The sequence below is a fragment of the Thermobia domestica genome, chromosome 11 (assembly GCF_964235325.1).
Source record: "Thermobia domestica chromosome 11, izTheDome1.hap1.1, whole genome shotgun sequence".
Lineage (NCBI taxonomy): Eukaryota > Metazoa > Arthropoda > Insecta > Zygentoma > Lepismatidae > Thermobia > Thermobia domestica.
This window is the reverse complement of record NC_137464.1, coordinates 78,829,130-78,973,308: the sequence shown is the minus strand read 5'-3', so window position 1 is coordinate 78,973,308 and position 144,179 is coordinate 78,829,130. Positions and strand designations below refer to the sequence as shown.

General features: G+C 37.7%; 2 protein-coding genes and 1 long non-coding RNA gene across 11 annotated transcripts; 2 read left to right on the top strand and 1 right to left on the bottom strand.

Moving 5' to 3' along the window:
• Window positions 1–32,043: 32,043 nt before the first annotated feature.
• On the bottom strand, window positions 32,044–128,837 carry LOC145664204 (uncharacterized). Of its 9 annotated transcripts, XR_014127331.1 has the most exons (10): window positions 128,707–128,837; window positions 107,910–107,935; window positions 103,434–103,637; window positions 98,138–98,409; window positions 81,903–82,001; window positions 80,866–81,063; window positions 78,902–78,949; window positions 48,630–48,669; window positions 38,624–38,699; window positions 32,044–32,134 (listed from the first exon to the last, which is right to left on the bottom strand). XR_014127331.1 is itself a non-coding variant. In XM_081730648.1 (8 exons), the coding sequence occupies exons 1-8, from the start codon at window positions 128,711–128,713 to the stop codon at window positions 57,759–57,761; spliced, it is 909 nt and encodes a 302-aa protein (XP_081586774.1). In that variant the 5' UTR covers window positions 128,714–128,837; the 3' UTR covers window positions 57,130–57,758. The 9 variants fall into 9 exon arrangements, 5 of the variants coding, with proteins under 5 accessions (XP_081586774.1, XP_081586775.1, XP_081586778.1 ...); XR_014127332.1 differs by lacking the exon at window positions 48,630–48,669; XR_014127333.1 differs by lacking the exon at window positions 80,866–81,063.
• LOC145664206 (uncharacterized) lies at window positions 108,554–119,020 on the top strand. Its single transcript, XR_014127335.1, has 2 exons — window positions 108,554–116,785; window positions 116,818–119,020. It is a non-coding gene; the product is annotated as an uncharacterized LOC145664206 (long non-coding RNA).
• A 2,479-nt stretch (window positions 128,838–131,316) lies between the features above and the next one.
• On the top strand, window positions 131,317–131,901 carry LOC145665184 (uncharacterized). Its single transcript, XM_081732469.1, has one exon. It carries the CDS (start codon window positions 131,317–131,319, stop codon window positions 131,899–131,901), a length of 585 nt encoding a protein of 194 aa, XP_081588595.1.
• The last annotated feature ends 12,278 nt before the right edge of the window (window positions 131,902–144,179 follow it).

Genomic DNA, 144,179 nt, shown 5'->3' with positions numbered 1-144,179 from the left:
ACGATATTATTTACAGGCAAATTATCCATTGACTCAGAAAACAACACAGGAGGGTCAACACTAATACAAGGACGTTTACAGGAACACCTTCCTTACTCAGGCTCCCACACTCAACTGACGTAAATTTAGGTTTCTGCAATTTATCCACTTTGTTGATTAAGGTTAACACTTCAGAGAAAAGCTTAGATTGACTAGAATTACACCCTTCTAGTTCAATTTTTACCTCATCACTTTCATTTTCAAGTTTTTTTATTTTATCAAAAACAACCTTTAATGCTTTATGATGAGATTCAGCCTCATTTTCTATAGAATCAACACGAGATTCTACAGATTCAATACACGACTTATTACTATCAACTTCTAATTTAATATTATCTAACTGCACTTGCAAATCCTTTTCGTTAACAGTTAGAGAACTGCAAAGATTTTCTTCACTACCTGAAAGGCTATGTACATTTTCAACAATGCACTCCTAAATGCTAGCATTGTTAGCTTCAGCTTTTTCATTACTTTCTTTAACTCTCTGCTCAACATTTTCAATTTTACTATTAATATTGGCATTACTTTCCTCTATCTTTCTTCGATTTTACTCAATACCTGAGCTAGCATTGCGGCGAGTTCATTCGCCTGCTCTGTCCCTTTTTCGCTTCCTTGCGGGGACTTAGGCGAAGAAAAATGTTTGGGAGGTGATTCATTCTCACGCTCCGACACTTCAGGAGAAGTATGTGCGTCACATTTAGGACAAACCCAAACAAAAGAATCCGAGCTAACAGCTTCAAAACCACTAGAAGTATCCTTTAATTTAACACAAAATGTGACCATTCGCGACACCTGTCACAAGATATAGCACGTTTCTTATCAGAATCAATCTGTTCCGCGGCAGCACGAGGCTCGCTACAACAAACGCAAATAATATCTCCATCAGGAGGAAGATTCATCGACTCAGCCGACATCTTACTTATTTATAAATCTAATAAACAAACATATGTGAGCTCCATATAGTATATCTCATCAACACCAACGCGACAGTCCGTATCACTCATTTCTTCCCGCATAACACAACAACCAAATAGTGTGACATTTTAGACAATAAAATAATCCTACAGCTGGGCTCGCCAACTTGAAAACCGCTATTTACGCTAGTTGGATTCTATGGCTGGGTAGCCAACTTGAGGCGTAACATTTTGCAGTAATTAGAATTCTGGCTGTGTACACCAACTTGAAAAGCGCTAATTACTCTAAACTGTATTCATAGCTGATCTTAGGGGAAAGGAAAGAAAAAGAAAAAAATTGGGTCGCCGATATTATTCCTTTCTTACGCTATAATTATAGACCAGTAAGCACAACGCTATTTAACTCCAGACTCTTGCACACTAATGGCATCGTCGACACTGAGGAAGAAAAGATAGGAAAAGAAAAAAATCATTTCAGAACAACACCACATATCTTGCAACTCTGTTTATTTAACTCTCTTGTAATAACGTATAATATTGGAATTATCATTAACCTTAGCGATCATGGACAGCTAAACTCGATTGTCAAAAAAATCATATGTATTCAGTCTTAAAAGATTCCAGAAACACTTCTAGCGCCAACACATCTCAAAGATGAGTAACAACAATATTAAACAGTATCCTTAATAACAGTAAGAGAGTTGTTTACAGTCCTCGACTAAATATTAGGACAATCTTCGGTAGGCTATTTCACAGAGAGGAAATTACAAATTACATTACTGTTCACAAAACATCTCATCGCAGAGGGAGTAAACATGTGGCTGTATCGATTAACCTTCCTCCCTAGACACATAACGTCTCCACTATTTCCGCAACCAACTGTTAAGAGGGCATTTCCCTCGACATAACTTACAAATTAACAGCGGCGGTAATAACAATACATACTGCAGAAACATTATAGGAAGTACAAGACCAGCCAGTAAATTAGACTCTACCCCTGACACCATCACATCAAAGTGCGAGTGTTATCGTATACCCATCGTCTTCGACACGCCTTACTGAACTAATGAACGGCATTATAGCTCAAGATATAACATAAAGACAACTCGAGGATTTACATAGATTTTCTGCGTGGCGACTTAATACTTCGATTATGAACTATATATATATATATATATATATATATATATATATATATATATATATATATATATATATATATATATATTACAATAGACAATACGGAGTGACCGCTACTGGACAGACATGAGCTAGCCATCGCTAATCAATCTTTACTTTATCAAACGTAGTACTTGAAAAATAGACAATACGGAATACCTCTTACTGGACGAACATGAGCTAGATGGTAGCGAGTGATACATTATACATCTACGCAACTCAGGGAAATGATTCCATTCAAAGCAAGAGAGAAACGTTGTTGATATCAGACTACCCCGTCGGCGTATGATTCGACTTACTGGATAGAGACTCACTTTCGTTTACTCAGACAGGTTACGGACAGGATTTACTTTAGACGACATTGTAGAATTGATACACATATAGTATGTAAATACACTGAGGAACCAATGATTAATAAATGTATGCATATTGTTTTTGCTTTATAAAACGATTTGAGACAAAAGAGTAAACACACGACGGTAATAATATAACATTGGATATTGTAAACAGAGACAACTTGGACGAATTATATGAACGGTGGACAAATTCCTTCACAGTTTCCTGGACGACATTACTCCTTCCATGGAGTGAGATAGAAAATAATGAAACATAGTTACCTGGGACGGTGACCAAAGCTCACCCAACCTTTTTCGCTTTACAAGTAAACAATACTGACACCACGGGCCAGTTCAAAGGGCTCCATTCCGGGCAGCATCCTAGGGTGACAACCGGTCTCCAACGACTTCTTAGGCATCTCACCACGTAGTAGCCGTAATCATAACCTCAGGCGCAGATTGATCAAATGGTAACCTCTTCTTGGTTAATAGCAACCGAGTACACTTCACCACTACTCTCACCAGATGAACAAGATTTCACTGCAAAGTTGCTGTAACGCTCACGTTCACAACAACGACCGCAGACAGGAACTTCACTGAAGGATACATTTGAGTCCCACAAAAGCAGGTGGAATCAGCCGGCGAGTAACAAGGGATGGAGTCCCAAATTGAGGAAAGGCAGTGGACGGAGATTTGCTACGTCAAGAGGAAGAGGCCATACACAAATCGAACTTGGTCCCAGACAATTCTTGGAGAAGGACTATCGAACTTCCGCTTACATCACAGCAACGATTTAGCGAGTGTCACACCAATCCCAGCAATATCCTGAACATGCACAAGCTGAGTGTTTGTAGGTGAATTATTGTAGTTCACTGCACGTACACTAATCTAACATCACTGTTCGACCATGGCAGCTCTTAAAAAGAAGTTCGTGATAGAAAACGATCACTTACTGCATGATACGCAGTAATTTCGTGTCCAAAGACAGAACACCAAACTACGCTTCCATTCCGACTCCCGCCATGTTTCAGTACAAAGAGCTGAGACAAAGGGGAGCACGCTTCCGCAGCCCGCTTGCTTTCGGATTGGTCGCTCCTTACTACGCATCAGAGCGCGGTGCCGAAATGACAACTTTAATAGTAATATGTATATATGACTAAATAAAAATAGAAATTATATAAATGAACGTTTATATATGTACGTTCGTAATAGATCCCTCCGTTTAAACGAAACACAAAATTTCAAATTATTTCAAGCAGTCAGCGCTATCTTCTGAAAACCGCTCCACGCAAGACATAGACATACAAAGAAAAGTAGCATATTCTGACTACATACACTAGTCCAATTGTCGACCATCTTGAATCCTTCATGCGAGTCGAGAATTGAGAAAATATAAAATAAAATAACACTAACTAAGAGCTGATTAAACATCTCCACAAATAATCTCTTTGAGAAAATGTAACACTCAAAGAGGAACGTTACAAACTATATCCAATAGTCTATACCAGATTTCTACTTTATATAAGTGTTTCACATCATTAAAAGTGTGGTTTGGAGAGCCATCGTCCAGTCGTTTCGGAATTTTTCGCTGACGCGGCAGAATTGGTTCTTCCACGCCTAACAACTCTCTTTTTGTCGTTGCATTAGTTCAGGCCGTCAAAATGTTCATCTGTTCGAAGATTGGTGAGAGTCTCTCTTGTACCGTAAACTGACCTAGCATTAAAAGAATGCTTTGTTCGGAAGTTAAAAGATCAACAGATCAACATGGACTGTCACTTGATAGCAGAAGTGCCCACCCTCCTCCTATACTTTTCTTTGGCTTCACAGATACCGGCAGAAGTTGACCTTACCTCGCTTTTCTACCATGTTCTTCTAATGCGTCACGGGACACCATGAGGATGTGATTGACAGGTTGTTGTACCCACCTTTCCATCTGCAGTTGTTTTAATCTTCCACATTGTTTTGGACATGCGCATTTTGAAACTGACCTAGCATTAAAAGAATGCTGGAATTTAGCTCTTTGTATCGATGGTTTACCAAAATATGAGAATCTTGAATTTTTCTTTTCCAGCTGTTGCCTATGTATGGTTCAATAATTTTGACCCAAGCATATGCATCTTGAACATTATAGATGAAAACCTGACACCATTAAAACACACACACACACACACACATTATATATATATATATATATATATATATATATATATATATATATATATATATATATATATATATATATATATAAAGAGAGAGAGAGAATTAAAAATGATAAACACTTAGCAATTTATTTCAGTGCTTTGTATTTGAGAGGTAGTTTTCCCTGAAAGACAAGACTTTTTGGATATTGTTTGGTGCCCCGAAAGTGGGGGGGGGGGGCAAATGACCCCTTTTGCCCTATGGCTCAGGCGCCTATGACCGTAAATGTAAGATTTGAAAGCCAAAGTTATAGGTTGGAGCTCAGGCGCTTTTAATTGCTATTGTAGCATTTTAATAGATACTTATTCACAGTGTGCGAATTGAAAAATTTTGCCAGGGGGGGATGAATTTCACCCATATGCTCACCCAGTCCTCCCACACACACACACACACACACACACACAGCTACACAAAGTAAGAATTGTTCCCTTTTTCTATCTTATCTTTATGTCCATTTAAAAATACTCCAGAGGGGGAAAAGTTATCCCTGCCAGGGATAAAATTTTTCTTCTCCAGGATGGGAAAGATTTTTGTCAGGGGGGAAATCCCTGGCATCCCCCCCGCCAATTCGCACCCTGCTTATTCATTGATCTTGGTTTCGAAGTCGCAGCAAATCATAAGTTTGGATGCCAGGATTTCAATTGAGTTTCTGAACAATATTTTGAGTCTGGGGTCGTGGAAGATTTTGATATTGATGCAAGACGGCCTGGCCTTGGTAGAACAGCCAACACACCAGTTGTTCAATTCCACTTTAAACAGCAAGTTTTGTCTCATATAGCCTCAATTTCTGACGAACTATCTAAATAGAAATCGATTTATCGACGTTATTTCCTGTGTCCACTAAGTCAGTTTCGGAGTTTGATAATACTTAGTTTCCAAAACAATATCTTGATTTTTATTTTGTTACAAGATTATCAAGAGTTCAGGTTTCATACTGATCTGGAGAAGTCTATTTCTCTGACCTTTGGCAGGAAATTCCCTGACTCATTAAGGTGTCGGTAACGTTGACACACAAATAAGGAATAAATAACGGTGAATATTTAATCTATAGGGACAAATAATAATCAACTGCACATACGCATATTCCACTTACAACCCATAAAAATCTGACAAGTAAACCTTACGTTTGGGTGAATTGAGTTGCTGACTGAGACACACATGAGAAAGTAGTACTAAATGTGGTCAGTATTTCAGTGAAGTTGTAGGTGCGAAGCTCCAGGGGTTTAGGAGATACAGCTACCTGAACATCATATGGAAGTACAGAATAGTCTTCATACAGTTGGGGGTAAAAGCTCTGTAAGACTTCTTATAACGACAAAAGGTGAATAACAAATATATGAGTACATATTAGGACTAAGGGGAAGTCATATAGTAAGGGTATACCTGACGGCGGCCATCTTGAAATCCGCCATTTTGAATTAACCGCTTAACTTATAATTTTTTTCGCAAAAGTCGTTCCAAATTTTATAATTTTTTCGGTACAATGTAAATATGCTATTTCAACTTAGTCATTTCGTCAATAAGCATTGGCCTTCAATGCAAAATATTAGCCAAAAATACTTAAATAAATCTTACCGACTTCTAGCGAACACCCATACACTCAGCTGCGTATGGCGAACGTAAGGATTCGTCGTTTAAATTAATATTTAGATCTTTTTTCTTTGCACGAATATATTCGTGTTCATAATTTTAGGGCAAAACAAAAATAACGTAATAATTCGTGGTTTTAAGTTAAGCAGTTAAGGTTAAGTTTTTGAAATAGGAATAGGGTCATGTGATACATGATTTAAGGCGCAAATTTAATCAGAAGAACAATGGTGACGTTAATTTTGATTTACGCGCAATTGGTAAAAAGTTACAGGGAAATTAAATATTAGTCCTTTACCCCACCTTGTAAATTTTGTGTTAATGATAATAATTAAATAAAAACACGTGGATAAATATTAGGTCTATGGTAAGAGTTGCCTTGATGGCGGCCATGTTCAAATCCGCCATTTTGAATCAGACAAAAGTTTTAAACAAAATCAATAACAGTGACACCTTATTAATAGCAAATTTTACCATAAATCCAACGGTGTAACCATTTTTGCTTTATCATTATCCAACACAAAAATTAAATGGGAATAGAGTAATGCAATAGATGACTTCGGGCTAGAAGTTAATCAGAAATGCAATGGTGGCCTATGATTCGCAATATGATTCGATTCGCTTTCAATCAGGCTGGATATTTGAATGAAGAACCTGGAAATTGGATCGCTCCTTACAACTACTGCTTTGACGGAATTGTTAACGACAAATGTGTCAAGTGTAACTCGATTGCCTTTGTCAGGTGTGCTCACTTTGAGCAGAGCATTTGTGCAAGTCATGTACTCTTTTCTGAACTACATATTGATTGTACTAATTGAGGACTTTTCTAGAAGAAAGACCTAAGTTCAATTATGACTCAATTCCACTTTGGTCATTTTTCCTTAAATTACTAACTTGTTTATGCGATAACAAATGCTGGTCGATGATAAAGCAAAAATGGTTATACCGTTGGATTTATGGTAAAATTTGCTATTAATAAGGTGTCAATGTTATGCGTTTTGTTTAAAACTTTTGTCTGATTCAAAATGGCGGATTTGAACATGGCCGCCATCAAGGCAACTCTTACCATAAACCTAATATTTATCCACCTGCTTTCTCTTTAATTATTATCATTAACACAAACTTTACAAGGTGGGGTAAAGGACTAATACATATGCTGCAACAATATTTAATTTCCCTGTAACTTTTTACCAATTGCACGTAAATCAAAATTAATGTCACAATTGTTCTTCTCATTAAATTTGCGCCTTAAATCATGTATCACATGACCCTATTCCTATTTCAAAAACTTAACCTTAATTCAAAATGGCGGATTTTAAGATGGCCGCCGTCAGATATACCCTTACTATATGACTTCCCCTTAGTCCTAATATGTACCCATATATTTGTTATTCACCTTTTGTCGTTACAAGAGGTCTTACAGGGCTTTTACCTCCAACTGTATGAAGACTATTCTGTACTTCCATATGATGTTCAGGTAGCTGTATCTCCTAAACCCCTGGAGCTTCGCACCTACAACTTCACTGAAATACTGACCACATTTAGTACTACTTTCTCATGTGTGTCTCAGTCAGCAACTCGATTCACCCAAACGTAAGGTTTACTTGTGAGCAACATTCCACACTGTGAGCATTAATGTTTAGCTAAGCTGCAATTGGTGTACAATTAATGTTAGAAAAAATATATTTTACAAAATTTCTCTGATTTCCATTTTTTTTTTTTTTTTTTTTTTACCTGACCAGTAGGAACCCTGGAGTTACATCAGGATATGATAACCTATCAGAGTTAACTCAGTATTTTTTGGTACATGTTGACTACCAGAGTTATATCAGGATCTGAGGATTAATCATTCTCAGTAATACAGCTCTCTCGGAGACAAGAACATAATGGGGATAGGAGTGCTCCTGTGCGAAGTGCTCATTCAACCTCACCATCACATTTCGACATCACGCTTACTTCACCTCAGGAGTAAAATCCTTTCGACAACGCTCACTCGACCTCATGATCAGAACATTCTTTTAACATAATGTTCACTTCACTTCATGAGGGTGAGGTCGACAGCGTGAGTTCCGAACCCATGAGCGAGCCTCGTAAGTTTGAGCACCTTTGCTCTGCAGTACTTAACCGCAACTTGCACCGCGTGATAATCAGGGTACGTCGTCCTTCGTTATGGATCATTCTTAGCATAAGCCCAACGTACCAGAAAAATCGTCGTCTCGGGTTTGGTAAACTGTCCTGAACGTTATCCTATTCAACAATTATGTTGACTGCTTACGATTGACAGTTTCCCTTTTTCATCTGAAGTGACAATTCAATGCAAGAAATTTGTTGGGAATACTGACTAATGGAAATGTTCAATTATTCCTTATTTAAAGAATTCAACACCTCCAAACGGCAGGGTTTGAAAAAACCCGGGCTTTTTTGAAAAAGCCCAACCCACCTGGGCCCATATGGGTTTTTCGAAATATTTCAATTACAACGGTACTCTGTAATAAACAATTCTGCTGTTATCGTATGAGTAATTGTTTAACTTATATCAGTACTGTGTTGTTAAAGAGCTTAATGGCTACTTAGTTACACCCCCGATTACCTGGGGAGTAATTTACTAAAAGCTCAGTAATGTAATTTGTCACGCTAGAATATCTGCTTAAAAACTACGCATCGGGATGATGCAGTTACTTGAATAAAAGATTTGAAATTGGATTTTATATTTTATTACAAAAGGATGAATATGAAATGAACGAATGAAGTTCCGGAGTTCTAAGGGAATAATTATAATTTCTAAAGGCCGGTCTACGCGTTGACCTAAAGGGTCTCTGTTTCTGACCGGTTGTCTCGTTAGCTGAAGGCTAACCAAATGAGACTGATAAATCAAAACATGCCAATGCAAGGCTATGTGTGTGAATAGAATATTAGCTTCCTTTTTCCTCAATCAAACCTCTGAGAACAAATCAAAATATGGTTTTGTTTACTCACGTTTTATCCACTGGATTCTGTCCAATAGAACTGGTTTACCGTTGTCACTTTTGGATGATAAATTTACGACACACTTTATCACTTGTTTGGAATGTGAGTCCTAGCTTCAAACCCGCCGGAAGACTGTACCTCTCCTTTCCTAGGCGTCGCCTCGCAGGGTCTCGCTGCTCGGCTCGGGACTACGTGGTCCTGGGTTCGAACTGGCTGATGGCTGTCCTCGTCGTCTCCCTCAATGGATCTGGACTTGTGAACTAGAAGTCCTCCCTGGAGGTCGTCTAATGCAGAGACGTCTCTCAAGACTCGGACAGAGAGCGGTTCAGCTTCTTGGACTTCAGGGGCTGCTGCTACATAACCAAGGTGTTGGAGTCGGGTCCTCTTGAGTGGCGGCGGCGTATACACTCTAGCAGATAATTTCTGGACGCTTAATCTTTCTGAAGTTTTGCTTTTATACTAGATAAGCATCCTTGTTTACCCATATACATTTTAAGTAGGTGAGTCTGTTTCTGTGACATCCGTGTGCTTGTTTATGGAAATAGAATCGTTTTCCTTGAATAGCAGTATATTCTAGAATCACAAAGCTCGTCCGGATGTTTACAGTTTCAACCAAGAAATATTAATCTCTTAATAATAAAAAATGTTTTTAAAATAAACTTATAATTTAGCCCATTCTGGCTGCATGTTCGCTACACAATGTCTTTGGGGTAAAAATGTTAAAATGTGATTTATATTTCAAGATTGTCATTGTCACAACTTGCAACAATTTTCTACTTACTGCTGTTTTGAAAAAATGGCCGCCATTTTGAAATTTTACATTCGATGGCCGAGAAAATCTATACAGCAAATTTAACATATCTCGTGCTTCCACCGTCAAAATTTCAATTTAAAAAACTGAAAATTGCGCTTCTTTGCATGGATACTTGCTGTTTTGAAAAAATGGCCGCCATTTTGATATTTTACGTTGGTATGCCGCCAAAATCTATACAGGAAATTTAGAGTGTCTCGTGCTTGTATTCTGAAAATTTTAACTTCAAAGGCCGAAAGTTGTACCCTGTAGTGTGTGTGGTAGAGGCAGACAAACTAGTGGAGTTGATTTTGTGTTTAACGTCCCTTTCAGCAGCGAGGCTATATGAGACGGGACCTGATTAACGTGGAATCCGAACTACATGAGCTCCCTCCGGGAAGCAAACCCGAGTCCCACGCCGAAGACGCGTACATTAACCGCATAGCCATGAAGGAGCTCGGCAGACAAACGAACCAATGTAGATCAAGTCATCCAGAAGCCTGACTGACGTTCGCCAAATATGAATACCAAAAGGGGTCTATTAATTTAAAACAAAGATACAATTCATGTTGTATGAAATAAATGTGTTTAAAAAAAGTTTTATATGAAATTAACATCCTCCAGCGTAAATAAATCCGCCATATTTTCTCCATGAGAATACGGGACACCTCAGATCCCCCCTTCCTCAAGTTTCCAACACAATGCAATGAACTGTAGTCTGGTTATGAACAAAAGTATAATAGGCCGCGGTAGCTCAGTGGTAGAGCGTTCACCTCTAGTGCATGGGGTTCCTAGTTCGATCCCAGCTCGCAAGTGAGCTTTGTGGTGGACAAACACTTTCTGCGTCGGTTTTCCTGGGATTCTCGGTTATTTCCACTTTCTTCATTCCGTCATTTCATTCATTTCTCATCATCACCGTCACCTTGAGCATAGAAGGCATAACCGTGAGACTAAAACTAAACGATTTTATTTTTTTTTTCAATAATATAATAGGCGAAAGTTCACTAAGCAGTAGCTGCTTTTCCCTGTTCGTACCCTGCAATTAATTGTATAGACTGAAGATGCCTAAAAACTTAAGATGTGCTATAAAAATGCTTTACAGGAAAACAATATGCAGATTATTTAAATCAGTGGTACAATCTACTTTCAATATTCATCGCGCGTTGAGCAATATTTATTTACATGGTTGTATCTGCCAAAATTGCGTTCGTCAGTTTAATCTGATGAAAAGCTGATTTTTCTTCGTCTCGCGTATAATTGTCACTACCAGAGGTACATTTTTCTAAGACGTGGACCAAAGCACAATTCTGTGCCCCTAGCCTCTGTAAAAGATCATAATTCTTGTTAACTTATCTAATGTGTTGCTGAAGAAAAGGTTAGTCATCTTCCCTGTGTTTGTAAATGTAGAAACACTCAAAGCCATCTTTTTTATGTTCCGGAGAGTATCCGAGTTTCCATCAAGTGCAATGGAAAAGGCAGCATTGCAAATTTCTCTCGCTATCAAGTCGAACAGGGTGGTGTTATAACTTCCTCGAAACTGTTACATGCAACAGCGTACTGTTCATTCACTAATTACAGGATTCCCAGCCATTGTCAAAATATTTTGTTTTTCACTTTTCGAATAAGCTGATATTGATAGCAGAAATAGAACAGTTAAAATACGGGACATTTCCCTGTCCCGACTAAATTTACGGGGACACTCGGGCCCCAAAACAGGACATTCCCTTTTTTTACGGGACGTATGGCAGGCTTAAGCGTAAAATAAATAGTTTTATTGTTGAAGTATTCATTTCCGATCCTTCTGAGTTTAATTCGGGAATTTCCCGAGCACTCTTTTCACGGCGTGTACATCAAAACTTCCACTAGTACGGAAATTTGAACTCAGCACTTGAAATAGTAAGCGTTACAGTGTCTTCAAAACCCCGAGCATTAAGCTTTTTAAATTTAACACGAATTTTTACACTATTGCTGGTGTTGATTCTACAGAATGCTTATTTGAAGAGTAGTAACTAGTGCTCTCAACGGGTCGGGTTGAAGACTGACCCGACCCGACCCGTGACCCGAATTGACTGACCCGACCCGACCCGACTGACCCGAAACGTGATCCGATCTGATTGACCTGACCCGATAACCCGACCCGAGTAGCCTGACCCGACAACCCGACCCGAACTGACCCGACCCGTTTGAGAGCACTATGGTCACGACACTGGGTAAACGCCAAAATGCACTCACATTGGGAAACTAGTTTTAAAAGCATAATTTTAGAAAATAAAGCATAAAGCATAATTTAAAATATATAGCACAATTCTTGGAAAATTCTCTTTAACTGAAAGTTTAACATACTGTGTTAATATTTTTTAAAGCCAATATTTACAATGCAAAATCATTGAGAACATAACAATGCAACAATGAAAAGTTTGAAGTAAGATTTGAAGCTTTCCTGGCGGCGTATATGATAAAGTTCTTCTCGGGCGATCAGCCAGGTGAAAACTGGTGGATTGGCCAACGTTTCGAGAGCTGTCATCGTTCTCATCATCAGGGCTGATGATGAGAACGATGACAGCTCTCGAAACGTTGGCCTATCCACCAGTTTTCACCTGGCTGATCGCCCGAGATGAACTTTATCATAATGAAAAGCTTATTTTCATTTCTGTAAACTTTTCGGTGTAATCCTTTGATGTGGAGAAAAGAAAGTAAAAGAAGAAATTTTTCCGCCAACAATGAATAGTATGCAAGAACTCCATACTATATTGTTACAGTGACAACGCCAGCTTTAAGTTGTTAGGGGGACAAAGGGGGGCAGATACATTTTCGGGGGCGGCTATTTGCCATACCAAAAATAACATATTTATTACGTTTGACTTATTTTACATTACATTGTGTATTTCGTTGCTGTTTTTATGTTAGATCTATATGATTATAAATTAAACTTATTTCAAATAAAATTTGTAACTAACAAATAAGTAACGTCTGCACATGAAATATTTTTCAATGAAACTTTTGAAGCCTAAACATAAATTGAATTACTTTCGCGTATGCTACAAGTAACACATTCGTCTATATGCTACGTATCACTCGCTCTCTCCCTCCCTCTCTCTCTCTCTCTCTCTCTATATATATATATATATATATATATATATATATATATATATATATATATATATATATATATATATATATAGATAGATAGATATAGATAGATAGATAGATAGATAGATATAGATAGATAGATAGATAGATATAGATATGTAGAGAGAGAGACAGAGAGAAAATTTACGAGGAGCTGCTGAAAATGTCGTAGTCCAATCCAGGAGTGTAGGTACTAGGTAGAAAAATGAAATCGTAGTTTAGAAAAACATATCTCTGTATGTACAAATATAAATTTTCATATTAATAATGAAATTCTTATTGTTTCTCAGGCCTCTGAAGTGATTATGTGTGCCCAAACAGATAATTTCACGAACATCCAGATCCTTACTGTTATAACATTTTTGTTCCACCAAGGAAAGTCACCGAAGTAAATTAATTAGGAAATCAGTGAAACACCACGGGACTCTCCTCCGTTATATATAGTGGTGAAGAAGTAAGTGGCTTAGTATAAACGTAGCAATTTCTCAACAAATTATGCTTTACATCCAGGATGATTAAAAGCAATGACTCTTCCTGGAATCATGGATGCAATTTGTGACATTATTCTTGAAAATTGCAGCATTTCAGCCAGTGGTGGATATAGCCCGGGGCCGGAGGGCCTAGGCCACCCCAGTTTTTGTGTGACAAAAATAATTTAAGCTATTTATATTTATTATAGTCTGAGGTCTGCACTCCGCTTTCTCAGTTTTTATCTTCTCAGCTAAACTTGTGTCAGGGATTCTGGGCATTTCTTTGGAACTCGTCGGTAGCATAATTCAGAATGGCTTGGGTATGCGCAAGTTCTCGGCATAATGGGTTCCCAAAATATATGTCACGAGAATAAAAGGGTAACGGCATTAAGAGAAGTATTCTTCCAATTTGACCGTAATGCTGATCAATTTCGCTGACGAATAGTAACCATAGATGAAATATGGTTGAACCACTATGATCCTGAATCGGAACAACAGTCAATGGAGTAGTAGCACTCATTTCTCCATCGCCCCAAGAAGTTCAAGACACAGAAGTAGGTTGAGAAACTGTTTGGAACATTCTTCTGGTATAAGTATGGAGTGGTAGACTACCTCCTCAATGGTCAGATATTTAATCCAGAATCTCTACATTACTTACAAAACTGAAAGAAAAATTCAAAGTTCAACGCTGCGGAAAATGAAAAGAAAGGAATTATGTTCCTTCAGGAGAATACACCTGTCCATCAAGCTCCTGCGAATATAACTGACATTGCATAATCTAGGATTTCAATGTCTAGATCATCATTCTTATTCCGCAGATTTAGCTCCGTCTATTACGTGTACTTATTTCCCAAACTTAAATAACACTTGAAGGACGCCATTTTAGATCAGATAGGGGTAGTGCTACGAACAGTGGTGCGAGGAAATCTAGATTTTTTTTTTTTTTTTAACTTTTCTGCAAAAGCTGGAGCACTGTACAAGGTAGTATATTGACTCTCGGGAGAAGAGAAGAAGAAGTAAAACTTCACCAATCCACGTGCACTCCTTCTGGGTTGGGCTACGAATTTTTCAGCAGTTCCTAGTCAATATGGTAGACGTCACGTCAGTACTTTGAAACAAAATAAGTAAAGGAGCACTAGTATAAACCAATTACTAACTAAAGATCAGCACTCTGACAATACATTTTATTGGGAATCAATTTCATTCCATAATTTTATTATTATCATTTGCAGGAAGGGAAAACACAACTCTTTTTATCTCCTTCAAAAAATTAAGCCCTGGTAGTTGCAAACTAAGCTGTTATAAGCACATCCCCTGAATATTGGAAGCCGAGAATAATGTTTCAGAAAAAAGAAGTTTTAAATAAAACAAAATATGAAACTGAAAACTTCAAACCTGGACAAATACAAACAAGTTACGTAACTGGTTTTACCTTTCTTTTGTTTCCAATCGAAGTTGATCCAATGAGAAGAAAACAAGTCGACCAAATCTACTATTGTTCGCTAGGCACAATTATTAAAAATCATAAGAAAGAAGTATAACTAAAATTTACCTCAAAAGGGGCTAAATTAGAAAACAGAAATATGCGTGCATACCCAGACGCTCAAAGAAGAAAGCTTGAGGATTAATCTGCCACATAGTAAATTCATGGAAAGTAGACTACAATTTGTCAATGAGATTGGTTATGATACTGATATATAATACTACATGAAGAATGTTTAAAGATTGTACGAGTCTGGGGGGGCAGTCTAGGTGGCAGTCAGGGGGGCAGAAGTAGCTACTAGGGGGGGCGCTCGCCCCCCTTGCCCCCCTCTGGCGTCATCACTGTATTGTTATGTTTTCTTTTTGAACTTAAGCACTTTCTGTACTTTTTGGTGGCATCTTTTACTTTCCCTTTCTGTATATATGTACCTGTAAGGCGCACACAAATGATAGAAAAAATTTATTCGAGCAAAGCACATCTCTTTACAATGAATTAAGTAGAAAGTTCATTAAATATGAGAGAAACTAGTTGCAAAAAAATATCGATAAATAGATCAAGATATTTAGAATATTTGATGTATGATAAATATACATTATACACGATTAATGTAAAATAATAATTGAAATTAATAATAAAGCATAATTTAAAAAAAAAAGCATAATTAAACAAGAAATAAAGCATAATGTGGGTTGCTCTAACAATTAAGTTGTATGAAGACGAGAAGAAAACGAAAGCTGATTCCTTAACGAATTTCGTTGATCTTCTTTGTGTCTACAAAAACGCATTCCTAGAAACCAACAAGCTAGGTATCATCTCTGTGATTATATCAGTTTCTAGTGCTACATGTGAAAGGTCATTCTCTTCTTTGAAAAGATTAAAGACTTGTATACGCAAGTCAATGACTCATGATAGGTTGAAAAACTTAGTGTTACTTTATATTGAGAAGAAAATTGCTAAATCGTTAGATCTTTAACAAGTTGTGGATATGTTTGCTGCTGCCCACACGAATAGAAAGATCCTCTTCAAATAGAGGCATGAACCTATAAGTTATTTTCTTTACCTGTAAAAGTGTATTTGCTTCCACTTAAGTCAACCAGCTACACATATTTTAAACGCCATGATTAAATAACTATTTACTTATATTAGAAATCAATTGCATTAATGAATCCTAGTTGTTTGTGGTACTAAATTCTTATATTTTCACTGTTTTCCAGAGTAAAATCATGAACAATAAAGATGGAAACATTCACCTTGAATACACACACACACACACACACACACACACACACATACATACATATATATATATATATATTGGAGATGTCCCCCTCAAAATCCTCTTGGGCCCTTCATTGCCCCCCCTGAAAAAACTAGCTACGCTACTGGACACCATGCACCAGAGATGAATTCTTTACCACTGAGCCACCGCGGCCCTGCTTGGGCTTGGTCGTCGATATCCAATCTCTCTTTTGGCGTTGCTTAAACAACTTCTAGTTTTGTTCTAAATCCAGACTCCATATTGGCGTAGATATTAATACAGTCGATTGGTAAAATCAATCTTCCACATTTAAAAATTAAAGTACACACAAGTAGAAAAATAAGCATTTATCATAAAAACACTAGCTGCAAGTGTTCAAAATAGATTTATGGTTTCTATAAAATCAATTGAAAATTGCTATTTTTAATTAGGCAGCTAGTGAAAAACAGCAGCTTTCGACTCCAGCCGAGATTAAGCTCAACCTAAACTCAGTTGACCAAAGTGAACTGACCCGACCCGACACACAGTGCGTCGACCAATGGACAAAAATGTGAAAAGTAACAATGTTCCTCGGACTTGGAAATCGTATGGAATGAAGCACAAATGATCCACAAGACAGTAATCCCTAGCCGCAAACTGACGACACCCCGTCGCCCTACATAAGGTGTGCGCGAAGTTGCACATTAGACCGACCCGTGTCGAGATTACACTCTTGTGGGTAACAATCCGCATGCACAACTACTACATTAGAGTGGCCCGAGTCATTATCTACACAACGCTCGCACTAGTGTTCGAGGCCAAAGCGAAGGGTGAGACTTCACGTCTCTAGTGGACAGTTATAGTACAGGTACGTTCTTTCCTTTACGACGAAAGTTTGGTAAACAGTTTGCTGCGGTATATTTGGAATATCTCTAAAAAGCCTAAACATGTCTTGAGATCTCTGCAGGAATACCTTCCTTTAATGATTTCCTTTGGATTCAGCAATAGTATGTGTGCAAGTGTCCGCAATAGTGACTGTAATTACTGAAATTGCATAAGAAGACACCATGAGAAACAAGGACAATTTTGAAAGATGGATAGCAACCACCAGTGCTAGTCGGAAGAAAGCGGAAATTCTGCAGGCTATTTGTATTGGTTATAAGCTTGAAGACGCCAGATAAGACGTGTACAGCAGTTTAGAGAAATTAACAAGTTATTACGTGTGACCGTGAGCAGAAAATGGCAGATGTCACACAGAGTTCGGTCGGTTTTCCAAAAATAAAGACTGGCTCAATCGTGCGTGTTCACTTCCGAACTATGTATCAACAGTGATAACTGCTCGGTATCCCAGCAGCCTGAAGACCGATGGAGCTTGCTCTACTCGCGGTAGACTCAGTAAACAGTTTGCAGTGTGTTCAGTAAAAACAAAGAAAAAGCGCGTAGGTCCTATTCTAGCGACTAAATCGACAGAGAAGCTTGCCTTTGTTGCTAAACAAGCAGCAGAGAAAGAAAATACATCGAAAAGCGACGAACAAACCAAAAGCTTATCAGTTATGCAGGCCTTATCCTTATTTGTAGATCTCTATCTTTCCGAAAGGCAATACACCTTGCGGTCGGTTGTCAACAGCATTCATGAAAACTGTTTTTTTAGCCTATATAGTGTTAGAAAAACAAAGAAAGAACTATTGCTCCAATCTATTACAGTTACCGAGACATCTGCACAGGTGGACCTATAAGAACTTTTGTATAAAACTGTTGAAAGTATTTCCAAATCGTTGATGTCAGAAGAGGATGTAACGAAAAAATTGATCTGTAAATGGGGGTTTGATAGTAGTGAAGGTCACAATATTTTCAAGCAAAAATTTAACGATCATGATGTCAAATATACAGATCAATACATTTTTTGATTGCCTTTGTCCCTCTTCTATTGATTGATGTTATATTTGGAACAGTTCTGTGGTTTAACGATCGTCCAGGATTAACATCCTATTGTAGACCTATTAGATTTATTTTCTCTGAAGAATCACCAGTATTGGTTTTACGAGGAGAAGCTGACATGAAGACTCGCATCGAGAAGCTTGTGAACTGTACTTTGCCCTTGGTGATTGTACATTAGATGTCGCCTTTGATTTACATTTAACAATGATAGATGGCAGCGTGTGTAACATTCTAAGTGGAACCAACGCAACTTCAAATTGTTTCGTTTGTGGTTCGAAACCAACGGAAATGAATTCAACCACAAATTGTGGTAAGGCTACAAACGAAGCTCTCTTTTCATTTGTTCTATCCCTCCATCTCATGATAAGAACTTTCGAATGTTTATTACATATCGCGTACCGTCTATCCTTCAAATCGTGGCAGGTGAGGAGTCCACTAAACAAGGCAGTTTTTGAGAAAGAAGAACAGAGTATTCAAACTGAGTTTCAAGAGAAGATGGGACTGGTTGTGGATAAATCCAAACAAGGCTTTGACTCCTCAATTGATGGTAATACAGCCAGAAAGTTCTTTGCTTATCCCAAGCAGGCTTCTGAAATAACATGCATTGATGAAACCCTTATTCGAAACGTATCAGTGATTTAACGGTAGTTGCTAGTGGCCGAGTCATCGATAAAGACATGTTTAAAGTTCTTATATGTGATACCAATGACTTATACTTATGGTTATACAAGTGGTATTACACGCCCAACAGTTTGCACAAGCTACTAGTCCATGGAGTAGATATATTACAGTCTTTTGAGTTACCCTTAGGACAGTTTTTGGAAGAAGCTTTGGAAGCTCTCCACAAAGTCTTCCGTCACACTAGGCTACATCATACAAGGAAAACGTCCCGCTCCAATACTTGTTTAAACCTGATGACGCACATGCTTACTCTATCTGATCCTATTGTCTCCTCCAAGATACAAATTTACGCAAAGAAAAGGAAGACAGATACGGATATAGAAAATTTTTCAAAACTGGTGCAGCTGATGCTGTCCAGCTCCATAATTCTGTCGCTTTCGAATTTCATAACTTAGACAGTGACTGTGATGACTGATCTGCAGATACTCTGAGACTGTTGCAACCATTTCATGCATTGCTTTTCATTATATTTTAGTGTTATGTAGCTTTGAGTCGTTTGGGTTTGTGTTTACGAGTGCCGTGAACAGTGAATTTTTAAGGTTTTTTTTTTTGACGTTCCTGAACGAGATATTACTTTCTGTATAAGTACAGTTGTCAAGTTCAACAACTTCAAGTACGTTTGCTTCAGTCTAAATGGCCAAATAGTGCCCTGTGACACAATAAACATGTGATAAAAGCTTCATTATAATTTGTTTTATTTTTGTCCACTACTCCCATATGCTCGACGCACTGTGCGACAACCCGACCCGACCCGATTAGCCTGACCCGAGCTGACCTGACCCGACCCGTTTGAGAGCACTAGTAGTAACTAATGACTGAACTAAACTACTGTTGTTGGAAAATCAAATTTTAGTTGAAGAACCTTGTATTTTACATCAAAGGTAAGAAACTATACTAATAGTTTAACTAATGTTTTTACATATGTACTATTAGTACCGACACCTATGACAAACTCGTCAAGCGTATGAGTGATAATGTCCCTCGGTGTCGCCAAGTCGACGAGCATACTATTCACGGAAAATATTTTTTAAAGTACAAAATTGCTTATTTTACTTCAAATAGGCTATAAGCATAATCCATACATTAATTTGTTCTGTAACTACCTTAAGCTAAAGTTTTTTTTTTTTTTTTTTAATTCATTTAGTGCATTCAGAACTTTATAAAAGGTCTTATGTTGAATAATGATGTATACCTTACACGGGTATTCATCGAACATGTTGTTTGGTATCCATAAGGCTCATTTTGCAATGACATGTCACTAGAAGGAAAGGAGGTGGGCGGATAAGGGCCATTTTTCGCCCATCAGACAACTGAAAAACGAAGTGTCCGATTCCGACAAGTTTGCAATGTATTTGTATACTAGAAGATATGTTGCATATGTAGAGATAATAGATACGTGATAAAGAAAATAGTAAGTCATAGAAATGAGTGCCCAAAAAGAGGTCGTTTCAGCGTTTTGCGACATTTTGGTAATGTTTGCTGTCTTTGATGGAGACTTTTAGGAAGAAGGAGTCGATGAACCAAAATAAATCTGACACGTCATAATATAACGCTGTGTAACCTTTGATGTGAGTACTAATTGATTTTGGTTCAGTGTGTCCTTCTACCTATTAGAGAACAAAATGTATTGCGCGAGAGCATAGAGCGATGACTACCGTTTATACGCTGTAATGTACGAGTTCAACTGGAGACTCCAGCTCTGATGTTATTTACCGATTGTGACTGAAAATATATGCTCAGCATGTCAATAAAATATATAAAGAAAATGTATTGTTTGCGCGGAAGTGTGTGTAGGACAGCAAAAATAGAGACAGCACGTTGTGGAGTATTGAGAAAGCGTGTCATTTCTGAAAGTGGTATGAGTAAAAGTGCGAGCAGGAAAACCAGTCGCAGAATGGCATGAATTTCTGCAATATATATATATATATATATATATATATATATATATAAGAATCATACATACACGCGTCAATGAAGTACCTATGGGAATTCATTGATACGCTATATTGCAATACTGAGGGAAAGATGAAAAACAACGACCAACAATAACTACCTGATGTATCCGATCCATGTTAATACATACCCATACCCACAAACTTCCCACCCCCATATATATATATATATATTAGCCAATCCTACACTCACGAGCACTTAAGTGACGAAGGTAAGTACTCTGTGTACATACATCATGACGATGCTTCTGTTCTCCGAGTTCAGTTACGATCACGACACATAAGATTTAAAACCTATAATATTTGGATCAAAACAGAGCAAAGCAACATCGCACACATACAGTGGTACTGTCAATGTAAAGTAGGCGCACGGGTCGTCAGATGTTGTGCGCATGTTGCTTCCGTACTATGGTTTCTGGCTTACTGGCGCCACAATTCCACCGCAGTTAAGAAACCAAGTCTAGAATATACTCATACACTACAAGATGACGCCTGGAGGATGGTCCAGTGGCGATTCGGATGACGATAGCAAGCACGATGCCTAATCTACAAACTAGCTACAAGTGTCTCCAGGTGTCTGATTATTATCTATGCTTGATTATTTCCGATGTAATATATTGATCTCATGGTCGTAGTAGACTTCATTCTTCTTATTCTTGCCGTTAGTGTTCTATTTACTATTGCTTTCTCGGATTACAACTCATGACATTAGTGTTTACGTTCCTTCATTAACACACAACTTACCTCTCTCTTTATTTTTTTACCTCTCACTTGTAGCGCTTTCCGTTAAAATATATTTGTTTTCTTATTTTTATGAGGTATACTATTGAAAACCATGCATTTCACATCTCGGGCCTGATGGGCGAAAAATGGCCCTTATCAGCCCACCTCCTTTGATAAACCAAAACGTGCGTTGTTTCACCATTGCTGCCCTAAATGCACTGTTAATGTTTCTGCAGCACTGTTCAATTTGTCCCAGTTTGAATCAACTGTAAACTAATCGCAATTGGGCGTTCTTCATGGTGCACTTTCATCCGGGTTATGATAGTAATTTGCAAAATAAAATCACCCTATTCTGTCATTTTTGGATGACTGGGTTTCGGTGACCTCAAAAAGTAACATTAGTAAATAATAATAATAAAATCAAACTGTTCTGAGCTTCGTCCGAGTTCTTTTTTAAAAATAGTTATGCATTAATCAAAACAAGAATACTATTCGCTACTATTTGAAGGAATATTATTCACTACTAATCCTCTAAATACACTGATTTATTGAACAGTCCTTTCTTTGTCACACTTCGTACATTTTAAATTTCTCCCAGTCTACTATGAAGATACATGCCTGCTGAGATATGAGCCACAGGCTCGAGTTCGTTCTGAAATGGAGACTATAATATTTCAATATTCAAGTGTTACCAAAGCAAGGTGTACACACATCTTTCGTGAAATTTCATGAGCCAAAGATATCGGTTACTGAGCAGCATTTGATGCTCTCTGTAAATCTGCACACATTACAAAGTACAGTAAAATCTGTCACTTGACCACCTGCTTTTCTTGGCCTGATTCGTCTTGAACCTGCATTTTCCCATGACATTCGCTACTTATTACTCTGTAAGTTGGCCGCACTGAAGCAATGTTTATCCTATGATGATAATGATCAATTTACCTGCGTATCTTGGCCACGCAAAATACCGTTTTATTATTTTTCTTAATTGTTTCGTATTTTCATATGAGGCAGATGCTCTGTATTTGTGACTAGAGACAGAAGCATAGATTCGCACGATTTGTTCTTGGAAAGTCAATGGTCAGAACACTACCCTGACAAAGGGGTGGTGAAGGGGGTTACATGCGTAGGATCCACATTGCGTAGAATCCAAACTGCGTACGATCCAAACTAAAACCGGCGTAGGATCCAAAACAGGTAAGGTCATATGATCGAATAATAAAAAAAAAAAAAAACTATTATTTTATAATCACAGAAATAATATTTTTTTGAAGTTATATAGGGAAAAACCGGACTAGGATCAAAACTGTATACGAGCGAAACTGCGTAGCGTCAAAACTGCGGAGGATCCACACTGCAGACACGAAACTGACAAATAAAATTAAATAATCATACAGGGGTGAACCCAGGAAGTTTTTCTTGGGGGACTATGACCATTCAGGAGGGCCCAGAAAGCTAAGTCTTGTCCCAGTAAGGAGAAGCCTCCCCCCCCCAAATTCCCAACTTCTGATCAAGTTGGCAAATGCCTTGTTCAGAACATTGTCGTTACGTTCAATTGACATAGCTTGACATTTTCTTAGTTACCTAGTAGCTGTGAATTGTTACTTCTTTTATAGACTTCGCAGGTGGCACAATTGAAGGTTCATGTAATTAGTTCAAGTTTTTGCTAGTTTGAGCTTCATCCCAAATTTACTAACTTCCAGGGTTTTTTGTTTTGTTTAAAACAAATGATTAAAACTTGTTTTAAACAATTGATTTTGTTTACGTTTTAAACATTTTGTTTTAAACACGTGTAATTTGAAGACTTGTCTTAAACATATGTTTATTAGCATTTTATTAAAAAAAAAAAAAAAAAAAAAAATCTTTCAGAGCAAGAGAACTGTCCAAAAGTGCTCCCCAATCAGAAGACTATTTTCTTTCCATGTGAATGTTCAGATTTCGCGTGGCTACAGCAGTCAATGTGGTGATCTACAATTTATTTTGTCTCTTTTCCCCCTTATTTTTCACGTATATTGTATTGTTTAAATGTTTCTTAGTTAACTTGCGAGAAAGTGTCGTAGTCGAAGGTTGGACTACTTGTAGAACTGATATTAAAAAAAAAAAATAATAATTATCACGGAAACAAATTTTTGTGTTGTATTCAGAAATCAAACAACATATTTGCTAAGTTGAGGTTCTGAAACTAAAATATCGCAGGCATTCGTTTGTACAGTACATGTTGGTTCTCAGTCTCCGTACAACATGGAATCGTTTAACATGAGTTATACGGGAAGAAAAAAAGGACATGATTTGGTGCAAATTTATTAGAGTAACTCAAACTCCATCAGATAAGTAAACGATCATACGAGCTTGTTGCAAAACGTGTAAGAAAGAAATGGGTGGTTTAGTTCAAAGAACGAAAATCATTACGAAAAATGCAATGCTTGGTAAAAAATGGAAACCCAAACAAATGGTAAAAATGTTGATCCGAAAATTGCTTCTGATGAATCTAACGTCAGTGGTGTGGCTGAGATGCAACTGGAAACTTCAGGTAACAATTTTGTATCAACAATATCTTTTTCATTATAATATGAAAATATTTCGTACCTCTTCCCCACCACAGTTCTAAATTTTCTTTGAAACTTTGCAACTTGGCATAGCTTGTATGAAGAGACCAGGTGAGAAACGCAAGGCATGGCAGTAGCTCGTGTAACTAACCATTAAAGTGTGATACTTATTATAACGTTAGTGCTGAACGTCAAGGTCTGGGACAATTTGATCTCTGTTTGTATGTATGTACCACGCTACAGGGTGCAATATTCAGTCTTTTAACATTAATTTTTGTGGATAGACACGAGACGTTGGAATTTGCTATATAGATTTTGACTGCGATCCCACGTAAAATTTCAAAATTAGTGAATCGGATCCCACTTTAAACAAAAAGCCCTGTCTCATATAGCCTTGCTACTGATGCAAGATGTAATCAATCAAACTAAATAAACTAATTTTGTGTGTTTCGAACAAACTTGGCTTCAACTCAACATTTAGAGCACAAGGGATCCAAGTCCATTTTCAGAAAGGTTCACTTTTGCTCAGCAAACGTAATATCTTCGTAGCATAGGGTATGAAATAAATGAAACAAAAACCACGTGAAAGCGTGTGGACTAGAGTTTCATAGGACAACCGCAAGACAAAGGCGTTGACGGAATGGAGAGGGCGGCTAATTTTCCCCCCCTCCTTGCTCATAAATTTAAGATATTAACATTATACTTGTATTGTGTATGCTGCAGCGTGGGAATGATTAAAAAGTCAAGCTCCGAAGGTCATAGTCAATGATGCATAATTACGTTACATAAATGCATAATGTGTCGAAAAGAATACACCGACGTAAAATGTCATTTTCACAACCACAAATCCGAGATGAAAAAGAAAAACTACATGAAAAAAAGGAATCTAGAATTTTGTATGATTGCTGCTAGACAGGGGCGTTCGTTTAGAAGTCATCCGTCTTCTACCCTGAATTTCAGATTTTTGGGGCAGTAATGTAGATTTAGAAACCTTTTGCTTAGCAAAGTCCAACATTTAAAAATTGAAGTCCTTACACCGAATAAATACGGATTTTGATCAGTTATAATCCATTTCCATTGGCCGTAAGGAGCTATAGGCCTTTATGCTCTGTTGTATATTTCTTTTTACTCAAGGATTTCAAAGGTGGCTCTACTTTTGAGTTTCGGGCCTGCTTAAAATTCAGGAAATTGGACCTAAGCAACTTCCCATCATCTGTATGTTCTTCGTATTTATTCGGTGTAAGGACTTCAAGCTTATTCTCTTGGACTTTGCTTATCGAAAGATTTCTAAAACTGTCTTACTGTTCCCAAAATCTGAAATGCAAGGTGCGGATGGGGGCGGTTGCCCTCCTATTCCACTGATGCCCCTACTAGCGGCTATCATATGAAACTATTCCACGCCTTTTCGCATAGTCTTAGTTACATTTGTTTTGGATTCTTGACTGCGAAGTATTACGTTTTGAAATAGAATTCATTTGCTGAGGTGAACTGAGATTTATAGAAAATGGATTTGGATCTATTGTGCTCTGAACCCTCAAAATTAGTGTTGGAAAATTTCATGAAAAGTTTAAACATGAAAAGTTCGCGCGAAAGTTCGGCTCATCTTTTTAAATTGTCCATTAAAAAATCCCTGTAAAATTACAAACATTTTGGTATATAACATGGCTATATTAAAAATCGAAGTAAATTTATTTTAGTTTCTTTTTTTTTCTAATAGTACATAATTTTCACATTTTTTTTTTTTTCAAAAGACGTTACGGAGCGTTCCAAGCATGTATTTCAAATTCCAAGCCTATATCATAAAACAGTATGTTTTCGGCAGAAACCTTCAATTTTACATGATGCTGACAACCGAAAACTTAAATTTGACTTGCACAAACAAGTTTATATCATAAACTCACGCATTACCAATACAAAGTTAATCATTTTATTTAATATTTTTTTCTTTGTGGAAAGCACTGATTCGGTTACAATAATGTGTTTTACGTGTTTATCCATATCATGTATAATGTCAATGTGTGTCAGTCCATCTTGTATCATTATGGTGCAAATAAATATACTGTATAACACATAGCCAGCTCACAGTCATCACACAATGTTCAGAATAAGTTATTATAAAAATCAATGTCGCTAACTAGTAAATAAAACAAAGCGAAAGTTCCGGAAAAGTTGCAAATGAAAAGTTCGGAAACGAACTTTCGAAAATGAAAGTTCGCTCATTTACATCTCTACTCAAAATATTACCTTTCGTCAATAAATTCTTGACTCAAAAAACAACCAATTAGATAGACTTGTAGAAAATATAAAGTTAGCAAAACATGAAGTGTGCTTCAAACATTACTTTTCGAAAACGTAACCCTGTTATAAAATAATTTTATTAGCATCAGTGTTATGAAATAGTAATCAAATTTTGCAACAAAAATCTCACCTCCACGAAACGCTAGCTTAGCCCCTAAAGGCATAACTACAAAACTTTCAGAAGCGGTAACTCGAAATGATTTTCTTTAGGGTTAAAATAACCGCACAACAGCATTTCTGGTAGAATTCTAGCCTTCATGTAACATGACACCATTTGTATTTGAAATTTCGAATACTAAGCAAAGATATTCGCCATGATGCTTGACAGCACTATCTGATGTGTCAGACCATTTCCAAGTTTCATCATTTTCTCTCAACCCGTTCTCAACGCACAAGGATGGTGAGGACTTTGTTTTGCCATGTATATTGATAGATTGTGTGAAACCTCTATAACAGGTAAATTTTAAAATCTACCTTAAAAGCTTACTATATCCAAGAAAGTACTTATGAGAGTCACTGGCAAGAGGGTGTAATAAAAGGGATCGTTATATGAAATAAGTTGAGAATTACTAATTTATACTGAAATATTCTGTACCCAACACTGTGTAGTCTTAAAGAGAATAAAATAAATGAAAAGATCACTTGCAAGAGCAAAAAGTCTTAATAAATACGTGATTACACGATTTTGAAATGTTTAAAATCATGTTTTAAACCGTTCAAAATGTTTAAAACATGTATTGTTTCGTGTGTGTTTTAAAACATCTTTAAAACATTTAAACACCTCTTTCATGTTTTAAACACTTTTTTTTTTAAAAAAAAAAAAAACTTTTTCCAACCCTGTTAACTTCTGACCAAGTTGGAAAATTAAAATGCGTTGTTGCCAATATTTACTTAAAAGGCTGCCGTTACTTTCAATTGACATTTGGGTTAGCATTTTCTTACTTACCCAGTTGCTGTGATTTTCAATTTCTTTATGAACTTGGCAATTGGCACAGTTGAATGTTTATATAATTAGTCTAGTTTTAAGTAGGTGGGAATTTGTCGCCAGATACAAAATTTCCTCATCCTAGGCCTCGCGCCTCAAACCTACTAACATACCAAACTTCCTAGTTTTTATTTCGATTTCAATTATGGTACCTAAAATGAGATTTTATACATCCAGAAAGCCTATTTAAATTAGTTTTTTTTTATCTCTTTAAAGCTGTTAAAAATGGATAATATTCACTTTTGGAAATTTTCTATATAGTTCCAGAAGGCTACAAACATTGCCAAATTTAATCGTTGTAGTTCTACTGGAGGTGCCTAATCATCCCTAATATTAGATTAAATTTACAGAGAAGTGGTAATTTCGGGTTGAGGTGTTCGGACTACGACGACACCCCCTGAGTACGTCCCTGGTAGTGTGTCATTTCTACCGATTGAGTTCATCTACAGAAGTAATTGTGCAAACGTAACCGAAGCTCGAAGAAACTGTATAAACGATTGCTTGAGGCACGGGAAGAAGTGAAAATTTATTCTACAAAATAGGAAGATGATAATAATATTAATAATAATGTATTTGTTATGTTTCCCCTCCTATTGTATATTTCTTGCTACGCCTATGTACCTAAGTATAATTCTATCGTTTAATTACTTTTTAGTACTTTCATTGATTACGAACACCAGTCACAAAGATAATATGTATTTTTCGCAATCGATGAAATTAATGTTGCCTATGAGGCAAGAAATGCCCATGAGAAATGAGTCATCCGATTTTGACAAATTTGTATGGTGGTAGATATGAGAAGTGCATTTTTATGTTCAAGATGAAACGAAACACATGGCAATACTGTACTTTTTGACGAGCTTCAAGAAACCCAGCTCCAACGAATTTCATGAGTCTGGTAGGCACTAATTTAACGTGTTCCCCCCCCCCCTCACTTTCTGGGCTGGTCTAGAGAATGAATGGTCCACATAGTACTGTCTGGGGGCTGGACCGGCTACCAAATTCCAGCTTTCGTTGTCCCATAGTTAATGATATGGGCGCCGAAAATTTGGGGGCTAACTTCACCAGAGCCTCCCAACTTTCTGAGCTAGTCGAGATAAAGATGGACGGGCTAATAAATTTCACCTTTTGGGCCAATATAGTTAATAAGGTGTGAAAACCAAAGATTTGGGGCGCTAACTTAACGTGAGCCCTTAACATTTTGGGCAAGTTGAGATAATGGGTATACCAGGTAGTACACTTTATGGGCCTTCCAACCCATTATTATTTAGCATTTGGGGCACTCAAGGAACACAGATACAAGTCTCTAAATGTGAAAATGAAATATTTTAAGTTTTGTGTCCGACTGTCATTCCGGGTAGGCTAAACGAGACGGAGATGATGAGAATAAATGGAATGGTGAAATGAAAAAGTTGTGGGAAAGAGAAACTCCGAAAAAACCCTCACACACGGTGTTCGTTCACCACAAACCCCACTTGGCGCAATTTGGTATAGAACGCGTGCCCACCCGGCATGTGTGAACCCTCTGCCACTAAGCCACCGCGGCCCAGAAGTTTTCGAGACGAGACACACAGGCATATACCTACGTGTAATTTGTTAGTAGCGGGAATTTCTGTTATGGTATAAGTTAATTACAAGCAATGAAAAACCGAAAATGTAATGTGGACAATCACGAAGCAATAAACAATCTGCGTGATTTGCTTTAGATTTCGGAAAATAGGTTCTGCCAGATTTACGCTTATCGACTGTAATCGTTTATTTATGTATTTGGGAGGGAAGCAAAGTATAATACACACATGCAAATAGGTGTTTTATGGTAATGAAATATAACTTCGATATCTTTTATACGTGTTTAGGAGCTGAGATTATTATCTAATAATTGTAAGGAAGATACAAGTTTTTCATCACCCTCGTACAACAATTCATGTTTAATAGGCATGTAGAAGAGGCTCATGCCCAAAACATCGGGACCCCATTTCTGGGATCTCATGGTGGGGGCCCGGTTCCTGACCACTACTCTGCTGACGGGAATCGGATCTTTCCAACGCCACCATCGGTATGCAACAACTCCATGCTTAAACGAGAAATAGAGTGGACTCGAGCCCAACATTTCGGAACCACAGTTTCTGGAGCTTCGAGGCCAGGGCCCAATTTCTGACATTGCCAATTTCGTTAATCGACCCCGACCTTTCAAACGCTAAAACTATAGTACAACAAAATGTTAAATAGGCAAATAAGAGACCCGAACCCAAACTTTTGGGACCTCATTTGTGGTGTCTCAGATCCGGGAGCTTTTCAACACCACAATATGTATCCAATAACTCCATGCTTAAAAGAAAAATTGAATGAAGCCAAGCTCAAAACTTTTGGTCCTTTGAGACAAGGGCCCAATTTCTGACGTTACCACTGTGCTCAGACGACCCGAACCTTTCCAACTTCAGCACCACGTACAATTCCATGTTTAATAGGCGTATAAAACGAACCCGCGCCCAAAACTTCGTTACCCTATTTTTCTGGAGCCTCTTGGCTGGGACCCGGTTTCTGATATCACCACTGTGCTCGGGAGACCCGGACTTTTCCAATGCCACCATCTGCTCAAACTCCATGTCTAACACGGCTTCCCCATTGTAGGAGGATTTTGATGGAATTTTCTTCAGGCTCTTTACAACTATTTACAACGTTTCAAACTATTCGTAAGAAATGAAATTTCAATACATTAGAAACTATGTTCCTTTAAAATGTTCAAATTGGGCGACAGCATTGATTTCCAGTAATAATTGTCAAGTTTCGTTAAAAAATATTTTTGTGAAATGTAACGGAATACACTAAAATTCTTCTACTCCCACGGGTACGTGTTCCAATTATAAATCTATCTGAGGTTCGGTGTACAAATGAAAAACTCCCAAAGCGAAGTACAATGTTGTAACGTTGTTGACATACATATGAATAACTGGTGATTAGGTCGTTAAGCTGTACACAAAATCATATAAATTTTCATTCATATTACGCAAACAAAAACACACAGATCAGCATATGAATGTTTATCTGACTTTTATTTTGTTTCTTCTAACTTTATAACAGCCTTTATTAAATAATATCTTTACATTTCAAATATTCGTTAAACATTATTATTATTATTATTCTTATCTTTCAATATTTATCATACATCATATTCATTACTTTAAATTCTTCATATTACATAAGAATTTAAAGTAATGACCTCTTTCCCTCCTTAGCGACGCCCCTGGTCGTATGCAATGTGGATCGTACGCAGTTTAAGTTGTGCGGAGTCCATGAATATAACCCTAATTTATAGCTGCACAGGTTAAACAAATTAAAGGGATGATAAAAAATATATTTTTTTGAGCGCATGATTAAAACTTAAATTATTTCAGGGCAACGGCGTAGGACCAAAACTGCGTAGGATCCAAACTGCATAGAATCCACACTGCGTAGGATCCAAACAGGTTTTGAGCTGAATCTTTTGATCCTACGCAGTGTGGATCCTACGCCGCATTCCCGGTGGAGGAGGATGTGGAATAAGGAAAAGCACGTACAGGAATTTAGGAAATTGTTGTACGTATTTGCTTACCCTGTCTGTTTTGGTAAAACCATTAGCTATATCGGCTACTTTCATCAGTGGGGAACTTTAGTAATTTCAGAAAATTCTCGTTTTAAAGCTAACCATCTCAATTGTCACCTATTGGCACCTGACAGCTTGTCGAAAGGGAGCGGAGGTTTTGAGGTATGAATTCCCTTAAGATTTTCCCAAAAGATCTTTTGCTCCAAGGGAAACACTTGTAGCTCATTAACAAAGGGTAGTTAACTACGAAATTAGAATGTGTATATGTGCCAAAAAGAATACAAGACATACGTCTAGAATGAACTACTATGAGTAAATTTGTTATTAATAACTGATTTGCTACTTTTGAAAAGGTATCTACAGAAAATATTTGTCACTGCCGAAAAAAAACCATATAAACTGTTCATTGTTCAATTTATAATTATGCTTTTCTTGTTTTCAATCGGGATAACTCAGTGTGTTACAATATCGATTACAATAAACTGCGTACATTCATTTCAATTTTATGGTTGGTTGTGTTATTGTGTTTTCAATCCGAATAATTCAGTGTACCAGACTAGTTTTCAGGAAGAGAAAGGTACATATATTAAATATATTGTAGTAATTTTTTCTAGTACTGATATTGTCATGATTACTCTATATAAATTATTTAAAAGTGTCCGTTGTGCCGTTGCTTGGTAAAACTATACAATTAAGTAATACGAGAAACCCTATTTTAAAAATACACCAATCATACTTATCTTCTGTAAGTTAGCCATTTTTCAATGGAACCTATGGTGGCCAACAGACAGGTTTCACTACTACTTTCAATGTACCAGATTGTCAAAACTACTAAAGGGAGAAAAAATTCCAGCGTTCAAGGACAATATTACATTTTTCTCTATGAGGTTAACAAAAAAATACGGAATTTACATTCTGGCTTACAATCTTACTTACATGATCCTGACAGAAAAAAAAAAGGATCAATTCGAAAGATTCTTTTTCAGGAACTGTAAAAGGAAATGCAAATTAAGTAAAAAAAAAAGATTTATTTGTTAAGAAAATATTACAAATGCAGCTTTATACACTTCTCTTGCAGAGCATCAACAGATCTCCACTCCTGGAACAAGGAAATACACATATACATTAGGAAATTAGTTTAAAACTTGACAACTTTTGAAAATTAAATGAAATGTAAATAAATGTGAGATAATCAGAAGCTCTTGTTTTTGACGACCCATTATTAACGCGCTCAGAGGAAACGAAATGACGCACGTGCCTGCCAAGCGATTAGGTGTTAGTCTGAATATCGACCATCAGAAATACAGGCACGTTGCGCAAACACAACAGTCAAAGCTCGTTCGGTGTCGAACAGAAAGGGAGGTATCGAATTCGCGCGTGTGTGTTGTTATGACTAACGTGTACCCGTTAGCTGTTGCATCAAGCTGTCGCATATGCCAGGCATTTGGGAAAAATGCCGTGAAAGAACACACCGTCGCTCCAGAAATTCCGTCAGGGAATTATGGGCCTTTTGGATGAACCTCGCAGTGTTGAAGGGCGCTGTACATTAATTACTTGTAAAAACTTGTAGAAGCAGTAAGTGACGTGCGAAATGAGTGATCGTTGGATGAATACCTGAGTGCCGTAATTAAGCTCAGTTCGTGCAGTTAAGTGCCTACACAGAGAGCACACTGTGGGCCTGAGGAGGACTGGGTATTTCGCAAATAGTCCAATCCGCTTTATAGGAAGTATCCACTGTACATACATTTTTGCGATTGGTTCTAGCAAGTAGCAGATGTACTTGAGTGGAACACAGTTAACGTATTAGGACCAATACGATAACAGCTGACAATCTCCAGGATCTATTACATATACTGTCCAATTTACCTCCAATAGTGTTGCGAAACGAGCGGCTAGAGGGTTGAATGGTGCATCGTTCTTCAGCCATCCAAGCAAATTATGCTTTAATGCTAATGATGGTAATTTTTGGTTGTCAGGGACCGAGCTGCACCTTGCAGTAACACATCCAATGCCAAGAACCATTGTGTCTGTGTGTGTGTGTGTGTGGGGGGGGGAAGAGATCCTAATAACGACCACTTGCCTGCACGTTCATATAGGAAACTGACCAACACCAGATTTATCTCTAATTGAACAAGTGTGGAACTCGATTGTACCCGGCGACACACAACAAAGACTGCCAGCTGTGCTACCAGTGGAAAGCCATGCCCCAGGATACCTAGTACAAATGCAGCCTTGCACTGAAGTCTGAGGGAATACACAATGTACTGATATGGTCGTGTGACGTCTTGTACATTGTTCTAGGGATGCCAAATTTTTCAAGGACAAAAAAGAAAGACCCCGGATGATTAATGAAAGTGAAAGATGCTGAAATTTTTATGCTCCTCCACCGGGAAGGGTTACCTTAGGAGTTATGTAGCAAATGGACATCGAAATCTGTTCAAAAAGGGAGGTTTTCAGTGTTGAGGAGGCTTGCTCAAAATGACAAGAAATACGCTACAAATTCAACAGACTTTCCAACTAAGGCTCCGAAGGGCCACCATTCTATGTAAAAATGAACTGGTGAAATGAGAATGTGAGGGCAGAAAATCAACGAGACACGAGATGGTCTGTGGAAGGCAGTAACCCATCGCGCAAGAGGTGAGCGTGCACCACTGAGTTACCATGCTCTCTGTTCCCGCGTTAATTATGTGAAGTGGTGTGAGTTACGAAGGTGCACCAGAGCTCCGTTTTGTGAATAGGAATATAATTAGGTAAAGTGCACTAGGAGACTGATCAGGAATCTAAACATTCTCTTCCACCGTCAGACAGAAGTTTAAACAAAACTGAGGAGACCGACTTAAGGTTCAAACGACAAAGCACTGGTTTGAGTTAAACGAACTGAAAGTCACTCCCAATTCTGATTGGCCTTCTTGTAGTCCGGATCTAAACCTTCTGAATTACAAATTGTGGCCTGCTTAAGAAAATATATTGCAATAAGAGACACTCAAATATTACAAATGAAATGAAATGAAATCTGAGTTTTACGTCCGACGGTTATGCCGGTTAGGCTAAAGGAGACGGTGATGATGAGTAATGAATGAAATGGTGGAATGAAGAAAGTGGGAGAACCCCGAGAAAACCCACGCACACGGTGTTCGTCCACCACAAAGTTAACTTGGCGGGAGCGGCGTTTGAACCCGGGACCCCAAGCTCCAGAGGTGAACGCTCTAACACTGAGCCCCCGCGGCCTCTCAAATATTACAAGTTTGAAGCCATTCCTTTGTGTGCAGTACTAACAGTAAGTATAGTGAAATTAGAAGAAATTTGCACAATTTTATCGAGCGGATAAATTACTTCGAGAGAGAAATCATTCTAATTGATTAATTACCTTAAACATTATCTAACTGTGTAAGTATTAACTATACTTGGTTATTTTATTATGCTACCTAGACTAACAGTATAATCTGTTTCAGAGCCAGCAATACTTCGGAAAAAATCCAAAAGAAATGCATCAGTTTTCAACTTGAAATTAACTACATTTTACTAACAGCAATAAAAGAAAAAAATCTACAGAGCGTTACAAGACATCAATATTCAACATGATCAGATGACAGCATAATTAATCTGTAACATGCAGTTAAGTTCAGTAATGAATCTCGAAAATCTGAGGTTCCTTTAGAGTGTCTGTTAGGTTCTCAATAATAATCTACAGACTACAAACCAAATTTACTGGAAACTCTAGAGTACTGACGACAAAGACATTTCATTCTCAATAAAGAAAGCGTCTGAATAGGCTCTCGAAATCCAGGACTCGAGCCTACTTTTCGGGAAACAGGTTACTAGCTAAAACATGGAACATTTCTGTTCTCGTATCTTTTCACAGATGTTTCACTGCATTCGCCCAAAAATATAATCTTCGCTACGCTCTCCCGTTATTAACTGAAATGACGAAAGAAAATTAGTGTTTGGTTAAAGTATTTTAAAAAATTCTAAAACTGAATCCGATCACTGAAAAAGATATTTTGTTTTTATTCGGAAAATTAACTTAATGGACCGCATAATTCCAAGTTCCCCTTTTCTTAAGGTCATTACGGATTCAAAACTTAGTAAAAAGCTTCAAATGAACATTCAAAAGCAAGTACCAGTTTCAACATTTTGAAGAACATTAGAAATTACATTTTAAAAATATAATTGTTATTACTCTTTTCCTACTTCGGTTTTCATTAACATACTGGTCTGTGATATAAAGTATATAATCATTATAGTGCCTAGATTTGCTTTAAGCAAAAATACATTTTGTATGGTGCTTTTTTACATTAATAATACATTGCAAATGGAAATTAAAATTTATTTCGCAGTTTGAAAAAGCAAAATCTAAAAATAAAGCTGTTAGTATAAACCTTCACTCGGCCAACTACACAGTCTCAAAGCAACTGCTCTGCATAGAAATAATTCAATTCACTACGAACGACTCGTTGCCCTTGTATTCTAATCATTAATCGAATACAGAGATCTTACAGAAACTTTAGATCCTTATGATTCATGAAAATGAAACAAAATACATATTTTGTCTTATTTACTTTCACATTTAGATCTTTATCAGGAAAATACGCACCACATTTTTTGTTGACCCTGTATCATCATAAATGTTATGTCAACCAACTACACAGACCAATTCGCAAAGACCATTCACTGGTAAACTTCAATATTACTGAGTAGTTTTGCTCTCTCGCTCGAGGCTCAGAGTGCGGCATAAGCATTGGCAAATAACGCACTAGGCCGCCAGCCCAGTTGTGACCGTAAGTAGGTAAGAAGTACAATTGAAAAAGAGTTTAATAATTCTGATTTCCTTAATCTAATACTTTTTAAAATAACCTCTCTCCTTGGAACTGAAATACTTCAAATATTTTAATAATATAGAAAGTTGTTCGCTGTATATCCGACCATTTTCGATTAGATGCTGCCACCTGGCGTACCATGCTGGAACTATGGGTATGCTGGCGAGACCACTGTCGTGTCTGACTTTGTAGGTGCGTGTTATCAAATTGCGCCAAAAATCAACCAGTATTAGGATGATTATGTAATGGGCCTTTTCCATAGTAAGTTTTCGTTCGTAAGCATTGTTAAAGTCTTGGGAGAATGGGTTAACACTCAGGGTGACGGCTGCGAAAGATATTGGCCCGTTACACACAACAGGCTCCCCTTGCGCAACATTCACTTATAAAAACCACCAGGAGAAGGGCTGCAAGCAAAGTGACACCCGTAATGCTGAGGAGGATCAGTCGACTAACGTACCAAGAAAATTCCCCGACGCAACGTGATATGGGCCACAGATTCCACCTCACACCGTGAACAAAATTCGCAAGTGCCTTAGGTTGAAGTGTGTGTGTGTGTGTGTGGAACTTCGTGTAGACCACCTGCTACCGCGTAACATTGTCGAACGTAAGACGAACTGTAGGAAATTATATATAAGTACCTGGTGGGACCGAAATGGAAGAAAGCTGTCACAATGCAATGGATGAATGTCCATCTCACTGCTGGTAGTCACATTCGCGCGATCACATACCGTGACTGACTGCAAGGGGCGCAGCAACTTTGTTCGTCAGTGCAGGGAAAGTTTCCCCTCGTGGCTTTATAGTTGTTACGGGATTCGGTATGACGGTACATTGATGATACACAAAGTGAACAAAAACGTGAATGTGAACCCAAGATACTCCAAGACTCCATTCTGACACTTATCTATCAGAGAAACATCCCAAAATTATCTGGAATGGACGCGAACCAATGATGATCCATATGGACTAGGTTTCGAGTCATACCGACAAAACATCATGTTTTTGTCAGGAAATGGAAGAGAAAGTAGGAATTCGTGTCTTACCGTTCGAAGAGATTCCTGTGAAAATCCCAGATGCCAATACAGTGGTATTTTTACGCATTTGGACTGTTGAAACGTCGTCTTCAACATTGCCGTCCACGCACCCTCGATAGCTTATGGAAAGCTTGCAGGGAGGAGTGGGACAAAATTCCCATGTCTGTCCTGCGCCGAAGCTTGCTGCACTGGAAACTGCGATGCCGTGTGATAGTCCACAAAGCTGGGGTCCAATAGAACATGATCGGTGGTGGCGACGCGGTATTTCTTAAGGTAAGTACTCGTCTAAAATGGTCGGATATAAAGCGAACAACCTTCTGCACACTGAGCGCTCACTCAATTGCGACCACCCTTCTACATAAGGCGTGGGCAGCAGCCGAGCTGTTAACATGATCACACCGACTGGTAGTATTGCAGAGAACACTCGAGATGATATGTTGGCAGACAGGACAATGTTACAATGGGAAGGGGGCAGGATTAATGTGCATTCCGAAAGGGCATGATTATGGGTTCCAGTGTCGTGAAGGTGTACAAGGAGCGACAAGAACAGAACTACAGGTGCATACGGACGATCACACCCCGAGACAAGGGCGTCACACGGGAAACGAACCATCAGTGTTCAGGAATTACGTGACCAATACAATAGTGGATGCACAACACCCATATCCCACTATGCGGTGTATATTGGCACGCATGAAGTCGTCACGCTTGGGTACAGGAGGCGCTAAGTAGATTGCTGATGATTGGTAAAGTCCAATGAATAACAGTTTGTGTTACACCAGTCGGACAGGCGCGTGAATGAGTGGCGTCAACAGCACGAAGCTATGAATACCTCGTGCAAGGTGCGTACTGTACAGGCAGGTGGGAGCGGTTGTAGTGTTTGGGGATGCTTCTGTTGGCATGGATAGGACTGTTGATGTGCATGGACCAGTGTGGCATCTATTGTGAATCTGCACATGTGTTCACATACATTCTACAATGCAACATTTCTACCTACACGGAGAGGTATTTTAGGCGATAATTGACGGTGCTACTGAGCCAGGATTGTACTAGCTTGGCTTGAACATTCCACTGAACTGCAGCATTTATGAATTGGCTCCTTAACTCACCGGATCTCAATCCTATGGTACATTTATGGGACGTTGTGAAACGAGTTCTTCGCGCCATGACTTCTGCCAGCACCGACATCTGTGGGTTTATTATGGGACGTTATCAGGAATGTTCTGGTATCAGCTCATCGTGGAAACATCGGCAATTTACAGAATCCATGCAACGCTGTGTCCAAACCGTCCTTCTAGCAAAAGATGGATCAACGACGTAATAGGAAAATCGCAATTCAGCGAGTTCTCAGTGTAATAAACGAAATTTTAATTATCTTTTCGTTGTTGACCGAGAGAGCTGCCTGGTTATCACCAAGTGCAGTCATATGAAAGAAAAAAAGATTTTCAAATCTTGATTGAAGTACGTATTATTAGATAATTAGTGTTATTGCTGTCCTTCCAAATGCAACTGAGATTGTGTGTGTGGGAAATTTTAAATCCAATAAAACGGAAGAAATTAAAGAAAGTTCGTATTTCTAAATTTTTTAACTTCAGTTCAGACAGACATTTTATGTATTCTGAATTTAATGTTATCTGTTGCTGGGGTTGCCTCAACTCCTACAGCACTTGCCGTACTGCGCCGCGCTCTCGGTCTACTTACCCATGTTTATATTGATCTCGCATATAAGTAAATGCTTACCCTCCTTGCAACGACTCCGAGCAAGCGATTCCAGTTCATAGTATGGCTTCCTCTTGTAGAACGGATGTGTTAATATCTGAAAGTAGATAAATAAAAAGTAACAACCACAAGCACTATGCACCATTGTTTTCAACATGGGCGTTAAACGCCCCAAGGGGTTCTCATTTCTAAAGGGACGCAATTGAACAAAAAAAAAAAAAAAAAAAAAAAAAAAAAAAAAAAAAAAAAAAAAAGGCCATTGATATTTGGGACAGGGTGAGATATCACAACCTATTGAGACTTCTATCATCATTGGATTAATTATCAAATTTTAAGACTTACTTCACAAATAAAAATAATATATTGAGTGAATGATTATGGTGTAATGGGGGAGAGAGGTGTCAGCAGTGACGCTACCTCGTATTTGTCCTTGGCACCATAAAACTAATGGCCGATACATACTTTACATTAAGAATTTAGTAATAGAAGTTGTTTTTAAAATATTTCAAATCAAAGTACTACAAGACATCAAAACAGAAAACAACTATCATTAACACGATTGTGAAAAAAAAAAAAAACAGTTAATTTTTATTAAAATGTGTACATACATTTAAAATACCACTTCAACATCATGTTCTATTCTACACATTTGGTATTAAAACATGGAATTTCCCTCTCGCACGAGGTATTTCAACGAAGGTCAATTTTTGTTTCGTGGGACACACTTTGCACTCGCTTATATTTTGATTTCTAGAAAGGAGGAAGTAGGAAATTTTGTAGAGTAACAAAGAAGAGGGTAACTTTGTATAATATTGAATAGAAATAAAAACCCCTATTACACTTAGGATTCAAGTGCCAGCCGTCCTAACTGGACTTTCTTCAAAACATGCCAGGCAAATACTTGGACAGTACCTGAAGTCAGGAGCCAGTTTTATTAATCCCTTTGGCACAAACGCTGTATCATGCACATATATAATCAGTTATCACCACCTAGAACGTACATGCTTGCTTTAATGTTAAGAACACATCTGAAACGGCTGAATTCTACATTTTTAATCCCTTTCCAATGACGTAAGTGGTATTGCTCACGAGACCAGAACATTCTCGTTTCGAAAACTCTCACTTTCCAGAAACACGAGACTAAACAACCATTCAACCAAATGAGACAAGACAAGTTTACGTGCCGAGGCGAGACCTGTGCATGAATAATGATGTTCACCAACCGAGAAACTACTTATCTGTTCAAGGAAATGCCAAGGAGAAATTCACTCCAAGGTCACATCGAACCTTTAGGTAAGTGTAGGACTAGAGCAGGAATCGGCTCACCTGAAAGGGACCATCCCGGCATGCACCCGGAGGGACTGAGAAAAACTGGAAAAGATCTCCAGGATGGTCTGTCGAAGTAGGTTTTGTGTCCACGTTCGACCTACCCAAATGTCGTGTGGCAGGCAGGCACGCTACCCCTACCCCACCGGCTGGGTACGAGTTAATTAATCTGTCTCGTTTCAACTTGTCTGGGGAACGTGACAATACATGCGCTCCTTTTCTAGACGATACAACAACTGAATGATGAGACGCAACAAGTAGAATTGAATTGTTTCGTTTAAAGTTGTCTTAGTAACAAGATGAATACGTTTGCAACAAGTTATCTTTTACAAGTTGTTGCTTCTGTCTTAGAGTACTCTCATGGTCGCAATACCAGTTTAATTTGTATCGTGATAACTCATGTTTAGACTTTTCTCTGGTTTTCAAGTTTTGGAACTTAGGCCCTTTCTAATTTTATTCAATTGTCATCTCGTTGACATCACTTAGCCATTAATACCGGGTTACCGTGAATAAATTCAATTCAATTTCTTTTTCGTATCTGCCCCCCTTCTGATGGTGACGTTGCGTGTGATCCTTTTTCATATCTTTCATTGTGGTCGTTCTATTCTCCTTGATCCATTATACTTCAAACTACACACTCTTTCCTTCACCGTTGTCTAAGAAAGACGTGGCAACGTAGCATTTCTTTTTACCATTGGGTGCAATACCAGTGTAGAGCCCAAACGGCTGGTTCAATTCGAAAATTCCAACATTTTATTTAATAGATTGAAAACACATACTTTCCAACAACATTGCTCTGTTATTTTTTTCGGATCTTCAATATTTACCGAGATGGCCTATGTTAACGGACTTACGGGACACCTTGTATATATATATTTATTTTACGTAATAACAGGGGACACTATACAATTCCCTTACAGAAGCCATCTAGATACGACATGCACCAACGGATTTCATGGGTACTACGATGTTCAATCAACATCATAGTTGACATGTGACAGCCAGAGTTATTCTCTCGAAAACCTGGGATCACAAATCTTGAAAGAGTCAAAAGTAGCAAAACGTTTGCAGATATATTTTCATTGAGAATTTATACAGCCGAACAATTACTACTTCCGACTGCAGTCATTGGGAAACACTTTCACGTAAAGTTTTTCCCAGAGTAGACATTTACATATTACTGTGGTTCATACGAGCATCGCCCTTAAACTTCGATCATATTACTTCATGAATATAGATGCACATTCATGTTGCAATGAACTACTACTACCCTAGGTGGAGCACATTAAACTGTTTATACGTAGCTAGTACATCAGAAAACTACATTCTCACCCCTGGTCTGAGATAGCAACTTTCGAATTACCACATGATGCTGGGTTAATATATTTAAAAAAAAAAAAAAAAAAAAAAAGTGGCATTGAAGTATAACCGCGTTCTGAAAATTTGCAAAATGTTGACTATTCTTCTACGGATTCGAACTTTCGCTCATTCAAGTACAATAAATTTCAACTATGATCATTCTCACGTTCGATGAGGCTGGAGAAATTGATATCTTCCTGCAATTTCGAGTAGGAATTTTCCAAATAAACTATAAAAACTACTGAAAATCCTGCTGTTCGGTTAGCAAAAAATTTGAAGCACCAAGAAGGAATCGTCCAATTCAACTGTAATTCGGTAGATGTTTAAAACTATGGAAATGTGTAAACTGTTAAAGGTTTCAAAGATCGGGTACATCGCAAATGGCCGAAGAGTAATATTGTCGGCAGTAAGGAATTCAGTCAACTGTGAAGTGTGAGGCAGCACTGTGCACGAAGATAAACACACACAGTGCCTTGTGACATTAACAGCATTTCACGGTGTTAAAGAGGACCAATCGTGGGGTTGCACAAGGTTAGCTGGACGTTTCGATGCCACAGTGGCACGATATTGAGCATGTGAATACGTAAAAGTTTACGCCTGCTATCTGGATACAAGTACTAGACTACAACATCCTGTGTCATCTCGCACCATGTTTCGTCGACTGGTAACTGCGGAACTGTGGGTGCAACACCTTTGCGTAGGTTGCCACTATCACCAGTAAAAATGAAACAGTTTCACGTACCACGGATATGCCGGCTAGGTTAAAGGAGACGATGATGAGAAATGAATGAAATTGTGGAATGAAGAAAGTGGAAGGAAACTGGAGAACCTCAATAAAACCCACGCACACGGTGTTTGTTCACCATAAAGCTGTTGGCGCGAGATGGATCGAACCAAGGATCCCATGCACCAAAGGTGAACGCTCTACCACTGAGCCCCGCAGCCCCACTATCACTAGTGCATACACGACAGCACGTGGACAAGACATCCGAACCTGTCACTGCCTAATACTAATCTCATTACTGAGACCGGCGGGCAATTTGGGAAAGTTCTGTAATCTCTTTTTGGGAATGTTCAATGTCTTAACCAGGTAAGTTCAGGTCTCCTGAAAATACTCATTAGTGGGACAGATCCGGAAAGCGGTTATAACTGAAAAAAAAAAAAAAAATGGAGTTTAGCCAGAGATTTGTGTATAAGGCTAAATATATCTAACAACCACCTCGTATATAATCCCTCGACCTAGAAACGACAATGATAAAGTTTGAACACCAAACACCAAAACCACATCTGTGTCAGGATCTAGTTAAGACGCTGTCAATAGCACTTCCCCAGATCACACGATTATTGGTAGCGAGACGTGATGTACCTCATCAAGCTGGAGTTCAACTGCAATCATGAAATGCAACGAAACTCCGCACTGAATAAAAATCCAAAAACAACATAGTGGGTCAAGTAAAATCAGGAAACTTTCAACTCTTGGAAGCCGAAGGAACATCAACTGACTTCTACATTTGTAACGCTATGTGGATGTTAGAGACCGTGGAGGACACCCTTTCTCTTGTGCCATATTGATGTTGGGGCCCATTCTAGTTTGGAGACCGTGTAGCACATTGCCAATTACGCAGAGCATCCTGCAGTTTAAAGAACTACCATTTCTAGTTTACTTATGTACTACTATCTACTGAAAAAAGTTGTGGAATAACGATAAGAATAATATCAAAGTTATTACCGATAATCACCCAGATATTGAACTTAATCTGATATTTTGGTATTCTGAATATCGACTTCTATTGATACCTATATAAACAGACGTCACAAAAATACTGACAAGTAAACCTTACGTTTGGGTGAATCGAGTTGCTGACTGAGACACATATGAGAAAGTAGTACTAAATGTGGTCAGTATTTCAGTGAAGTTGTAGGTGCGAAGCTCCAGGGGTTTAGGAGATACAGCTACCAGAACATCACATGGAAGTACAGAATAGTCTTCATACAGTTGGAGGTAAAAGCTCTGTAAGACCTCTTGTAACGACAAAAGGTGAATAACAAATATATGGGTATATATTAGGACTAGGGGAAGTCATATAGTAAGGGTATACCTGATGGCGGCCATTTTGAATTAAGGTTAAGTTTTTAAAATAGGAATAGGGTCATGTGATACATGATTTAAGACGCAAATTTAATCAGAAGAACAATGGTCACGTTAATTTTGAGTTACGCACAATTGGTAAAAAGTTACAGGGAAATTAAATATTGTTGCAGCATATGTATTAGTCCTTTACCCCACCTTGTAAATTTTGTGTTAATGATAATAATTAAATAAAAAGCAGGTGGATAAATATTAGGTCTATGGTAAGAGTTGCCTTGATGGCGGCCATGTTCAAATCCGCCATTTTGAAGCAGGCAAAATTTTTAAAGAAAACGCATAACATTGACACCTTATTAATAGCAAATTTTACCATAAATCCAACGGTATAACCATTTTTGCTTTATCATGAACCAGCATTTGTTATCGCATAAACAAGTTGCTAATTTAAGGAAAAATGACCAAAGAGGAATTGATTCATAATTGAACTTGGGTCTTTCTTCCAGGAAAGTCCTCAATTAGTACAATCAATATGTAGTTCAGAAAAGAGTGCATGACTTGCACAAATGCTCTGCTCACAGTGAGCACGCCTGACAAAGGCAATCGAGTTACACTTGACATATCTGTCGTTAACAATTCCGTCAAAGCAGTAGTCGTAAGGAGCGATCCATTTAATTTTGTGCTGGTTAATGATAAAGCAAAAATGGTTATACCGTTGGAGTTATGGTAAAATTTGCTAATTATAAGGTATCACTGTTATGCGTTTTGTTTAAAAATTTTGTCTGCTTCAAAATGGCGGATTTGAACATGGCCACCATCAAGGCAACTCTTACCATAGATCTAATATTTATCCACCTGCTTTTTATTTAATTATTATCATTAAAACAAAATTTACAAGGTGGGGTAAAGGACTAATACATATGCTGCAACAATATTTAATTTCCCTGTAACTTTATACCAATTGTGCGTAACTCAAAATTAACGCGCCCCTGTGTCCTTCTAATTAAATTTGCACCTTAAATCATGTATCACATGACCCTATTCCTATTTTAAAAACTTAACCTTAATTCAAAATGGCGGATTTCAAGATGGCCGCCGTCAGGTATACCCTTACTATATGACTTCTCCCTATTCCTAATATATACCCATATATATGTAATTCACCTTTTGTCGTTACAAGAGGTCTTACAGAGCTTTTACCTCCAACTGTATGAAGACTATTCTGTACTTCCATGTGATGTTCTGGTAGCTGTATCTCCTAAACCCCTGGAGCTTCGCACCTACAACTTCACTGAAACACTGACCACATTTAGTACTACTTTCTCATATGTGTCTCAGTCAGCAACTCGATTCACCCAAACGTAAGGTTTACTTGTGAGATACCTCTCGTGGTAAAAATTGCCAAAACGCGACGACGTATCAAGTAATCTCAAAAGTGTTGAGCCTTTTGCGCACGATATGGCATTAGATCTTTTTCCCAATTCTCAGGGTATATGAATTGTAGAGAGTCAGACCCAGGGTGGAAAAATGATTTAAAAAAAAAAAAAAAATCTTGATTTTTTAAAATTTAAGTCATATCTTTCTCCTCGTATAATACAAGTCGCGAACTGAAGAAAACACATTTGGAATTAGTATTAAATGTTAATTATGCCATTTAAGTGAAAGTATTGGGTTGAATTTTGATTCCCCAATTGTTAACTTATTTCAATCTCAAATGTTTCTGAAGCACTAAGGAAAAAGTACAGCAATGATTATCACCATGACGCTCTTTTTTTTTTCACGAAAGTTACTGATATTTGGCAGGGGCATATTTTTAAGAAATCGGAACTTGCTTGCGACAGGAAATAGAAATAAAATACATAAATTTCGTCTAAAGTTATAATTTAAAAAAATATCAAGTTTCGGAGAGGGGAATCTGACCCCTCTAAATACTCCTCTTATTTCGGAATAAACAGACGCGCGTACAAAAGAATTTTAGTCTTAAATGTCCACGGTGATTTCCCTATCGCAATAGTTAACGATTTAAATACCCTAGGTTACGAAGAGGAGAGAGTAGAATTCCCCCATAACCCGTTCAAAGCGGGATTTTCCTAATGATCCTCTGCATGACACTCGTTTTCATACTGTTCTGTAAATACATTTGACTCTTATTGTATTATGATTATTAACTTCCATAATCGAAAAACAGTACAGAAACAGGATTTTACTTATTTTCACTTTAAAATTAATTTATTTCGGAATTTGATTTAAATCAATCCACCCTGGTCAGACCTAGGTTATTTGACAACTTACAGTTCAGGCTAGTGAATGTCTAAGGAGTGTTGAATTTATGTACCTGGCAATCAAATGAAGATAAGTGAACGTTCCGCAAAACCACTAGACATTTTACATTGCAATAAAGGTGCAAATGCTGTGTAGACGCGTGAAGAGGACAATATACGTTACGAAAAGCAAGTCAAAAGTTTGTTCAGTCGTTTTCGTTCTGTAAATTTCAATGTTCAAGATGCTCCTCGGAGTGGCGACCATAGAAAAAGTGGATAATATTACAGGCATGACATCACAATTTGGAGACAGCTGGCTACAAAAGCAAGCTCTGTTTGATTGCCACATAACTCAAACATTTAGTCGATCGAATATCTATTCAAACGTTAACTAAAGCCATTTGTGAAAAGGTTGATCACGAGTAATTAAAGTGAATTACGAGAACAATGTTCGAGAAACATCGTGGTCGAAGCGACAAAAAGCTCCACAGTCTGTGACGAAGTCCACACTGACGACCAGGAAGGTTGTGCTATGCTGTGCATTTGGTGCCACTGGAAAGACATCGTGCATCACAAGCTGCTGTCGCGGGGAGAGAGTGATTCAGACATGTAACGTCGACAACTAGTACGAGTGCATCTAGAAATTAAAAGTTGGCCGAACTGGTCAATAGAAAATGTATCATACCACGCTGACAACGCCAGATCGCATACATATTTAACGACCCGTCGGAAGTTAATTTGGCTGGGAGGTTTAAATGCATCCACCGTGAAGTCCAGACCTGGCACAGTTGGACTCATATTTCGGCCTCTGGTCTCTAAACTATCTGAACGGTATTACAATGGTTTCGAAGGTCTGTGAAAGTATGCGTCCATTTTTTTTTGACCAGAAACTACAAGTTCTATAGCGACGGGATTATAGTGCTGCCGGATAAATGGCAGAAGACTATACAAGAAGGTGCATATTTTTAAATCAGAAATGTATTCTCAATTTTCATCTCCAAAGGCTCAACACTTTTTAGACAACCTGATGTGTGGAGTATACGTGAATACAATAACTACTGTGGATCTGCATAACAGGTTAAATCGCATATTAAATATTCAACATCCTATAGCCACTTAAAATACCAGGGTGTTCAGGGATCAGAATGCGTCCACTGTCCCGAATCGTCCGTGATATGCATGAATCACAAATATGCGCACACAACTGCATCAACGGAACGGATTACAAACAGTCACAATATAGGAGTCGAGTTCGGATCTTTCAATATTTCCGCACCAACGGCAGAACTGGACCATAACATCAGAGCAGCTTCTTCAGCAGTTTACAGATCTACGGACAAGAAGTTCACCGGTGGGAAGTCCTTGAATGTCCAAAATGACAGTGTATGTACAATTGTCCAAGAAACCCGCTGCGGTTGCTCACAAAGTGTTAAAAAAGAAAACTACGCCGCGCTGATAATTGTGGGGTGGTAGGGTCTCTTACCACGGAGACAAAAGATTCACTTCTGCGAAACTGGAGTGAAATCTTTTGCTGTGAACTACCAGTCTGATGCTCTGACATGTTGAAACTACACACCCTCTCCGACATTACCCACTAGGCCTTATAACAGAATTCTGCTACGGCTCACAACACCAAGCTGACCCAAATGTACCTCCAATATGTTCTCCATTTATCAGTGTAGATAAATGAGCAGCTGACAAGTCCCGATTCAACCCACTGGACTACGATCTGTAGTCCAAATTAGCAGCCGAGCTCTGCCTTATGTGACATCGTGATATTACGTATTTGTGCTAATCGTAGTAGCATTTTCTTCGGAAATGGTGCGTGTGACCATTGACGGCCATTATGAGTAGTCTGTAAAAGTCACTTCCGCATTAGACTATAGCTAATAAATCTGAAAAAGACCACGATCATACTTGCTTGAGCGTATCGCGCACCAGTGCGTCAATCATCATTCATAATTCAATGAAAATTATCGTATTGTTTCAGAATATTCTGAATTCGCTTTTTCTACGCATTTTATCTTAAGCTCTCGTAACTTTTTTGTTAGTCTCACGGATATGCCGTTTACGCTAAGACGAATGGTCAATGAAAATGAACGGTTGCGAGTATTTCGTGCTCTCCCACCAGCATCGAATCCGGGACCAAGTGCAGTCTTACGTGCTAACAACTAGACCAGCGGGGTGGGTCATACCACGAGCTATGATAACTTGAGCGTATGTCTCCGTCAAGAACATCGAAATCCATCTGGCTCGTGCTGGTATACACTGAGGGGAAAACAATGGAGGTTAATCAGTAATGTTTCAACCTGAAGACAATTTCCTGACATATGGGATTTTTTCTTTATTCTGGTCTGCAACGGTATCCTTGTCTAAGATCCCCTATCCTGAATTCTAAGAATGAGTCAACTTAGAAGAAAATGGCAATCTATGATCATTAAGAATATAAATTAACGAGATAGACTAACGATAAAAGTATTTTTATTGTCATTTGAATCTTAACATGTGTACATAACTTTACTACTCTGGACAACGTAATCGCTTGTGACAGGAAGCAATTTGAAAGTTACGAGATTAAATAATAAAAAGAACGGAAATCAGAATTTGTGTTATTGTCGGCAACTTATGACTTTGCAAAGATTATTATTATTACTATGAGAGTAGCTGACAGTACGGCGAAAACATAGCTAGTAAAGAACTTCTTGAATATTACTGTATTTTTTTTTTTTTTTTTTTTTTTTAATCTCGTAATCTCTAATATATATACTGTCCGGTTACTCATTTGTTCAGCAGCTGCTACAATTACTATTGCTGCATTAACACATTACAATTTATCAAGTTCAGAACTACTACATTCTAGTGATGTTAAAATCTAAGTATTATTCAAAACACTAATAATAATCACACTAGTTTTGTACCCTTACTCAAATTACTAAGAAATTAGAGAACTACTACAAACTGCATGCATGAAAGATACAGGCAAAATTTTACCTACCACGTAATTCATAAGCCTGTTCATCTATCTGATGCCAATGCTGGAAAAATATAAGAATCCCATAGTTAGTATTTCGTTATGATCCAACATTCATACAAATGACACCAACGCAGAACCATGAATTATGGTAAGCCCCTTACTTTCCATGAACGTAAAAAACTGAACAATTTAAAGGTCTCAAGTCGCAAAAGAATTTCTATCTATCTATCTATATATATATATCGACTTGATAATTTTTGAACATAGCTTTGTCCTTAGGGAATGATTACATGTTTCGCTATTTGGGGCATCAAATGTGTGTGCTGTAATATTTTTGTATCTTTTTAACGTTGCAGAGAATTTGAGTCGAAATTTTAAGCCATTGCCTCCCTGTACGCAAAGGTTCAGGTTATAGAACCATGCAACGCTACGAAAATACGACTACAAGGATAGTTCAACACTAACGCATACTAACCTTACATGCTTTGTAAGTTGACAGTGAACGTTTTCCTTTCGATGTTCGATTAGCTGGTGAACGCAACGGCTACAACGGGTATTTAGCCAGATGAATCGCATTAATAAATGTCAAGGAACTCGGCCGCAGCGGTGGTGGTGTCCACAGACGTAGTGTTCTTCATATATGTCAACGTATCGCATTCTTGTCCCCGCAACATCTCAGCTGAACAAAGCATACTTCGACCTATAAATAGTACTCTGGCGCAAGCCATTATTTTGTTATTTAATTGACACCCCCACATTATGACACCATGAGAAAATTAATGGGCTTACCTGTGAAACAGAATTAGCTCTATTAATAAAATATGCATGTTGGTATTCCCGTCGAAGCAGCACTAACAGCTATCGGATTTCTATGCACGTAGTATCTTCCTAACAATTCAGCCTTGAGAATACGTTTACCAGTATATACTAATAATTATCAAAAAATACGAAGTGCAAGGAAACTGAGTTATATTTCCAGTTATACCTAAAAATTCATGGAAATATTTAGAAACGATTGCGCTTATAATCACGTACGAGAAGAAAAAATTTAATCTTACAGAGAAATCAAACTTCTCGAACACGAGCCAAGAATCTGGTGTCAATAACTTGTGATTTAAAAATGGTTATTACTCAAACTATCAACCCAATTAGTTAAATGCAAGTGAAAATAACATCTAAGTTTTATCTTTTACTAATAAGGAGTTTATTCATTTTCAATAAGCACTTTAGTTCATTCCGTTTAACAATAAAATAAATCCACTGAAAGCTTTTGTATGCATAGTAACAATTCCGTTCTCCGCACCTCTGTAGTCAAAGTTCAGAAACCAAATAGAAATTACACTGTTGGAAATTGGAAGTGTTGTATAATAATAAATCTGAACTAAAACCAAATGACGTGAGAAGTCGCAAGCCGATTTGTTTTTAACCACTGGTCATCTGATCAGTTACGCTGACATGCGTCGGAAAATTGGAATAAACTATTTGATCTAAACTGCTTGCAATGCAGAGTCTATAGCATGGTGGAGGAAGCGTGGCCTTAATACTCTTTGGAGAGACCGGGAAAAGGTCCACAGGGAATAATGTCAACAAATATATGGATGGTGGCAGTTAACACATTTACAACTATGGACGGATTCAAGCAGCAGTTTGGCATTATTAGCACCCACGAACAACTGACCACCTTGCATGATACTCCTCAATTAGTGTGATCTTTGAGCCCCATGCGGTATTCCGATAAACCAACACACCAATATATAGGGAGTCACAAAAAGATCGGGACGGTAGAATATTTCGAGAAATACACGTCGTTTCATGAATTACAAAAACATGTGGCAAATATATTTTCAAATTCTATTTCAGGGTGGAACAATGAATTCACCTTGAAAAGTGTAAATAGAATACCCCAGTTTTTAGTGCAGATTCAAATGCTACACATAAAAATAGGTAACTTTTCGTGGAAACATTTTTGTGTATTCTTGACAGATGAAACTGTAATCGCGAAAAAAATTGTTTTATTGAGAAACCCAGCAGAAAGATCGGTACAGAAAAATATCGAGAAATACACGTCGGAGCATGAAAAAACAAAATACGTGTCAAATATTTGTTCGATTTCTATTTAACTGCGCAAATCAATGTTCTTTGGCGCCCCCTAAGGTGGACAACTTCAAAAGTTTAAATGGGACCCCCCCCCCCAGTTGGTAGTGCAGATTCAGATGCTACATACAAAAATACGTAACTTTTATCTAGAACATATTTGTTTCCTCGATAGATGGCACTGTTATCGCAAAATCTGTTTTATCGAGCAACGCAACAGAAATATCGGGATAGTGGAATATCTCGAAAAATACGCATCTGGGCATGAAATTCAACAAAAGTATATGGGTTTAATATGTTTGATCCCTAAAGTGTGTGTGTGTGCAAATGAAAATACCTGGATACACCTTAGTGAGACAGAGGCAATTTGGAAATTTGAAATAGGACCCCGCAGTTATGATTGCAGATTCAGATGGAAAGCACACAAATATACAACTTTTATCTGAAAAGTTCTTTTGTGTTCTTGAGAGATGACAGTGGCAAATCACTTTAATGCACGGAATGCGCTTCCTATCAAAAGATATAAAAAGACATGCCGAATTGTTATCGAAAATATTTTATTCTAGTCACCTTAGGAGGAAATAATCAGAGAAACAACTAAAGTTTAAAATTAAACATTCATACTGAAGTGGAAAGGCCTAATGTGTACATCAGCTTTGCAACAGACGATAAACCACTTGTAGTGGTACACAGAAACAGTTACGTGGACGTACCTTAGTAGCTGTATATTGCCTCCTGGGTCTATTCTCTCGGTTCATCACCTCCCCTCTCGCCGTCGGGGTGCTTGTTGGTTCCTACGATATTCGCCAGTAACCAGTGTTATAGTAAGTGCTCAAATTGCGTACCTTGTTCGATTTGACAATTCCCTATTCGATGATAGAATCATCTACAGTAGCCCTAATGACATTGGGTTCAATGAGTGCAACTTCGTCAATAATGCTTTGCCGAAGCTCATCTAAGTTGGTAGGCTTCCTTTCGTACACACGATTCTTCAAATGTCCCCAGAGAAAATAGTCCAGTGGCGACAAGTCAGGAGAACGAGCTGGCCACTCAATTTCACCACTTCTGCCAATCCATCTTTGGGGGAATTGCTCATTCAGAAATTGCCTAACAGTTACACCATAGTGCGGGCTCGCACCATCTTGCTGGAACCACGTCGTTCCGCAGCATATCTTCATACTTCCCAGCATTCAAATTCCCGTCAATGAAAAATGGTCCAACTATGAAGATGTTCACTCCCGCCCAGACGTTCAATTTGTGAGAGTATTGGTTATGTGCTTCAACCGACCAATGAGGATCGCTGTCAGCCCAAAATCAACAGTTATGTTGAACTAACGTGACGGGTTAATTCGAAAGTGGGTTCATCTGAAGAAAAAAAAAAATCTAGTGAAAAAGTTAGGATCATCAATTCGCCTCACCATCTGTTCACAAAATTCCATACGGCGGTCGCCGCCATCTTCATTTAACTCACGTATAAGATGAATTTTGTACGGGTGGAACCTGACTGCCTTCAAAGTTCTGTGGACAGTCATGGAACAGATTTGTTGTTAAGTACCTTTACGGGTGCTCAGGTGAGGATTTTCAACGAAGGACAACGCAACGTCAAACTGTCTTTCGGCCGTAGTCGATACTTTGGTCGCCCAGGAATTCGACGATTCTTTAACTTCCCGTTTCCTCGAAGCGCCACATGGTGCGCTCGACAGTCGAGTTTGAAATGAGATCGTTTGGACCGCGAAATGTTTGGTTAAATAGCGCCCTAACTTCAGCATACGATCTTTGGCGATCACCCCATCCGCGCATCATCCGAATAATTATTCTGTCGTGCTCAGAAAGAGTGGCCATGTCGTCAAGTAGTTAATATCTGTCCAGCACTTCGAGATCACCACAATTTGACTACCTTCGCCACTAAAGTGCACTGAATTTACAAGACATTCACTCACAATGAACACCTCGAATTGGATGCACAATAAGACTTCGTGATAAGGAATCACTAATTCTCCACTGATGAAAACTGTTGTACAGTGTCTTCCATGCAAAACTAACTCGAAGCAGGCATGCCGAGCCTACTCCGCAAGTACAAACAATTACCAGCTCTATTTTGATGACTTATTTGACATACACGTCGATGACCAACGGTGTTTCGATATAAAAACAACTCTTTTGGCAATTAGGGTAGTTTCATGCTTGTTTGATTTGATTTTAATGCCTCCGTTTCGCAGAGAACTATTTTACCCTAATGTTGTCCTCATTCTTGGGAGCACGACGTTCAATTTGAAATATTGCGTGCGTTTTAAACTCCAACATTACTGTGCACTTTGAAAGAAATATTTAGTTGTTGCGATTACAGTCATGGGCGCCCGCAGGCTTTTTCCGAGAGAGAAGCACGATGTTTCAGAAGACGGGGGCAGAGGGGAGGGCGAAACTACCATTAAAAAGGTAATTGTGCACACTGAGTACTCATATGTAGAGATAATTTAACAAAATCGGGGACAACTCAGATTTTTCGCGATTACAGTGCCATCTGTTAAGAACACACAAAAATGTTTTCAGTAGAAGTTAAGTATTTTTGTGTGTAGCGTTTGAATCTGCACTAAAAACTGAGGTGTCCTATTTAAACTTTTCAAGTTGCCTACTCTGCCCCCACCCCCTTAGGGGAAACCCGGGTGAATTCATTGTTCCACCCTGAAATAGAATTTTAAAATATATTTGCCACGTGTTTTTGTATTTCATGAAACGACGTGTATTTCTCGAGATATTCCACCGTCCCGATCTTTTTGTGACACCTTGTATAGTATGCGGTTAGTGCCAATAGCAATCTTACTGTAAGTACTTTAGGTCAGTAATGTCGAAATTACACGATCAAACATGAAGTGTATTGCGTGAACACTATGTCCGCTGAAATCTGTTACGCATCCTAGGTAGTAATCTCCGCGTCATTGCGAAGAATTCATAATTGTTCTGTAATTGTGTATTGAAAATTTAGTGGAAAATGGTTTGCTTTAAGAATGTTGGATTTGTATTACGTCCTATCAGCAACGACGATATATAAAACGAGACCTATAGATTAAAATAGGCTTAGAACAATACGATGCTCTTCAGATGGCAAGGAATCCAGATCTTCATTTAACAAAGATACACAGAATAGCCACTAAAGCAGGGACAAGGACTGTTACGAACGAATAGATATTTTGGGAAGGGCTCCATTATGGGGCGTATAAATATATGTATGCAGCAAATTTTTATGGTTTAAAATAAAATTCGTATAACTAGTACAATTGAAGATTACTATAGGAAACTAAGATCTATTGTGAACACAATGAATGACTCCGAAAATAAATACCTTCCAGAAAATCGACAAAGATTCATTCAACAAAAACTATTTATTGTACTGATATGATGCAATCAAGTGTTTCAAGCTTCGAGCATACTATGTGTGTGAAAAAACTGCTCACTGCAACTGGCTATTGCCTAACGTAGTGATCACAAATGTGATACAAAGTATACCTCCCCAATAATGAAAACAATGCCATGCCGACAAAGGGAAATTCCAGCACATATATATATGGGATACCAATAGTAAATAATACGTTAAATGGCAATCCTGAACAAAATGCGCAGTAACTAGCTGCAGAAGTAATACAAACATTGCGATATTACCCACAAAAAATTGATTCATAACAGACCGGTTACTGTAGCGGAATTTATTATTTTACTTTCCTTTATTATCTTATATCTACTGTTTTCACTACTTCCATCAACTAAAATTCTTTAAGAAAATTTCATTCACTTGCAATTTCCATCAGTGTATTTAAATTTGTTCTTTTTCTTTCTGTAGAACATCAGGTGTAAATACTTTAAAGTTAATATACGAAAATAAAACTCAATGACATAACATTAAATGTTCATTGTCCTTCACTTAAGCCATCGAAACACAGCTTACTGTATCATGTTTCCCACTACTTTAATCAAAATTAGTGCATAAAAACTCGATGCTACTATTTATTCAACCGTTACTTAAGAAAATTTACAGACTAACAATAACGAAATTCCTCTTGAAATAGTTTAGGATCGAATATTCATTGAAACAAATGCTGTTTCGAAGGAATATGTTTCCAACATGCCTCCAGAATCACTTCTGCATATTAAGTAGTTGATTTGACAAATGCACAGTTGGGTGTGCATTTCGGAAACTATTTCTTTCAAAGACTAATGAGTATGTAATTGCCCAACGAGCAACGTTGCCATCTTCGCTTACTACGTATAACAGCATTAATCTACGAATATACTCAGGTAAATTAATATTCTAAATAGCATAAGACAGACATAACGTGAATCAACCTTGAGTCGTCCGTATTACCAGTTTTAAGTTTTAATCTTTTCTCTCGCTTAATATGTCAGACAAACTATATTATGTCAGACCAAATATCTGCTAGGTATTGCATGAAATTAAGATTTTAATTCCAGCCACAATGAGGACTTAATGACGACGTTACTAATGGGCAACTTCTCATAAACCTAAGTTGATAACCTTATCGTACATTTCAGGAAGTAAAGATCTGCTAAAATAGTCATACTTACTTCACGATTCAGTATTTGCAGGTTTCACGGTTTGTAAGGTTTTCCATTTCAAACGTCAGCGAATACAGGATTCCTTATTTATTCTAGACATTTATAAAATTAAACGACTTTTATCTATATTTTATCATGTTTATCGTTCGCATACAAAATTTACTATATTACTGCGCTAGAGGCATTGTCAAGAGTAGATCTGACGTATTTGTCACAATAAGAGAGAACATTCATTTTCTACAACCAGTATTTTCCTTACCATCTATCTCGTGTCACTTCTTCCTAGCATGTTTGATTACCATTAATACATACATTTTACAAATTAAATAGTTCGAAAAAAAAAATCATTTCCCCTATGAGAGACTTTGTCACGTAATATCAGAAGTGATATTCGTAAATATTGAATGCGACAATAAATACATATTTCACTTTAAAAAATTGAATACAATGTCTTGACTTTTTTTATTATTAATGTAAAGGTACTAAATTTGTATTGCGATTAATATCACTACTTTGATATTAAATACATACTTTAATGTAACGAATTTTGAGCGTGAAGAACATGATAAATCTAAACATTATAAAGTGAATTCGTCTCTACTATGTTTATACAACTACAAAGTAGTGTGATTAATTTATAGATTTCTTACATACTTTAAGTCGGCTTATTTATTCACAACTGATTGTTTTTGCTCCACACATTTAGCTCCAACATATTAGCGTAAGTCGGATTTCGAGTCTAGAATTTATACTCGCCAAGGTCTTTATTCCAACCTTGAAGATGTAAACATTCAAAATACTTTCTCTGGATCTAGATTCCACATGAAGTTACAGTTTTCGATTTTCATAGCTTTAACTGAATTCCTATAACAGATAAAGTAAATTAGGTAACCAACTACACGTGATCTGTAATATAGGTTAAACACGATGGATGAACTAATGTACATTGTACCTTAATGAGCCAATTTAAAGTTCATTCAAAGTTGACAAACGTTGTTTGCAAATGTTGGAACAGTGCGTAGCGCTCTTTGTTGGGATGTTAAGGTTGGTTATAAAAATAAAGTTATTACAAAGCTTGCGAAATTATTTCTAACATTCACCGACGCATCATTACAATAAACTGAAGAGCAATACGATTTTCAATATACTTCATACAAATTATCGTCATTGTGTGTGTGTGAAGCTTATTTTCTACAATATTTAAACGTACATCTTTACATACATGTATTTAGTTCCAATAAACGGACTGTCAGGAAAACGAGATAGTGAGTTTTCGATTTGATATTACATCGAATTCTACTTTGAAAATTCGAACCCTGTTTTGTTGCACATAAATATTACAACTTATAATATGAGCGACAAAGTAATTACCGACATTAGGAAGTATTACACTGTACTGATGTACAGATCAATAAACAGTAAAAATATTCCACTTTTTATTAACACATTCGCGCATTAATTCTATTCACGTTAGCAAAAACGGAAACTCACTACCTCCACGAAGAGCCAAAGTACAAAATTAATATTTATGGGTAACTGAAGTTCTTCTCAGATGCTGATTTGATTGTAATATTCTGAAATACTGCTTTCTGTTAGCAGATGAAGTTCTTATAACACATTATGTCACACAAGATCTATTTTTACTAGTAAATCTTAGTGATGGGAAACGTTGGCCTTCGTGAAACAATTCCAGATTTTGCTTTCGAGACAATGAGTGTTAGAAAAAAATGAAAGACTAATTTATCGCGCATCGTACACGTTTAATGCTGTTTTCCCATCACTAGCACGACCTTGACGCAGATTCTACAATGAATAAACCATGGGACCAAAATAAAGTCAAAACGTACACATTGGCCTGTTACGAAAGAAATCTATTTATTGTTTTTTGTATATTTTACATATTGTGGGCGAGAGAGAAGCTTTGAACATTAAATGGAAGACTAAATGCTAATAATGTCAGCAAAATAAAAACTACACTAAAATTATTCTAAAAGTGAGAATGTGTGAATTGAGCAGAATGTAAGCTTTATAATGACTCCGATATTACAATGATACTGAGGTATCAATATGTATAAATTATTTCTATTTTGCTTCCTTCTGTAACAAAAACGCAGTACAAAACATTGAAAACGATTCATATCGGGAGAAACTATAGTTTTACTTTCGTTTACACATACAACGATGATAATAAGCTGTTGGTGTAAGTACGGCAACATTTAATTTTACTGTCTTTGAAGTTTTGTTTCTCATTAATGCTACGAAGCAAGTGACTACCCTAAGAGTTACATAATGAACGTGTAGTATTAAAGAGAAGTAGGCAAAAAAGTCTTTGACATTTTTTTTTGTACCGCTGTCTCCTTCCGACGACTCCTTTCTCATCTCGTATCTTCCATTTACGTAAATATGACGCACAATACACACACACATATTTATGCGCCGGTTTTTGAACTTCCACAGTAGCAGACGCATTAAAGGTATTCATTCCATCTAGAATCGGCGAGGCGGCGGCATGTCACGGTCAAGAGGAGTTGGAGCGGGATAGCTACGATATAATAAAGAAAGACGCATTCGTGTTATTCTTTTAATTAGCTCATACAGGAATAAGTTTTCATAAAGCACCTTTCATTCGACTGCTATAGAAATTTCTTCTTTACGTTTAAACTATTATATATGAACAATTTATTATTATTACTATTTTAACGTTTAGAATGAAGAATCAATATTTCACAGGTAATGTCGAAGTTCTTTTTAAAAATTAGTTTTAATTTCGTTTTATAGGACGCAAACTTCAAGTGCTTCTGAAGGCACTTAAAAACACTTATGCTGCACATGTTTATTAGTTGATCTTGTGGTTACGTTCACACTATCTGGAAGAAAACCAAACATGCACCCTCCTACAACAATTAGTATTAATTAAATGTAGATAATCATGCAAGAATGCTTGGTTACTTTACTATTGCAGAATGGGTAAAACCTCGTTAATAGAATACCTGGTTTTTATTTTGAACCTTTAAAATACACTATTCTGCAAATCGTTTCACAGTAATACAATCCACAGAACTAATCAAGAGGTTACCAAAACCTGGTCGACTTACCGAAATAACTTCACTTCTCGTATTGTCACAATTTTTTTTACATTTTCTAGTAAATTTAAGGTTTCTCCCTAAGCTATCCTACTTGAAGTAACGACGAAATTCGTGTAAAGCATCATGTTAAGCGTTATAAAAGCAACAAGAGGGTGTCAAACTTCGTAAAATTTAACACAAATATAACAGGAAGATTTCAGAAAATGGAATGGTCTATGAGCACTGATTCAATATTGTATTCGACATATATGGAAATGCTCTAAATTATGCAGTTATACAATCCATTGAAATCAGAACTTACCACGCTCAATCTCTAATAGTATTTTTAAAAAGTTCTTAATTATGTAATATGCGTCCATATAATTAAGCTAGATTAAAATAAGAAAAATAACTGTAGATGGATGCCAAACTATTACACGCAGTATATGAACATCAAAAAAGCATATTAACATTTGGATAAATGAATGGTCTGATTATACTCATGTACACAGTCAATCAACCAACTTCCCAGATTAAAATACGTTAAACACACAATTTGCTTGTTGAAAAGAGATCTTATAAGTTAATCCACAACTCAAATTACGTCTACTGCTACACGTCCAAGATTTCAGCCAAAGTACAGATTAGTAACCACAATAACGAAATGTAGCCTACGGCCTAATCCAGTCGTATTTTCAAACAACGCAACCTTGCTGAGGACAAAAACTACATAAAAACTTTAAGGTATATGAACTGCAGCCTGCTTACCGGTGCACTCAAACATTCTCTTTTGATTTTCATAAGAAGTCACGAATTCAAAAGTATTCTGTTAATCATACTCACTACTTTTAAAGCCACCATACGGATTAAATAATAGTATTTATCTTATCCTAAAAGAAGAATAAATAGAAGTGTAATATTACTCGAAGACCCACCACTTTTTTGAATTTTTGTCACAGAATGAGTAACGCAAGGTTAACAGTTCGCAATCTAACCTATAAAATACTATTTAGTTCCACTTTTTTATAGATTGGAAATCAGTAAGCATCGTTCATCAAATATTTGAGCCCACAAACTTCATAGAGATGGACCCTGAAACAAATGTTTTCGTTTGATAGCACTACATTCTCTACTCTCCAAAATCATCACTTACCATAGCAAGGCGTTAAAAAAATGTATACACAAAATTTTTTAAAGGTTTCTGGACAATGAGCTGTTATGAAGCTAGTTATTCTTAAGGGATGTGGAGTTAACTCACTAAGTTTTTTTTCTTTCTTAACGTCGCAAGATTATACACCTAAACTGAGGAAGACAATGAATCAAATGGTGAAACAAACGAAGTGGGAGAACCTCGTGAAAACACATGCACATGGCATTTGTTATCCACAAAGACCACTTGGCGCGAGCTGGGATCGAACCAGGGTCACACGCACAAACGGTAAGCGCTTTATCACAACCACAAGCGCGTTATCACAACCACAACTTAATATACTACAATCTCACGATAAGTGTTTTGTAAAACATTAAGAAATACGACAAGTGATAGCCACCAATCACTTGTAAAATTCGCGAAAACTTTCTGAAGCCGTTCACTTATGAGAGCTTTCAATTATAAGAGGTAGCATCGACACACATTTTCTGGTGAGAGGGAGAAAAAAAAGCTTTTTCGCATCGGAAAATTTGGGTTCTAAATATTTCAATTTCAGTGGAGAGCATAGATGTTCATTTTACTTCGACCTCACTCACTCTCGCCCTCGCAGTAGCAGTTTGCCCTCGCCCTCGTTCACCCTCGCCCTCGCGAATGGATTTGTCCATCGCCCTCGCGCGCCCTCACCCTCGCTGTCGAAACTTGTCCTCGCCCTCGCGCACCCTCGCCCTCGAAGCTTGTCCTCGCCCTCGCGCACCCACGCCCTCGCGGCCAAAACTTGTCCTCGCCCTCGCGCACCCTCACCCTCGCCATCGAAGCTTGTCCTCGCCCTCGCGCACCCTCACCCTCGCCATCGAAGCTTGTCCTCGCCCTCGCGCACCCTCACCCTCGCCATCGAAGCTTGTCCTCGCCCTCGCGCACCCTCGCCCTCGCTGCCGAAACTTGTCCTCGCCCTCGCGCACCCTCACCCTCGCCATCGAAGCTTGTCCTCGCCCTCGCGCACCCTCACCCTCGCTGTCGAAGCTTCTCCTCGCCCTCGCAAACCCTCGCCCTTTTCGTCGAAGCTTTTCCTCGCCCTCGCGCACCCTCACCCTCGCCCTCATGATAGGAGTTGTTCATTATCCTCGCTCGCCCTCACCTTCGTGCTCAAAACTTTTCCTCGCCCTCGCGCACCCTCGCCCTCATATCATTGAGGGCGAGGGTAATTGAGGGTGAGGAGGCCTCGAGAGGGCCTCCTTCGTGAGGATCAGAGCATCAATTATTCAACCTATTTGTTGAATTATTTCCTTATCGTCAGTGGCGGATCCAGGGGGTGCGATCGGGGCGATTGCTCCCCCCCAGAAGAAAAAACTTCTACGTCTATTATATAACTAGCAGCGTTCACCCCGCTTCGCTGCGGTCACCCCGGAACGCAATAAACTTTGTTACTTAGATAATTTTTACTTTTTCGCTTTCAAGTGATATGATAAAAACCATAGAAGATTGCACTAATGTTAACATTATATCGCCTGTCATTTATGTTAACCCGCCCCGCTTCGCTGCGGTCACCCCAACCCGCCCCGCTTCGCTGCGGTCATCCCGGAACGCAATAAACTTTGTTACTTAGATAATTTTTACTTTTTCGCTTTCAAGTGATTTATAGCGCCTGTCAGTTATGTTAACCCGCCGAGTCACAGGGTCATGCGGGTTGCATATAAATACGTTTATTTTTATACCTATGATGAACTAATAACAAAGGATTTGTACGTATGGACACCTGAATGGTCAATTATCTCAAGACACTGGTAATTGAAAATTAAAGTGATATGATAAAAACCATCTAGGGTCCACATCCTAACAACCCCCCAAAAATGAAAGAAATCGGTTCAGCCGTATTAGCGTGATGAGCGGACAAAGGATTTTTTGTACGTATTGACACCTGATTGGTCAATTATCTCAAGACACTGGTAATTGAAAATTAAAGTGATATGATAAAAACCATCTAGGGTCCAAATCCTAACAACCCCCCAAAAATGAAAGAAATCGGTTCAGCCGTATTAGCGTGATGAGCGGACAAAGGATTTTGTGCGTTCTCTTTTATATATATAGATATTGAATAGAATAGTACCTGCAGTGCCGCCCCGGGATACTAAGTGTTGGCCTTCCCCCAGAACATTGTTTCTGAAAGAAACACTGCTTATGAAAGAGTTCTTTTTCTGCGAAATGTTATCTCAATTAGTTCCAAAGCGGCTGACTAACATATCGAGCCCTTGTAAGAAGAAATGAATATGAAAGTACACTTGGATAGGTTAATTTTTGAGCCATTTTTCGTGGCAATTAAAACGCAACTCCTGTAGCTTTCTTAACTGCGCGGGAAGACAACTAATACTTACTCACGGAACGGCAAATATTTTATGGCACCATTTTCCTTCTATGTACCTTAATACATACAAAAACTTTATATTTCCAAATGAAACTATATAGCGACATTAATGGGTCATTTCAAAAGAGTGGGGGGTAACTGTCCCCCTTTGCCCCCCTAATCGCCGCCCATGCTATGATGTGTGGCACATTTGTGCGAAATTAATAATACAAAAACTTTATATTTCCAAATGAAACTATATATCGACATTAATGGGTCATTTCAATAGAGTGGGGGGTAACTGTCCCCCTTTGCCCCCCTAATCGCCGCCCATGCTATGATGTGTGGCACATTTGTGCGAAATTAATAATAATATGATTAAACTGTTTACCCACAACAAAATCCTGCTCGTTTTGCTGAAGTGGCTTTTCCTAAGTTTTATATGTTTCATATATCCTACAGTTTTTTTCAGGCCTTTTTTTTTAATTTGTCCAAATTTATATTTCTCTTTTTACCACACAATCGTTCAATACTTGCATTATAATATTTACAATCAGTATATCATCCTGTAACGTATTTTATTCCTAATAAAAATCATTGAACAACACAACATACAAACCCTATCTCACTGGCTTGCACTCGAACCTTTGGTGCATGGGGTCCTGGGGACAATTCCGAGTGGGAGAACATTGAACGACAGTGGATCGAATTCCGCGTTAAACCTATAGGTCCACTTCTCATATAGTCTCGCCGACGAAAGAGGACGCTAAACGGCAATCAGTCAACAGTTGCAAATTTCGGCTGCATAAACAACTTATGTCTTGTGGAACTTATTAAATTTATTTTGTTAAAGCAGCTCTTTTAACAAAATTTCAGTATTAACGTGTCAGATATTTCTATTTAAGAACAAGAAAAAGCATATTATTTATTTTGTAACTAAATGATAGCTCTACCCACGTAGATTATAAAAGCAGAAACAATGAAAATCGATACAATAGTGACTGACATTATTTTAACAAATATCGATTCAGATAATAGTTTGGACTGTCACAAAACTATGAAAAGTTAAAAATTCCGATTAATTGTAACAACTTCGTCAGTGGTGGACATTTGAGGAGGATGTATGCTATTAATCAGCCCATTTCATGGGCATCCAAACTCACGAGCCCAACGCTCGCTAGCACGGCATTCGCGCTCAACCGTTCTCGGGTTCAATAATTAAGCGCTACCCCAAGCGCCAATGAAATAAGTCAGCGCGAGTCCAACTGAGGGAAGTGAGCCCGAGCACGATTCGCAAAGGAATAAATGAGCGAGAGCCCAGTTGAAAAAAATGAGCCCGAGTCCGAGAGAGTCCAGAGCAAAATGGCCATCTATGAACCAAAGTCATTCCATCAAGTCTTTCTCCATCTGATCTACTGCATTCTGATGGTTCTCTCATTGATTGTGTTTGTTCAGATATCAGCGCTCTTGTCATTTACTGCTGAATGACGTGAGTGACTGTCTGTCTGTCTACCAACACTCTTTAAACATGACAGTGTAGTAGACACTACTTATCTAAAACGTCTCCAACACAGGGAGGGCAACAATGAGGCACACTTACTTCTTAATGTAGCGCTATTTTTACCCGGAAACTTTCATGGGAAAAATCAAATATTATTCTTATTTGCATTATTATTTTTAATAATTATGTACGTACACACGAGAAATTGTCTAGTGCAATTAATTGAAAGGAAAAATACGATTAATGTATAACCTTGCTATGACACTAACTGTTCATCTAGGGGACATGGCAAATGATATTTTAAATTTTGCCTCTCTCCAAAAGAGGTCAAACAGCAAACTCCAAAACAGTTGCTTTTAAGGAAGCTTGTCCTCCGCCCTCGCGTGCCCTCGTTCTCCTGAAGGAAGTTGTCTCTAGCCATCGTGCACCCTCGCTCCCGCAGTAACACTTGGCCCTCACCCTCGTTCACCCTCGCCCTCTTCGTCGAAGCTTGTCCTCGCCCTCGCGTACCATCGCCCTCGCTGCCGAAACTTGTCCTCGCCCTCGCGCACCCTCGCCCTTTTCGTCGAAGCTTATCCTCGCCCTCGCGCACCCTCACCCTCGCCATCGAAGCTTGTCCTCGCCCTCGCACACCCTCGCCCTCGCTGCCGAAACTTGTCCTCGCCCTCGCGCACCCTCACCCTCGCCATCGAAGCTTGTCCTCACCCTCGCGCACCCTCGCCCTCGCGGCCAAAACTTGTCCTCGCCCTCACGCTCCCTCGCCCTCGCGTCACTGTGGGCGAGGGAACTTGAGGGTGAGGATGCCCTCGAGAGGGCCACCCTCGCGAGGGTGAACATCTTTGGTGGAGAGAGAATATTATGTTTCACCTCTGATTTCCCACGGAAAATCATTTAATTACTGCGTCCTGAAGAGAAAATCAACAAATTTTAAGAAAATCGACCATTCGATAGGAAAGAAAAACTAAGTCGGTGGACGCAGTAGATTTTCTAGTTCTAACGAATTATATAGAGAGCTATTAGGTTAATGTTTCACAACAAAAATGTTTTAGTAATAAGTTCAATAGTGTTAACAATAGTTGTTTTGAAAATGTATCAAACTTTGTAGGAAACATTACTTACAATTTGTGAATAAATTAGAACTAATAAACATTTGATGAAGCAGCCACAAGTTCCTTATTTCATAAAGTTTACGTTAAACTAATACCATCCACAATAGCAGTTTATGATTCATTTTGTAAACTGAAAACTGGAGGTCATGATAAAACGTTTCCCAACGAAGAAATGTAAAAAGATTTTGAACCGGTTCAAAAACTGTTTTGTACCTAGTTTTTGGTTTATAGTACTTTTTCTTCCGTCAGATTGTATTTAAGCAACAAGTAAAACACAAGGTTTATAATTTCCATTGCTACAACTGTCACGGAACCAGAACTACACTTAAAATAGGAGGTTGCTTAACATACTTGATGGCAGGGTTGGCAAATATCAGTTTTTACTGAGGAACCAAAAAATTTTTTGGGGGGGGAGGTTAAATAATTTGCTCTATGTACTTATATTACATATAGACAGAAATAAGTTTGTTTCGCCTTGTTGTTATTATGCAACAACCGGGTTATGCTGGAAGGGGTCAAGTGAGCTTAAAGCGAAATCCAAACTGCTTCTCGGCTTACACTCGAAAGAAACTGACCTCCACTTGAACTCGAAACTGGGACTAATTGGTCCAAATGTGATACGTCTGCCGACTCACTCACAAAGAACTCCTGACAAAAATACGTTGTACTGATCTTTACATACTTGTTAATTATCACGAGTCATTTCAGGACAAAAAGACAAACAGTTGCAGAAGTGAAGCCATTATACAGAATTACATATGGACAATTTTAATATACAGCAGAGTACAGAAGACCTAACTTAGACCAAGTTAGTTCACTATGATTTTTGTTAGTCCAAGAAATACAAGGACATAATTTGCATATAAGTAAGAAAAGTGAATAAAGATACGAATTATTTGAGTTCACTTTGGCTCTGAACCATTTATACATAGATACCAAAGATACATCTGATTTCAATGAATGCTTCTCGTGGAGTTTGTATGACCCTCACCCCTCAAAAGTACAGCATTTCGATGTATTTTATCAATAGTAAACATTAGAACGAAACAATATTTAGAATTTTTTATTGCAATTGCATAATAAACTAAAAAAAAATCACCAAAGGAACATTCATAAACTTACAAAAAAAAGTTACTTTTGTAGTATAATCTCTTGAGTAATGAATAGGGAATTTAGGTATGATATAATACGAATATTATACGGGAGTGAAACATGATAAGCCACAAGGGTGTGCTCATCATGATTTTACGAACACTTACACTTTTATGAACATTTTCGTTTTTTGGTTTAAACCAGTTGGTTTTTATGAAAAAATAAAACAGCTGGTTTAAATCAAGGTTTAAAAAACCTTGGTTTAAACCAGCCAACCCTACTTGATGGCAACAACTGTAATGGTTAATATGAAAACAAATCAAGACAGACGGCCCTGGACTGAATATACGACTCGCTTCGCTAATACTAGATAGAACATTTTTAACCGAAGAATTCACTACACGGATACGAAAGTGGTACTTAAGTAAAGTCAGTTTCCCTTTATAAAAAATCTCTACCCTCAGATTAACATCCTTTCGATTACCATTCGTTACTCTTAAAACTACTGTTATATAGTAAACAGATTGCATAAAGTATAACGTAGACAAGGTAAATACAAACGGACTTGATACTTAGTATCTTCCGTGAATAAAAATACAGCCTAATATCAGTTATCTTGACTAAAATACGAAATTCAACCAAAAAACTTCTTGACAAATATCCAACTACTAGCGAAAAAATATTTCAAATGAAACACCTTTCCGTGAAATCTTATCTTTTTGGAAGGAATAACTAATTTTAAAAAATCTCTTGTTAAAGAAAATCTAACCCGTGTTTTTTCTTTTATTAATCGTATATTTTACATGATGCATTATAATGGTTAGGTTTTATCATGGCAAACAATCTCGAGAGAATCCCGCAACTACGTATTTTTTGACCAACACCTAAGCATTATCAAAGAAACTTTTTTTAAATTAAAAAGTTATGTGAAACAACGTAATATTGACGTTTCTCTTATTGAATAAGTCTCAATTCTGAAAATTCGAACTCCCTAGAAGGATAAACATTCTTTTGGGTTTGTGTAATACTGCTACACGGACAAATTGATGTTAACAGCGTTTCGGAGCGCTTACAAATTGTTATAACGAACGAACTAAAGTTTTAGATTTTTAATCTCTTTTTAAATGTAATTTACTTCTTTCCGACCGCTATATTTTTCTTTATTCTTTCTGTGGATATACTACTCTACCACGAAACCTGCGTGTGATATACATAGTATGTCGGAAAAGTAACGGCACTTTTTTTTTTTTAAATACAGATAATCACTAGCTCCATCTATTGAAGCAACAAACAGAAATATGGACATCTGCTCAACAAAACGAGACCACAATCATGAGAACCGATTAACGGAGTGTCAACTTATAGCACGAAAGGTGAATATTTGGTGTCACCTCGTCACAAAACACGATGGAGTAGAGTCAATACTAAATTTTGTTTCAAGCTAGGTAAAACATTTACACAAACATTGGAAATGATTAAACAAGTGAATTGTGATGAGTGTTTATCACGTACACGTGTGTTCGAGTGGTATACGCGATTCCGGAACGGTTGAGAGTACTTGGAAGACGTCCCAAAGACAGGCAGACCGCAAAAGAAAATTCGCGATGAGTTGGAATAAGTGCATGAAATGATCGCCCACGATGCGAATTCGACTGAGATGGATGGTGGAGGAACTGATTACGACGAAAGACATGATTCATGAAATTTTGACAAAGGATTTCAAGAAACGGAAAATTTGCCTCCGATTTATTCCGCACACCTAATTTGCTCGCGTTGAAGATTGCAAGGACCTGATTAAAACAATCAAACGAAACAACATTCCTGGAATCGATTGTAACTGGTGATGAGACTTGGCGCTTCAATTACGACCTGCAAACAAAACGCCGAAGTGCTACGTGGAAGACCCCAGGTTCTCCGAAAGCGAAAAAATTGCTTTTTCAAAACTCACGTGAGAAGACGATGTTGATTTGTTGTTACGATTCCATAGGTATTATACTTCGGGAATTCATTCCACAGGGTCAAATTGTTAATGGTGAATATTATCTGGGTGTTACGGAGCGTTTGTGGAAGCGAAACGTTCGCGTAAAGCCCGAGTATGGAGCGCCAAGCAGTTGGTCTTTATTGTACGGCAATGCACCATGCCACAGAACAGTCAGTTCTTGACTTTTTGAAGGGAAAAAAATCTGTGCTTCCACATTCTCCGTATTCGCCTGATTTATCGCCGTGTGAATTCCTGTTCCCAAAATTAAAATTTGCCATGAAAGGAACATTTTATTGCAATGTTACATCCAGTCTGCCGTGACGAGGGTCATTGAGGCGATTCCGAAAAAGGACATACAAAACTATGCTAGCATTGGTTGAACGTGTTCAGCGGTATACTGATGCGGAAGAGATTCAATAAAAAGAACTACAGTTGGTAAAATACCTAATTCGTTTAGTTTAATTTAAAAAGCTCCGTTATTTTTCCGACACACTATGTATTAACACAATGGTGAATACAAACAATTTCTCTCGATGGGAAATAACGAATATAAGATTACGGGAACCTCTCGCAATTCAAACTGCACTATTTGTACTACTACAATTTGAGATGAAGGCAATTATTCAAACTAAACAGCTTCATTTAGAATTTCAAGCAAGTGAAACGAAATATACACTTGAATTCACATCAATTCTGCAAAGGTTACAAGAACACAAATTTTTAGTTTTTTTTGTCTAATGAAGTCCATAGATTCCATGCTAATCCCGGCGATAGATATCCTTGCTAAATACAGAAGGCTGTTTCATCCTTATGGTAGCAATTTGCAGTCACCACCAGAGGCGCTAGTTTCACGTCAGCATAGTGCCGCACGCAGTACGGAGTAGCCAGACACTGGTGTACAAGCCGTGCAGAGGAGAGACGTGTGTGGTCAGAATACCGCTGGAAATCGACCCTTTTTGGGAGGGTTACATCGTAGCACTTTCTGATATAGGCTACAGCTATAGCATAATAAGAACACAGTGCAAGAAGAAAGGTTTCACATTGTCTGATAAGGGAATTAATGCAGCCATCCATCGCAATGCAAACCATTCCCATGCGTCGTCAAAAGGGGCAAAAGAAGCAACCGGCTCCACAACGCAGTCAAGACGTCATTATCAAGGTCCGCCGGTTTGTGACCCGGAGAATCCACCCACCCAACGTGACATAGCGAGGCGTGTTGGACGGTGAACTGCAACTGTACACCGAATCATACGCGACAATTTGGGACTCAGAATAGCACACAAGCGGCGGGTCCACGTTCTGAAGGCAACGCACATCGCAGAACGGCGGGTGCATGCAAAAGGCTGTATGCAGGTTACCTGCCAGGTGATAAATGGCGTTATGTGATCACCTTAGATGAAGCATGGGTCTCTGACAGGATCCCAGCAGATGCGTGCAATTTACTACCGCCGCAGTGATTGAACCGATCATGCGAAGTGGGTTCGCTCCTGCAAGGAGAGTTTTCCAAAGGGATTTATGGTAGTGATGGGTTTCTGTGCAAAAGGAAAACTTCCGATACACCTGTGTCACCAAATGTCAAGGTGAATGCAGCGTATTATATCCAGCATGTACTGGACCCCATATATCGCCAACATGTCCCGGCTTTGTATGGCAATGACACTGAGTGTTTATCCGCCAGGACAAGGCCAGCAGCCATACTGCCAAACGAACGGTGGCCTACATGACACGTATGGAACAGGAGACAGGTGTAAAGGCTATCCCATTTCGCGACATCCCCGTCAAGTCACCAGATGCATCCTCTATGGACTTCTGTGCTTTCGGCCTCCTCAAACGGAACATCAATAAGCGTCATCCAACCACACTTGGTGGCCTTTGGAAAGTGTACGAGGAGGAGTGAGCGAAATTTCATCTGGCATTGCTCGATAGAGGTCTCCTACAGTGGAAACTACGATGTCGTGCAAACGTTCACCAACAGGGCTCTCACATCGAACATGATCGCTGGTGGAAACGATTTTACGCCCTAGGGCACGGGTCTGTAATTCACTACCATAAGGCTGAAACAGCCTTCTGTATTATAGTGATCAATATTTTAAATACGTACCAATTTAACGAGGTCTTACATAATAGAAACTAGGGAAAACATGCAAAGCAATCATTCAAAAATTACTTCGTGCCACGCTGTTTAACACCTTAGTTATAACAATGACAGAATGAACTCGCACATGAGTTCGTCCACTCTAATTAGTCTACAATAAAGAAGAAAAAAAACTTTAAAAAAATCCCCAAATCTACAACAAAATTAAGACCCACTAAGAACACACGTTAAGCCTTTGTACATACTTTTATGAATCTCTTCAACTGTAACCTACAATATTTTGTACACGTTATATCAACTTGTTTAGTTCATAAAAGCGAGAGTCGATAAATTTCTTCCTTTCGGTATGAACTCCCTTATTTTTCGGTCCACGAATGGTTATGGCCAGCCAGCAATATCTAAACTTATTAGATGATTCTTCTGTATAAAAAGCTATCTTTAGACGACATATTAGGAATTAAATTCACAACACTAACTGAAGTACTTCATTTCGGCAACCTGGGGAAACGACGTACCGAATCAATTTAATTCTTTAAATGAATAAATAATCTTCATTGGAAATAACATGCGAACTCTTTATCCTAATTCAGTACGTGTTCATGGGGAATGAAAGCTTTAGTAATGAATGTAACCTACATCATCCTGCTTTAGGCGAACAATTACAGCATACATTACCTTACTACAAACAGTCTGAATGTAATCTGATAAATACCAAGGGAAATACACGTGATCGAAGGTGTATTTGTGTCTATTAACTGAATTAATATTTTATAATAATAATACAAAGAAGAAAGCTCAAATATCAATGTCTTAGCTGCAATAGGAATAGCTATACGAAGTGTCCAACAATATAGGAGTTCAAACAAGAAAATTGTGCTGACAGGTTCTACTCCGAAGCTTTAAAAGTATGTGCGCCAAAATATAGGGCTATATCACTGACACTGTGTGTTTTCTGTTTTGCAGGTAGAAAGAGTGTACTGATTGTGAAAATGGACGAAACTCAACTATGTGCCGTGCCTGAGTACTGAGTACTTTCGAATAAAAGGACCAACACGGACGGATGCACGCGGATATAATTAGGATGATTAGTATGGTGGGTGATAGTGCCCCCTCCCCCACTTCACCCAAATGGTAATAAACTAGTCACGGTAAATATTTAAAATTAAACAGCTGTTACATATGCTGTGGAACAATGGCTTGCTGACCAACCGCTATATGCATTACAAGGTGTAGCAGCTCTAGAACATAGATGGGCAAATTAGCTTCCTTTTGCACCAGACATGGGACCAAAGATAGTCTGCAAAACAGCTCTAATTCATCGTGGAATGGTAGTTTCTAGAGGGATAATGCACCATTGCACTCCGAATTCATCCCGACGTTCATGTAATCACGTTCCAACAGCTGCTGCAGTGTATTGACACATTCATCACTAGCTGGACATGAACTATGCGGCACAGCAGCATCTTAAATGCCCACAATCACTAGCAGTAACGCATCCGGTAAGTGCAATAGCCGCCAAGACACTGAACACTAAAACACTTACATTTCTCAGAATACCATGACACGGAATTCCATTGCAATCTTTCATGGCAGGGAAGAGAATTCGAAGCATAATCTCAATATCCCCTAGCCATCAGCCACGTATAAACACAATGTTGTTGGAAATAAAACGAACATCGGACCATTACTTCGCATTTTCGATAATCGGAAAGCCATTTTACACGTTCTCGGAATAATTTTCTTCGTGCTGTTTGCGGCAATCAGCGATGCGATTTGGAAATTGCAACCTTTATAACGAATGTTATGTAACTTGTGTCGGAATGCATTATAGTACAATGGGCTGTCCCGGATGATGAGTTCCGCTGTCACTTTAGCCGTATTAGTTCCACGCTTCTTGGTGAGTTATCAATCTTCGCCACTGTTCTTTTGCCATAAACTTGTTGGTTGTCATCAGCCTGGCTACTGAACCCCGCGACACACGTAACAAGTCAACCACTACAGTTATGCCAACTAACAATTTGGCTTCTTTGAAATAGATGGCTCCCATATCGCATCATTATTGTCTGCTGCTTCAAACACATGCCTCAGCTTACCCCGCCTGACGTAATAAGACCACATACAGGGTGTCTACTAAAATTCCAAAATGAAATTTCGTGACCTTTTCTTTACCAAATCATAAAATATCCTAATATTTTCAAGAGCGAATTTGGGTGCGAATTAAGCTGAGTTTTCATCCATGCGATAGAAACGTACTTTGCTTGCGATTTGGTAGCGTCTAAAGCTGACCATAGACATTTCTGGTGGTGAACTTTGCCTTTTTATACAACAAAATTTTCCAACCTGTACTTACATTACAGTTAAAAAAAATCGTGACCCAAAAGCTAAATTTCGTGACTTTCATGACCATTTTCTGATTTCGTGACCCATAGACACCCTGACATAGTACCACTATCCAGACTACCTTACACATCATAATGCTGCAAGTACGAGTATTTTCATTGTTTATATATATATATATATATATATATATATATATATATATATAAATAAAAGACAGAGACCGGATAGGCAGTGAGATAGGAACTAAAATAACTCAAATGAAGACAGTGAAACAACACCAGCGCCGTAACTCTTCCTGGGAGGGCGCTTAATGTTTGCGCCTCCTAAAAATGTGGAATTTGCTTTCCGTTAAAATTAAAACAAATATTTTTTTTTTTTACTTCTAGGGGATTCAGTTGGCGCTTTACTGAAGTTGGGCTCAGATTATGTTTGGAATGGCAGCAACACCTTCAATTATTTTCACGAGTTTTGGAAAATATACGGTGGATCCATTCCGTGGTTCACTAAAATTGAGGGACAATATATCTGACAAAACCTTAAGAACTGTGTCTTATTTCTCGGAGCCCTAAGAGTAGTTATTCTTAGACCAGATCACATTTTCCTTTCATGTAAAGTTTATATATGGTAAATCTTTTCCATGCTACACCTATACCTTCATGTACACTCATGTCCAAAATTATTGTCATTTGTCTATAAATATGTAGTTGTAGGAATACAGCGTGATCCAAAATGATGTGAACGATTACAACTTTTTTATTAATCATTCAAATAGTTTCAAATCTTACAGTTAAATGCTAAAACTCTCCAAGTTTTTGTGATAAAAAAAAAAAAAAAAAAAAAAAAAACGAAAATAGTACATCACAAATATTTTATGTGGGACCCCATTGTTATCCTGCATACATCTATTCGGTATTCCAATTCCTCCCAGATCCGCTTCAACATGTTTGCACTGCAGCAGTGATGCGCTCTTTCAGTTCATTCACATATTGGGATAGAGGGGGTCTGTAGACAATGTCTTAGATAACCCTGCAAAAAACACATCGCAGGGGGTTAAGTCCGGTGATCTTGGTGGCCAACGTAGAAGCTGATGACCATTTTTATCTGACCGCCCAATCCTGAAGAAATTTCTGACATTGTGATGAAAGTGGCATGGAGCTCCATCCAATTGACAGATGAAATTTGCACTGTCACGTTCGAGCTGTAGCATAAGTCACGTAGTAAGCATTTGTAGAAATATTTGCCCAGTCACAGTCCCTTCGTCAAAAAGAAGAACGGACCATAAACTTTTGAAGATGAGACTGCACAAAACACATTAGTCTTCGGTGAATCACGCACAATTTCACAGATTTGGTGAGGCTTCTCAGTTCCCCAAATGCGTACATTTTGTTGATTCTTCCTATCACATGGAACGTAGCCTCATCACTAAAACAAAGTTTGTCCAAAAAATCATCAAGTCTTGCGACACGTGTGATCATTGGGTGTTAAGCGTTGTAATAACTGCACTCGATACGGATACATCTTTAAATGTTTACGCACTACGCGCCAAACAGTTGTTTGAGGCATTTGAAGCCCTTTACTAACTCTCCTGTTGACTTTTGTGGGCTCCGTTGAAAACTGGTTCGAACCCTTTCGACATCTGCCTCAAAAGTGGACGGCCTACCGGGCGATTTTTCTTTACAAATGAACCCCGTTCTTTTGAATTTGTCATACCACTTACGTATGGAGTTCTTTGATGGTTGATATTCATAAAATTTTGTACGGAACTCGCGTTGAACACTAACAACAGACCGACAAACTTGAAACTGTAAAACGCAAAATGCTCTCTCTGCACCACATGCCGCTATCTTGGAACTAATCACTGCCACCTAGCGGATATATTTTAAACTACTACGCTCGTTCCAAACAAAACTTGAGGATAATATTGAAAGTATTTAGATAGAGATTTAATTGTTGATAGAGTATTATCACATAGAACGTTTCCTTATCGTTCACATAATTTTGAATCACGCTGTATAATTTGATAACGAATTCGCCCGGTATTCCTTATAATGTTAGTACGTGTATAATCTGCAAAGGCATATATGTGGCAAATTTCATGTCAAAAGAGCAGCAAATAAGAACAGTAAAACAAAAATAGAACTTTCTCGTCTATTTAGCAACATTTTGTTTTATTCATTCTCATTTTCATATTTATAATTCTTTTTCTATGAAATTTACCACAAATATACATTTCCCGATTATACACAAAGTATTAACCGTACCCTGCAAAATCATTATCAAATTATATTCTTACAAAAAGACAGTTAAAGATACGCGACAATCATTTTGGACATGAGTGTACATATGTAAAATGGGAAGTTTTACCTTCATGTGGGCCCCCAGAGAAGGCAGGGAGCTTAAACAGGAGCAAATATTCGCCGCCCTCATAAAAGTTACGGTACTGAATGACAAATACCGAAATAAAATTGTAAATAGCATTCAACATATCTGATTGTTAAGGTAACCAAGAAATTTCTGTCGCTTTTTCACCCACCATCTTCAAACCTGGAAGGCCATGGATTCCATCGCGATAGAACTTGGTGGGCCGTGAAGTGAAGAAGGTATCAAGTGCATTCTGCACATCTACTAGGGATTTGAAGTTGCGTCCTCTAAGGTGATTCCCCAAGGAATGGAACAGGTGATAACCGGACGGTGCAATGTCCGAGGACAGTGGCGAATGCAATAGTGTTTCCCATACAAGTCCTAGTATGGTGTCCGTGGTCATCCTAGCTACGTGGGGCTTAGCGTTGTCCTGTAACAAGAGGACCCTTTTGCGATTCAGAAGCACTGGCTCCAGAGTTTTGAGTTTTTCTTCAACACGGCTCAACTGCTGAGAGTACACAGTTGTATTGATGCTCTGACCAGCTGGTATCAGTTCCCGACGCACGATGCCGCGAGCAGTTCACCAAACACAGCAGGATGTTCAGGGATGGTTTCGGTTGTTTTGGAACCAGTTCATGGGATGCTAACCAAAGATGATGGCGCCGTGGAGCTTCGTACAGGACCCACTTCTCATCGCATGTCAACACCCTGTCCAGATGAGACAGCAAAGAAACACAGGTGTATGCTCCCGCTGCCTGCTGGCTAAGAGTCACATCATGTGGGACCCATCAACCCCAACTCGTAGTGCTTCTGAAGTTTATGGAGGTATTGCCGAATGATTTCTCCACTCACACTGAATTGTAGTCCCAGTTTCTCACATGTCTGGCCACTGTTCACCTCAATTTTTGCCTGGTGTTGGTCTTCCGGCACGTGGTGCGTCTTACAGCGTTTCGACACAGACCTTGTTAAACTACCATTGTTGCATTGTGTCCGTGTAGCCACAACACCCTCACAACAGGCCTAGCATATCTTCTGCCCCCTACAACGACGTTTGACCCCAGTTTGAACTCTTACATATATCAAATTTCTTGGAAACAAATTTTTCTTCAAATAAATAAAGTTACTGTAATGAGTTCATAATTTGAAGAAAATGTAAAGAATACAAAGGTTTTGGCATTCAAACACTAAAATAGGGAATATAGTGTGAAATAGGAAAAACTGGCAAAATTTTGCTTAAACTGAAGTAAATAACCCCAAATAAATTTCAGCATGGTCAATTTTATCATATTTAGTATAAATTAAATAAAGAGTGTTTGTGTGTGCGGCCTGTGCACCAGATGAGTGGACCGAGTTACCAAATTTGGGCCACGTATACCTTTGCCCGCAGGCACAAGACCAATGTGAAGTTTTTTCTTTTTTAATGTCGAACCAGGGGGTCTCAGGGGGAAGAGTTTATTGGGACATGTAAAAGTAGTAGAAATAGTGTCGAATTCATTGTTTTAGCGGTAGCTGAGATCAATGATGAAACTACGATTGCATTAACTTCAAAATTCATCCCATTCAGTTACGGGCCAGCGGTCACCGAGGGGGATACCGAGACATGTAAAAATAATCCAAAATGACCAATATTAGTGTCAAAAATCCATTGTTTTCGCGGTCACTGAGATGAATAGTGATACTCCCAGAGACGTTGAAGCCCATATGCGAAGAATGGGTATTTCAGCTAGTCTTTAATTTTGCCCAATATCCAGTCTCTACAACCATGTCGATCCGCAATACGTCCTGTTCCAGAAAACCAAGGAAACCACCGGTCATCTGTAGAATTTGTACACGCTGCAGACATTTTGAATAATAACAATTTAATGAAAGAGGTATTAATTATATTAGGATGCTAACCACGTTAACGTAGTTTCCATGCTAACGAACCTAAGGTAGGTCCACGAACATTTTTTTCCTAATCATCTTAATTGCACGTACTTACTTCTCCCATATATTGAACTAACATATATTACCCGCTTCGCTGGGTTGAAATAAATTTAAACTCACATCTTTGCATCTCATGTATTCTATTGGTACTTTTCTAAACTCTTATATTTATACCTTATGATACGAACCATGTATCTTGTTACCAAGTTCATATAATACGATGCTGTAGATTGATTAATAACTTACATTTTATGCTGAAGTATGATGTTCCCCCTTTCCCAATCCCGAAGCTGTATGTTTGAATTTGGATCTATGATGCATCGTAACTATGAATGTTTATCTTAATGTCCCCGAAAATTTACGGATTCAATACTGCTATTGCTCATTTTTGACCATTTATATATCTCCCCTCCCCCAAGTGGCGGGGCTGATTTTGGATTTAAACCGGATCAGAAATGTCGCTGTTCATCTGAATGATCCCGAAAACCATGGATTAGACATTACTATTGGTCATTTTTGATTATTATATGTACCGGTAGCTCCCCTCCCCCTCCTACGTGCTGCAACACACGGCATCAAAATTGTTACTGTTAATCTCAGCTACTCCTAAAACTATGGATTCGACACTAATATTAGTAATTTTCGATCATTTTTAAATGTTTATTCCCCTCCCCAACTATCATGGCTGAACTTAGATTGAAATAGCATAAGAAGTGTCACTGTTTCTCTCACTGACCCCGAAAAATATTGATTCAACACTAATATCGGCCATTTTTATTATTTTTAAATTTCTTTTTCCCTCCACCTCCCTACGTTGCATCGTCAAAGTGAATAGCTTAAAGTAATCCGTGCCCCTAAACTCATGTATGTTGAAAAGTTCATCGAGATCGGTCGGGTGGTTCAAGAGTAATAAAGTCACAAAGGCAGTCATTTTTATTTTTTAAACATACTTCCCCCTCCCAACCTTCGCTCGTCAAAGTAAAACTATAAAAAAACACCCGAGGCCCGAACCTCATATGCTGAAAATTTGATCGAGACTGGATGGGTGCTTCAAAAGTTACTACTTTTTACTTATACGTTCCCCCCTCCCTCAAGGACCTACAGTTAAAGTGAAATTACAAAAATGTTACAAGATCCGAATATCATGTATCTTGAAAATTTAATTGAGATCGGTTGGATAGTTTAAGAGTTATTAAGTTACAAAAATAGCCACTTTCAATCTTATATAAACTAATTTTTATATATTTCCCCCTTCTCCTTCCCCTACGTTAATCCGTCAAATTTAAAACAAAAACGATCCCAGGCCTGAACCTCATCTATGTTGAAAATTTGATCAAGATCGGTCGAGTTGTCCAGAAGTTATTAAGTTTTATTTACCTTTTTATATCCCCATCCCTCAGTTCTACCATCAAAGTGAATGCCCTAAAACCAGCCCAGCCTCCAACCTCATCCATGTTACAAATTTGATCGAAATCTGTCGGGCGGTTCAGGAGATTTAGTCACAAACAGTGATTTTCCATTTTATATATATAGATTTTACTATAACAAATTTATAATGAATTTTTTTTTTTTTTTTTAATTACAGTTCAGTTGAAAGTCTTCGAAATTATTTCTTTCAGGAAACTTCTCGTGACTGGAGACACACATCCATTCTGATAGAATACGTGCCCACGTGCATGCGTTAACTACTACGCTAGCCAGTCTGTTCTCAGTCGATCCCGATGAGGGTCAAGGGGTTCGAATCCCGGTCCGATCATGCACATTTTATCTTTAATTCTAAATCAGTTGTTTCCTCCTCTCATTCATATAAATATACAACCGTTAACGGTGTTCTGAATACGGACACTAGATTTTTAAGCATAACAGCTAGCTTGTGGTACAGTCCGCAGCAAAAAGACTGCAACATGAGCATGTAAGTTTATTGTGAAACTACGCCTAATAGCGCAGAATCAACGAAACGTCTAAGGGCATCAATCTTCCAGGAGAAACCTCTGCGTCCTCCTCAGCACACTTATTTTGGAGCAAAAGACCTCGTCGTTTCACAATAAACTTGCATGCTCATGTTACAGGTTTTTTGCTGTGGACTGTACAAGCCCGTGGTCTGACTGAAAGAAGACCCAAGAGTGAGAAGCTGTATGATCGTTTTGGGAGCAGACTGGTTAGCATAGCGGTTAATGCATCGGCACGGTACAGGAAAGATCCCAGGTTCGAGTGCCGGTCCAGTCATGAACATTTTCAGTGTATTATTGAATTCGCAGTGGATTTGGTGGGTAAATAGTTCTACATCGGTTATTTCCTCTTTTCATTATATAACTATATAGTTTATCTACATTTCCAGAACGCAAAGTAAAAACTTACCGTGACGCTGAAGAAGGGAAAAAGTAAATCCACTAGTACGTCCCTGAATCAAATTTTTAATGTATGTATTTTTACTTAGACTATTGTACAAAAGTAAGAGCAAATAAAACCAACTGAACTAATATTCGTTCCAAGCTGCCGTGAACATCAAATGACTGGGTAATTAGGTTTGTGAAGCTGTTTTAGAAAAACGTTAACCATTGATATACTACAACGAACAGTTGATATAATGGAAAAGACTACAGTTGAAGAGATTCATAACCTAGTTACGCCAACTACAAGTAGGATACGTATAAAGGAGAAAATTAACTCACCGCCTTGCTCCAATCGGGCCATACGGATCCATCGTGTCTCGGTCATATCTGAAAACAATAAATGAAAATGAGTGAATCAAACAGTGCTTGCGCATGGAATATTTAAAACGTCTAAACTACAAGAGCTCACAAACCCGGTTTCTGTATAAAGTTTTAAATATGCACACTTCTGAGATATTTTAGCAAATGACGAAATATCATGAATAATTAGGAGAGAAGTTGGCAATTTGCACGAAATGATTTCAGATCTAATTTCGTTCCTTAATCTGTTATTCTCAACCTATTCATGCACACACTGATTTCGTAATTTGTGAATGATTTTAAATGCAGTTGCTATAAAAAATAAAATATTCCACGATTATGAATTTAGAAGAAAGGAATAATAAGGTATGTGAGGGATTAAGGCAAGAACTGGTGGAGTAGTAGAAAAGAAGCAGGAGCGAAATACTGCCCACCAGAAACACCTCGGACTGGAAACTAGGCATCAGTGAGCCATCATATAAAGTCTCTTCCTGACGTTGCTACCCATCATAATAATTGCATATTCTTACTCCATCTAATCACTTATAAATTTTCTAATGAATGTTATTAAATTATCATGTGATAATGAGCGTGAAGCTACAACCAAGGAACCAAAATCAAATTATTGTTCTAACATACTTGCGGCTATCTGTAAAGTTAATCAATTATCACAGTCAGTCTATGCATCAGTTTTGTGATCTTTCCTGGAATTCGAAAGAAGTTAAGCTTGAACCTCTCTCCCAGATTCTTGCGTAACGTATCACACAACTTTTAACAAACACGCAAACGCTACATTATATACCAATTTATACAAAAATATAGTAATATAAAAAGATAGTCGAATTCGCTGATTCCACACACTGTTCAATTTTTTAAACATCTGAAATGCTAGTTCACATAATTGGGACAGTTATTAGCTTGTGATTGTTTCTATATTAAGTTACAAAAAGTTAGTAGAATTTCAAATTCAACAGACGAAATTAAAAGGATTGACACATTCAAGATACTTTTAACATGCACTTAGCATTAGTTATCAAGTACTATTTACAAATTAACGGATTTTATATTCTACACAATCACCTCTGTTAAGGAACAATATCTATTATCTTTTCCATTCTTCAATGGAAATACAAAATTGAGAGGCAGCGAAATAATTATTCGCACCCTGTACATAGTTCGTGTGAGAAACCTTTTAACACCCTTTCAAGACCTGTTCAACACTTAGTTGCTATGTAACACTTTTCAGCGTAATTGGCCGTACAAAAGGTCGGGTATAAGTAGATACAGGATATGGCAAATGTCGAAATGATTTTTGCCCACATTTACGAGTATCACTTCATTATGAATAATTTGCCACTAGATTTGTCTACACTACCAAATGTAGCTGCCTCCTTAAGTACAAAAGGAAGAAAAAAGTTCGTAAAAATTTTTAGTACGAAAAAATAAATCACTATTTAACGGGAATACGTTCAGAACTGAATCGATGCGTCCCGATCCACCACATTTTCGCAAATTTCCTATCAAAGGATCAGGTTTAAAATAACGATTATAATCACAAGAAAATTTTTCTACGCTGAGAAGACAATTACACAATGCTGTCATCATCGCAAGTGTGTCGCACAGTCATTTCACACAACGAAAATCATCCGTACGCCGCCCAGCAGTGTGATGGTAGTACAAGGAGGCAACAATTATCCATTACAACAAGCCATCATGTTGTACGAGTTCTTCGCATAACTAGGATGAAAATTTCCAGACGGTACCATTCGCATACGGACGCACAAATTACATATATGAACAGCATTGCCGTAATCATTATGCTACGTATTACGCTCAGTCTTTCTTTGGCGCTATTTGGAAACACGAATATCATAGGTCATACGCTAATTTGTAATTTAACGTTATCTATGTTCACACTGGTTATACATGTTAAACCAACTTACCCTGATGTAGGTGGGGGTGATCTTCTTCTGTACATGTCTGAGCTCATTCTGGCACTGTAATCCGTGCGCCGTTCATAGTCGCTGGGAGAGGGAGGCATTGGTCTTGTATCATATGGAGCTCTTCCCATTTCACTGAAGGTTCTTCGCTCATAGGGACTTCTCACCAAATCTGGGTATGAACGACGTTCTGGGTCTCTGCTGAAGTAAATACACATATTGTCTAGATTCTAACTTCCCTGCTACTAATTTTAACATTTTCTTAAAATAATTTATACGTGCGAAAGACGGTGCATCTACTATTTAGTCTAAATGAAAAGTTTACACGAACACACGCCTAAAAGTCTCGTAAGACTTACAAGCAACTCGTCGGACAAGTTTTCGACGTCGGAAGCAAGTAGAACAGCCATTTCATAAGCTTAATTTTACTGACAGAACATAGTCATAAATTGAAATCGCATTAATTAAAAAGTACCGAAGCTAATACTACGAAATATTACTATAAACTAGAATATTAACAATCCGATAAACGCGGCTTACCAAGAAATTAACAACCTGAGAAACGAGAATGGTTATTTTGTACGGTATCTTTAGTTCCTCACACTCGTTGCTGAATTCACGGAAACAAGTTATTCCAGGTACAAGGTTCTACACTTGTAAAGACCAAATATCTACGAACAAAACGTACGACCGAATTATGCAAGAGCTCAAATGAGATGATATATTCATAACTTACATAAACTTCGTGCTAGTTATATTCGTATTTGCCAACTAAATCTGTTCGCAACATATAGAATGATCAATAGCTTATGCAGTTTTAGTACTTTGCAGAACGTGTGTTCTATACGAGACAGTTCATGTCTCGTAAATATTCACATAGCAAATCGATAACTGATCTGACAACCGAATTTACATCTCACATTTGAGCTTATGAAGCAGGGTTTCTAATCCATTATATTAATCTATTATTCACAAACTCTGGAAGTCTCCTGCTGTTCTTAAATGAATAATTTGTTCGGGAATGAACAGAAAAGGTTTACCTCATATCTTCTCTCATCCCTCCCAAGAGTGAGTCATATCTGGAGAGCGCCGGGGCAGTACCTCGTTCAGAAATCAAATCTCGGCTATCCAGTCCACCCCTGTGCGGAAACCAGCTTTAGTGTCACATGTTTTATATACTAATAATGGCTTATTTTAAAGGCCCTCTCCAATTATTAACATTCTCTACGCCAATTACTCATCTCGAAACAAAACACGTATACCGCAAATCTACGTACTTCAGGTACGATCACTAATAGAAGTCAGCTCAGTTTCATAATAATCATCAGATTACTTAGAAATGTGCGCAACTTACATAAAATAGATGAATAATTTCGCTAAGGTACTCCCGTACGAATTACCCCCAACAATTGTCCGTTCCATAATTCGCATACTTTAACCAGAGAGAGCCTTTCGGAATTAAAGTACTAAATAAACCAACTAAAAACACAATATGCTTCAATTATACGATAATTCGCCTTACTTCGTTATTTTCTTCTGATATACTTAAGCAATGTTCATGCAATTTTGTAGTATTTCTTTTCTTCCTGTTTAGTATAATTTATCGTCACCATCCGGAGCAGGTTATCTTATTACATAACTATATGACGTTATTTCGACGAAGGTTCCAAAAAAAAGATAATCATTCTTATTATGAAGACAATGTAAGTCAAGGAGTAACTGCTACTTCCAGACCACTCTGCTATTTTTAGACCACATGATAATATACCGCTTCTAGTTGCCGCGTATGGAAACTAATTACGATGCTATAAATATCGCCTCATTTTATTCCTAAAATGAGAAATGCTATATGATTATCATTAATACGCATACGCACATTTCTGAAAAATAAAGGCTTCTATGGTTATCAGCTGAACGAAGACTTGACAACTTTCATAAACACATTCCAATTACTATCAGAAAATGTTCAAAAAAAAAAAAAAAAAAAAAATGAAATGAAAGCTTTAATGTCTCATTTCTGCACTTCAGGCTAAAGGATACTGATTAATGAAAGATTCAGTGAAATGATAAAACGTGGGAGAAAAGCTCACCACGCACTCTAAGTTCGGATAGAACCAGTGATCCTTCGGACCAGAGGTGAGTGCTCTATTAATGAGCCACTGTGCCGCCTACAATAGGTTCGAGTTCGAAATCTAAGCGATGCTGAAAGGCTTTCGCGAATTCTGAGGGTATTACTTTTATTCCTCTAAACTGGCTTCACATTACACATGCAACGAAGAAATCAAGGCTGGAAAATTATCAAAACTTACTGAAGATCTTATACATGTATAATTGATATATTTGCTTGTATTAAATGATCTTTGTCTACGTGCAAATAACAAGTTAATACTAGTAATTCAAACATCCGTATATGTGAGGTACGTACGTAGTAGTTTGCCTTAGAAATTAGATGTCGCTACCAACACAAATTTGTGATAGCTGCCCACTAAGAGCTATTCCTAGATACTTATTTGGTGTGGAATTTTGTTATTTGAAATGACAAGACAATATATTTAAGTTACCTTGTATTTTAACCACAAATGTTTGTAATGGTCTCTCTGCCTTTGAGTGCAACTCTGGCAGTTGTCACTAATTGAACTATTATGATGGCATCTAATACATGTGGCAGTACTTAAGGGATTTCCTAGGTGCACACATTTGTAGTTTGGGAATACCTATATAATTCAATTTTATAAGTATTCCCATTATACAACTTCACCTAATACAGAATAATTATTATTTTTTCAATAACGCATACATTTCTTGATATGAAAAGCTATTCTCTCATACTTGCTTACTCAAGTTCATTAGAAACAAAACTCTCATGCTTCAAGATACATGTTTAAAAATGTTATCTGCCTTCTTTTCTCAAAAGTAATGAAATTACGTCCATGATTATATTATAGTTGTATTCTTCACTGCAAATAGGCACGACCCAGTACCTTAGAATCATTTTTTTAAAAATATGATCAATAATGGATTAGCGTAAAGGAAAACTACAAAAACAACTCAAACTAAAATTGACAATAATATGAACGAATCCTTAGTCAAAGATCTGAAGCAGCAACTTGTGGAAGTAATGCTATTCGATATGTATAAAGGTTACAACTAGTTGATTTTCTTTCCTGCTCGTTCCCCAGCAACATTAAAATATTATATATTTGTTTTAAAACAACAACAACATTTGGGAGGTTATTCCTGACACCAAGATAAGACGAGAAGTATAGACCAACCTGGATGCACAAATGCTTCCTTTCACAGTTATAGGTTGCCGAAGAAAGAAAAAAAAAAAAAAAAAAAAAATCAAAGTTTCAAGGTTCATTGCTCCAATACTATGAGACCTACGGTAGTCGGGTCAAGACTTCACTTAAGAACTATTAAGTGTGCTGTCCAAAAGTACATGTTTCAGAATTCTGCTGTATTCACGCAACAATTTTTATAGAGGTAGTTGCTGAGTACTTCAAATTATAGGATCGTACTTCCTTTATAAAAATTGTTGCGCAAGTACCGCAGAATTCTGCGGCACTGGTACAAGGTTGAATTACCTCGTTATATCATAAATACTGTCACAAAGTTTGGAGTGGCGCTGTAGGCATCGGAGTGGCACAGTTCTGCAATCTGTGTATAAAGCAGAAGATGAATGTAGTGTGTGTGTGACAGTTTATGACATACGTTGATATTGTACTGAGTTCTGATGGAGTTGGGCGATTACGAAAATCTTGTAGCAGTAATTGCACTACACAAGGTTGGGAAGACAGCAGGTGAGATTTTCAACCTACTGAAACTCCTGCAAATCAGCAAGAGATTCGTGTATCGCGCCATACAGCGGTACACAGAGACCGGAACGGCAGCTGACCGCGCAAGGAGTGGTAGACCACGAACGGTACGAACCCCGCAGGTCCAGAAAGCAGCCGCAGCAAGAATTCGAAGAAATCCCGTTCGAACACAAAGTGTGGTGGCTGCTGAGATGATCAGCAGAAATTCCATGTCTCGTGTGCTCAGGTGTGACCTACATCTACGGGCGTATAAGAGGTGAACTGGCCACTTTCTGGCCCAAACATTAATGTCGCAGAGGGTCCTTAAATCAAAGACTGTTGCGGCGTTACGCCCACAATCTGCACAAAGATTCTATTCACTGACGAAAAGGTGTTCACGATTGAGCAGGCCTATAACGCCCAAAATGACGGTGTGTATGCCACGTCATCTACTGCAGCTGCTGAGGCAGCTCCAAGGGTTCAGAGGGCACATCATCCTGCCTCAATGATGGTTTGGTGGGGAGTGAGCTACTCAGGCACAACCCAGTGCTAACACCTAAAGTGAAACCACTGTCTTCTACCATGTTCTCTGGAGAAAGGTGGACCTTGCAGCAAGATTCCGCTCCAGGCCACAAAGCGAAAACAACCCAGGACTGGCTGGCACGGAACGTCCCCGACTTCATTCCTACAGCTGATTGGCCTTCTAGCAGCCCGGACCTTATCCCGTTGGACTACAAACTTTGGGCAGACCTTCATGCAAAGGTGTGCCATAAACGGCATCCATCTGTCGACAGTGAAACAATCCTTGGCCCGAGCAGTGAACAATTTTCCCATGAACTTGATGCGTAATGCCATTGACCAGTGAGCGGACAGACTTCGTGCCTGGATCAAGGCCAAGGGGGGGGGGGACATTTCGAAAAATGATTCGTCCGTCAGGTGTACAACATATCAATGTAAAACACGACAAAAATAAAACTGCTCTGGTATAAATACTCCGTGTTATTCACATTCAAACTTGTGACAGTATTTATGATATAACTAGGTATTCTACAGAGTGACTAAAAAAACAAGGATTTTATTTGGGTCTAGGATATCTAATTGAAGTCCGATTTTCATGCGGTTTGTGGCAAATGATTAAGGAAGGGTGGGAGATTTATGAGTGTCTACTGATTTAAATTCTTCCGTGTTAATATCAACCACATCTTAAGAAAAATGGCTCATATTAGCCAAGGTACCTTACAATTGGAATGAGGTTTTGGATTTTTGAAGCGAAATTGCAGGATACAAATTAGTCTATGAAAAAAAAGCACCATTTTGGAAAAAAATTGTTATACCGTTAATTCCAGCCGTACTTTACACACCTCGTTGGTCACACGCTGTTCAACTGATCTTTCAATAGTTCTCTAATATTTATGTTGTGGTACTATAGTACATACATGAACACTACTTAAAAACATTGAGTTTTATACATCAAGAGACCTTATAATCAAGAAACTAAATTTAATGCATTTTATCACACTTTTTGTGTAAAGTTTATCGCTAAATGGCAGGTAAATTATTGAAAGTAAATGAAAAGAAAATTGTTTACACCACAATTTTTATGACACTTCAGTCTTTTGTTTTAACGCCACGGGCAGCTCTTAATGCTGCAAATCAAACGGCATATGATGTTCACACGTGTTTCACTTTATGTAATATCCAGTTCGAGGTGCCACATTCGAACCAGTTTCTCAGTGATTTGTCTCCTAGACTGATATATCTTCCCATGTCCATTTTGAGACAATATGCCACAGAATCTATATAGGATTCATATCCGAAGATGATGATGACCACCATAATCTTTGGAAATTCATACTTTCAAATTAGTCCGCTTCACTCGGTGGTCTATGTCACGGCGCATTGTCGTCTTGGAAAAGAAATCAACTCGAATTAGGATCTGAGAAATTGTTAACAGATGGTTGTAGTAACTTTCGGTTTAGGATGTCAACGTAATGTGCCGCATTAACTTGTTTAATCCAAATTTTAATCCACCCCACTCCATTTGAAGTAAAGCATCCGCATAACACAACACTTTCGTCAAATTTCCATCTTTTGGAAATTTACTTTGGCTTCACTTTTTTTTTCCTTTCCTCATCCAAAATTTCATTCCACTGTCATTTCCAATAATCATCTCATCCAAAATTTCATTCTATGATTTCCGACAACCATTAACTACTACTTATCCAAGAAAATTACGTACCACCACTGTCCATCACTCCATGCACCGTGTCTACTCACAAACTCTCTTCTAGCGTTTACATATTTATTAGTTAAAAATGGATTCTTTCTTCGAGTTTTCTTATGTAACCCTTTTTCATTAAATCGTCTGACAACAATCATCCAGCTTATGTTGCAACCTGCATTAGAATAAATAATCGCTGCATTTCATACCCCTGGAAGCTCTGATACAGCCAAGCGAAAAACTTGACTCAAATCTCGCAGCCGTTTTCATTTTCTGCCACACCGTTCTCATTCAAAAGACATACGATCCTCTCCTTACTTCTGTACTATTCTATCAGAGATGTATAGCTAGAATTTTGGCAATTTGTCTATTTAAGTCTCACTTCGCGGTGCCAGAATTAGTCTTTGTTTACAAAGCCTTGTGTCACAATTTTTTTCCGTATTTCGAGTTTCTGGGAAATAATGAGATTCTTCAGCATCTTATAATGTACGTGAAGCACTTCCGTTTAGAACGTAAACAAAACGAACATTCAATAATACATAATTTTCATTAAAATGTACACTTTCCGTTCCAGGAAAGCAAACAAAACGAGCATGTTAAGTCTCAACCCCACTCATATAGAGTACAGACACCAAACAGAGCATCTGAACTACTGTAACACAAAATACTACTGATTTTCCCCAAACTTAAAGATTGTTGGAAACACCAAGTAGATACCAGTATGTAACGGAATGGTTTATTTAACCCTTTTAAATTTTAGAGTTTTTAAAGGTAATTTTTAGGCTTTCAGTCAAGCAGCTACAGCACCACGACTATTGACGCTAGGATCATGGTTCGTACTTTTTTTTTTCTTTTGTAATGAAGCAGTTTCCAACTGCAGTCAAATTTCCCAATTACGTACCAAATGCAAAAAATTCCCGCTCAGTGCGAAAAAGTGATTTTTTGAAAAAATCCTCTTTTATCTTGAAATTCTCCGCTCAAGTATAAGACACGTACATGCGAATGGTATAAAAAAAAAACTGCTTCATTGTGAAAATAATGAACGAGGAAAAATTGTCTTGACGCTATAGCCGATTTACCAATTTTCCCTCGATAATACATTTTCAGCCAATTTCTATGCAATCCGCTTCAGCATAAAGACTAATCATCATAGGAACATGAATCCTATATCTTGTCTTGTTCGGCATGAATCGGCCTTTCGAACGGTATAACATGCATATCCCTCTCGTGCACAAAATCGGCGAAATTACAATTATTTTCCTTGGCAATTACAGTAAGTTAAGTTTTATTTCACCTTAATTTCCACTCTTCAATTATCACATGAGCTCATGCATGACTATATTAAAGCCTTTAAATAAAAGTATCATTTAAAGAAAAAAACACGGAGGATATTAATAGAAAAAATTTAACTTTCATAGTGTTCACAGTTTACTTATACAAATAAAACGTAAGCATTTTTTCAATATTTCCTGGTGTTAAATTTGCTCTTTTGTCGGTAAGTATGTCATTACTCATGGTGGTTTATTTTCTCAAAAATGGGTATTTTCAACATATCGCTAGAAAAATCACCATCAAGTTTTGCAAGTTTGAGACGAGGTAGTCAAATGAACTAGTAGCGTTTATTCACGATCAAATATGCAGAAGGGAGAAATAATTGTAATGAATAAATCGAAAAAGCAAGTCGTGTACAATCAAGTCGAAAAATTCACTTGCGTAAATTTCGTGGAATATTGAAATTTGTTGCAAATTTCTCTAATTCGATTGAATTTCGCGTTTAATCGCGAGCGTTATATGGCCTAACAAATAATGAAAAAATATTTCTTTTAGGTACACAACATTTTCATGCAAAACAGATATTTCGCGTGTCACCAAAAAATGGTATCTCTAACTATTAAGAAACAGGCGCAATAACGTTAATTTCCGACGAAACATTCGCCAAGGTTGAGCAAACTAGACTGTCTATTCCACCTGTGCCCTCACAAACTATGCAAACTATACTTCGGCCCAACCCCGCCAACCTCTGACGGAGGAAACCCTCCCTTTGCTTAGGAAAAAGAAGTGGATGACCTCAGCTGTATTGCCAATTAGTCATTCAGTCGTTTCATCTTGACGAGTGAAGATCATAGGCTAGTTCGAGTGGCTAATAAGACAGACCACAGCAAATCCCGAGGGAGCATCTTTCGAGGGAGGTACGGGAAATTACACATGGACAGTAGCGCCAGCAGGGGCACAGCTGAGGTAGAAAGGCTCTAGTGACTAGCACCTGTTCCTTAAGCTGAAAGAACATTTGACCGGAACGCGCTTCAACAACGGCAGCAAGGTGAAAGATTAGGTTCAACAGTTCCTCAAGCACATGAAGGTGAGCTGGGATGACATGATTATACAGAAACTACCAAAGCGCCTTCAAAAATGTATTCACCGAAATGGCGGTTACGCAGGATAAAAGATAAATGTATAAGCTTTCAAATTACGAACATTATTGGAAACAAAAGTTACAATGTATAAAAAAAAAAAAAAAAAAAAAAAAATCCTTGCATTACCATCGTAACAGTGGAGAAACTATAAATTGCAATATACGCATTTCTCATAGTAATTATTATCCACGTGTTAAGTTTCGCTTTTACAGGCTGGTCCCATAAATGGAAAGTATTTTCTGATATTTTGCGATTTTCCAGAACTATTTTATTTTATTTATTTATTTATTGAAATTTTCCCTAATATTAGTTAGACATCTTTCCATGGTCATGGAAAACAAGACAAAGAAACCAGCGAAGATTAATTTTCCTCTACTCAAACGGAATACTGAATAATATGAAAGCAATACAACTTCTTATGAATTTACACAACACTGATCTAACAAATTCCTAAACAAAGCACGGAATTAAAATATTTCCTGAAATTAAGTTGACATGATGAAAGTACAAATCCATAAGACATTCATCGTAAAAGGGTTGGCTGTATGTACATAAAGGGTTATGGCATATTAACATATCAATCTTACATTACATCGGTCATTTTAGCTTCAGATTCTTTCAGTAGGATCTTCCCTCGTCGCTGACTTGTGGGTTTTGAGAAATGAATACGAATATTTCGTGTACAATCAATCATGGACCTCCTTATAGTTTCTCAAGGCCACCACACCAGAAGTAGCTACTGAATTGTACACAAGTCTATGTGCTCGCGAAGTTTTTTTTAAAATTATCTGCTACACATTCCGCAATAACTGAGTATCCATCCTCTGTCTAAAATAGAATTTCCAAAACATTTTTCAAATCACTGCGCTCTGAAGTATCGAAATTTACTCAAGTCATTATTTCCGAACAATTAAGAATTCTAAAATACTTACTCAATAATTGTTTTTCAATTTGGATTCGAAGGAAACTCTGACCTGCCTGACAACTGTCTGTCCTCTTGCGATATAACATTTTCAGCTAGTTCAAATTCATAAGATTCACTCAAACAGCAGACAAAGTTCAAACACAAACGAGCTCTAGTCAATTTATAATTTAAATGTGACCTCTCCGGAAGAATAAATCTCTGCCATCATCATCTGCAATTTTGTCGTATATCTAAAATATCCAAATTTTAGACAAAACAGTACGTGCAGCAAAACCAATGTCAATATTTTTCACAGGAAGAAAATTTCCTTCATCTACATCAATTAGTATATTGTCCTCGCACCACGAGAAAAACTCCGACGTAGTTGTATCAAATGTGTCCTCGCTCCGATTTCACAGGCGCGGGGGAGGCCGCGCCATTCGGTCGCCGCTTCGTGTGACGAACAGGCTGTACTCAAACGAGATTCAGGGTTGCCATATTATGAGCAATTGTTAAGACTAGGAAAAAGAAAATATCTGTAGCAAATAATATTGCACTTAAAGAACCGTTGAATACATTTTGGCGAGATTTTTACTGATAAATAAACAAGAAAATTGGCTATTTTTCGAGTTTCTTTGATAAAATCCTTTGTTTGATATTTTTATATTTGAGGAGAAACTTAACTGATACACATGTTGATCTCTGGCCTTTAAAAAAATCTGCGGGAGAGGGAATACCACCGTCTGGGATATCTGCGAACCAACCCCCTTGAAATTAACCCCATTTTTCATTTCAGTTCCACGTTCACATGGGGTACAAATGGGAGGCACAATGGCTCAGTGATAGGCTACTTAACTTGGTGCGAGGGTCTTTGGTTCGATCCCCGGCCAAGTAAGTTTGTGGTGGATAACATCGTGTCTGTAGGTGTACCCTCGCTTAATCCCACACTCTCATTCTACCAATTCTTCCATTACTCACTTGCCTTATTATCGTCTTCCTTAGCCTTACGGGCATAACGTGGGAGGTTAAACTGAACAATTTAATTTACATGAGATGCAAAATTACATAACTCAATTGCTCCTCAACCAAAACAAAACGATAATAAATAAAATACTGTACTTCTGATACAACAATCTTTCGCGGACCACGGTCTTCTAGCCAGCTTGTGACGCTTATGCCTTACAACTGGCATACAGATGTTACAATCAACATGCTAATCTATTTGTCTCCCCACACCCTGGAAACGTTATCCCAATTGGTAATTTCCTCGGGTAAATTTTAGAAGGTCAATGTACTGTAAATTCACTTCACCGTGCTGGCAACCCTTGATACCACATCTTTCCCACGCGGAATGGCCAGACACCGTCCACCCCCAGATTCTGAAAATAGATTTAACCTTCGTGCCTCTCTTCACCCCGTCATACCTCTGTATAGAGTTTACTCATGGCGCGAGATCTGTAGACGAACTTGAACTACAAGCTTATGGTTTTGCATCGCATCTTCTATCAGTTGAAAAGTGAGAGAGAAACGTCGATCTATAATTCAGTAAGGAAAGGTTCTACTTCTGAAGGAAAATTTTAAAATATAAATTTAGAAAAATAAGCAACATCTTCCAACGTACTTAACACGATCTGATCGAAGAGATGGGCTTATCCATTCTGGTAACTTGAATACACAAGATACGGATAACTATCAATGACTCGCTAACATTTTTCAAACCAACGCAACAAAACTTCACTGAAAGAAAAAAATAACCCTCTATAGTGAGTGTACTCAACGGTATGTTATACAGAGCTCTCAGAAATTCAATGATTCTTCAGTCCGTTACCTCAATTGCAGAGTTAAATGCTCCATGCAAAGTATCACAATTTCCTATATGTATTAAAGGGTCATTTGGCGAAGTGTTCATATTTGACTTGAAGGTGTGCAGAAATTGAAAGTTTACATTGAAATGATATTCTGAAATATATAGTGATTGCACTGAAATGATATTCTTTAAGTTCGAGGATAAAAGCGCCTCTCAAAGCGATTTAAAGATCAGAAGCTACAGAATGAACTAAAAATTTCGATGTCACATATCGAATGGAAACGTGCCCTTCCGCGGTACTCCAAAATCGCACAGTAATGTGTATCTGCTTCTTTTGACACACTTAAGAGGTTCATGAAAACCAAACATTAATCACACTCCAACAATTGAACTAATTAACTTCTAAGGTTTAGTGTAACACACACACACCTAAGTTTGAAAACTGACATCTTTAGTATGCATTGATTTGTATCATTACACTTTGAACACATCATAGTATTTGGTCTAGGAATTAATTCGTGCGGTTGGTACGCACACATTGAAGCTGTAGTACAAACACAAAATACATAAATACCTTAAGAAAAATATTGTCCATCGCTAGCCACCACTTTCGCCCATCTGTCAGGCAATGTACGGATTCCGTGGCGAAAGAAGTCCTCATACTTGGAAGCGATCCAGTCAGAGACCCATGTTTCGATATCTGCTGAAGAAGTAAACCGCTGTCCAATCAAATCGTTGTTCATACAATCGAACTAGTAGTAGTCCGAAGGAGCAACGTCTGGTGAATACGGCGGGTGGGGTAAAACTTCCCATCCGACATTTTCTAAATAGGTTTTGACCGGTTTTGCGACATGTGGGCGAGCGTTATCATGTTGAACAATAAGTTTATCATGTCTGTTCTCCCATTCTGGTCGTGTTCTGGCCAGAGCTTGCTTCAAACGCATTAATTGTCGTCGATAACGTTCTCCATTCAGTTTCACCCGGTTGCAGCAGCTCATAGTACACCACACCTTTCATATCCCACCATATGCACACCATAACCTTTGCACAGTGAATATCTCGTTTTGGTTGTGATGGACCTGGTTCACCTGGTTTCACCCAGGCCTTTTTTCGTTTAGGGTTCTCGTAATGGATCCACTTCTCATCACCCGTAATAATTCGATGCAGAAACCCCTTTCTGCTCTGTCGTTGAAGCAGCAATTCGCAAATGGTTTTCCGTCTTTCAACGTCTCTGTCTTTCAATTCATGTGGAACCCAATGTGACATCTTTTGAATCATTCCCATGGCTTTCAAGCGTTTGGAGACTGTTGTTTGATCAACGCCTAATGCTGCTGCAAGTTGTTCCTGCGTTTGACACAAATCCTGCTCGAGCAATGCTGTCAATTCTTCGTCTTGAAATTTTTTTGGCTGTCCAGCTCGCTCTTGGTCTGCCAAGTCGAAATCACCACTTCTAAACCGTGCAAACCACTTCTGACACGTTCGCTCAGCTAGAGCATGGTCACCATATCCACCAAAATACGATGACTTTCAGTCGCACTTTTCTGCATGTTAAAGTAATGCAGCAGGACACCCCGCAAAAACACTTTATCAGACACAAATTGCGCCATGTTCACTTAACTACAAACTGGTGTTGTTGACGCTTTAATCCACTGCCCTATACTACGAACGATACGCGATGACAGGGGTTTGCAACACATGTGTGGATACACGGAACTGTGGGACGCTCCGTTCGTTGCGCCATCTCTTGTCCACCCGCACGAATTAATTCCTAGACCAAATACTTCTGCTATTTTTACTAAGAATCGCAGTAACCTACTTTGTTTCGTCCCCGCATTTACCCAGTGCATCGTAGAGTCTACATTTGAGCACGCAAACATCAGAAACCCGTGGTAAGCTCTGTACGCGAGCAGAAAATGTCATTGGTATTTCGCTCACGATGAACTCATCGACAACGCTGACACTGACCCTGCTTTCCTGGATTCGATAGTAATGGGTGACGAATCTTACTACCAATACGACTCTGAAACCAAGAAAAGGCACAGAATGGCAGTCTCCCAGCTCCCCTAAACAGAGAGTTTCGATTTCAAAAATCAATGGTCATAGTCATGTTAATAGCTTTCTTCGATAGTGAGGGACTTATTCATCATGAATTTGTTCCACTTGGCACGTCTGCTACAGGACAGTATCACACAGAAGTTCTTGCCCGATTCCGACAAAGAATTCGCAGAGTACGTCCTCGTTTTCGACAGAATGAGAGTTGGTTTCTGTTGCACGACAACGCCCGCCATCACATTACGTTTCCAGTGAAGCGACTTGTGGCCAAGCATGAGATCGTGGAGCTGCATCATCCGTCGTACTCTTTGCTTGGCCCTCGCTGACTTTCTTTGTTCCCACAACTCAAAACTGTGATGAAAGGAACACGGTTTTGGATGTTGAAGACACCAAGAAGCATGTGGCGTCGATACTGGAAAGCCTTCAGAAAGAGGACTTTAAAAGTTGTTTCTACAACATATACAACCGAGCACAGAAGTGCATTACGGCAGGTGGGGATTACTTCGAAACATTAAAAGGGTACCTTTTTCATATAATCTGTTCTGGTGTTATTAGAGCAGTCCTGGAAATTAATAGCCACACCTTGTATATCGGCGGCAAGCTTCACTCTTCAGAAACATACCAAAATTATCTTCCTAACTTAATGTGGGACTGAGCTATTAAGGTTTAAAGCCCTGACGCAGCAGTTGTCCTTCGGCGTTTAAAGGCTAATAGAAGGAAGAATAATAGTTCTCTTTATGACAGATATAACATGGAAGACGATAGAAGGATCTAAAGTAAATGTAGTAAAACTATATCTTATTTAGTATTCTAATAAAAAATCCAGAAATTAAAGAGGTTGTTTCCAATCTATGGTGGCAATTACACACCTCGTGCAGCAGCATCAAGCGGGAAGAGAAGGAAGCTGCCAGTTGTGTGGGCACCTTAGACCATTAACTCTGCGTGACGTGTGGTAAATGCATATCGGGACAAATTCAGACGAAAGTAAGTGCTTATTCGGAGGGCTACATAACTGCTCTTTCCAACGTGAACTACAGCCATTACCAAACTGTGCAAGGAGCGTGGATTCACTGTGTCCAAAAAAACGGCATATCACGGGTATTCAAAGGAGCAGGTAAGGCGAGGCGTGCGATAATTCCTGTGGGCACAAACAGGCCAAACCCTGGCCTATCACTAGCCGCACACGAGCTACAATTCGGGAAGTCGGGGCTGGTCATCAGGGAGAGCCCTCTAAGCATTACAAGGTAATAATTGATACCTCGATGGAAAGTTTATGGAACACGTGCACCATTCCCGCCTTATTCGTAGAAAAAAAAAAATCCTAACAAAGAGAAAAATGAAGCTACTGTGTAGGCCCTGGTGATCTCCCTAATTATCAATCATGATTCATACATCGTTGAAAAGCTTATGGAGCACCGATTCCACAGATGTTACAAGTGCAATTCCCGCCCTATTCGTAGGTAGAAGAAAAAATCCTAAAAAATGTAAGGAAAAAAAAAATATGGGGCTCTGGAAATTGTAAGTTACAAATTCGCCACCGTCCTCTGATAGTAGAACTTTAGATGCACACAATGTGTTTCATTATTGCCCGTAGAAAATACAGGAACAAGAATTATGCTTCTAGACCAATTCAGTGAAAAGATATCTTGTCTTATATGGAATCGTCCAAAAAATAAATGTAATTTACGTCAAAAACAGACAAAAATTGACCAACCCTGTCCCTTCAATACTCCACCCATATAAGCACCAAGTACTTTTGCAGTGGTTTTGCGTCTAGCGGATTATTTAATTGCTTCACGTATCAATTTTTAGGACCGTTCTCCATGAGGGAATAAATGAATGAAAAAAACTCTTCTATCCATTATGGTACCCCACACATACATAAAATGTATATCGGCGGCAAGCTCCTCTCTTCAGAAACACACACCAAAATTATCTTCCTAGCTTAATATGGGACTGGGCTATTACGATTTGAAGCCTCGACGCAGCAGTTGCGTCCTTCGGTGTTTAACGGCTAACAGAAGGAAGAATAATAGTTCTTTTTATGAGATATAATATGAAAAAGTAGAAGGATCTGAAAGAAAATAATACAGTAAAATTTGTTAACTAAGCTACGTGCCCACCTAGCATTTCCCAACAAGACATGCATTACGTATTACTCCTAAGTTGGCCACCTGTATGTTGGAGCCTGGCTGCACAAACTATTACTAAGCTTCCCCATTCCTATTCTACATTGTCAGACATTTGGTACTTTTACATGGACTGTCCTTTGTTCTCGTCACATATTCGAACACTTTGTTCTAGAAAGCTTGAAGGGAATTTGTAACAATGCACGATCTTTATTACAATTACAAAGAAAGAAAGAAAAGTGTTTTGAATGTAGACGTTACAAACGTACAACTGAGTCTTTTAATGTTTATAGTTTGTATGACTGAATACTTTCTGGAGCTGACGATCTTATCTAAAGTGTCGTCACAACAGAGTACAGAATATACTGTGGCGTTTTCTTGATAATGCGTATTAAAATTTAGATCATAATGCGCAAATGACAAAGACATCTATTGCACATGATGCTTTTACATTTCACAAATAATTTATAGTATATTACTTATAAAAACTAATAAAGTAGAAAATAAGTTAACTGCGAATGAAGTGCTTAAATTACTATGTATAATGTCTTGTGTCTCAAAACCTGTTTTCTGTAAATTGCCATTGGCTTTCTAAGTCGCCAAATTTTAACTGGAACAGACGGTGGTCAACATATACAAGTTTCACTAACTGGGTGGAACAAAAAAGTCGAAGTGGAATATATTACCTGTAAACTTACCTTACGATATGTCTTGACATTAAAATATCGGAATTTTCGATAGAAAACGAAGCATTGTTTTACTATTGTAAGCTACCCAAATGATTAAATGTAATTTATCTCAAATACTGCAATCACCGTCAGTTCTCTTCAAGTTAGTACTGTCTTCAGTGGTAAGGTAACAAAGATAAAAACGGATACGAAAAATATGGTATGGAAACATACGTTACGTTCATTTGGTGCTACGCATTTCTGTTCCCATCCTCTTCAACACGTCTGGAGAATATTTAACTTCCAACGGGAGGATATAGGTTGGTAAATAACTTTTTTTCTTCCTTCTTTTAAAATCTGAACCATCCTCTCGTTCGCTTACATAATTCTTTCCCAAATATTCAAGTCAAACCAAATGATATTACGAAAGTTTGTTTCACGTCAAAGTAATTGTAAATGTCGTGAACAACAATTAATTAGAGCAGCATGAATCCGAGAGAAAACCACCTCTACGCAAATATTCCACCTGGGTAAATTTTGGACACATAATAAGTAAATAATTCTTCTTTGCCGAAGGATTCATATTCATATGGTTAGGACACGACTTTCAATATGGAGACGGGGTCGATTCCCGACGGGAGCTAAAAGTTTGGGTTTCATGTTAATAATTAAGTCTACATCACACACGGACGCGGTGCTCAACAGATACAATGAATTTCAAAGAAAACAATCCCAAATCCCTCTATTAATCCTTGACAATTGTCATTATCATCCTGCGACTTGACATGTTTAGTACTAGAAGGGCAACTTAGTTCTATACAAACTTCCTACAAATGCTCATCACTTCTACATATATTTGATAATACTTGAACAGCGTCAACACCGCCTGGGTTTCAGTTGAGAAAAAAATACAAATATATATTTGCTACAAATACCCTTATAGACACCTCGGGATAAACCACTCAAGTCACTTTCCATAACACCACTAATAAGACAGGCATTTTACCTAATAGCCGGGTCCTTCTTACGATAATCACATTGTTTCTGATATTCTTGCGATATATCCCTTCGCAATAATCTCGCACACTACATCTGAAAAGCAGTTATACTGTCGAATTTCACCTTTTCAAATAAACGTACACGCAAGTAAGTAGATCCTTCAACGTACTAGATGATACCTACTAGCACTAATACCACTAGTTTTCGATTCGAGGTTCTGGCGTTAATCTAAAAGCAAAGAGAAATAATTAGAACATGTAAAAACACTACAAAAATTATCAACCCACCTGTCTCGGGATCCAAGCATAGGTGGAGGTGGAGGGCCACGAGATGCGTAGTAACTATCATAACCTCTGTCGTAACTGTCGTAGAATCCGTTTCTCATTGATGGAGGGGGTGGTGGCCCCAATCTATCTGGTCCTGGTCCTCTGCCGTTCATGGGCCCTCTCCTGTCAAAATCGCGATCTCGTGAGTAAGGTGGTGCTCTGCCCATTCCTCTGCCCGATCGGCCTCGCATCGGGCCACCTCTGCCACGACCGCTTTTCTTTCCTGTTGATTGCTGTTCAACAAAAAAAGACGTATATATTAGTCCGTAGACCAGCTACAACATCAAAAAAAGGTAATTTTCTGTTTCTCGATGAGGGTACAAATGTATTCTCGGTCTTTCTTTTTTATTTATCAGTTAAAGTTGAAAACAGTTATCTTAACATTGATAGTAAATAAGTTTATCTAAGATGGATTTCTAAAAAGTGTATTACATATATACAGGGTATTAATGAACTATACTGACAATCTAAGAACTGCTTTCTCACGTCAAAATAAGAGAAAAAAGTTCCTTTACGCTGATAAGGGCCACCATCCAGTTTCTCGAATTCGAAATAGGACCTCTTGAAATTTGGCTTTTACGCGATTTTGGACAGCCCTAGCTCTGAAACTATGCACTTTTCGCCACAGGTACATACGAACTCTTTCTCTTATTTTGATGTAAGGAATCACCTCTTACAGTTTATCGGTATAGTTCATTAACACATGTATGTTGTCATTAAAAAATCCGGCCCTCGATAATCCGGTTCCTTCAGATTTCCGGCATGAATTCCGCAGTGGAATTTCATATCTGCCGCGCCACTGGTTTCGGATGTGCTGTTTAGATTTCGACGGCACTCTGGTCTATAATCAGTTCATAGATCTTGTGTGTATTTAACAGACATTCCTGTCCACTCCCTCAATTTATTATTTATTTGTTGTCTTTAAAGAATTGTACATTTTCGTTTTCCCTTAAATATGTACAGAACATAACTACCCAAAACGAGACATTTTGGAAAATTCGAACTCCTTAGGTCCAAAAGTTGCTGGGATTTTGGATGTCAACCTGCATAGGTTAAGTGCATAGTTCTCTTTCGGCAAGATTTTTTAACATATATATGACCAAACACTCCATGAGCTGCAGTATGAAAACCTTAACTCTTTCTCACCAACCGTATTCCCCGATCTCTCTCCCACTGACCAACCTCGAACGGCATCTCAATCACCTCTTGAGATGAAAGACCTCCCCTGATAACTGGACGGTGTAACGTGCGGCCAAGGACTTATCTGCCAAGAAACCCAATAGTTGGTTGAGTGATCGCAAAACTGTGTGGTTGCGAACTGTAAAATTTTATATAATTGAACTCTTTTTCACGAAACTTTGCAGCCTTTGTAACAACACACAGTCTGCAGCGTAGAAGTTTTGACAACTAACTTCATTAAAATCTTTATATATTGTAAAAAATGAAGAAAAACTACAGGGAGAACTTTTCTGTCTTGTGAATCTTTGAATTAGTATCTAATCGTAGAGAGCCATACGTTAATTTATCCTGCCATTGTAACAGTTAATCGTGACAGGATCTTCTATGTATCGGAGGTCATGTTAATGGCCCAAAAGCTACAATCTGAAACAACATGTATAATGCATATTCCTAATGTTTGTGTTAGCTGCGAACTAAAATGTTGGAATAAGAGCAACTTTCCCGTGCTCTGTTGGCTTAGTGGCCCATCCACAACATCTATGATTGGATGGATTAGAGTACAGTCCTTCTCTTTCAGCAGCGAGATTAAATGAGAAATGGACGGACATACAGTGCAACGTGGATCAGAACCACACGAGTTCCCACCGGGAATCGAACTCGAATCTCACGAGCCGACGACGCTTAAGCTAATCACAACTACACGGGGGCTAACAATCTAAACACATGCGCACTTGTACTCACTGTTCCCATTTAGAATACTGAACTCATTATAGTGGTGATTACGCCAGCGTTAATTTCTTGGGGGAACAAGCGATGGGAACGAACATCCTTTTGGAGGGCAGCTATTTTTTTTAAAAATAGGAAATTAAGTTTTTATTTATTATTTGACCTACATCATGTGTCTGGGGAGCAGTCGCGGGAACCAGCCCCCTTGGCTCCTCTAGCGTCTTCACTGCTTCGTACTTTTCCAGATAACGTTCGGAACAAGCAACTGTTTATATTTTACTAAATTGGAATCTACAGTCTTTTGCTAATCTATTGAACAAAGCATTTATTCGTTTATCTCCTTTGTCACTCATAATAAAATACCTATAAATTATCGTTTGACACCTCGTGATTTATCCTTTCATTGGATATCCAACAGAAAATGTAGACCCTACATATCAAATAGCAGTCCTGACTACGAAAAATCTATCGACAGTTCACTCACCGAATTCCAAGAAAACCTTTTTGTTCCCTACAAGAACAAAGGAAAAAAAATCTAACATGCTTATCAATGTTCCTTTATTGAAGAAAGTTAAATCCTTACACGACTAAATTTCATGTTCTCATAGAATAGGATGTGCACATTTCCTATTTATTTACTTTGTACGACAGAGTTACTATTTGTATATTCGCACGCTACACTAGGTGAGAAAGTATATGAAGACATGTAACGTAAGGGGAAAAAGTAAAAACTGTAACCATGAATTACTGATTGACTTACGTAATACGAGATGCAAAACGAAACCTCACACGAATAAACAAACTTGCCGTTACATACCAGCGCCATCACTTAGTTTTACAGTTGATAATATTATCAAAACTTAACAGCTGTAATTATAATCATAATTGTGTTCGGTCTCTCTTAGAGGAGGTGAGATTTTGAGCATTGCTATTCTGTCCCATGTGAAAAGGTGGTATGAAAGTGAGACGAGAAGCTCACTTCCCAGTAACAGGAATATTTAAGCACGTGGAATACCAGAAATATTCTGGGAAGCAGACAAAATATATTTCCTAATCATTAAATGTTTGTGCGCGATGTGATACAACATCGAGTTACGCAGCTTGTTCTTGAATGCTGCAAAGATTCGTGAAAAGGAACTTAAATATTTTCGCATCTTTTAGTTTGGAAATAACGCACCTGAGGCGGACATTTCACTCGCACCAACCTATCAGCGGAATAAGGAGTTGTCTTGTAATCGTGAGTTTTCATTTCACAAACATTATTAAAAATGAGGACTTTATCTAGTCTCTTATTAACGAGAATCTACTAGCATATTTTGAAGTAATGGTACACTCAGGATTTACTTTACGTAGTTTCCCCGCAATAGCATCGCTACAGTTTTTGGAGGGCAACCTCTTTTTTAATTTTTAAATATATAACTTTCTACCACTTTCAACAGTTGTAGCTCTCTCAGCCGCGCAGTGAGCACAAAACCGAGCAGGGTAGAATATAGAAGGGAAGGATGACATTTTAGTTACACCGAAGCGTTGGACGAAGATGCACCACGCTTTTGTGTTTGAAGCGTATATCAGAGGTAGTGGCTTTGGTAGCTACGCAGTGGAAGTTTCGGCAGCACTTCAACATTGGGAGACACGGAAGAATAACAGAACGCCCCACCAGTCGGAGATGGGTTGATCAGTTACGTTACAGCAAGGATCATGAATAAGCAACTAGGAACGCCGTGGGCAGTGCGGACACCAGAAAAAAAGAGTGTGGAATGCTATTGACAGGAGTCCGAGACGTTCACTAAACATACATACTGCAATTTTGCGCATGTCAGAAGCATGCGCCGCATTCTCCGCAGTGATTTAAATTATCTTCCGCACTAAATGCAAATAATCTAAGTTATCCAAGCGCGACTATGTTTCCCGGAAACTACTCTGTACAGATTTCATCGACTTACTGAACGAGAATAGGGACAACATGCTTCCAAACTTGATTATGTCGGATGAAGCACACTTTGAACTGACATGCTACATCAAACATGTGATACTGCAGTAATAATCCACAGGAACTATGAGAAAACACTCCATAGTAAAAACAAGTTTGGTGCAGTATTACAGCTTCCAGGATTATTGGACCCTACTTTTTTGATGATCAGCACGGAAACGCAGTCACAGTCACTTAAACGTTAGAGGCATAGTGACGACTTTCGTGATTCCTGAATTAAGACATGAGCTTTGTTTGGCCATGAGTTTATTTCCAGCAAGATGGGATAAACTGCGCATACTGGCAACTTTACGCTCAGAAAATACTGTAGCCAGCTTGCAACCTCAAGAGTTCAGTGTCTGCAACACGTGTCTCCAACTTAAAGAATCTGAAGCGTCGCTCGCATCAGTGAAGTCAGAGAAATATCACTTGCAACTCTGGTAAAAGTAATGAACAGTCGTTCGTCAACTTCGTCAGTGCATTACAAAAGACTGTGATTATCTCACAGATGCGATCTTCAAAGAACAAATAAAAGATGTCCTAAACAAACAAACAAAAAAACTTGGGTTGTCATAAAACAGCATTATTTTATTTATCAATTACCATTCTCGTCCTTTACATTCCCTTTGTAATATTCTGTATAACCTACAATGAAATTGTAGATAGTTTCTGCAGAACTACATTTATAGCGTACTAATACCTCTCGGTTACCAAGTGTTATAATTTTGATAATATACAATAAATGTAATTCCTTTGTAACCCTACCCTGCGCAATTAAACTACGAATACGTAATCCTCCCCCCCTTAATACAGACACGCAGCGATATTTCATGTAGCCATACAGCAGCAGTGCAAGTTTTCAACAAATGAGTAATTCCCCTCGTCACTTAGGATCTCCAATTAGGAACAATGTATCTCCAACAGGAACTATCATGTATTCTTCGTAGATTAACCTATTCTAAGTACAATTGCCGTAGTTTCATTCAATCATAAAAAATAAATAAATAAAAATAACCAAGATATTGCTGTTCTCTGAAACTTCGCAACACTACAGTTCACAGAAATTCGCAGTGATAATGAAAAACTACATTTTAAATCACGATCATTTTTAGTGAAATGAACTATGCTATGGTAAACACTACTCAAAACTTGAATAGTACATCCACAATCAGGCCTTCATGACAAAGGACAATTATTGAAAACCTTTTTAAATACTGGAAATCTGAGAGGTATGGCATTTATTTAACCTTCTAGACAATTGAATTTTTAATTGTCGTCGACCACCAAACGTATTTATGCAATTATATGGAAGTTTTGACTTCCCGAACCGCAGAAATTTCTTTTAAGGGTTTACAAAATACTGAAATAAATGATTATACAAACCTCAACACTTATTTGTGCTCCCATGAAATTTGCGTTGTTCAGTTCTTCAATGGCACGTGCAGCTTGCTCTTCTGTCTTCATGTGAACAAAACCATATCTGTTGAGAATGTCGCATTCGGTAACAGTACCATACTGCTCGAACAGCTTCCGTAATTCCGCAGCTTTTGCATTTTCTGGAAGTCTTCCAACGAAGATTTTAGTTTTCTGAAAAGAAAAAACGAATTCAGCATTCTTAATTCTGGACTGGTTAAATTTAATCCTACTCAAACAATAGTGTATATGAATATTCTAAATCGAAATTCTAAATCTTATTTCGACTAACATGTGCAAGTTCTGTAAACTAGGATAATTTATCAGAACGGTGTGATTTTTTCTAAAACATGATTCAATGTCATCTTACAGGAGCACAGGAGATATTCAAAAACCACTGAAAACTATGTACGCCTAATGCTCGTTACAACAGTTTGTACGAGATTTTAATGTCATATAAAAATCATTCAATAAGCAGAAAACATTGTAGAAAAATCCAGGGTTTGCTGGTTTAAACCAAAAAAACGAAAAATATTCGTAAAATCTTGATGAACACACATTTGTGGGTTATCACGTTTCACTCCTGTCTATTATTCGTATTATATCCAGACCTAAATTCCCCATCCATTACACAAAGAGATTATACTACAAAAGCAACTTTTTTTATAAGTTTATAAATGTTTCTTTTGTGATTTTTATAGTTTGTCATTATTATGTAATTGCAATCAAAGAAAAATTCTAAATCTTGTTTCGTTTTAATATTTACTATTGATAAAATACATCGAAATGACGTACTTTTTTGGGGAGGTCATAAAACTCCACGAGAGGCATTTATTGAAATCAGAAGTACCTTTGCTATCTATGTATAAATGGTTCAGAGCCAAAGTGGACTAAAATAAATCTTATCTTTATTCACTTTTCTTACTGATATGCAAATTAAGTCGTTGCATTTCTTCAACTTGGGCTAATAAAAGTCGTAGTGAACCAAATTGGACTAAATTAGTTCTTTTGCACTCTGTAATATATTGAAATTGTCCATATGTAATTCTGTATCAGTTTCACTTGTGCACCTGTTTATCTTTTTGTCCTGAAATGACTCTTGACAATTATATTAACAAGTATGTAAAGATCAGTACAACGTATTTTTTATCGGGAGTCCTTCCTGAGTGAATCGTTAGACGTATCGCATTTGTGGTCAATTAGTCCCGGTATCGAGTTCAAATGGAGAAGAATTTTCTCTCGGATGTAAGCCGAGAAGCAGTTTGGATTTCGCTTTAAATTTATGTGACCCCTTCCAGCATAACCCGGTTGTTACATACGAACACCCAGGCGAAACTAACTTATTTCTGTCCATATGTGATATAAATACGTAGAGCAAATTATTTAAACAAACAAAAATTGGTTTAAACAAAAAAAAAAAAAAAAAAAAAAATTTGCAATAAAAACCATGGTTTTTGCCAACCCTGCAAAAATCTAATATAGCATCATGGTTATTTTCTAGTGAAATCCTACAGCTATAGCGAGCCACAGTTGACTTGATCGACGGAAAATATGCGAAGTAGTCTATGAACTCTACAAGATACTGTTATAAGCACTACATTGTCCTATTAATTCAGAAAGAGAAAACGTTTAATTTTCTTGTGTTCATCTTATTTAAGTCCGTTTCACTGCTAAATTGTACGCGAGAAATATAGCCTTTTCTCTTTTCGGTTAAACAATCCAGAGACCCACATAAAATGAATATAAATAGAGGAGTTATAATTTGAGTGTAGTGTCGGTTTCAGCAGTGAGTCTATGTGAGACTTGAACCTACAGCTTAACGTGGCATACGAATCAAGTAAGCTCCTGGCGGGAATTGAACCAGGTTTCTCGTGCCAAAAGCGCGTATGCTATACATATATCCATAAGGGAGCTCTACAATGAGTTATGAAACTGATTCCTAATCTCTCTGAACACAAAGTGCGGAACAAGAATAAACGACCAAACGTGCCATTAAAACTAATTGAGTTTTTGGTTCTTTATTCTTGTCCCGTACTTTACCACCTATACATAACATTTTATTTTCAATTTGAATGCTTGAACAAAATGTTTCCTAGCCACAGAGTGAACTGAGCTAGCGTTAGCAAGCAAGTTGCGTAAGGCAGTTTCACTTAGGATTTGAAAAGTCCTCAGAGGGAGTAAACCTCGGGTTTCTCACAACAAAGTGGGAAGACAACCATATAGCAACGAATAAACCTCGCAATCGATGTCGAGGTTTAAGTCGCGGTTGCTACCTAGATGTCTAGCTTTAGATCGAGGAAGGTCGCACATAGCGAGTAGGTCGCACCCTCGCTATAAGATCTCAGTTTGAGGAGAAACATTACTGTGACGCGAGTGAAATTATTCCGTCAGTGCATGAAAATCACTACGAAACCAAATTTTGAAACTGAAAGGACCAAACAGTTTATAAATAGGGATGGACGCGAGACGAGATATGAGAAATGCCAAAGTCTCGGCAATTGTTTCGCAAAAACATTTGAGTCATCTCTATCAATAAATCAAATACTAACATTTTTTTTTTTTTAATTTTCTGTGAAGAAATTACCTCTTCCACCACTTAGGTGGGAAATCATTTCCTAGTAAAATTACAAAACAGATATGTCTTCAGGTTACGAGGCGGAGGGGGTATTCACTTCAGCAAATGAAGTTTCGTCACTGCAATTCCATTATTCGAAGTTTCCTACCTATGGATACGTGCCTGTCTTTACAGGTATTTAACTTATACCAGTGACGAATTTAGAAGAAACCATTTTTTGTTAATCTCGGAATTGGGAGGTGGGGTTTTTAAGCAACCACAGACATGATTAACAGTAGCTTCTCTTGACTTCAGCCCGAAAGCCCCCCTCACTGTAACCGCCAGTCTTATATAATAAGCTACAGTATAATTCTCAGATAAATATGATTAACTTATCAGACATTCCGATTTCAGTTGCCATTTTCTTCTATTCTCTATTTAAAACGTTCCTATTATGATTGTATTTCTTATCCCATATTGCTGGAACATTCCTCACTAGTTCTATTGATAGGTCTTCCGTAATCAAATTTAATAGTGCAGGAAAACCTCTCGAGCACATACACAATCTTCTGCAGACGAAATTCTAAACAAATGAAGACTTTATCCCATGCAGCGCTTCAGGTTAAACCAATAAGAACACGAGCCACAGCGATGCTTGCTCCGAACATCGATGTAAAAGCAAACAACTTGTTTATCATCGCGACCACTAATTCACCCTCGCGGTCGACCTCTAGATCGTGATGTAGCGTACATCTTCAGCATGCGCTTACCCATTTGAATCCATGTGATTGTGCCAGTATCGAGGTAGCGACTTAAACCTCGATAGCGACGTCTCTTCGGTATGTCTTTATCTTTATGGTTCGTAACTGGTGAACCAAGTTAAGATTTATCGCCTTGCCAAATCCGATCAAGATCGGATGAATTTTGCAATTCTCGTACAACATATATCCTTATTTTGTATTTAGAAATATCACACGACGGATCAAAACTAATGCAAAGGTCCGCACTCACTCAGTGGTAGAACGCTAATCTCTAGGTGTGGTGGTTCCAGCTCGATCCTAGCTTGTGATTGACAATCATGAAACACCATGTATTGGTTTTCTTATTGTTACCCTGTTTCCTCCCAATTTCTTATCCCACCATTTCGTTCATTATAATCATTGTCGTAGCCTCCCTTAACCCCGGAAGATAACTACGGCGCAAAACAAAACTACAGTAAATATGATTTTTTCTGAGTAATATACAATTTCCAATCTTTTCATGTCTACACTATAACATCAGAATGCAGAATATCAACATTCGCAGAGCAGCTATCCAATATAATTATATATAAAAGAATATACGAATTCTTGAAAACAAAATTGTGATAATTAGGCCTACATGTGAGTTTGTTTGTTCCTTAGAATTCCCACTAGAAAACTTAACTGGGAACATGCTAATTCTAGAAGTGTAAGGGAAAGCCGATACTTTAAAAAAGAAGTATTTACTGAGCACACGTAGACTAGTGGTTAGGAATATTGCTTCTTAATATGATGATCCTAGATTCAAATTTCAAAATGGCGGCCATTCTTTCAAAAGAACAGTGAATAAAAAAAAGTTGCAAGTTGTGACAATAACAATCTTGAAATAGAAATTACATTTTAATACTTTTTACCCCAAAGACATTGAAGTATTTCAAAAGAACCCAATTAAAACCGAAAAAAAAAAACTATACTGGCCCAGTTTTTTTATTTTCAAAAAGACCTTTTTCAGACCCTGTTCTTATCCCAACCTTAACAACACTAGTCTCAAATGAAAGAATATTGAAAGTAGTAAGGAGAAGGGAGCAATACAAAACCAATTATCGTTGCTTTGTAGTGATTCTACTATCTTCAAAAGAAAACAGTACTTACAGGGGGGGTACTTCCTGTCCGCAAATCTGAAAAAAAGAAGAAAAAGAAACATTAGGAAACAAAAGGATCCAGGATATATGGAACTTCATCCGTTTACCAACACAACTACAAGTGAGCACGTACTCAATACCTTTTCATATAACCAGTTACTACTTAAAACAAGAAATTTCATCTGCAAACCGTAATAGTCAATTTTCCTGACACTTCACCCACTTAGTTCTCGATGAAGTGCTTTAACACAACACACTTATTTCATCAATCCAAAGCAGAAGTACGGAAATAAATAGTTGCTATCTATAGATAGGGTCCATAATCGAACCCAGAATCCACTTGGCTAAGGGAGAGGATACCTTATTGTTTGCAATATCCAACGACTTTCAAAAATGCTTCAAAACTGAACTCACTCAACTAAAATATATAAAACTATAATCATGCCTGTTGTTCTGTAAGGTTCCGAAACATGATCGCTTGCCCTGAGGCACGAGCGTAGACAAAGCATTTGAGAACAAGATCCTGAGACGAATATTCGAATGCAAGAGGAACTGGAACAGAAACACTTCATAACGAGGAACTACATAATTTATATATAGATCCTAATAAAGGGTAATTAATCACTTGCACAACCCTACTGCGATATCGAGAAGCATCATATTCGTCTCCAGACCACATTCGGTCCAGATGCAACATTCCTCTTATTGGTTTCTGGTCTACAAATGTATACTTCTCTCCATTACTGCAGCATATCTGTCGTAAGTTGGGTTCATCTCGAGCAGACGGTTCTACCAAACAGAAAATTTATAGTGTCGTGGCTAAAATTTCGACCAAACTTTTTGCGGTGTTTTTGCAAACACCCTGTACTCCACGACAAAGTTCTCCCTTGTATAACCTACGAGAACTTGTGTAAATCAATTGCTATGTGAGTATCACCCAGATCTATTCTCAAATTTCTTCACTTACTAATCTAGAGGAACAACTTTATTTCTTAAAAACTCTTGGAAGCCGAGAGGTATTCAGAAATAGATGTCTGTCGCATTCTGCTCCAGACACCCTTCCCAACCAACTACGAGACGATAAGATTATTCTTTTTTTTTCTCTCTCTCTTTTCCCCTTTAAAACAACTTCTCTGATATTAATGTTACCAAACCCTCTTAGAGTCTTAGTTCTGATATGACTCCTTATTCTATATTTAGCGCTGACTTCATACTTTCGCAGCTGCTAGATTGACCCTTGAACCGATTATTAGTAAGGGACTTGTGTCACCCTTTCCTTGTATAATGTTGTGTAATTTTAACTGGTTTTAGTTGGAACCCATATCTGTATTTTTTTTCTTTTCTTGTGAAGGTGTGTGCGTTCTGGAAACTCTATACGATATCAGAAATGTCGCGCGCCTATCATAAGTAGTATGATATCACCTCTAGCCAATCAGAATTTACCAAGTGTTCCGAACCATTACATCATTTACATCCAACCAGATTCTAAAGAAATTTTTCTAAACGATTGCACAATCTGTGGTAACATTGAGTCATCTTAGATTGACACATAAAACCTCGAGGATGATCTTTCGGTTGGTCAATTACCGCCGAACATCCGAAGAGCACATAGTCCGTGCTTCTCTCTCTCCCCTCATGGGGGGGGGGCCGTCCTCTGCACTCTTTGTAGAGAGAAAGAGAGAGCCTCTCATTACTTTAGTGGTAACTTAATAATGTTACCTAGTGCCGTACAGTGAAGTTCATGTCTAGGAAGTTATAAAAAGCCAAACTGTGCTGCGTCTACTATCAGGCGTGCTGACCGTTTCCACGCCAACTTCTTGGAATTGATATTGTGTATTGTGAGTAAGTACTGTTTCTTTCTTAGCTCTCCAGAGAGCCATTTACCCTTACTCAAGACTTAAATTCTTCCATAGACTAAATTAATTACTTCGCCCTAATTTCGTTGAACTGTTTCCTGGACGTCGTCACACCTGTGTGTACAAATTGTGGATATGTAGAAACCTGTAACTGAATCTTGCTTAGTAAATTATAGTGATCCAATTTAATGTTTGATATTATGGTCTGTAAATAAACTGAACTCTTTCATAATAAATAACTCGCAACATAATCATACTGCTTCCATATTATTATTACTATAACAGACCATATAAAATCCTCTATCTCTCTATTCTATTGAGAGACGCCTCCGCTAAGATCACGCACTGCGATTAAGTGGTAAGACACCTTACAGTGGATCGTCGTGAGAGTAAATCTACTGATATTCTAGATCCTAGTTCTGTCTGTTCCTGGGGACCTCCGTCCCCCTTTCAAGGGACTACCAATGAGCCTGGTAAGTCAAGATCCTGTCCCGACAGAGATGCCAGATGCCGACCTCCTCTCTGAACCATCCACAGGTAAGAGTAACATCTTTTCAGCCAATCCGCTCGGGCTATCAACTACCGCTACTAGTTTGCCAACTCCAAGAGATTAATGTAGTGAAGGAGTTAATTGCGTCATCTGTGATTAGAATGTGTAATTTGATTTGCAGTAGTGTTGTGTGTCGCCAGTGCATAGTGTAAGAGGGCTTTGGTAGGAAAGTGCCTCTTAGTGTAAATCATGTGTTCCTTACTCGTTTGTTCATCTCAACGAACCGACTTCCTATCCTTGCGGCTTTTCAATATGTTCTTTGTAATGTAGTAATTCATTTAACCAAGGGGAGTCGCTTCCTCAATCGGCTTAATATTTAGTATATAAATGGATATTCTTAAGCCCTAGTAAATCACTTGATAGAATTAAAATGATCCTTGGTTCTAATCGTTTGGTCGTTCAACTAACCTAACTGCTGTAACTGCCCATTTGCTTGAACCCTGTCAATACTAACGAGGCGCACTTTTACTTTGTTGTTTAGTCCGCCCCTCGTGATGTCATCATTTATAGCGGGATGTGTTTGACCTCCCTCTCTCTTTTGATTTATAAATTTAGAAGTGTTTCTATTAGTCACTTGCGTGGCCATACCTAAATTATAGATATTATTATGTATTTCTTTAACTAATAATGTATCTGAGTAGACATCACGGCGGACAGTTTAACACTAAATATCTTTCTGTAAAATTGCAATATAACCCCTGCCGGGTTAAGGAGTTATTGCGCCTCCCTCTCTCTGTTTGATGTACTAACCTGTAAGTGATTCTTTTAGCCACTTGTGTGGCCAGACGATAATTATAGATATTCTTCTATGTATCTCATTAACTATTAAGATGTCTAAGTGAACATCCCGACGGACAGTTAAGTACTAAGTATCTCTCGGTGATATTGTAATGTAACCTCTGTCGGGTTATTGAATTATTGTGCCACTCTTGGCTTGAACGACCCTTCTCGTACTGAGACCGTCGTCTCAGACTTAATATCATAAATCACACCACTCCCTGTCCAGACCACTGCTATCGGTGTGATCAGAGAATTATTATTTATTCGTATTAATTGAGTTTATTACTTTGATACTGTCTCAAGAACCTCGTAATATTTTGTAATATTGAGGAAGCGACTGTTTGACGAGCCTTTTGCCTTTCACGCAAGGACGGGTGTAACCTTATCAAGATCAGATTGTTATTAGAAAAATCCTACCGGTGGTTCCGCTTGAGCTCGAACCCCTGACGGGTTCTTGCGGCGCTACATAAATGGTGCTCAGCAGTGAGATTCGATTATTAGCTCGTCATCTAATAATGTGTTAATTGGTATTGTTTTATATAATCCTATGTTGCGTTTGTAAATGACAAAGCAGGAGTTATTTATATTATTACTTTCATTGTGTTATATTGTTTGCTTAGGGTCACATCTATATTCTAGATGAGTAACGTATAATTTAATGTTTAAATTGTGTTAATTGAAATGACAGGTTTCCTATTAAGTTGCTCGAAATTTAAATCTAAATGTAAACATTTTGTGTTGATGTGTTGCGTTGGGCAAATGCCCCCTTCTACCCTGAAAGTTTAGCTATCATTTTGCTTGTTCTAGAGAAGTCAATGAGGGAAGGAAAAAGAAACAGTCCATATATCAAAAGAATAGTTCGTTCCTTTTTCTTCAACACAGAGAGAAAACATCTGTTCTCTGTTAGTTTCCCCAGCTGGGCAAAACAAAAAAAAAAATATATATATCTATATATTTTGTGAAAAGAAAAAGCGAGAAAAAGGAAATGTGTTGGTTAGCATTCCTCGGTTGTGTACTGCCTTAGTATTCAAAAAACTGTAGGGAGAAAATATCAACACAATACCTTGAGAAGGTTTATGGCGCCAAATGCGGGACGGAGACTTTCTTCTTCACCTATCGAAATGAAAGCTATTCCGTTCTGTATTCAAAGCTTCTCAACGTATTCTGAGTTCGATTCTTGCAATGGATTTTCGCGAGATTCATTTCAAGAATCATCAGTCGTAAGGCTGGTGTAGGAACTCCAAGTACTCAAATTCTGCTTGTGTAATTAATGTACAAGTCAGTCAAAACAAACATCATTGAAATTTTGAAATTTATTTTGAAATTTTCATTCTGTGAGTCCTTATACTCACGCGTTGTTAGTTCTTTGATTGTGGGTAAATTCTTGATCTTTCCCCGACTGGCTTCTCAGCGTTAATGGTAAATTAAATATTATGTTAGGTGCTAAAGAGATTCCTTACACGAACTATACGAACTAAAGCCTTAATATGTTTCGTTTCTCAGTAAAAGTTCATTATTGTGATTTTGAAGTTTTCAAATTATTTTAAATTCTCTTGGAGGCCAATTTAATTTTATTGTTTATGAATGGACGTGCTTTTTGTTAATTATGAGAGGATTAAGTATACCAAGATTGAAAGTTTAAAAGGGCAATAAATTCAGTTAGTAATTTGTTTTAAGTAGAGACCATTCTTAATAAGTTGTTGTAATATTAATCCTAACTCGTTATTTTATTATTTTAAGTCGTGTTTGAATAAAGACAACACTAATGTGGGACACCCCCGAAGTATAGTACCCTGTATTCAAAAACCGCGAGATCCCTTGTATTTTGATTGAATGATAAGAGCGTAAAGTATTAGGATATGCGTTATTGCTTTTGAAGTCCATGGCATCAAAGTTTTGTAATTTTAATAAAGCTCTTGTAAATTTTAATTGCCAGTGTAAGGCTGTTTTATTAAGGAAGAAATATGTGAACTTAATGTAGTAGAAAGATTAATCCTAATAATTCCGTTTGTGCTTAGCTATTGTTATTAATTAAGGAGACGTTTAAATAATTTATTAGTAGACATTATTAATCAATGAATCTTTTCTTATTCATTATGTTAGAAGTTGAATTATCTATAAATTTATCACTTTCCGGTCACGATAAATTCGACCGTAGCCATTGTGTTAATAATTTCATTTGTTCAGGACGTAAAACCGTGCTCTGTAGTATTGTTATTAATTTTGCTATTCCTTGCCGAGTGCTAATGCCTCGAGTTGTGTAATTATTTTGTAAATTTTAGCGAGCTATCTAATTTTGGAACGTGTCGTTGGGAGACACCCTGTCGGAAAATATTGAGACGGTGATCATACCTCTCCCTTGTTCCAGTAATAATTCATGGAGTATAGATTAGGTTAGGATGTGTCAATTCCCTTTCCTAAAAAGAGTACCAATTCCATCAAACGTGATAATTAACTATAATTATCAGCCCCAAAGCGTACATTGGTTGTCCAGAGAATTGCCGCCTGTTTCTATCGCTTGTATTAGCTGAGAACCGCGCAATCTCTGATGATTATACTCCGTTGAATCGATCTTATTGTACCAATTCCATCAAACGTGATAATTAACTATAATTATCAGCCCCAAAGCGTAAATTGGTCGTCCAGAGAATTGCCGCCTGTTTCTATCGCTTGTATTAGCTGAGAACCGCGCAATCTCTGATGATTATACTCCGTTGAATCGATCTTATTGTACCAATTCCATCAAACGTGATAATTAACTATAATTATCAGCCCCAAAGCGTAAATTGGTCGTTTCAGAAAATTGCCGCTTGTTTCTATCGCTTGTATTAGCTGAGAATCGCGCAATCTCTGATGTGGATCCTCTGTTATATCGACCTTATTGTATAATGGTGCGTCCGCGTAATTGTAAGGATGTTAAGCCGGATCTTTGAGAAGGCTTACCCCCTTAAAGGTACGGGACCCTCCTATTACATCCCAGGTCGACATGGACCCCCTAGGTCCCGAAGCTGTTTATTATCGTTCTGTTTACTAACGAACGACCAGAGAATGTTTGGTTCTTTCGGAAGGAAGCCCAGTGTTTCGTTCGAAAGACACCCTATGGTGTTAAAGTTTTAATTATGTGCTTTTCGAGATGGTAATGATATGTTTGGAAGCTAATGTTGTATTTTAATGGTCATAAATGTTCTTGCTCGCGAGTGCCTAATCTAATCAAAGGTGCGTTTGTGTAGACCTAATCCTTTTTGAGCACTCTTGCTCCCTAATGAGTCCAGACACGAGTCCTTAAAAAACCTAAGGTTGTCCGAAGAGATAATTAAATTCACTTGTCCGATGTATCAAGTATTGTTATGTTTTCTAGCTTCCGAGTAACTTAGTGATGTTATAATATCATGAGTAAAAGAAATGTTTTTGCAAGTCCAGGAATCGAGTTATTTTCTAGAATGAAATCCTTATCGGGCCTAAATGTCAGATACAGCCGCCCTGTTTAGTAAATAAGTGCATTGTTGATCATTTTGTAATTGTGTAATTGCATATAAACTCTTTCTTGTCTCCTAGTTGAAACGATAAATCGTTCTTTTGTGCATCTAGATATCCCAAAAGGTCTCTAAAATGTAAATACGCGGTTAAATTCCTCAAAGCTAAAGTTATGAATAAATGCGAAGTAAATGTAAGTCCCAGGGTCATATGAGTTAATACTAGAAAATAGGCTAAAAGTAATCCTTATTATACCTCTCTTGCCTCCTGCCGTCCGAGTGCCAACTTAATTTGTATCTAAGAGTCGACATCATGTCTCCTGTAAGGAATTCTCGTTGAATTGTATTAATTGTTCTTAAATGTATTTAAGTAATTATAGTCTATTCCCGTTCGATTGTATTTCTATAAGGTTGTGGCACATTCTATTTTTATCATTTGGATATATTGATTATTGTATTTACTAGGAATAGACATGTTAAGCTGTAATTCTAATAATATTCTAACGTGAATATACATTATAATAAATATGATAATGGCATTTGATATATTATGCGTTATAATGCATATGATAATTGTATTTTGATATCTATTATATGTTATAATTAATATGAATGTTTGGTGAATATCCAGGTTGAAACTAAGACCTACCAATTGAATGATGTCAATATTTTACTGTAAAAGGTAGTTGTTATCATAGTAAGGCAACAAGATAGTTGCCTGAAGTTATATTTAAATTTATTCACTTCTAAACGTCAGTACTTCAGTTATATTGGTTCCTTTGTTAATAGAATGACGTAAAAGCGAAGTACCTCTGTGCGAATAGTACAATTAAATATATGTTGATTTAAAGTTCTATATTGTAACTTTACCTCTTTTATCGATTAATTATTTGTAGCAGTTCATTCTATAAATTGAGATGATTTACTTGATTGATTTAATTAAGCGTTCGTTCAACTGCGTGACAATAGTCACTAAACAATAATATTGAACCACGCATTAATTGGCATATTGCTAAATGAAAATGTTGAAAGTTTAGAGAATAATTGATCTTGTGTATTGGTCGTTTGCGTCATGTTGTAATTTAGGTATTTTTTAGACGTAACTGTAGAATTGCCATCTAGTTTATGAACACCCTGTATTGAGTCGTGTTCCATATAAATGTTATTTAAAAAGGGTTCATTTTGAAACATTCATACGCTGTCCCGTACTGAATTCTAATTGTTTAAGGGATGAATGTTATAAAGTGTTTAAAAATATATATATATGTTCTAGTTATCCCTTTCGCGCTAAAAGAAATCAGCCTTCATTTCATTCGAAAGCTTGTATGAAAACGTAGAAATTCTTCTTTTGGCCGTTCTTTGTTTAAAAGAAAAACCAGACCCTTACCAGACAGGGCTGTAGTATAATTTCTTTTTTTCACACCACCCTGACCTCAGCGTGGAGTGTAGTAGTAAAAAAAAAAAAAAAAGAAAACATCTGAGTGTCAATTCTCAACTACCCTCCGGTAGTGGATAACCTTCGACCTCAGGGAGTCCCAGTGACCTAATTTTGAGTAAAGACTAGAGGGACATAAAAAAAAAAAAAAAAAAAAAAAAAAAAAAAAAAACAAACTGGCTCCCTTTCTTATCGTATAATTAATGGTTTGTTTTGACAATTTTGGAGTCTGTGATAATGTGTAAATTTTAATTAAAGTATCCAAAAACAAAACGTAGATAAAAAGAAAATTTACATATAATAATAGTAAAAAAAAAAAAATGAAATAAATCCTTCATTAACTAATGTAGTTATCTTCTGTATACGGTAATCTTGCGATTCTGTGTAGTGTTTATAATCTCTAGAATTTTTAGGTAATTGATTCTTGTACTTTTAATCATACAGAAGTCACTTAAATCTTTTTTAAATTTAGTAATTCTATATATATACCTAGTGGAAATTCCGTTTAGGAAATGTGCAGTTCCTTGAATGTCCAGATAGGTTAAAAATACAACTATCGTGAATGATTGTAGAGTTAGTAAAAAAAAAAAAAATATATATATACGTGTAAATATTTATTATCTATATATATTCCATATGTAGTTATAATTGATTTGTATAGCATAATCGCGTGTTCCTTGGGTTTAATATCTTATTATATTAATTTAGTATGGGTCATCTATTTTCTTTACATACGTGTATATCATTTGTATATATAGGAACTCGTATCATAATAATAACTATAAAAACTGTGTAAAAAAATATATATATATATATCTTTACAGGTGTACTGTATATAATTGAGGTCTTTTGTGTTATCCCTCGCTATAATGTTTTAATAGGTATAATGTAGTTATATGAAATCATGTTGTATTGGCCTTGTTAATCTTTGTATATCTTTATAGACAAGACTTAGTTTGTAAATATGTAGGAACAAATCGTACCAACTAGGGAATTCTTTGTATTATACGTATATAACCATTTGTAGAGTCATGTAGTAACTTCTGAAATTTGTGATTCACTCACAATCGAGATTTTATATCTAAATAATTGTTGTAGATAGTGAGTGTATATAATAATCGTAACCGATATTAATCTTGTAAAATTGCTATATTGATACTATATTATTGTAGCCATTTTAATATATGTATAATTGTCGTTTGAGGTAGTTACTAATGATAAATTTTATTGTGTATGTGTTTGTAATTGATGGGTCCAACTACACATATATATATATACATATAGTTTAAATTTTAGTTGATATTGATAATATGTGTATCGTCAGTGTGATATTATGAGTTCACTCTGACCTTTTATACATCTTTTACCTAGTATAAATTTGTATATATACTTTAGCTTAGATAAGTGTTTTAAAAGTTATTTCTATCATCATATCTATCTATGTATTAGTTACGTAAGTGTTTTTCTCGAAGTTGTAATCATGATCCTAATCTTATGTAATTTCGTATTTAGCAGTGTTGCAAACCCCTTTCAACAATTTCTTACTATTTTTACATTACTGATTATTTCAAGGTAGTGTTGCCAACCCTGCAGATAGTTTAATAGTAGTTAACAGTGTTTCCAACTCACTTAAATTTTTCTTCATTTCCAATCCAAATATGACTCTGTAACGAAATTTTGTTAACTTCACTCTAACATTAAGTACAAAATTTCTTTCCCAAGGGGCGTCGAATGTCGTGGCTAAAATTTCGACCAAACTTTTTGCGGTGTTTTTGCAAACACCCTGTACTCCACGACAAAGTTCTCCCTTGTATAACCTACGAGAACTTGTGTAAATCAATTGCTATGTGAGTATCACCCAGATCTATTCTCAAATTTCTTCACTTACTAATCTAGAGGAACAACTTTATTTCTTAAAAACTCTTGGAAGCCGAGAGGTATTCAGAAATAGATGTCTGTCGCATTCTGCTCCAGACACCCTTCCCAACCAACTACGAGACGATAAGATTATTCTTTTTTTTTCTCTCTCTCTTTTCCCCTTTAAAACAACTTCTCTGATATTAATGTTACCAAACCCTCTTAGAGTCTTAGTTCTGATATGACTCCTTATTCTATATTTAGCGCTGACTTCATACTTTCGCAGCTGCTAGATTGACCCTTGAACCGATTATTAGTAAGGGACTTGTGTCACCCTTTCCTTGTATAATGTTGTGTAATTTTAACTGGTTTTAGTTGGAACCCATATCTGTATTTTTTTTCTTTTCTTGTGAAGGTGTGTGCGTTCTGGAAACTCTATACGATATCAGAAATGTCGCGCGCCTATCATAAGTAGTATGATATCACCTCTAGCCAATCAGAATTTACCAAGTGTTCCGAACCATTACATCATTTACATCCAACCAGATTCTAAAGAAATTTTTCTAAACGATTGCACAATCTGTGGTAACATTGAGTCATCTTAGATTGACACATAAAACCTCGAGGATGATCTTTCGGTTGGTCAATTACCGCCGAACATCCGAAGAGCACATAGTCCGTGCTTCTCTCTCTCCCCTCATGGGGGGGGGCCGTCCTCTGCACTCTTTGTAGAGAGAAAGAGAGAGCCTCTCATTACTTTAGTGGTAACTTAATAATGTTACCTAGTGCCGTACAGTGAAGTTCATGTCTAGGAAGTTATAAAAAGCCAAACTGTGCTGCGTCTACTATCAGGCGTGCTGACCGTTTCCACGCCAACTTCTTGGAATTGATATTGTGTATTGTGAGTAAGTACTGTTTCTTTCTTAGCTCTCCAGAGAGCCATTTACCCTTACTCAAGACTTAAATTCTTCCATAGACTAAATTAATTACTTCGCCCTAATTTCGTTGAACTGTTTCCTGGACGTCGTCACACCTGTGTGTACAAATTGTGGATATGTAGAAACCTGTAACTGAATCTTGCTTAGTAAATTATAGTGATCCAATTTAATGTTTGATATTATGGTCTGTAAATAAACTGAACTCTTTCATAATAAATAACTCGCAACATAATCATACTGCTTCCATATTATTATTACTATAACAGACCATATAAAATCCTCTATCTCTCTATTCTATTGAGAGACGCCTCCGCTAAGATCACGCACTGCGATTAAGTGGTAAGACACCTTACAGTGGATCGTCGTGAGAGTAAATCTACTGATATTCTAGATCCTAGTTCTGTCTGTTCCTGGGGACCTCCGTCCCCCTTTCAAGGGACTACCAATGAGCCTGGTAAGTCAAGATCCTGTCCCGACAGAGATGCCAGATGCCGACCTCCTCTCTGAACCATCCACAGGTAAGAGTAACATCTTTTCAGCCAATCCGCTCGGGCTATCAACTACCGCTACTAGTTTGCCAACTCCAAGAGATTAATGTAGTGAAGGAGTTAATTGCGTCATCTGTGATTAGAATGTGTAATTTGATTTGCAGTAGTGTTGTGTGTCGCCAGTGCATAGTGTAAGAGGGCTTTGGTAGGAAAGTGCCTCTTAGTGTAAATCATGTGTTCCTTACTCGTTTGTTCATCTCAACGAACCGACTTCCTATCCTTGCGGCTTTTCAATATGTTCTTTGTAATGTAGTAATTCATTTAACCAAGGGGAGTCGCTTCCTCAATCGGCTTAATATTTAGTATATAAATGGATATTCTTAAGCCCTAGTAAATCACTTGATAGAATTAAAATGATCCTTGGTTCTAATCGTTTGGTCGTTCAACTAACCTAACTGCTGTAACTGCCCATTTGCTTGAACCCTGTCAATACTAACGAGGCGCACTTTTACTTTGTTGTTTAGTCCGCCCCTCGTGATGTCATCATTTATAGCGGGATGTGTTTGACCTCCCTCTCTCTTTTGATTTATAAATTTAGAAGTGTTTCTATTAGTCACTTGCGTGGCCATACCTAAATTATAGATATTATTATGTATTTCTTTAACTAATAATGTATCTGAGTAGACATCACGGCGGACAGTTTAACACTAAATATCTTTCTGTAAAATTGCAATATAACCCCTGCCGGGTTAAGGAGTTATTGCGCCTCCCTCTCTCTGTTTGATGTACTAACCTGTAAGTGATTCTTTTAGCCACTTGTGTGGCCAGACGATAATTATAGATATTCTTCTATGTATCTCATTAACTATTAAGATGTCTAAGTGAACATCCCGACGGACAGTTAAGTACTAAGTATCTCTCGGTGATATTGTAATGTAACCTCTGTCGGGTTATTGAATTATTGTGCCACTCTTGGCTTGAACGACCCTTCTCGTACTGAGACCGTCGTCTCAGACTTAATATCATAAATCACACCACTCCCTGTCCAGACCACTGCTATCGGTGTGATCAGAGAATTATTATTTATTCGTATTAATTGAGTTTATTACTTTGATACTGTCTCAAGAACCTCGTAATATTTTGTAATATTGAGGAAGCGACTGTTTGACGAGCCTTTTGCCTTTCACGCAAGGACGGGTGTAACCTTATCAAGATCAGATTGTTATTAGAAAAATCCTACCGGTGGTTCCGCTTGAGCTCGAACCCCTGACGGGTTCTTGCGGCGCTACAATAGGTAAAATACGATGTAAAACATTTTTCGCGAAGGAACGAAAGTGTGAATGCAAGAAATTACTGTCAGGTCACAGCATACTAACTTGATTTTATTTTAGCGTCCTTTTCAGCAGCGAGGCTATACAAGACGTGGACCTACTGATTAACGTGGAATCCGAACCACGAACTCTCACCGAGAATCGAACCCGGGTCTCCCACGCCAAAGGCGCGTACGCTAACCGCTTAGCCACGAGAGCTCCACAGCATACTGAAATGAATATTGAGTGATAATGAAAGCATTTCATGTGTAAGTGTACTCTTCTACTATCCTGTTATGCGTAATCTCCGTTGCTGACGCGCACTCCCGAATCACTCATTAACTAAAAGTCACTGTTACCTACTTTTTTAACATCCTAGATAGTCAATCAATAATCCCTAAAAGTATGGCGTTTCTCCTTCCCTAAACGGGAAGTTCGCCTCGTATTCTATTTCCAACCAAAGTAATCCGAGGTGGAAACTACGATTACGAAACACTTAAATTTTACGTTTACTTGAAACGGCCAACCCATAAATCTTATAAAAAGTCCCAATAAGTGCAATGTAAAAAAAAAAAAAAAAAAAAAAAAAAAGTTTTCTTACGCGCTCTATCGAAGGAATACGGACTTTTAACGGAGAAATTTACAAACAACCGCAGCATAAGAGTGGGTCACTCGAACTTTTACAATATTCGACCAAAGTGGCAGTCCGTAACATGCGAGGGAAGTGTCAGTGTGTGTATTATAGAAATTGTAAGTTAGCTGCTACTGCGTTGCAACAAATCCAAGGTGCAGCCTGTATTGAAGCTGTCGTATGTGACCTATTTTTGTAAGTAGTATGATCCGCAGAAAATGACAGCTGTCTTCAAGATGATGAATGTCCTGGAGTGGAAGGAAGAAGGTGGTCTCTATTGATCCTGATGAAAATGAAAGTGTTACGTATGCCATAAGGGAAAACTATGATCTCGTTACGAAAACTTTCACTTTCTTTACTCGTATCGTACGTTGCTGGTTTAATTTTAAGAATTGTAATTCATGACTACATCAAGAAAATGCAAAGAGAATTAATTGCTATCGAAAACCATCCTATAGAATTGCAATATACAAATTCTACTTTACTTCATGTGGACTTGTCTAAAAACTGGACGGTTATTCTGCAAAGCGAAATTCAGTCATCAGAAAAACAAGCAAATTTTCATCTTTACGGCAATGATGTATTATGAAACAACTGAGTTTTGTTGTATTAAGCGACGACAAAATACACGACCCGGTTCAGGTACTCAGCCATAGACAAGATAAAAATATTCCAAGAAAAGCGAAAATATAGGTTATAGATAAAAGTTCGAATACAACAAAGTAAGTGTCTACAAATCCCCAAACCGTGTCACTGATTTCTGATGGTGCTGCTGCATCCAACTTTAAAAATAGTTTTCAGATGTCCGAGATGCAGACAGGTCCAATAAAGCAGTGGATTTTCAGTGAAAGCGGCCACTGAAACGTCTCTGCGACAGTATTGGGTAGATGCGTGGGGTTGTAAAGAATGTGGCGACGCGGCATAACCTTAGGCAGAAACAGATACACAGTATTAAAACTGCCGAAGAACTCGTGAGTATAGTGCAGAAACGAACTCCGTGTATTACTCTTGATTTGTTGCCAGGAACTGAATTCGACAACTTTCGAGAGAGAAAAAAAAAAAAAAAATGGGAAAGCGTGCGACCGATAACTGGTATTCAACGAAGTCACCTCTGGCTTTCGGAAAATGGCGAAGCTTTTTTGGCAGTAACGGGTCACCATGAACTAAATTCATGCTTCAGGTAAAACCGAACTTCTGCAATTCAAAGTGTATACTTAAGAAGTCTGCAAAAAGAAACCTTTGTTTCATGTATATTACAAAATTATCGACTTCCAGGTCGCCTATAGCGACTAGAAATTTAGAGCTGGTGATCAGTGTTCAGTAGGAACGGTTTCTGCCTGAACTCACCGAGCTGAGGAGTATGTTTCCCGCGAAAATTGTCACTAAGAGAGAACACGGAACGTGAAGTCTTATGGTAAAATATCTTTAAACATGTGTATTAATTGTCCAATTCAAAACTGATTATCCTCGATTTTGTCTGGTTTTGAAATTTTATTCCAACTTTTTTCTTTGTCAAACCAAAGGCCGTAAGGGCGGTGGCTTTCATAACTTGTATGTGAGAGATCCTAGCTACCATCATTTTCGGATTGGCGAGTGCGTCTGACAAACTTTGCGACCAGGCATATATGATAACCAGCGGCGAGTATCAGAATTATTATAAATAAATCATGAATAACGTGAAGTCCACATGGACCGTCAGCAGAGTACAGGTTTCCAGAAAGTGAGAACTGAAAATAAGTGTTTTGTGACTACCGGCAATTTGCTACGAGTTGTGCGTGCACAAACAAATATTGGAGCATCTGCACAGTTACATGTCCGTCAGCGAAGATACCAATCAAAGAATTGACTGCCTCTTGTGATATATATTTCACTATATATCACATATAGTGAAATTTTTGCTTCCGAAGACCATTTGAAGTAAGTGAATTTAAAATTTGTGTTATTCGTAATCGTTAACTTTCACCTCAGATTACTTCGGTTTTGAAAAAAGAAAAGTAAGGGTGAGGATCATTTCAGAGAGCACTTTTGATCAAAACTAAATAAATAAAAACTGCTCGTTATTTAATTAATGTGAACCACAAACATCAAATTGTTGCAATTTTATTGTTTCCAGTGTTGCCAACTGTGCCATCAAAATTAACAGAACTTCGCTTAACTTTAAAAGGCTGTAGTTAACTCATTAAGCATTGGCCGAGAATGGTATTTGCTGTGTTTATTATTCATGTACAGTTGAACCATGACAAAATTTCAGAAATTTAAAATATGGTGTTTCCAAGAAAATGGCGAACCCGAAGTGCTCGGAAAAAATTCGCAAACTTCGACTTTTCAGATAAACTAACGTCCATTTGATAATTTATGTACAAAGATACGCATGTGCAAACTAAACTATAATTAAATATAGTTTATTTATACCCCTATGTACACTCATGTCCAAAATTATTGTCGCATGTCTATAAATTTGTAGGAATATAATTTGATAACGAATTCGCCCGATATTTCTTACAATGTTACGCAAAACTTTCTTGCCCACTTAGCAACATTTTGTTTTACACATTGTAATTTTCGTTTTTAATTCTTTTCTTATGAAATTTACCACAAATATACATTTCCCGATTATACACACAGTATCAGTATTAAATGTACCCAGCAAAATCATTATCAAACTATATTCTTACAAGGAGACAGTTATAGATATGTGAATCATTTTGGACAAGAGCGCACATACCGCAAGAATTAACTCTACCTGTCTCCATAGGTGAATGAATAGTGGGGCTCTGAAGCTGACCATTTTCTATGTTTCCTACAATTCATAAATTGCACTCCGCGTCATTGACGGCCGATTACTGGGCGGGAAATCCCTTTTTCGACAAAACAAAAAAAATAAGGGTTTCTCAAAAACATACCAAGTTACTATAAAAAAAAAATCTCAATATCTGAGATGGCGATGGTACAATTTTTTATCTTTATTTATTTATTTTGCCTGAATTGAAATGGAAGGCACCTAAGAAATGTCAAAATTTGGTAGAACCGTCTGCTCGAGTAACGCCGGCAATGGGTTAAGTTCCAAAGTTGGCCGTCCGTTTCTAGCAAAATTCTAACATTCACCTGGAAGAAATGGATTTATTTGCTCGTTTGTGTGCTTGATTATACAGGAGAGCGGTAATTTTATTATATAAGCACACAATCATAACTATTAGGCAAGCGGAGGGAACTACTTCGCGCAAAATTACCGCATGGTTGGATCGTGAGAAAGCAATTAGCATCTGTATTCTGAACATGGCTACAGGTGTACAGACCCACTCCAGCTGGTACGCGCAGTGACGAGAACTTATACTATTAACAAAATGGGTTCCAAGTTCCCTAAACCTGCGGTAACCCGAACTTCCGTGTCCTACTTATCCCTCCCACACTTTACTCACACTACCCTACTCTATTGTACCCTTCTAAAGCGGTTCTTATCGACAACCAAGCTGACGACCAACTTCGGAATAAAAGCCCCGCCAACTCATAGTTCTAATTTTAACTTAGTTTTCGTTATTAATCGCTATACTGATTACCTCTATTACTTATTTTATCACTGTCATGCTAACATTTTGCCTGATTTCATTCATTATTCCGCAGAATTTCTTTACATCGGGGGCGCCAATCGGGACAGTTAACTCCCAATATAATAAGTGCCCCAATACATCCACTTATTACTAGGGACGTGGTTTTCGTTTTAACAACATCCAAAACTTGAAAAAGGCAAAGTATACATATATACCTAAATATATGACAGACGGCCGTTTTTTGTGCTTTTAAATCGCGAAATAACGCAAATTTGGTACTTTTCTTTAAAATCAAAATAACACCGAAACGTACTGCATAAAGCGATAGATTCGCGAAATCGCCATCCGGCCGGTAATACTAATAAAATAATACAAGTGTCCCTTGCAACAAAATGCGATTCACAGAAGACCATCAGTCCTGTTATTTTTAGACCGGTCGGTTATGAAAGTTCGCCCCTGAGATTTTGCTGCCTGTGCTCTTGAAGCAATATTTTTGCCAGGTTCCAACGTTTGTTCTGAAAGATATCTTTCAGAATACAATTCCGTAGTTACGGTAAGGAGACAAAACCTTAAAGAAAATGTGGAAATATTGATAATTTTGGCCTTCGAAAAATAAGAAACGCTGAAGAAACTATGAGAAGTGAAAATGTGTGTTGATAATGAATTGCATTTTAAATAAGCATATTGTGAATTGATTTTTTTTTTTTTTTTTTTTTTTTTTTTTTTTTTTTTTTTTGAAGTGAACAAAATGTTAAAACACTGCAGTGTGGTTTTTAGTCGATATAGTGTGTGTGTTGAAATCATACATTAGATAAATCCAAGTTTAGGAGGAATATCAAGACATTCTTTTTCTCATATGCTAACAAGGAACCCTAGGTATGTATCAGAGCCCGATTTTCACGAAACTTTGTATATAGAGAGAGTACCTCGGGAAAGTCGTACAGCCAAAATTGTAGCTGCAGAGTCTAAGACGTTGGGACACTAGGGCCTGAGAAAGATCTAAAGTGGGACCTCAGTACATTAAGGACATGGTGAGAAAATGCAGTTTTTCTATAAAACGAACTATTGTAGCAGCACGAAATGAGCATACATGGATACGAGATCGTCGATATGATCTGTTAAAAGTTATAAAAAGAATATCCGCCATCTTGAAAGAGGCCATGTTGAAACTGGTGTGATTGGTGTAAATGAGAAGAGGGTCATCCAATGCATTAATTTTAACGTAAATAGCCACAAAAACCTGTTGGTGAAGTCTGTTGTTGAATTACAATATTCTTGTGCTTCTTGTCTATTGGTGAAGTCTGTTGTGGTATTACATTATTCCTGTGCTTTAGGTACAAGATGAGCAAAGTGTATGTTATGACACTCAAGCAGATGCAAATTATGGAGCGCTATGAATGGGATCAGTGGAACTAGAAAACCGATAGAAATATAATTTTAGCACTACATCATTTATGTCACAGTCACCATGTAATTGGTGTGGATGTGGTGATATGACGGGTTCAATCTTCATAATAATATCATGGTTGACATTAACTTTTAACTTTTTATTAGGCTTTACTTAATTCGAACAGAAATCAGAACGTCATATCAGTCCATCTATAGCGCTCCACACCCTGCATCTGCTCGAGTGTCATGTCATGAAATACACTTTGCTTATCGTGTACCTAAATCAGAAGCACAGGAATAATGTAATCCCACAACAGACTTCACCAACAGGTTTTTGTGACTATTTACGTTAAAATTAATGCATTGGATGACCCTCTTCTCATTTACACCAATCACACCAGTTTCAACATGGCCTCTTTCAAGATGGCGGATATTCTTTTTATAACTTTTAACAGATCATATTGACCATCTCATATCCATGTATGCTCATTTCGTGTAGCTACAATGATTAGTTTTAAAGAAAAACGTGCATTTTCTCACCATGTCCTTAATGTACTGACGTTCCATTTTAGATCTTTCTCGGGCCCTAGTGTCCCAACATCTTGGACTCTGCAGCTACAATTTTGGCTGTGCGAGTTTCCCGAAGTACTCTCTCTATATACAAAGTTTCGTGAAAATCGGACTCTGATAGATACCTAGGGTTCCTTGTAAGACCAATCATTTAATTTATTCTTTTAAATTTACGATATCAAAATTTAAAATTACATTTTATTGTAATTAGCTTTCACAGACCGGCTTAAGTTTAGAGTTGCCTCTCCAGTATCAAATCTCCAAAAACGCAGTTAGAACATTAAAAAATACTAGACTAGGTTAGGTTAGTTTACCAGGTAAGTCTTTAGTTCGACTAGAACAGTGACTGGGCAAGTCTTTACTTTGACTCCAACTGTGACTTTAATCGGTTCTTATAGGTTTAGTAACATTGTGGCCCTTGTACTTATAGTATAATTCTTAACTTCGTATAGTAACATTGTGGCACTTGTACTTATAGTATAATTCTTAACATCGTATAGTAACATTGTGGCCCTTGTACTTATAGTATAATTCTTAACAGAAGTCACAGTTGGAGTCAAAGTAAAAATTTGCCCAGTGACTGTAACAGGTTCTCAAAGAAGCTTCAAATCTCACTTAAATTCAGTAATTCGTGGTTCACAAAAATTTACTAGATTCTCATCACGATTCTTATACAGTTCTGTAAAACTCATTGCGGAAATACCAAACTTAACGCACCGATACGCCATCCTTTAAGACTACCATGATGCTGCAAATAGCACCCACTTCTACATATCCTGTCTCGTATTAAACACAACTTTACTGCCAAACTTACACACCTAAATATCACATAAGGATTCCAAAGGGAAGGTTTTGGCCCCCATATAGGTTAGTACCAAGGCTGGTTCCTTTCTGTATCAGTTTAGTAGCCGAGCGAGTGAAGGCGGGTTAGAGCCCCGCGGGGCACGTTTTTTTCGGCCTTTACTACAGCCAAATGGGAAGGGGAAGCTGTGTTCTAGAACCTTGCCGGCTCCAAATAATCATTTCTTACCCTATTTCTCCTGTAAACTCTCCTAATTTTTATAAAAATCGGAGGGGAACTCTAAACTTAACCCCAAAGACCACTCTATGTTTACAACATACTTGCTTTTCAAAACCATTACAAAATAAAGCAAATAACGTCTATCTGCTTGAATTAAATCGCGAAAAAAAAAAAAAAAATTTCAGGGACAAAATAAAACGAGAACTTTACGTCCCTACCTATTATCTATCACATGGGCTATAAAGTCAAAGCGCACCATCACTAAATAAACAGTCACTGCATGCATTGTTATAATATAAACCCCAAATTAATACAAACCCGGTCCTCCTGTCACAATGTATGTAACAAATGTAACTCGAGCAACCGACCAATGTATTACCGCATACAAGTCGTATTCCACGAACAGTATAACCCATGCCACGATGTATTAATGCGAGTAATCTGTGCGTTGTCTTAGCTGATCCCGCCAAAAAGGAACAATGGAACTTCTACCAAAAGCAGTGATAAAAGGTGCTCGAAGTTTTGGATTACAATATTTATATATATCATTTTCCACAGTAACCGTATGCAATTTATTGATATATCCTGCGTGTTTCTCGAGTTTGTATTTATTTACTCATTACAAATGGCTTCCCTACGAATTCATTCTCTTTAACACGTTGAGTTGATAAACACGCTTTAAAAAATCAAAATTATCACTTAATTATCTGACACTAACCACCGTCTTTATTATGTATCAATCCTTAACTTATAATTACGGTTCTAGTTAATTGTTCATCTCTCCTTACATAGAACTTTTATGCCGGCTTTCTTGTTTTCGTTCCACATTATGTAAACTAACTTTGTGTGTTTTAAACATATTTACGTCTACAATGTTTCAACAAAGTATACATACAAAAAGATATTATAGTAAATAAAATTTAAGTAACAACATATTTAAGAAATTCACAATTATACATACCAGACATTGTAAAAATTCACAATTCACGTCTTCCGGAACAAAGAACTTCAGCGAAATGGCGTCGCTTCACAAGGCGCAAAGATAACCACCAATGATAAGACACACAATCCCTCATCAATAAACTCCAACCAATCAAAATGCTTGTTTAACAAGCCTTTGATTCAGTGACAGTGTGCCAAGTATTCACTACTTTTACTCCATTATATCTAGCGAAACTCATATTAAAGGCAAAATTTTCCGAATTTTTTCCAGGCATATGAAGGAACCGAAAATTAATTGGAAAATCATTCCGTACCAGTCCTCTCAAAATTCTACGTACAGTAATGCAAGTAAAAAATTGCAAAATGTCATTATAAGCCAGTTATTGCACATTTTGCGATGCGTTGACGGAAACATCCGAAAGGCTGCTTTAATTCTTCACGTTTTGTATTAGTATAGATAATCGATTAAAGTATATGTATTCCCCAAACTCTTGGGGGAAGCAATTGTTCCCTCCTAACCCCCTAAATGACGCCCCTAACCGGAATGCTTTCTGAAATTTTATTTTCTTCGACCTTTGCGTTCCAGGGAATGTCCAAAATGTTAAGACTTAAAAACTTTAAGTTTTGTAATTTCATCTGTTACTGAGTTAGTTTAGGTTAGTTTAGGTTAGTTTAGCTTATGAATTACACGAATATTCTCCGAGTCACCATTTCTTTCTAGTAAATTCTATGAATTTTTCGTATTTCAGGACGTATTTTCTGGAACTTAATCCTCTTCTTGGTGAATGCCTCTTGTTGTGTACATATTTATATTTCTGAAAACATACGTCATAACGATTAGTCCTTCAAAAATCGTGTATCAAACTGTCCTAAATGGTTACTACAAGACATTTACATATACTTCGGTTCAGGTCAGGTCAAAGCTATATCATGTCGTAAGCGTCGATGGACCACCGATGGGCTACTAGTGACATCTCGCCAAAAATTGGCGGCCTCACAACGACGATCTGCGGTGGCCCCATTTCCGTTTTGAAAATTATACCACCAGTGGCAGAGATGCGACGGAACGCCAATGAACCACGAAATTATTCCTCCAAAATACGTTAAATCCTCTATATGCGTGATTGTCTACATTAAGGTGAATCTATAAAACATTTTTTTCAAAGTAAAAAAATAAAAGCACTGTGGGTTGGGTGCGAATCACCAACCTTATGATCGGTAGCCGCGTGTTCTTCCGATTTCGCCACGCAGGCGATAAACGAAACATCACTTTTAAAGGAATGAAGCGTTGAAGTCTTTTTAATTTGTCTAATCAGAGTGCTCCTTTAACCGTGTATATTCGACGATAACCGTTTCACATCAGATAAAATGCATTTACCATATAATTTTATAACAAAATGACACACGTCTATTTGCTTTATTTGATAGTTCTCCCATATTCACTTTCTAATGATCTGCGACAGTTGCAATCTAAATTCATACAATTATACGCACTCATTTCAAGATTTTTCACTTTATGACGTAAAAGCAGGAGTTACTCTTGACTCCTTGAGCTCACTTTATGAACAATTCGTCAGAAAAAGATAATATATAATAATAATTGCATGCACATGACTGGCGATAGTTCGTGTTGATCTCTTCGCGATTCTCCGCTACGAATCGAAGGTGCACGGACCAAAATAAAGTCCAACTGTTACGCGGTGGTAACTTTACCACCCCGACTCTAGATATCTGTTTCGACTCGATGAAACCCTGGCACTAGCGGCAATTCTTCGACGCGTCGCTATATCGACGATCGATATTTACTGGCAAGTGGGCCACAAGGTGTTGGTGACGTTTACGGAATGGGGTTGTTACAGTGTGATAACGCCGAAGTGAATTCGTAAAAAGCAGACGCGTTATGTTTAAGGAACTTACTTTTCTAGCTTGCAAGTATGTAAAGGATGCATTAACATAGATACAACTAGTACCTTCTGTGTAAAATCTATTATATTTTAAGGCAAGTGTCTTGAAGTAAAATCCATCCATTCAATTTCTGCATTCCCAATATTCTGTCAGTATGTTGTAAGATATTCTCAATCTGCACATTATTTTTCTATTTCTGGTAGCGATCTATAGGAAGAGTGTATATATTAATATAAGTCCACTTTTTTGTAATTCTTGTTGCAATCTAGAAAGATTTGAAAGTAAAACAGATTTCTATTCATTAATCTGTACACAAACTTATGTCTTAATGGTACAGCGACGGATACAATCATAAATTGTTTAATACGATTACCGTTATAAAGTAGAAACTTTCTTTAGCACAGAAATAGAACTTGCGTTTCAGTGCAGGTCATCATTCTGAACGAATCGATTGAAACGGGAACCAGATTTAGATAACACGGAATACCAAAGTTCATCAAATACTGAAGAGAATTTATTACCTGATCCAGTCCCAGAAGACAAGCCAGAATGCACTAAAGGTGTACCTGAAGTAATCCTCTATCAAAACTTCGGATATTTGAAATTTGACCAGACTTCGGGATAAGCAATTATGCCACATGCACTTCGCGTGGAAATAGTGGAGAAGGGGTCGATTTATTTTCAAAATAGGGCTGGGCCTTTCGCGCCCAAAAATAATAGATCAATGACTTCAGCATGGTTTAAGAAACAATTGGGAAAGGGAAATGGAAATATTGTCAATCGATCATGGTTGGTGTATTCCCCTGTGAAGGGCACACCCTTTTGTTTTTCGTGTTTGCTTTTCCCATCAAAGGATGCAATCAGCAAGTGTGCCTCTCTTGAAATTGAAATTGGTTTTGATAGTTGGAGAAAACCAGAAAAAATTACGGCACATGAGAATTCTCAAAGATATCGTACTTCTTTCACAACGTGGAAAGAAATGGAAAGGAAGTTAAAAAACAACGAAGGTTTAATTGATTTACAGCTTCAAAGTCAAATGGCTACGGAGAAGGAGAAATGGCGGCAAGTGCTTAAGAGGGTGTTATGCTGCATAAAATGTTTAGCCAAACAAAATTTGGCTCTAAGAGCGCACAGAGAAAGTATCACTGACAATGAAAAACAGGAGGAGAGTCGCAGAAATGCTGGAAATTTTATAGAACTTTTGAAGCTTGTTGCCGAGTTCGATCCAGTCATGAAAAGCCACCTATTGTATGTACAACAAATCCAGAATCAACCTCGTACCTCTCACCAGCAATACAAAATCAGTTGATACAGCTTTTAGCTTCAACAGTTAGAGAGGAACTTATACAGTGAAACCTCTAAATAACGGACACCAATGGGACATAAATTTTTGTCCGTTATTGAGAGGTGTACGTTACAGAGAGGTTACAGAAATTTAATAACGGTAATTCTGTGCTGTAATATACAGTAAATATATTGTGTATGAACGTAAGTATGTAAAATTCAATATGCAAATACTCTATTTAGTACGTATTTGAATTACTGGGAGGGATGAAGGAGAAATTCATTTCTGTTAAATAATATTATTGCTGGGGGATGTGTTAATATATTCGTATACCAGTACTGCAAAATATAATGCATGTATGTTAATTTTCTTAAGTACATGTCATCACCCTGTAAGCGTTTCTCACTTCCAATTTTCAGAACCTCAAAAGATGCGTTAGGAACCAACTAATCGGCTAAACTCTTTTGTTTAGCCAAAGAGGCATACTTTTTCCTCTACAAGGGTAATAAAACTCATCAGTAAGTGTCCTCTGAGAATCCTCAGTACGGTTGCGGAAGAAACATGTCTGTGTCTGTGTTTGTGTGTGTGTGTGTGTTTGTGTACTGGCGCGGTATCTTCGTTGGCGGAATGGATGAAATCGCATATGGAAGTGCATATGTTTATTGACCCAGCCGCAATCACAAAGAATATTCTCTTAGAGAAAATTGAAAAAGAAACGGGAAAACTCCAATCCAGATTTGTTCCAGTATCATAAGTAAAAGAAAAATGTTGCTTTTCCAAAAATGTAAGAGAGGTAATATTGCTCGTTGAAAATGTTATTGTAAAACAATGTTTGTTTTGTTATCCATGAAATTGTCTGGAAAGATGCAAGGCCCAGATGCAAAAGGACTAAATTTGTTAGGAAAGGGAAGATAGTTCGCATAGAATTCTTGGTCATACGAGTGGCCCTGCATGAAGGTATTGAAGGTTTTCTAGGGTTTCCACCAGAAAGCTATTTATTGCGGCCAGAAAAAAAAAAAAAAAGAATTTCAAGTTCAGCTTGAAGCTGTTCTGTTTGATGGTTCACCAGGTCTAGACTCATGATAGATATGCTTATGAGGAATAATATATCGCAGAACCGATTATAATTCCTGTCCGTTATGAAGAGGTTATTGTAACGTCTGGGGGAAAAATACTGTCCGCGTCCGTATCTGAGAGTGTACGTAAAAGGGAGGGTTTTGTTCCATAAGGGAACATATATTTTTGCCGAGACAAAAAATGTGTCCGTATTATAGAGGTGTCCGTTAAGGGAGGTTTCACTCTACATGACATACTAAAGGTCAAATATTTTGGAATAATGTTTGATACAACTTCTGACACCGCTCGAGAACAAATGTCGGAGAACATTTGATATATAGACATAGACTTTAAGCAAAAACTGTTGTGGTAAAGGAGTCTTTCTTAGGGTTCATTCAAACACACAAAAAGGATGCAGCAAGTGTTGCAGGAACAATCTTGCAACAACTGGAAAAGGATAAAATACCTTTCGAGGACTGCCGATCACAGTGTTATGACAATGCATCAGTAAGGTCTGGTTACAAATCAAGAGTGCAAGAAAGGCTTGCAACAATTAACTCTAAAGCTACATTAACTGTGATAACCACACATTTAACCTAGTCGGGGTTCATGCTGTTAGTCACGAAGTAGCAGGCGTAACGTTTTTTGGTACTGTGCAAGCTATATATGTTTATTTTTCAAGGTCCACCCTTCGATGGGAGAGGCTGAAAAGTTATCTTGGTGTTGCAATGAAGTCAGAGTCGGAAACTCGTTGGAGTGCCAGCGTGGAAGCTGTTAAACCGATATATGATAAACTAGGAGAATTTGGTATAACTTCTGGAAAATATTGCTGAGGATCGGGACGAAAGTTCAGAAACGAAGTGATGCAGCTCAGTTGATGCATCGTATTTTAACATTTGAATTTTTGGTTCTTCTTCAGTTCTGGAATATTGTACTTCTCAAGATCGATCGAGTTCAGAAAAGGCTTCAAGACCACATCATGAATTTTCATAATGCTACCCAAGATCTTCAAGCTTTGCAAGAGTACTTTCTAGAAAACCGTGAAGCTATATGCGAGGATTCTCTTGAAAGAGGAAAGGAATTCTGTAGTACTTTTGATGTCTAAATTGAGATAAGACAGAGGAAGAAAAATAAATTGCCTGGAGAAGCAACAGAGGATGTAGGCCTTACAACAGAGAATGAAATTGTGCGAGTGATGAATAGCATGATTGATAAAGTTCACACAGAAATGAGAAGCAGATTCACCAACTTGAGAAAATTGGACTGCAGTTTTGGCTTTCTTTTAGATGTGTAAGGACTAATGTGCACAACTAATGAAAATATGTTGAAAGAGAAATGTATTTCCATGGGAAGCTTTTATGATACAGACATTGACGGCTTGGAAATGTGCAATGAAATAGTGGATTGCCGAATGCTACTCAAAACAAGGGCTGATGTTCACATATCGACACCAGAAGATTTGCTTCGCTTCCTTGTGCAGTATGGGAATGATGTGTTTCCAAATCTACGAGTTGGACTTCAGATATTATTGACTGTTGCAATATAAATGGCCAGTTGTGAAAGGTCCCTTAGTAAGCTAAAACTTATCCACTCCTTTCTAAGATCCTCTATGAGACAGGAAAGACTGCCTTTGGTCTGCTCAGTGTGGAGCGAGATGTGACGGACAGCATAGATTTTGACAGACTAATCGATAAATTTGCAGCAGCAAAGGCAAGGAAAATTCCCCTTTAAGTTACATTAGTTCCATGTGAAGCACAAGCACTAAATCAAACTATCTTTTTTAGTTTCTGTTAAATTTATTGTTTATGTTCAAAGTATATCTAATGCTTATTTTTCTGTTCGCTGTTTAATGTCATGTTTATGTTCGCAATGTTGTTTGAGTAACATATAACTATAATATAAATCTAATTTAATTTTCATTTGTGTTCTTCATTTATTGTTCTTTATTATTCAGTCATGCCTATCCCCCGCCAAGTGAACTTTGTGGTGGACAAACACCGTGTGCGTGGGATTCCTCGGGGTTCTCCTGTTTCCTCCCACTTTCTTCATTCCACCATTTCATCCATTACTCATCATCACCGTCTCCTTTAGCCCAACCGGCATAATCGTGGGACGTAAAACTCAAAGATTTCATTTAATTTTTCAATCATGCCTATGTATTAATATTTTTGGCTAACCCTGTACGTACCTTAAAATTCCAAGTGTTTACATGCTAAAACTAAAAAGTATGCATGAGAGCGTGACTAGCAATAGCACATACCTCATAGAAGTGGAAGCGGGGAACCCTAGTAACACTCAAGTTTGCATATACATTTCTGCTTCGTCTATTCCATATACATTGCAGAAATGTATATGCAACTTCGTTATTTTTTTAAGTTGGGGGCGCAAAATCTGTCTTTGTCCCAGTGCGCTGAAAACCGTTGCTACGCTTCTGCGTGTTGGAGATGTTCAGTAGTAAGGCCTCCAATTGATCTCAAAATTGGGTATCCAATGTAGAGGCCTCATGCACCATATCGTTAGTGCGAATGAGTCAGACAGAGGTAGTTTGGCCTGATTATTGCTTCACCTATTGAAATTTACCCTATGTTTAATCAGGGACCAGGGAATCAGGGATCACTCAGGGTACATAAGATCATCTTGATTCACATGAGAAGAGGGAGGTATAGGACCTCGTTCCCTTTGATGAGTATAAAAATATCAATTTCGGAGTTTTTTTAAATCTATCCTTTTATTTTGATGAGACCTTTTCGTTATATAATTGAATACAATGGTTCACTTTTTAAATTTGGGAGTCATCTCGTTCGCTCTGATGATTACCAATGATTGATTTTGGTACCTTATTAAATTATATGGTTATTTGGAAGTGTACTTGATTTTGGGACCTTATTACGTTATATGATTATTTGGAAATGTACTTGATTTTGGGACCTTATTACGTTATATGATTATTTAGAGGTGTACTTAAGATCATTCCCTTAAATTTGATATGTACTTCGTGATCCATTTCGTTCCTTGTTATATACCTCAGGGATGAACATTGATACCTTACATGTGTGATTACTGCGTAATAGACATTGCAATCGTTCCAAGTTCAATTCTTGGTGCAAGTTTAGGAAATGTTGAAATTAACGTCTCCTCGAGGCTAAGTAAAATGATGATGATGAAAAATGGTGGAATGAGAAATCATAAACTTACTTGCTTGCGGTTGAACCAGGGACCTCACACATCCAAGACAAGCGCTGAGCCACCGTGCCCTATTGAGAAGTTTTTAGTGAGAACAGTTTTCACAATACACAGCAAAAAATGAGGTGTTGAAACAACACAAAATGACTACCACTTTGGAGTGTTACTTGTGTGTAAATTCAACATTTTTTTTATTTTTATTTATAGTAGTAAAGGGTTAGGTATTTAGGAAATTGTTTATTCATCATTTCATTTCAAAAGAATATTTCTAACACTAATCATTAGAGGGTTACGCCCTCTCTTTGGCACATATTTTAGTACACTGTTGTTTAGAGAATTTGATGATGGTCTATGTGCAATTATCAAAAACAAAGATTAATGAAGAAATCTAAACACAAGATTAGCACAAATATTAAATATGAGTGCAGAAAAGAACACATATAAAGGTGATGCAACTAGGAAACTTTTTTTTACTGTTTAAGAAAAAGTATATAGGCATTGAGGTGCTTTATGAAATAAATATGATAACGGTGAAAGATGAGATGCAGTGCGTGCACGCCACAATCACAAACACATTGTTAAGAAGACAAATGCAGATTAGTTCTTCTGTCTCGGGGCGGCTCGAGACTGATGGAGACGTGGGAAAAGCCCAGTGTTAGTGTTGAAATTATACATGGTGCATAGATGGAAACAAATGAGGGAGATTATCACCTATATGATAAATATGGAAGATATCGCGCTCGTCGGCGGTAGGATGCTCAGTATTAAGATACATCGTAATAAATATATTTAATGGCGTGTGCAAATACTTATACGGGGAGTCAGTTTTAGCATTTGCATGTAGGATATCGAGAAGAAATGGGTATATATTCAAGCGAGAGTATATGCGAGAGTATATATTTCAAGCGGATATTGGCAAGATGTTGAGTCAGTTGAGGAAAGTCAATGTGCTCATAAGTCAGAAAGTTGGGATGTGGCAGCCTGATACGATGTGCAAGTCGAATGGCATGACGCTCAAGTATTGACAAACGGTCATAGAACTTCGTGGGAGTGTTGCACCAAGCGATGTGTTCAAAAGTTAAGATAGGTCGAAGGAACATTTTATATGTATTTAGGAGCAAGGCGGCGTTTAGTCCCCAAGTAGTGCCAGTTAGACGGCGGAGAAGTTTGAGCCGGATATTAGCCCTTTGAGATATTTTCTCAAGATGAGCCTTCCAGTTGAGGTTGGAGTCGAATACCACACCGAGATATGTAGCCCTAGTAGTTGGCTGAAGAGAATGATTGTTAAGTGTGACTTTGAAGTTTTGCGGATTGCGATGAACCTTGGGCGGCGTTTTGGGGCTAAAAAGACCAGTGCCTGCGTTTCGTCGCTATTGACAGTAAGTTTCCAAGTTTTGAACCATTGCATAAATCCATTGAGAGTGGATTATAATGCCGTGCTGATCTGATGCATAATCTTGCCCAGAGATAGAAAGGCCGTTATCGTCATATTGAAATAAGAAGATGTTTTCCGTAGGTTTTGGTATATCAGACGCATATAGTATATATAAGAGCGGGCTGAGGGCAGAACCCTGTGGAACGCCACAATACGGGAAAATAGGGTGTGAGATAGCAGATCCTATGTAAACATATCCAATTCGATTGACTAAAAACGAATATATGATACGTAAGTAGTAGATCGGGAGGTTTAGCTTCTGTAACTTTTGAATAAGACCATAATGTCATACTATATCGAAAACCTTTTCAAGATCCATTAAAACGAGACAGGATGGAAAGGCCTTGTTATATTGGTTTGTTATTATTGTAGAGAGCCAAAGTAGCTGATCGTTAGTGGAAAAGGCTGGTCGAAAACCTGCTTGGTGTATGAGCAATAAGTTATGCTCTTGGATATGTAAATGAAGCCGTTGGGGACAAGAATTTTCTCAAACAGCTTACTGAAAACTGATCAACACCAAGCACATCCCTTCAGAGCATATCAGAAATACTTCGTTAGTAAGTATTTGCATCTTTTTTTATTGTTTGGTATGAACAAAGCTTTGGTACTCATCATCATTGGTACTCATCAAAGCGAACGAGATGACTCCCAAATTTAAAAAGTGTACCATTGTACTCAATTATATAACGAAAAGGTCTCATCAAATATAATAGGATAAGTTAAGAAAACTTCAAAAATTGAAAACCCACACCAAAAACTCGATCCGTTTAACCCACTGAACCACTCTAACTCTGGATTTGACACTACATAGAAGATGGAAGATCAAAAATTGCATGTTCACCATATTTTATATTTTTTCTTCAGGCAAGGGAAGAACGCGCGAATAGTGTTTGTGATTTTTGCTGTACTTAATGTTTCTGTTTCTGTCCCTGTTCTTAAAGAGTTAATGGGAAAACTGTAAAAGTGAGTAAAAAGTGTAAAAATAGGAAACAAGGTACTGAGAAAGGCTCGTTAAATTAGTTAACCTAAAAAATAATCCATTGCCCTGAAACACCAGATTCCAATCAATATGAGTATCTGTCCAATACCGTGCCGTGAAAAATCAGGGCTCGAAGCGAGAGCATACGGCAGCGCTCCGTACATATGAGTTGTCAATTTAAAGTTGAATTCTCTGGACTATTCTTTCTGCATAATACTTTTTTTATTTTATCATTACTGAAATCAGAAAGTTTCAGTATTATTACACTGGAATCGTAAAATGTATAATTACTGAATTCACTGCACATCCAGTATTTTCTTCTTCCAGAACTGCGATGTCTTAGAGTAGTGGCTAAAGCGTTAGTTTCATAATATTGGGGACGCGAGTTCGATACCGGTTGTGGCAATTCAGCAAATTTTTATAATTTACAATACTGATACTTCTGATCTACACTAATATGAAAAATATTCAATTTCTGTGGGTCTAAGAGTTGAGACAACTTCCTTAATGCCAACAACAAAAAATTACGTCATTCGTATCAACTTCATTCGTACCTATCTGGGAAGTAACGTGTTTGGACAAGAATTAATGAATACATAAGGGCTAAACACGTCCTTACTGCTGTAATGTGGGCCAAAAATGAGTTCTAATGAATTGTTCCTAGCTGTGCACAAAATTGCAAATAGTGATCGAACTTCCAGCCCTAGTCACGGGAATGATCCTATTTAAGATGTCACCTTACCTTTCTACCTAGAAAAAGGGCGAAACAAAATGCATTACTGTTATCAGCTAACAAATATTTATATTCCATTTCTTGTTATCATAAAATGATAATTTTATCTGTAAATCCATAAACGTAATAATGTTATTGCGTTCATTTGTAAACCTAAGAAACATCTGACATACTGTATAGCATTTCTGTTCCTATGAATTCCTTCGACTATGTTACTTTTTCTTTTCTTCTGTGGTAAAATATTATTATTATTATTATTATTATTATTATTATTATTATTATTATTATTATTATTATTATTATTATTATTATTATTATTAATAATAATAATAATAATAATAATAATAATAATAATAATAATAATAATAATAATAATAATAATAATAAAGGAATAACATAATTACAATACCAATTACATAAACGTTATCTTCCCATTCAGAAAAATTAATACTTGCCACGACGGGATTTGAACCCAGGTAGCTGCAATGGGAGTTTCCTGCTTTCACAATTTTTTTAAACAAATCGTATCAGCCGGAGTATTGTTCGCCACTGGCACCTCATGTCCTTTCGACGTATTCCAAACACTACAAGGACACGAACACAGAAATACTGAGGACAGTTAAAATTCCGATCTTGCTCTTCAGAAGAATTCGAGCCTCTAGTGGATTGCGTTTCATGATCAGAAGCCGAACGCCCGAGATCATTCGGCTAGTGCCACCGGCTCAATTTGCCACAAAGTCCTTATATGAATATAAGAAAATAAACTAGAAGTTATGGAACATAAACATAGAACTGTCTATTTCTACACGTGTTGATACAATTCAAAGAATGTGAAAATAATTTTTGTCGTCTTTTCTTCTTTGGACTTTAGAAGTTATGGTAAAGAAGAAATGTAATGTTAATCGGGATCATCCCTACAACCGATGACCAGCGCCGTAACTTAGATTGTTTTCTGGGAAGGGGCAAGCATTAATAATAATTTTATTTGGCCCCCTAGAAAAAGTTGTTTTTCTAATTCTTGGACCTCCTCTTTCCAACTTTCTCTTAATCATTATGGCCCCTCGAAGCCTATAGGCTTTCCCGCACGGCAAGGTCTGCGGTTCCGTTAGTTACTCCCTGGGCCCATTCCATACGTGACAAAATTATTAACGGGACAATATTGATAAAGCCATACGAATAAATATTATTTCTAGAGCCCCTAATGGTAGACATTATTTACTGAAATGGGTCCACGACTCGTTTTTGTTCTATTTACCTTTTTGTGCTGTTTTGTTTATGTAATGTAGCGACCTTATTTGATGCTTCATTCCTAATTTCATGTTTGTATTGTATATGGAGTAAGAAAATTTGGCTCAAAATGGGCCCTCTCGAACGGCGGGGAGCTTATTTGTGAGGGTAGTTACCTCCTGCACCCACAAGTTACGGCTCTGCCGATGACGTAGCCTCAACTTGAAGAACGTTTCGTGAGATTTTCCTCATTGAGGAACGTATATATAACTTGTTTTTGAGTTAAACAAGAAAATCTCGAGTAAGTCATTAAGTCACACACAAGTTGCTTATATTTTCTTGTTTATATTTTTATTTATATTTTGTTTATATTTGTTTGTTTTTGTTATATTTGAGTATCTTGCTTATATTTTTCCATGAAACGATTTTAACTTAGTATTAGTTTAGTTGGAAGGTTGAGTGGCGCGGTAGGTGAATGGTTAGCGCATTGAACTTTTATTCGGTAGACGTGGGTTGGAATTTCGGCCAGGCTGAAACTTTTTCAAGTGGTCCTGTTTCAATTTCAATTTCAATGCATACTCAGTGTGACAAGCAAGATATTCTCTTCCTAGAAAGAAAACGATGTTGATATAAGGAGAATTGGAGAAGATCTTTCAATGGAGACAGTGATTTACGAACTTATTTCCAGCAATTGTTCAAGATTTGATATTTTCGTCTACTTTCAAGCATTTTCTGATTCATGTGTGATCAGTGATTTTATTTCTTTGATATACAATATATAAAGAAATAATACATTACATACACAGCAATATTGAGATTAACATACGTTCATTGCATAACACGCTCTGAACAAGAGAGATTGATCTCAGAATGGAGAAATATTTCGTGCGTCTTCTACTCACAATTTTACTTGCATAAAGACTTGACTCAGTGCTACCAACTGCTGTCAGTGCCGAGAAAAGTTACGTGTAAGTTGGGTTGCACCTGTCTAGGCGTTCTCACAACTGGAAATGTCCTGGACCCCAAGTAATGGAATTAGAGCATTTTGAAGGGGGGAAATAATTTTGTGAGTGGCTCTACAAGCAACACATTGCGCTTGTGTTCATAAACACCACCACATAGTTTTACGCACATTATCAAGTCATTCTCAACTAATAAGAGATTTGTCGTGTTTGTTTTAATGCTTACTATAGAAGAAAAATGTAGCAAATGGAATTATTACTTTTAAAGCAGCGGATACCAGACCAGGATATTCTTATACCCCTTTACCGAGAAATTGTCCAGGCCTTCGTTATAGAAAACCAGTTGCAGGAACTTGTCGGTTTCAACCCATTCGGTTTTAATCTATTTGCTTTTAGGGAAGTTACTGTATCCTTTATATAGAAGAAGTAGACTTTACTATTATATAAATAGATGGGCATCTTGAGATCTCCGTAGCAGTTGTATTAAAAATCCCACACAAGCTTATTACAAACCAGAAATTATAAGGCGGTCGCTGGCAAGATGGTGTGATAAAAAGGGGATCGTAATAGGAATTAGGTTGAGAACCACTGTTCTAAGCTAATGGTGACGGATGATAAATGAACAGCTTCCTGTCCAAGTTAAGAGTGTGTGAAAATGGAAAAAAATATTTTTTATCCAGATTAGGTTTATAACGACTGTGCACAAGACAGTCAGGCGGCAAATATCATGCATGATGAAAAAGAGTACAAGGGATTCTTTACATGACAACAGTGATTCACACAAATTATGTGAATACAATTTGGGCGAAAATAAGCTGCATTAATCGATTTTCTCCTCGTAATACGCAAGTCATTGGATTATAATTATTCCGAGCACAGAATCAATGAAACTCGATGAAACACAAGATGATGTTAGTGTTGCACAATAATGCAAAGAAATACTGTTTCAAACTACCGATTTACGGTATTCTGTTTCGTACAAAGTAGGATAACTGTGAAATACTCAGAGGTATTTTGTACAGTATTTGTGCAATTCAGTATGTGTACACGAGACAGTTGTGAAGAATAACAATTCACAGTCTGATATTGTCGACCGTTGACCTATTGTGCAGATGACATCGGCGAAGCAAATTTTTCCGCGTGAGGTCAAACACACCTAAAATTTGGGAGATAACTGCGGCAGCTATACTAACTTCTGCAAAAAGTTCTTCGGCTGTCGTGGCTGAAAAGGCTTTTCATATCCCCCCAAAAAGAAATCAAGGGGCATGAGGTAGGATGAATGAAGTTGCCATAACATAGGTCCTTCTCTCCCAATCCAACGATCTGGGAATATTTCATTTAGGTAGGTCTGCATATTCCTGTCATAATGTGCAGTAGCACTGTCATCCCTAATAGCATGTTGGTTTGCAGCAAGTTTTTCACTATATTTGATTTTAACTTGCTAGACTTTCCGTGCACTGTACACCTGCTGCATGCTTTTTGAAAGAGTTACCCGCAAATATCGTAATTTGATTTTCACTTGCTAGATTTTACTTGCCTCGGAGGCTTGCTGCAACTTTGTAGCAAGTGTGTCAGTTCTAGTTTCTACCAACAGGTGGCACAAAAGTCTAATCTTAGAAATCTCCTCGCCAGGCCGCCATTTGTAGTAGGTGCGAAGTGTGTGAAGCATTAAAACAAGTGGATAATTAAGATAATTACGTAAGTATCCAGTATGTAGAGATAATTTATATTTCAAACGTATATTGTTTGACAAAGTTGTTGAGAAAAATATACTGTGTTTCTGTTCGTATACAGTAAAGTGCTTGCTGCAGGCTTGCTATGCTAACTTCCACACACTTGCAGTAGACTTGCAATGCAAGTATATACCTGCAGAAGACTTACTACAATCACTTGCTGAAGACCTGCTGTAGACTTGCAGTGCAAATATATCATTGCAGAAGACTTACTACAAACTTGCTGTAGACCTGCTGGGGACTTGCAGTGCAAGTGGTATCCTTTCAGGTACTTGCTTTCAACCTACACAAACTTGATGCCAACTTATTGTGCACTTGCATTGCACGTGGAAACTTGCAGCAGGCTTGCTGTGCAAGTAAACCCCTTGCAGAAACTTGCTATGCAAACTTACCATATACTTGCACTGCAGGCGTGCTGCACGTTCGAAGAGCGTCAACTAGGAAGTTTGCATTAAACCTGCATCAAACTTGCAGACTTGCATCACAAATCTGCTGCAAGTTTGCCAGACTTGAATTGCAAATCTGCTGCATATTTGTTGCAAGTCATTTTTGCTATCTGGGATGCTGGGATCACATCTGCTGTCTTATGTTCAAGGGCACATTTTCTAACAATTTTGGGAGAACCTTACGCAAAAATAAAAGATACGTGCTCCCACACAAGCGGGTTGGTAATACATAAGGTTCTACCACAAAATTATCCACCATACCTCACCGCACGCTCACACTAAATCTCTGCTGCTGATCTTCCACTGAATTTGTATATAGATTTTTACGCCCTACACATGTCTACTGCTAGTTTCAGGACGGTCTCTGATCATTCCTAATACGCTGTCTTCAAATTCAACTGCCCACATGGTGCGTTTTCCTCCGATTTTACACACGGAAAATTGAAGAGACCCTATCTCTCGAAGGCGAATATGAAGGCGTGGAAAAATAGAGGGAAAGATACTCTCCTTTGAGAACGACAGTCACGATATAAACGCCTAGCGTCTGG

Coding starts and splice junctions, on each gene's coding strand:
- LOC145665184 (XM_081732469.1), top strand. CDS start 131,317: ATGACTTCAGCATGGTTTAAGAAACAATTGGGAAAGGGAAATGGAAAT.
- LOC145664204 (XM_081730648.1), bottom strand. Junction 98,410..103,433: donor GAGCACAAATAAGTGTTGAG/GTTTGTATAATC, acceptor TTTGTTGAACAG/CAATCAACAGGAAAGAAAAG. Junction 82,002..98,137: donor ATGCTTGGATCCCGAGACAG/GTGGGTTGATAA, acceptor GTTTCCGCACAG/GGGTGGACTGGATAGCCGAG.